At 46.9% G+C, this 102,667-nt stretch overlaps 2 protein-coding genes and 1 long non-coding RNA gene across 4 annotated transcripts; 2 read left to right on the top strand and 1 right to left on the bottom strand.

The window, feature by feature from the left end:
- The first annotated feature begins 17,996 nt into the window (after nt 1-17,996).
- ARL9 (ARF like GTPase 9) lies at nt 17,997-37,795 on the top strand. The gene is made up of 3 exons (XM_074950264.1): nt 17,997-18,164; nt 36,135-36,310; nt 37,402-37,795. Exons 1-3 carry the CDS (start codon nt 18,149-18,151, stop codon nt 37,579-37,581), a joined length of 372 nt encoding a protein of 123 aa, XP_074806365.1. The 5' UTR covers nt 17,997-18,148; the 3' UTR covers nt 37,582-37,795.
- LOC141986120 (uncharacterized) lies at nt 29,365-50,835 on the bottom strand. Of its 2 annotated transcripts, XR_012639208.1 has the most exons (5): nt 50,750-50,835; nt 44,706-44,986; nt 36,176-36,295; nt 34,229-34,406; nt 29,365-29,736 (listed from the first exon to the last, which is right to left on the bottom strand). It is a non-coding gene; the product is annotated as an uncharacterized LOC141986120 (long non-coding RNA). The 2 variants fall into 2 exon arrangements; XR_012639209.1 differs by lacking the exons at nt 44,706-44,986; nt 50,750-50,835 and adding an exon at nt 37,298-37,898.
- Nucleotides 50,784-93,194, top strand: SPMAP2L (sperm microtubule associated protein 2 like). Its single transcript, XM_074950259.1, has 10 exons — nt 50,784-50,896; nt 54,271-54,459; nt 63,419-63,449; nt 67,410-67,466; nt 72,418-72,546; nt 75,853-75,990; nt 79,644-79,764; nt 85,321-85,452; nt 90,946-91,121; nt 92,882-93,194. The coding sequence occupies exons 1-10, from the start codon at nt 50,878-50,880 to the stop codon at nt 92,994-92,996; spliced, it is 1,107 nt and encodes a 368-aa protein (XP_074806360.1). The 5' UTR covers nt 50,784-50,877; the 3' UTR covers nt 92,997-93,194.
- Nucleotides 93,195-102,667: the final 9,473 nt, after the last annotated feature.

The following is a 102,667-nucleotide window of genomic DNA, read 5'->3' as shown; positions in this document are numbered from 1 at the left end:
GTTTGGCCTTGTTTAGTTTCAGGCAGTCTAACTTTGCAACATATTGTTGCAGATCCTCAGCATAACTGCTGCGAGTGCTTCCAGGCGGGGGGGACCAAGGTCACTTGGGCCTAGTGTGAGGGGGCTTCATCGACATTCGTGGTCTTCCATCCCCTCGAGTTACCTAGTGGCTATGCCCAGTGTCCCCAACAGTATGTAGAGCAGTATAAACAAGTCATTGTCTGTTTGAAATTTTAGTTTGTACTGACTTCGCTAGTGCTGCCTTATACGTAGCCTATTCTAAAACTAGGCAAATATCTAGATGAGTTGATGTACCCCTGGAAGACCTCTGCGTACCCCCTGGGGTACATGTACCCCTGGTTGAGAACCACTGCTCTAGACCTTTAATCATTTTTGGTCTTCTCTTGACATCCTCCAATTTGTCCATATCTTTCCTGACATGTGGTGCCCAGTGGACAAAATACTCCAGTTGAGGCCTCATCAGCATGGAGTAGAGTGGAAGAATTACATCTCATGTCTTGCTGACAACACTCCTGCTAACACATCCCAGAATGATGTTTGCTTTATTTGCAACCGTGTTATACTGTTGACTCATATTCAGCTTGTGATCCACTATGATCCCCAGATCCCTTGCCACAGTACTCCTTCCTAGGCAGTCATTTCCCCTTTTTTATGTATGCAGAGGTGGTCAGATTTTTGTTGGTGATAATAGTTTGACTGAAAAATGCCATTTTTGTCAGTTGAAATGATTTGGAAAAATGGTGTCTATTTTGATGAAATTTCATTTAAGAGGAAAAAATAAAGTGTTTTAATGTTAAAACATCCCATTTGACATTTTAAAAATGGAACACTTTTGTTTTGAAATGACTTTTTGAAAGAAAATTGTTTATGCATAAAAATATTTGTAAAAAGTTTAAAAGGGTGAAATTGTAACAAAATGTTTTAATTGGCCCAAAATACATTTTTTGGCGGGGGGGGAAGAAATTTTGAATTTTGGTTTCATTCCTTCTCAAACGATTTTTTTTTTAATTGTGGAATTTGAAAATCCAGGCCCTGCCCCTCCCTCCACTACTCCCTTGTAGGCACCAGACAATTTGACCAATTCATTTAAGAGCCTACAGGAGAGCAGCTGCGTACTGACTGTTGCAAATCAGGCCCATAGTGTTCTTATTACAGCATCAGCCATGTTTGCTTCTGTCTGCCAAGCTACAGTGCTGTCCATGGTCATAAGCAGGGCCGGATTAACTCTCCTGTGGGCCCAGCACGATTAGATTTTGTGAGGCCCCCGTCTTTTTCCTGGGAGGGAGTTTGGTGCAGAAGGGGGCTGGGGCAGGGGATTGGGGTGCAAGAGGGGGTGCAGTGTCTGGGAGGGAGTTTGGGTGCAGAGGGGGATTCTGATCTGGGGCGGGGGGTTGGGGTGCAGGAGGGGGTGCGAGTTGCAGGCTCGAGCTGGGAGACGCTTACCACATCGACTCCCAGGAAGGCTGCCTGCCATAGCCCCATGCGGCTCCCAGAAGCAGCCGGCTGCTAGCACATCTCCACGGCCCCTGGAGGGAGGGGGATGGTGTATCTCCCTGCACTGCCCGTGCCTGCAAGTGCTGCCCCCGTAGCTCCCATTGACTGATTCCCAGCTGCGGGGATGGTGTTGGGGGCGAGGGGGAGCTCATGGAGCTGCCTCCCCCTGTCCACAGCATGCCACAGAGACATGCTAGCAGCCGGCTGCTTCTGGGGGCCGCGTGGGGCTATGGCAGGCAGGCAGCCTGAGCCCCCCCACTGCGCTTTTAGTGACCTGGAGTTGGAGGTCGCTGCCTGTGATTTATTTTTGCGGGGCCCCTCTTAAGCTGGGGCCCTGGGCTGCAGCCCTTAAAGCCCCTGCCTTAATCTGGCCCTGGTCATAGGCGCTGGAACTAGGGGTGCGGGGGGGAACGTGGATCTGACTGAAAGCTGCTTTGGGCATTGCTCTTGGGTGTGAGAGGGAGCGAGAATGAAGGAAACACCCCCGGGGCCCCCTTGTAAAATACACAACAACCCTTCACAGCGGGATTGCCGCGGCACCCCGCAGCCGTTCCGGCTCGCAGGGGGCCGCTCGGGGTCGGCGGCCGGGTGGCGAGAGGAGGAAGGCGAAGGGCGCGCTGCAGGCGGGGGAGGACGTGGGGACGCTGGCGGGGACCCGGGGCCGGACGGAGCGAGCAGCCGGCGGCGGAGGCGGAGGCGGGTGCGGGAGCGGGGCGGGCCCGGCGGAGGTACAGCCCCTTCCCGCCCGGCTCCGGCCGGGCAACGCGCAGCCCGGCCCTACGCCCAGGCGTCTAGCGGGGAGTCCCGCCCTGCCCGGGGCAGAGCCGCGATGGGCAGCAGCCTGCGGCGGGCCGGGCTGGCGGGCGCGGTCCTGGCGCTCGGCGCGGGCGGGGCCTACGCCGCCTGGCGCTACCTGGCCCGGGACCCCGGGGGCCGAGCGCTGCCGCCGGAGCCGCCGCTGGAGCCGCGGGCGGGCGGAGCCTGCGCGGCGGCCGGGGAGCAGGTACCGGGCGGGGAGCCGGGCGCGGGGTTCCGCCGGGCTGCGAGCTCTGCGGGGGCCCGGGCGCCCCCTCGGGCGGCTGCTCCGTGGCCGGGCAGGGCCGTACGGACGTGGGGGTCCCGCTGGGAGGTCACCGGCCGGAGCCGCGGGACCTGCCCCTCTTCCCGGCCCCCGGGTACTGGCAGGGGCGTGTGGGGCAAGAGCTCGTTCCTGGGCCGCGCGGAGCGCGGGAGTGTGGCCGGCCTCCCTGCGATCCCGGGCCCAGGCCAGCGGAGCCAGCCAGGGCGGGAGATCTGCCTGCCCCCGGGCTATCGAGGCCAAGGCAGGATAAGCCCGAACGGCCTTGGGGGAAATCTTGTTAGTGCCGAGTGGAAGGAGGGCTCAGAATAGGAGCTGCCTGGAGCGCCGCTCCCGCAGGGGCTGGCTGTCCCTGCCCCGGCCCAGGGGCGGCCTGGGGCCAGGCGCAGCAAAGGGCGTGCTGCCGCTGGTGACTTCAGCGGGCTCGCTCCGAGTCGGGACAGTCTTCGCTTGGCTCTCGCTGGGACAGCTCGTGTGTCCCCTTTGTACTGGATTGAGGAGCTGCCCTGCTGTAATGAACGGGCAACAGATTAAACGTTTATTTTAGTGACTAAGCCACAGGGGCTTTATCTATGTAAGACCCACCGTTCACAGCTTCAGAACTAATCAAATGCAAATCCTTCCATGCCAAGGTGGCTGCAAGTTCACTCTTATGCTCCTGTTAAACCATAAAAAGAAAAGGAGGACTTGTGGCACCTTAGAGACTAACAAATTTATTAGAGCATAAGCTTTTGTGAGCTACAGCTCACTTCATCAGATGCTGTAGCTCACGACAGCTTTATGCTCTAATAAATTTGTTAGTCTCTAAGGTGCCACAAGTCCTCCTTTTCTTTTTGCAGATACAGACTTAACACAGCTGGTATTCTGAAACCTGTTAAACTATAGACACTCCTGCTGCTCTCTTGATTTCTGGTACAAGACCAAACTCTTCACACAGAAATGCAGACTGGGAGTGTCAGAGAGGCCTATGCGATTTAGGCATATAGTTCGTATTGACCACTGAGGACTGGTGTGTGCCTGACTCCCCTGGCTGCTTTTGAAAATCTCACCCATAAGCAATATGCTGTCTCCATCCTGTATCTACTTATTTCTTCCAGGGTAACCCAGCTTTGCCTGTCTAGGAAGAGGCAGGGCTGACTTTCACAGAGAGCAGGAGAGCATTCTTCAGAGGTTAAGGATTAGCATGGTTTGAATCTGACAGGTTAATCTCAGGCTCTTGTTCCCACCTGCCCACAATGATGTTTGAAAAGCCTTTAAAAAATAAAGAAGGTTATTGGGCCCAATTTATTGCTGGCATAAAATCGCACAACCCCGCTGAAGTCAGTGGAGTTGAACTTTGCTTTCACCAGCAGTGGATGGGGGCTAGGAAATGGAATAGCCCATCATTGTAAAGTTCACATTTGTGGGATCTACTCTTTCTTTCTTTTCTGAATGTCCTCTCCCCCCTCCCCCCGATCAAATCCTGCACTTAGTAAACACTAGAGTAATTTCGGACAGCAGGACAGCATCTGTAAGTGCAGACCCATGTGGTCGTGTAAAGCCAGGGAAGGCCTGATCCAAGCCCACTGGGAAGACTCCATGTGCTTCTGTGTTGTTCATGTTAGTGGAGCACCTGGTGGTCTCGGGGCAGAGACAGCTCTTGAGTTAACTGGCCACTGTGATTTTTCAGTTAGACTTGTAAATGTGACTTACGTGTAGAAAAAGCACTGGGCTTTGCTCTTCATTGGTGCATTAGGATTTCATAATCCTACTGCTTCACTAGATCGCCAAAGAGACTTCCAGGGCAGACAGTTCTTGAACTTCTCATTTAAAGAAAAAAATCCTGCCTTCCTTATATATCATAATGCAGCCATAGAGAGCACAACCCACTGCACTCAATTTTCAGACCTAGCTCTACTCTACAGTGTTTGGTGGGCTAAAATCCATGTCACAGAAGCTTCATCCACAAATTAGTGGAACTGAGAGTTTCTGCTCAGCTGAGACCCAGGCTCACAGGAGAGGCTTTATAGATGTGTTCCAGCACTCATGCCTGGAGAGGGAAGTGGCTCTAGCTCAGGTGTGAAGTCAGGGGAAGGGAAGAGTGGAGGCACATGCCCAGCATCTGGATAGAAAGGGGACTTAAATTCTCATGGCTAGTCTCCTTACATTAGACACTAAAACAATCTAAATAAATACATACACGCATAAGAACGGCCACACTAAGTCAGACCAATGGTCCATCTAGCCCAGTATCCTGTCTTCCAACAGTGGCCAATGCCAGGTGCCCCAGAGAGAATGAACAGAACAGGACAATGGTCAAGTGATCCATCCCCTGTCGTTCAGTCCCAGCTTCTGGCAGTCAAAGGTTTAGGGACACCCACAGCATGGGGTTGCGTCCCTGACCATCTTGGCTAATAGATAAGCCTGTCTTCCATGAATGTATCTAATTCTTTTTAGAACCAACCCAGTTACGCTTTTGGCCTCCACAACACCCCCTGGTCCGCTTTGTTATGTGAAATACTTCCTTTTGTTTATTTTAAACCTGCCGCCTATTAACTTCGTTGGTGGACCCCTGGTTCTTGTGTTATGTGAAAGAGTAAATAACACGTCCTTATTCACTTTCTCCATACTATACATGCTTTTCTAGAACTCTGTCATATCCCCGCTAATTCTCTCTCTTTTAAACTGAAAAGTCCCAGTCTTTTCAATCTCTCCTTGTATGGAAGCTGTTCCATCCCTCTAAATATTTTTGTAGCCCTTCTCTGTACCTTTTCAGATGATGATATATCTTTTTTTGCGTTGGGGTGACCAGAACTGCACACAGTATCCAAAGTGTGGGCGTCCCGTGGATTTATATCGTGGCATTATGATATTTACTGTCTTATTTTCTATCTCTTTCCTAATGGTTCTCAACATTGTTAGCTTTTTGACTGCTGCTGCACACTGAGTGGATGTTTTCAGAAAACTATGCACAGTGACTCCAAGATCTCTTTCTTGAGTGGTAACAGCTAATTTACACCCCATCATTGTGTATAGTTGGAATTATGCTTTCCAATGTGCATGTACATTGCATTTATCAACACTGAATTTCATTTGCCATTTTGTTGCCCAGTCACCCAGTTTTGTGAGATTCCTTTATAACTCTTCGCAGTCTGCTTTGGACTTAACTATCTTGAGTAATTTTCTATCATCTGCAAACTTTGCCACCTCACTGTTCACTCACTTTGCCAGATGATCAATGCATATGTTGAACAGCACGTGTCCCATTACAGGTCCCTGGGGGACCCCTCTATTTACCTCTCTCCACTGTGAAAACTGACCATTTATTCCTGCCTTCGGTTTCCTATCTTTTAACAAGTTACTGATCCATGAGAATCTGCTCTTATCCCATGCTGCCCACTTTACTTAAGAGCCTTTGGTGAGGGACCTTGTCAAAGGCTTTCTGAAAGTCAAAGTACACTATATCCACTGGATCCCCTTTGTCATACGTCACCAAACAAGTACATGGATTTCCCTTTACAAAAGCTGTGTTGATTTGTCCCAACATACCTTGTTCATCTGTGCATCTGATGATTCTGTTCTTACTGTAGTTCAACCAGTTTGCCTGGTACTGAACTCAGGCTTACTGGCCTGTCATTGCCAAGATCACCTCTGGAGCCCTTTTTAAAAATCAGTGTTGCATTAGCTACCCTCCAGTCATCTGGTACAGAGGCTGATTTAAGTGATAGGTTGCATACCCCTGTTGGTAGTGCTGAAATTTCACATTTGAGTTCCTTCAGAATGCTTGTGTGATACCATCTGGTCCTGGTGACTTATTACTGTTTAATTTATCAGTTTGTTCCAAAACCTCCTCTATCGACCCCTCAGTCTGGGGCAGTTCCTCAGGTTTGCCACCTACAAAGAACGGCTCAGGTGTCGGGATCTCCCTCACATCCTCTGCAGTGAAGACTGATGCAAGGGATTCATTTACATTTCTGCGCAACGGCCTTTTCTTTCTTGAGTGCTCCTTTAGCATCTCGTTGGCTCACTGATTGTTTGACAGGCCTCCCAAAACACACCCCAAATAAAACTCCTTCTTCATTTATGAACTGCCTGTGCCTCTGCCTGTTGATTGCACTGACTACCGAAACTGACCATGGTCCAAGAGAGCACTTGTTACACTTTCAGGGGATTACCTGTAACCTAGAGCCACAGCTTTGGCTCACCCTGACATCCAAGGTGCAATTCTAACGTCTCTTAAACCAGAGGAATTCCAGAGGAGTCAATAGATTGTTGGTTTTGTGTTTTGTTTTTTAAGTCGTTGATGTTAGTCAAGTCTTACACTTGTGTAATAAGAAAAGGAGTACTTGTGGCACCTTAGAGACTAACCAATTTATTTGAGCATAAGCTTTCGTGAGCTACAGCTCACTTCATCGGATGCATACTATATAGAATCATAGACAATCAGGGTTGGAAGGGACCTCAGGAGGTCATCTAGTCCAACCCCCTGCTTAAAGCAGGACCAATCCCCAGTTAAACCATCCCAGCCAGAGCTTTGTCAAGCCTGACTTTAAAAACTTCTAAGGAAGGAGATTCTACCACCTCCCTAGGTAACGCACTCCAGTGTTTCACCACCCTCCTAGTGAAAAAGTTTTTCCTAATATCCAACCTAAACCTCCCCCACTGCAACTTAAGACCATTACTCCTTGTCCTGTTCTCTTCTACCACTGAGAATAGTCTAGAACCATCCTCTCTGGAACCACCTCTCAGGTAGTTGAAAGCAGCTATCAAATCCCCCCTCATTCTTCTCTTCTGCAGACTAAACAATCCCAGTTCCTTCAGCCTCTCCTCATAAGTCATGTGTTCCAAACCCCTAATCATTTTTGTTGCCCTTCGCTGGACTCTCTCCAATTTATCCACATCCTTCTTGTAGTGTGGGGCCCAAAACTGGACACAGTACTCCAGATGAGGCCTCACCAGTGTCGAATAGAGGGGAACGATCACGTCCCTCGATCTGCTCGCTATGCCCCTACTTATACATCCCAAAATGCCATTGGCCTTCTTGGCAACAAGGGCACACTGCTGACTCATATCCAGCTTCTCGTCCACTGTCACCCCTAGGTCCTTTTCCGCAGAACTGCTGCCTAGCCATTCGGTCCCTAGTCTGTAGCTGTGCATTGGGTTCTTCCGTCCTAAGTGCAGGACCCTGCACTTATCCTTATTGAACCTCATCAGATTTCTTTTGGCCCAATCCTCCAATTTGTCTAGGTCCCTCTGTATCCTATCCCTGCCCTCCAGCATATCTACCACTCCTCCCAGTTTAGTATCATCCGCAAATTTGCTGAGTGCAATCCACACCATCCTCCAGATCATTTGTGAAGATATTGAACAAAACCGGCCCCAGGACTGAGCCCTGGGGCACTCCACTTGACACCGGCTGCCAACTAGACATGGAGCCATTGATCACTACCCGTTGAGCCCGACAATCTAGCCAACTTTCTACTCACCTTATAGTGCATTCATCCAGCCCATACTTCTTTAACTTGCTGACAAGTTATGCATATGCGTATGCATCCGATGAAGTGAGCTGTAGCTCACGAAAGCTTATGCTCAAATAAATTGGTTAGTCTCTAAGGTGCCACAAGTACTCCTTTTCTTTTTGTGAATACAGACTAACACGGCTGTTACTCTGAAACTTGTGTAATAGAGATCAAAACTGGCCCACTAACAGTCATGGAGACACTGCTGGTTTCATGTTGTGCGTGAACTGAATATGTTCATATGGATTCCATCGCGGTGGATCTGTGTGTTGTGCAGAAGGTAAACGCAATAATTTAGATAGCCACTCTGGCAATTGCAGGGGAAAGAAAGGAAGAGCTGGTGATTAAAGGGAGCTCCACGGGGGTAAAGATGGGCTGGCTTGAATAGAGGGGCCTGACACTCAGCCTTGAAGGCTGACAGAGAGACTCCAGTGGAAATACTCCAAAAGGTGACCCCGAGCCCAGCACAATTCAGGGGGAGGCTGAGGATAACCAGAGCTTCCCTTTGCAAGATAGAAATTGTTTCTCCCCCAAATACAAGAGTCTGGTGGCATCACCACTAGCCCAGGACATCATGTGAACCCGCTCAAAGCGTCTCTGTCTGCTTAGGAAAGTGAATGAAAGGATGGCCTGATGATACAGTGACATCTGCTGCAGCCCATGTGGTGTCACTGCTGGGGAGCTGGTTTGCTGTCGTATGTAGTTAGCTGGCCGGGGGCTAGTGAACCGATCAGCCATTTGATGAAAACCATTCTGGGAACATAGATCATGAAGAAATTTCTCCACCTACAAGACTAACACATGCAGAGCTGAGATGCAATGAAATGAGCAAGGAGCTCCTGTCTTTGGATGATGATAGAGAGCAACCAGAAATACAAAGTGAGGAGTGGAGATGAGACTGTAGAAGCGGGGGAAGGATTCATTGCTGTGTCTTGTGGCCTGAGGCACACTTCCATCTACACTCTGCCATGTTATGAAACTGTATGCGCCAAAGCTGCAGAGCCTGTAAGTGACTGGCTGACTGGCCCCCGTCTTCTCTCTTGCATGCACCAGCACTTGTTCTGCACTGCTTTTCTGCAAGCTGTCATCCAGCTATCATGAGCCAGCAGTAAGAGAGGAGTGTGGGTCATTTTTCTATAAATAATTCTATTTCTGTAATTAATCATCCCAACAGCTTCTAGAGCAGGGATCTCAAACTCAAATCACCATGAGGGCCACATGAGGACTAGTACGTTGGCCCGAGGGCCGCATCACTGACACCTTTTCATATAAAGATACAAAAGTCCCCCACCCTGCCCCCGGCCCCACCCCCACTCCACCCCTTCCATGAGCCCCTGCCCTGCATCTTCCCACCCATTCCCGGCCCCTATTCCAACCCCTTCCCCAAATCCCCATCCCTTCTCTGCCTCCTCCCGTGAGCACACGGCTCCCTGCTCCTCCCTCCTGGAAAGCGCTAAGTGCTGCCAAACAGCTGTTTGGCGGCAGGAAGTGCCTGGAGGTAGGCAGAGGAGCGGAGACGCGGTGCACTGGGGAGGAGGGAGGGCAGCGGGTGAGGGGAGCTTGGTGGCCGCAGGAAATAACTCCGGGGGGGCGGGGAGCTTGGCGGGCTGCAGCAAATAACCCTGCCAGCTGCGTGTTTGAGACCCCTGTTCTAGAGGTAGCTGGCAGAGCTTTGAGGGCTGTAGATTTCAGCACCTGTGTCCATTCCAGATCTCACACGTGCTTTGGGGTGTCCCCTGAATACACTATAAGATTGAAACTACCATTCACACGAGGTTTGATTGGACAAAGAACCCCACAGCTCTGCGGCTTAACCTGTGTGTGCACAAGTGGCTTTTCTCAGCTCGGTGTCTAATCGATGCTGCCGTGCCTTCTTTCTGCTCCTGCAAGGCCGTGTTTGCATCGCCCTTGCCTGCCTGCCTGGCCATCGTAGTCCCTTCTAAGGGGCTGTGCTACCTCGGTGCCATTGCCAGGGTGCATCCTTCCCTCCTCATTCTAGCAGCCCCAGGCTCCATCCACATTAAGATCTCTGGACAGATGCATAGTGACTAATCAAGTGGCAATTGCTATTTCTTGTTTTCTGGATACAGCTGTGTAATAAAGCAGAACCCTCCTGTCCAGAGTTTCTTCAGTCCTTGCCTACTTGGATACATGGTGGAACACTGGTTCACACACCTTTGAAAGCTGCAGGCACTCTGGCCACAGAAACCCCACAAGGCCCATCCTTGTTTAGGTCTTGGGCAAAACTCGCACTGAAGCCAATGTGAGACTTGCCTGCATAGGGGCCTCGGCTGGGTGCACACAGAAGCACCTTGGCTAATGCCTCAAGAAGAAGGCCAGCAGCCGTTCCGGGAAGGGAAGGGTTAGTGAATGAAGGCAGAGGAGAGGCTGCAGCGCTGATGATTGTGTAGAGGCTGGCGTATAGGTGGCACTGTGGGTTAATGCATGCAGCTCGTACAGTAGTAATTGTTCTACTGTGCAGTTCTGGGCCATAATCTGGCCATGATTCCCAGCCAGATGGCTCCTGTGAGCTCAACCAGTGGTCTCTTGTGAATGTATGTGTGTCACCACACAGCTTGGCTTGGTTGGCAGCACATTTAGGAGGGGCTCAGGATTGTGATGGTGCCTCTGAGAGGCATGGCTACCCCCAGGGATCAACCTGGACCTGCTGGATGGGGGTGGAAGGTGTTAGTTAACTTGCATCTCTGTGAGGGGAAAGACAGGGGTGAGTTAACATATGCTGCCTAAAACCCACCACCTAGTTCAGACAGACCGGCTGTGGGAGAGCTGGGATAGGGCCGAGCTCTTGCGATTGCTGACTCATCACTTCCAAGAGCAGTAATGGTCACTGAAGTAAAGGCATGAAATGTTTTATACTGCTGTCTTCAGCAATATCACCCATTTACAAGCAGGCAGAGTTCTGTGATCTCCTCTTACTACCCCAAAGAGCAGAGCTTAACTAGTTGTTGAAGTGGTTTGGTTTGGCCAGTGTTAGGTAGAACTGGGTCAGAGGCTGGTTTACAGAAATAACCCACACCAAGCTAGTGCTTTAGTTCAGGTTTCTTCTGCCTCCTCTACATCACATCCTATCCCAGTCAGCCACCTGCAAATGCAATAGCTGAACATAAAAACGGCCAGACTGGGTCAGACTAATGGTCCATCTAGCCCAGTACTCCGTCGTCTTACAACGGCCAATGCCAGGTGCCCCATAGGAAATGAACAGAACAGGGCAATGATTGAGTGATCCATCCTCTGTTGCCTATTCCCAGCTTCCAGCAAAAACAGGCTAGGGACACTCAGAGCATGGGATTGCGTCCCTCACTATCCTGCTTAATAGCCATTGATGAACCTACCCTCCATGAACTTATCTAGCTGCTGTATCAACTTTTGTTCTCGCAGTATAACGGGGGTGTACAAGTCCAGAGGCTCATGTCTGACCTGAGCCGAACAAGCTGTGATTCCGCTTGTTCCCCCCACTGTCAGGCCTCCCCTGAATTGAGTCGGTAACCCGTTATGAATGCTAACGCTCTGGTGAAATGCTGGCTGCAGGCTGCTCCTTCCTTAGAAACGACAGCGATTATGAATGAGGTGCCCGTTAAAAGAGAGGAGAGCGAGAGATTGAGCTGATATTTAGCCTCACTAAGCCTACAACTTGGCATCGGCTTACTGTAGTTTAGTTCTGAGCTCTGTTCATCAGCAGTGAACTCTGCCACTTCTGTTACCTGGTGGCGATTGTGGAGCCTGCAATGGAGCTGGGAACCCCCAAATGGCACCTGCTTATGTCACAGACAGTGGAGACAAGGAATGAAAAAAGCCAGAGCTGGATTTTAAGAGCTCAGCCCCCAAAAGCTCCCACTTAGGCACTTAAATAAATAGTCACCTTTTCCAAAGAGCTCAGCAGCCCCTCTTGTTCTCAAAGGGGCTGGAGGGGCAGGGTCCGCCATTGCTCTCTGAGAGCTGCTGGGGTCCAGGCCCTTTTGAAAATCCGACCATTGTGTGTAGGTTCCTAAAGGGGAGCTGAGCCCTGTGGATAACGTGGCTTGAATGACTGTGCTTGAGGTTCTCTGGTTTTAACTAGAGAACGCCACATCAGCTCTGAAAAGTCATCTCCTAGTTACTGCAAACTCTGAGCGGCATTTCTGGTCTATTTAATCTGTCGTACATGCTGTTGTGAGCTGGTGCCTCCTGCTGTGTATCTAGATTGTCAATCCCTTGTCCTACCTGACAGTCAAACCCCTGAGCCTCTCTGCGCTATGACTTCAGCCACAACAGGGCACTTAGTTACACCACCAGGTCCAGTCTGTAGCGCAGATGGGACCTGATCTACCTTTTAACCATGGCCCAGAAACTTGCTGAAGACTTACACACCCAACCCCTTCATGCTGAGACCTCAAGTGAGTTCTCCTACAACACCATGCAAGACCAGGCTTGACAATCCTGCTCTCTCTCAGGCAAGGGAAAAACAATTTTTGTTTGACAACACCCTCAAAGCTTCCTTCCCCCATCATTAAGAAGCAAGAAAGAGGATGCAGCGCCAATTCCCACCCCCCATGTCCCATTCCTGGCAGGTCACCTTAAGTTTCTTCAGGGCTGAATTTTAGCATGCCCTTAGGGTCAGATTTTTAAAGGTATTTAGGTGCCCATTTGCATCTTCAGGCATCTAAATACCTTTAAAAATGTGGCCCTTAGGGACAGGGCCATGTAACTGAGTCACCATCAATTTTAGTACGAGTCTGGAGAGCAATTAAGTGGCTAATATACAGTTGTCAAGGTTCCTCCCCCACTCTGAACTCTAGGGTACAGATGTGGGGACCTGCATGAAAAACCTTCTAAGCTTATCTTTACCAGCTTAGGTCAAAACTTCCCCAAGGTACAAAATATTCCACCCTTTTGTCCTTGGATTGGCCGCTACCACCACCAAACAAATACTGGTTACTGGGGAAGAGCTGTTTGAACACGTCTTTCCCCCCAAATTACTTCCCAAAACCTTGCACCCCACTTCCTGGACAAGGTTTGGTAAAAAGCCTCACCAATTTGCCTAGGTGACTACAGACCCAGACCCTTGGATCTTAAGAACAATGAACAATCCTCCCAACACTTGCACCCCCCCTTTCCAGGGAAATGTTGGATAAAAAGCCTCACCAATTTGCATAGGTGACCACAGACCCAAACCCTTGGATCTGAGAACAATGAAAAAGCATTCAGTTTTCTTACAAAAAGACTTTTAATAGAAATAGAAGTAAATAGAAATAAAAAAAAATCCCCCCTATAAAGTCAGGATGGTAGATACCTTACAGGGTAATTAGATTCAAAACATAGAGAACCCCTCTAGGCAAAAACCTTAAGTTACAAAAAAGATACACAGACAGAGATAGTTATTCTATTCAGCACAATTCTTTTCTCAGCCATTTAAAGAAATCATAATCTAACACATACCTAGCTAGATTACTTACTAAAAGTTCTAAGGCTTCATTCCTGGTCTGTCTCCGGCAAAGACAGAATGTAGACCGACACACACCCCCCCTTTGTTTCTCTCCCTCCTCGCAGCTTTTGAAAATATCTTGTCTCCTCATTGGTCATTTTGGTCAGGTGCCAGCGAGGTTACCTTTAGCTTCTTAACCCTTTACAGGTGAGAGGAGATTTCCTCTGGCCAGGAGGGATTTTAAAGGGGTTTACCCTTCCCTTTATATTTATGACAACAGTATATCTCTATATCACAAACAATTAACTTTTCTAAATTAGTGAACCACAGCCTATACCTGCGTAGGCCCTAATCCTGCAAATATTGAGTGCTGGGTAGTAAACGTGCTGCTGTGTAGTAAGCAGCTGTGAGATCAAACTCTTACCACTTTCTTCTATGTTGTGGGTCATGGCAGCAAAATATACACACAAATCTGCAGGATAGCTGATGACTTCAGCTGCTGGCTGGGGGATGGTTCATATGCAAATAGTGTGCGGTTCTTTATTTCGGTGGCCTGAGTATGCTTTTTCTGCATGATATGGATGGCTAATGCCACTGGCTTGCAGAGGTTATCATCTGCTACACGCATTTGTAAAGCCCCTGTCACACTGGGAATCTAGACGGCAGTTTACATGGCTTGTTCTCCGTGTTCGCCGAGGGTAAGACAAGAAGTACTCAGCTTAGTTTGTCGCGAGGTTAGGTTAGACACTAGGAAAAACGTTCTCACTCTAAGGATGGTTGAGCGCTGGAACAGGAGGGAGGCTGTGGGATCCCTGCACTGGACGCTGTTGGACAAACGCCTACAGTGTGTATGGTAACACCCATTGTTTCATGTTCTCTGTGTATATAAATCTCCCCACTGTATTTTCCACTGCATGCATCTGATGAAGTGAGCTGTAGCTCACGAAAGCTTATGCTCAAATAAATTTGTTAGTCTCTAAGGTGCCACGAGTCCTCCTTTTCTTTTTGCGGATACAGACTAACACGGCTGCTACTCTGAAACCTGTCCAGGAATACTCACTCCTGCCTCAGAGTTGGGAGAGGAACTAGACACCCTTTTGAGGTCCCTTCCAATCCTTTGTTTCTATGACAGGAGCAAAATACCAGGCTGATCTTTCCAGTCCCAACTCCCTTGCATTTTTATGAGGTCAAGATCCTTTTAAGCGCAGATTTCCCAGAATGGCTTTCTGTGCCATGTAGCAGTTAAATAGATAAATCAGGTGTTGAGGACTTACTGCAGTAACCAGTCATCCAAGCAATCGGTGCCTCTGCTGGCAGCAGTGAACTCAAGGCTGATGTGCTCTTGGGAGCAAAGACCAGGGTAGTGTCAGGGTCAGTTATTTACTCCCATGCATATAACACTCGGAAGGCTATGAGCCTCATTGGGCTGGATAAGTGGGCTCAACTCCCATTGAAATAAATAGGAGCTGTGGCTGTCTCCATTAGAGCTGATACAGTCCTATATTTTCAATGTTTTCATCAATGTTATTAAGTATTCTACTATTTAAAAGGTAGGGAAGCAGCATGGTCTAGTGGGCATAGACTGACCAGGTAGCAAGTGTGAAAAATCGGGGTGGGGGTGGTAATAGGGTCCTATATAAAACAAAGCCCCAAATATCCAGAGGTCCCGATAGTATTGGGACATCTGGTCACCCTTAGTGGGCAGGGCAGTGAACTGGGAGTCAGGAGACCTGGCTTCTAGACTCAGCTTTGCCAGACCAACTGCGTTACCAAAAACGAATCATTCATTTCTCTTGTCTGTACAGAACAGGGATAAGGATATGTCCCTTCCTTTGTAAAACGCGTTGAGATCTGTGAATGAAAAGAGCTAAGGTCCAGATAAGTGCGAAAGCAATGGGAGTTAGGTGTCCAATACCTTTGAGAATCTGGGTCTAAGTGTCATTGTTATGCTCTTGTGCTTTGGGATAGCTGGTACGAATTTTCCATTCTCTCTGTGTTATTTGCTATGGGATATACACAGAGTTCTGTGGGTATCCAAAAGCCAACTGTGGGTGCAAAACACCTACATTAGCAACAAAACTGTGCTAGCAATCATTGGTTTAAATAGTGATGGAGAATCTAGTGACAGACATTCAGGTGGTAAAGAGAAGTCTTGCAATACAAGGGTGATTTTAGAGCTAAAAGCTGTGTGAGTGGCAGAGAGAGCTCAGAAAGCTGACGCCAAAACAGATTTCATAGGCTCAATGCTAGATTGTAGCCCAATCTGCAAAAAACAAATTACACCAGACAGAGTCCAAGGCCCTTAAGAAACTATATAAATAGGACCCACTTGTGCAGGGGAGGTCTGCAACACACTGTTGTGCAGGCAGCATGCTGCACAGCAGTGCAGGGAGGTGCTGTTGTGGCTAAGGACAGTGCCTCAAACCCCTGCTTTGAACAAAATCACCATGGGATCTTTAATGCCCGCATGCCATAGAGACCCCTCATTTCAGAACGAAGCTAGCCAGCTGCTGCAGCACCGGAGGATGAGTATGGCGGGGCGCACGGCACGCTGGGCTTTGCAGTGCTGGCCGTAATACACAACAGTGTGTCTACACCTCGGGGATGGTGTGATTCCCACATCCAGCGCCACCTGGTGTTGCTCATCCCAGGTGACACTCACGCACCCAGTGGCCCCTCGCCCCTGCTCGACAGGACCCGGGTGGTGGGGTGGCACGGAGCCTCCTGCAGCTGCTCCTCCGGGCCAGCAAAGGGCTGCGCTGCCGAGGAATGGCGGGTGACCAAACTGCCTCTCTGGTTTGGCCCTCTATCCCCTGGCCCCAGCTGGGAACAGGCCGCATGGCGCAGCTGGAGGGAGGTAGCTGGGTGCCTGGTGCCCTGCCAGAGCGGGAGGTGAGAGGGGTCATGGGGAGCAGCTGGGGCCTGGAACCAGGAGGCTGATGGAGATCAAACCATCCTGGGTAGCCTCCGTCATCCTGTCCTAACCTCCCAACCAGAGCCCCAGGCCTTCCCCCGTCCTCCTGGCTGCCCGCACATGCCTGGATGGGGGGGACGGGCTCTGCCTGCTCTCACCACGTGCTGGGCGGGTCCGATGTGTTTTCTCATCAGTGAGAAATGAGCCATGTGGGGCTGCATGACATGCGGCGCGACTGGCCCCCAGAATCCTGGGCACTGGTCTTGGCTCTTGCCGAGCCTCACGGGAGCTGCTGGGAGGAGAGGCATTGGTTTATTTGGGGGTCCTAGTCTGAGGACCAGCTGAGGAAACGTGCCAGCGGGAGTGCAGAAGGGGGAATGGGTATGGCCTCCCCTTCTAAAAATAACCCTGTAGCAATAGCCCTAAGCAGTGCATAGCGCTCTTGTCCACTCATGCCATCCTTGCCATCTAGAGTAAGGATCAGGATCATATGTCCCCCCGCCCCATCCCATCACTGGTGGTGACCCCCTTGGGAGTTATTCATAACACACACCAGAGTTTCACATCACGTAAACAGTTTGTGAGGCTGTCACTTGCATTACAGTGGAAGAAAAATGCTGATGTCCCTCTTTTAAAAAAAAAAAAAAAAAAAAAAGCGGGGGGGGGGGGTAGCTAGCAAAAGCCCTGTCCAATTCTGAATAGCTAGTAAAAACAAACTAACTGCCAAGTCAAATAAATCAGATTCTACAAGAACATAATGTACCTTTGTTCTTTCTGCTTCTTGCTGCAGTGATGAAATGACAGACGATATTCCAATAGCTGTGGTGGGCTAACTGATAATGCTAGGCCACAGACGACAAAGTCTTGGCTTGATGATATGAGGTGTGCATTGAAGGTCGTTAATCAGGTGCAAATATATTAATCCAGATACATTCAAAGCTCAGAAGAAACAGGCGTTTGCCAAGGAGAACGTGTTGGTATTTGTAGAGAAACACTTATTTTCAGGCTTCTAAAAGGGTGTCTATAAATAAAGGAGACTAAGATGTTTTTTTCCCGAAAGACATGGCAGTGTTCTGTTAATGGGGGCTGGGAAAACTGCAGGAGCTCCAGTGTGTCCCACTCACGTTGCAGGTGGGGAGGCTTCTCTTTTACAGAATGACTGTGATATTGGACAACGGAAGTCGTTCCAAACAAACTGACGATGGTCCCTGCAACGAGCTAACTTCACACACTTTGAGTAGTCCCATTGAAGACAGTGGGGTTATTCAGTGTATAAAGAAAGCGTATTCATAGCTATTTGCAGGACCAGGCTCTAATTTGATACATTTCTAAGCCTTTCTATTCCCAGTGCAGGCATAGGCCCCTACTGCATTCATCTTGCTAGAATTTGACTAATATTTGAGTTTTTTTTCTCTTATAGCCACACACAGACAGATCAGTTCTCTTGCTTCCTTGTAATGCTAGTCCTACAAAACTTCATAGTGTCATTCTCTGCAGACCTGTATGCTGACCAGCCTACTCACCCTCTTCCTGCTGCACTAGAGAACATGTTCATTCTTATTTCACAGGGTAAGCTCCAAAGCAAACAGATATTAGTATTGGGCCTGGACGGAGCGGGGAAGACCAGCGTTCTCCACTCACTGGCCACAAACCATGTGAAGCGAAGTACAGCTCCCACAGAGGGCATCAATGCGGTCTGCATCAACACCGAAGAGGCCAAGATGGAATTCTTAGAAAGTAAGTGCGTGCATTTTAATAAGTACCATAAGGAAAGTTCTCATTATACTTAATGGGAGCTTTGCTTTAGGTAGAACGCTTAGACCCTTCATTTTTTTAACTATTTATTTATTTAGGAAGTTTAAACAAGTTTACAGATCCTTGCCATGTAAGTATCAGAAACAAAATAATCATTACAACAGAGAGTTTTTGTCTAAAGAGACATTATACAGGAATATAGTCATCAGATCTTTCTGTTTAACAGGGTGGTACCATATAAAGTGTGAGCATCATTACAACACCAACAACATGTCATTTCTGGTGATTTTATTAAATTGAGTGAAATCTCTCTATACAGGTATTTAACAGACCAGGCATGTCTATCAAATGGTACTTTTCCAAAAAAAAATGGACAGAGGTGCTGGTTTTTTTACAATAGTTTTTCTGAGTATAACGTAAAAGGTAACCAAATATCTATCTGTCCTGTCTATTTTGCTGGGTACATAGTTGGTGTATTAATTTTTTCATAATCAGAAGCTCCCTTTTTTTAACCATCCCTCTATAGACCCACCATTTTTAATCCTTCCAATTTCAGGAATGTGCTGTCACACTGTCCTCTGGGACACTGTGAAGACTGTACGGCTATGGTGCTTATTAACGGATTACATCTTTCTGCATTGTTCCTTGCTTAGGAAAATACATTGGCGTCAAAGTGCATGCACGTGTGCCCATATGCTAAATGGAAACATGGAGCCAAAGTCTTTTCTGGCATAGCTCCAGTGAAGTTACATTAGGGATGACTTTGGCTGAATGTGAGAGAATGCTAACATAACCCAAAACAGTGACACTGTTGAAGAAAGTTGTGTTTTACAGCTATGAATTAGTGTTTTTCACTAGAGAACGTGTCTAGCTAAGTATAGCGTTGGCACGAGGGCTGGGTAATCGCTCTAAGGCTAGGAAAGAATAAGGATCCTCTGATGTTTGTAAAGTTGAAAAACCACAGGAACGCTAACTGTTTTAATTCTTAATTACTGTTAAGCTGGTGTCCCTTTGAACTCTGGCTAATCCCTTCCTTCCTCCAGACCGTTCCTAGGGTGGACTCTGGATGCTGACTGAGTCTACAAACAAGAAGCTGCTGTGACCACTTTGGAGGTCTTAAAAACTTAATTTTCACTGGGAAAAATATACACTAGTTCAATGCATGAAAACAGTCTAAAAGCAGTTTTGTTTCTGGCTATAGTACGTTTGGGTTATTTATAATATCCGACTGAAACAGTTCCTTAACAGGGCCCTGATCCTCAAAATATCCACTGAGAGGTATTTAGCACCTGCACCTTCCATTGACTTGGAAGGAAGTGGAGGATGCTCTGGCTGAGCCCAAAGTATGCATTATATTAATATCCAAAGCAGTTTTGTAGAGTAGAATTGCTTGATTCAGGTGACTGGCAATACTTGACAGAACCTTTCATTTCAGAGTTGTCCTTTCCTATCCAGGCCTGGCTGGTAGTAACTGAAGTTTGTTGTTAACTGGTGGCTCTTTAGTGACCTCTGTGAAATGAGATGTCTTAGTTCAGTTTCTGTCAGTCAAATCTGTACCTCCCTATCTAATCTATTTACTTATCTGGCCTGTGGTATTTTGTGTTATGCATGCATATTGGCAAACCGTTAAAACGGCATTACCAAATCCAGTACACGTGTTCCAAGCACATTTTAAAAATACTTTAACAGATCATACCACCAAAAGGCAGGCCCAGCTGTAACCACAGGATTATCTCTACCCCAAATGTCTAGTTCTTACTATGTACCGTGGATGTGCTAGAGCTGTTAGAGAAAAGTTACACTTTCTTTTCTTGATAATTGAAAAGGTGTATTTTTTCCCCATGTTCTTTGTTCTGGAAACTACTGATCTGTTTTGACTAAAATTTAAGGGGAACAACATCATTCCCAGATGAAGAACAACCCTCCCTATATTCAGCCAGAACAGAAAAGCTTGACAAATTGTAAGCAACAGAATGGAAACCCTTATGTAACTTTGCTCATGCTCCACCTATAATAATAACTGAATGTACATAGAGACAGAGTTCTGTTCTCTAGAGTAGGAGTGGGGCGTGTTGGCAGGGCAATATATAGGAACTTATAGTGTTGCCTGTTTACTTCATTGGTGGATAAATAGAAGTTTGCTGTTCTGTCAGGCCACCATCTTTTATGAGAACTAAAAGGAACCAAGCAAACAGAAATCCAGTATTTAGAAAATATAGGGCCAGATTTTTAAAAGTATTCGGGTGCCTAGTGGGATTTTCAAAAGTGTCTGTGAAGGGTAGGTTGGTTTTTTAAATCAGCGATTTAAATCGGCAAGCAGGAAGCTTTGATTTAAATAATCAATTTTAATTTTGTTTTGTATTTGTACTTTTTAGTTGTATTCCTAAAGAGAGGCTGAGGTATATTTTGGTACTTTTTTGCTAACCAGGGGAATATACCATAGCTATACATAGTTATTTAAGCAATTATATAGCTTTGCTTACATTTACTGAGATTCTTAATTTTTACTTCTTTTTATCATGTTAGAAAATATGGACACGTTTCTTCTTTACTAGATGATAATTATTCGTTTACTTGTGATCTATGTCAGGCTGCATTTGGATGGAAAGTGGAATTCAGTTAAATGCACAAAATCCGCATTTTAAAATTGTTTTCTATTAGCTAAATAAAACTACCTTAAATGTACTAGATTCATGAGGGAAAAAAATTAAGCTGATCAAAACATATTTTGTTTTTAAAACTGATTTAATAAACAAAGGAAGTATGATCTGAAGCTAGTGCGTTGAACTGATTGTTTCTGGTCACCATGTCCTTCAAGATTTTAGAACTAGCAGATCTCAGTCTCTCATGCTTCAGTTTTATTCATAGATTGGTCAACAAACTTTCCTGCTTTTTCTGCTCCTGTTTTTTTCACTTTGAATGAGCTAGTCATTTAACTGAACTAATTGAATAAACTGAAAGAAAATATTGTCTCTGCACCGGCAGAAGAGGCTGCTGCTGTCTAGCACGTCAGCAACCTCTGCTTGGCCAGAGACTTGCACCAGTTCCATAGTCTGACTTTCTTTAAAACTTGGCAGCAAACAGGTATTGCTTGACTATTATTTTTTTTTTTATGTAATGAAAATGATTTAAATAGATTATAGTAAAGTTTAGGCCTTAACAGAAATTTTCATGATTTCAGATTTGTTTGAACAGATCATTTTTTTTAAAAGAAAAAGTATAACTTTAATAAAAAAATCGAGATATATTGATATATATATTTAAATCTCATTATCCACCTGGCTTTTTAGGCATTTAGGTGCTTTCAAAAATACCACTAGGAGCTTAAATACCTTTAAAATCTGTGTGCCACTGTGACACTATCTCCATAGCAATGAATGATGTGTCTGTGGGAGAGGCCACTGTAATATTCCAGACTGGGAGCATCTGACTCCTGGTGGTAGAGTAGGATTAAGGATGCAGCAGTCCTTAGCATTCATGAGGAAGAAGGGATTTATAGGGAGAAAGGATGGCCCAGTGGCTAGGGCAAGCCTAGGACTTGAGCGATCTGGGTAAATTCCTTGCTCTGACACAGACTCTCTGTGTGACTTTGGGCAGACCACTTAGGCTCTGTGTGTGTAACACTTAGGCTCCCCATCTGTGAAATGGGAATTATTTAGGGAAAGTTCTCTGGCCTGTGTTATACAGGAGGTCAGACTAGATGATCACAGTGGTCCCTTCTGGCCTTGCGGCCTATAAAAAGTTGGACCAATAGCACTTCCTTACTTGATGGAGGGGAGAGGTGCTCAGGTACTGTGATAATTGGGACCAGGTAAGTACCATACATTGGGAAAAAAACCGGAACTTTCTATGTAATAACTTTGCTTTCCTATGCGTCTGCATCCTCTCAATCCTGAAATACATTATCGGACTCTCAGATAACAGCTTCATAACTGATTACGTATCCGGTATAAGACACATAATTTTTAGTGACACAATTAGAATAAATCTTTTAAGCTTTCCCTTTGGAGCTTTGAAAACGGCTAGGGTGACTCTCCTTCTGAGGTCTCTGTTCTCAGAAGAGGCTGATGGGAACTAAAAATAAGCTTCTAGCTGCAAAAACCTTGCAGCATGTGCAATGCTTCTCCCAGTGGAAATAAAACATATTAAGATCAAGGGCCTGGTTTGCCACTCTAGTCTGGTGAAACTCCAGTGGGGAATTCGGGGGCAGTGTGGTTCCGGGTGAAAAGCTCCTGGGCTGGGGAACAAGGGACCTCTGTCCCCTCCTTAAAACAGGGAAGTCTCCTCCCTGGGGCAAAAAGTCTCCACTGCTTCCTGGGTGCCCTAATCCCAGCTGTTTTTCTGCAGTTCCCAAACCTTCCAGCCTCCCTCCACAACTTCTGTGACCAGGTCTGTGTTTTCAGAACAAAATTCCAGGACTTGCTGGAAATCTAGAAGCTGCATCAAACAGACTGACTTTCAAATCAATATAAATCAGGGATATCCTCGTGGCTGGTGTTATCTGTGTTTGTGTTTAATTCAAGGAATCCTTTTTCGAATATACCTGAAGCTGCTCCAGTATTTCTGGCCTGCACTGGACCCTGGCCCTTACCGCAGATTTTAGATCCAGCTTGGTGCCTAATACACAGACAGGGCCCTGCATTTAAGCAGACATGATCCCCCTCTGCCCCCGCAACAAGCAGCCAGCTGGTGAAGAATTCCATAATCATAACTCTGACTTTTCTGTTTCCTGGCACTGATATATATCACTGCCATGAAGTGCACCACTTTGACCAATACGAAGCATTAGGCAAAGGATTTGAAGTCAATTGTATGCTGATATCACAGGCCTGGTCTGCACTGGTGGTTTTTCTACCTTGAGTTAATTAATTGCCAGTTAACTCAAGATTGTGAACATCTTGGCCTGGTCTTCAGTAGGAGAAATGGTGTGTTCTTAACTTGAATAAGCTAACTTTTGGTCTGTCTTCACTGCACAGTTAACCTGGGCTCTTACCTGGGTGTTAGCCCAAATCCCTACCAGCCACACACAAAAGCCTCCCAGGTTCTAGCCTGTACCCTTAGGGGGTCACCTAGCCCAGGGTCCAAACCCCCTAAGGGTACAGGCTAGAACCTGGGCTCCAGTTTAACTCAGGCTAGAATTCTTCCACTTTGCCGTGAGCATGCAGGTTAAATCCCCCAAGTGCTTATAGTCCTTCACTGCCTTCCCACAGTGTCCTCCGAAGGATAGACAAGTGCTCCCACGATTGACAGGGCAGGACAGAGAGCCATGGGCTGTGCCCCCAGTCACATGGGAATTCTAGTGTGTCACCGCACCGAGAGCCAGGGGCTGTGCCCCCAGTCACACACACGGGTGAATGCAGAAACAGCGAGGACTCAAGAACGTGGGAAAGGCTTTGCTGTGGGGATGCTCACACCCAGACTAGGCTAATCCAGCTGCTCAGGCTTGGGGGCCAGTCACCCAGGTTAACTATGCAGTGAAGAGAGAGCCCAAGATTTTACTTCACGTTAGGCCTAGTGTAGATTTAAAAGCTTTACCCGCACTGCTGTGTCAATGAGGAGTGTGGCTTTGTTGACATAGCGAGACCAGTAAACACCCGAGTGTAGAGGCAGTTATACTGGGATCAAAGTGTTTATGCTGAAGTAGCTTGTGTTCGTTCTCTGAACCAGAGGCATAGTTGTGGCGTCGGGGAAGAAGCTAAGCTAGCACCATCTGCCATTGCCCGTCCACCCAAAAGTCGGGGCCCACCCAAACGTCCACTCCTAGCCACGCCACTGCTCTGAACTGGCATAAGCTATACGAGTAGAAGCACTTTTATACCAATAGAGCTGTGCCCACAGCAAGAGGGCTTTGCCAGTTTAACTAAGTTGGTGAGTTAAACTGGCAGAACCTGTAAGTGTAGCCCACACCTGAGTTAAGAACACACCTTTTGTCCTAGTGAAGGCACCCCTTTTGAAAGGCTCATTTGTTCTAGGCTACAAACGATTGTCATTTGTCTCAGGAAAATGGCTCTGCCAAACTACAAATGCTCAGTGTGTTAAAGTACCTCGAGTTAATTGTACCTCAGGTTAACTGACTGTCTAAGGTCTGGCGAAGACAAGTAAAAACAAGCTGCCTTTTCCAGGCCTCAGTTACTACACAGTAGTACCCAAGATGGCTGGTCTCATGTGTAAGGGGAACTGATCCTTGTTCCACAATTGTGTGAATACCCTGTGAGTTCAGATATACAAATACAATGCAGCAAAACCACTGCCAAGGTGCCAGGCGCATCCCAGGGGTTGTGGTGATACCACAACCCATGTGAACCACACACATGCCGTTAGAAGCCAGTAAGGTGACTGTGTGTTTAGCCTTATAGTCCAGGCTTACCTCTGTAGTAATATGTATAATAGCCTAACCCTGTATCCCAGTTGTACACCCAGTTGAAGTCTGTGGAAATCTGGATGCACAGTGGGTGCAGGATTGTGCTTACTCAGGGCATATACTGCTGTGTCCTGCCATACGGGAGAACCCAGATCTTATTCCTAGCTCTGTCGTCACACTACCCTGCGGAGCAGATATGGGAGGGGCTTTGGAAGCCATATGCCCAGACCTAGGACTTGTCTACACTACCACTTAAGTGAAAAAGCCACCCCCTGAGCGATGCAAGTTACATCGACGTAAAGCGGTGTCCACACCATTGAGGTGGAGTAATTATGCCGACATGAGAGCGCTCTCCTGTCGGCATGGCACGTCTTCATCAGGCGTGCTACAGTGGCGCAGCTGTGCGGATATAGTGTGGTGTAGACTAGCCCTGCAGCAGTGCCTCTTGCCATTCGGCATCAGTTTGTCCAGCTGGGCTCCCCCGGGAGAGCAGCTTCTCTGAGCGAGGAGGGGTTGGTGCTGCGACAGGCACCTGGGGCTGGGAAGTGTCAAGCAGAGTAGAAAGGTGGGATATGAACATGGGACAGAACTATTGCTGGCTCTGACATTGACGCACACCAGCTTCTCATCTAGAATTGTCCTCCCAATTAATGAGGTGATTCTAGATCCTACCAAAGTCATCTGGCAGACACCAGCCTCCATCACACCATCCAGCAACAGAGTGTTTTAAAAAAACAAAAACCCTACATCTCCACCCAAAGAGGCAGACTTTGTTTTCAACATCTGCAACCCAACTCCATCATAGCGGATGTGGTTAATGCACGAAGCAAGCAATATGATGCCAAGTCAACTCCATACAATGAGGCTTAGCAAGATGGCCTATTCATCGACAATATTACTGTTTAGAGTCATAATTACCAAACTGACATGGCCAAATACAATTTTATTAATTATGGGAAACCCAATGTGTTTCTGGAACATTACTGGAAACACAAAAAGAACAGATTCAGACCATTCTTAGAGATGGTCAGTTAATAGCCAGACTGGTCCTAGAGACAGCACTGGATGTAGCTGTTACAGCTGCCTGCCCAGTCTCCATGACAGTGGTACTGAGGCAGGTTGTGTTGTTTTTGTTTTTTGGGCTACACCTCTCTAGATTGCCCAAAGAGCTACAGACTTCCAGTTTGAAGGGCCAAACTCTTTATGGAGAAGACCGATTTTCTCTCCGCATCCTGAAGGATTCTCAGACCACGTTACAGCCCTTAGGAATCTACATTGTGAGACAGAAGAGAAGATATACCTCTCAACCACAATACAGGTCACAATCTTCTCAACCCCCACCATTTCAGTGCTATGAGCCACAGTGTAAGAGGCCCAGGGCTCAAAAGTGGGAACAGGCAGCACCCCAGTCTGTGACCTCTCAAACTGCCTCTTATAAGCACTTTTGATGAGCTGGTTGAGGGCCTGAACAATGATACCTTACAGCATCAGCTGCCATCTGTATACCTGTCACGCCACTCAGAAGTCACCTTGCCCTACTTCACAGCAGTTAGGACCAGCTCTAAAGCAAGGAGATTGATTTCTAGCCCTGAACCTACAGGGTGCCTACTTCCATATCTCAATACAACCATTGTACAGCAGATTTCCTACTACTTACCTTTGGGGCAGGATCATTTTCAGCACAGACTGCTCCACGCAGGGTATTCTCCAAGGTTCTCTTCATTGTAGTGGCATGCTAACCCCGGTACAGTGACTAGACTTTATCAGCATCAACTTTGATGCAGTACAAGCGACAGTGTTCCTCTCGCTACCCATATTCACCACCCTGGGACACGTCTCCCTAATACACTGGGGAAATCACCTACACAACCACAAGGTTCAAGACAAATGGCCGTCCACAGAAATGAGCTTCCATATCACTCTTTTGGGGCTAAGGGCTGTCGGGAGTGCCTGGGCACACTTTCTGCCTTTCATCAAAAACAACACACAAAGGTCATGATGCGCTTAATGTGACCTGTATGTTTTGTATAAACCGCCAAGGAGCTGCCAGATCTCCCTCCCTCTACAAGACAGCACTCAAACTTTGGAATTGATGCACCCATCACAATATGCTCATCTCAGCTGTCTATCTACTAGGGATACAGAATGTCACAGCCAACAGTCTCAGTTGCAATTTTCTCACGACAAGGGGTGTGTACTGAATTCAGAGGTGCTCCAAGATATAGCCGCCCTTGTTACTGCTCCAGGGCCGGCCTGGGGAAACATTCACTGGCAGTTGCCCTCATCTTCCCACGGGACAGGGCCCACTTGTATGTCTCTTCCCAGTTTCCTACTCTATCCAAGATTCTGTTGAAAATTCAATGAGACAAAGCAAGAGTTATTCTGATTACCCCTCTTGACCATGACAAGTCTGGCTCCCTTACCTGACACAGATGGCAATATGCCCTCCTGTTTCTCTTCAGCCCATCCCTCACCCGCGCTCTCAAAACAATGGGCTAACTCTTCGCCCCAACCTGCGGGTCCTTCGCCTCCAGGCTTGGCTCCTTCTTAGTTCCAAGGCTTAGAGGCAGAATGCTCTGACAAGCTGAACGTGTTGCAACACAACCAAAAGTTGACCGCTGACATATCTACAAAATGGAAACGACTCCAAGTTTGCGTCATTTCAAACACACAGACTCAACCTCATCTTTCCTCCCTCTGATTTTGCACTACATTTTAAACTCTCACTCAGCTTCCTTAAGGTTCATCTTGCAGTGAAATCGGCTTCCCACTTGGTGTTTGCTCACCCACTAATGCATAGATTCTTTAAGGACATTGGGAATCTCTTCCCGCAGGTGACACCACCCGCTCCAGCCTGGGACTTTAATCTAGTTCTCAGGGCTTTGACTAGACCTCCCTCCGAGTCCAGGGCAACTTGTTCTCTCTTACACCTGTCCATGAAAACAGCATTACTAATTGCCATCACCTCAGCTAGGCACATAGGAGAAATCCATCATTCACGGCCTTTGTCTTTTAAAAAAAAAAAAAAAAAGTAACTCTAAGGCCATATCCCAAGTTTCTCCCTACTTTCTCTGCACTTTTCATATGAATCAACAGATCGGTCTCCCTCTTTTTTCCCAAAGCCACATTGTGACAACTGGGAGACAATTGTGCATATGTTAGATATTAGAAGGACATTAGCATTCTACTTGGACAGGACTAAGGACTTCAGGAAATCCCCTAAACTCTTCCTTTTGTCCACAGAAAGATCCAAAGTCTCTGTGATATCAGCTCAAAGACTATCCAAATGGGACTCTAGTTGCATTAATCACTTATCAAGGGTGCTACTTGCTTCCATCCAGAGTCCATATGCACTCCACGAGGTCATTTTTTACCTCAATCACATTCCATAGGGATACCCCAACCTCTGTCCATACTTTCGCAGAACGTTATGCGATCACTGAAGATTTGGCTGCTCACACCATCTTTGACTCCATAGTACTCTCTGTAGTAAAAGACTCCACTTCGAAGTCCCAGCCTCCAGTGGTGGGTGCTGCTCGGGAGTCACCTACCGTGGAGCACCCATAGGAACACGACACGAAGAAGAAGAGGAATTTACTCATCTTGTGCAGTAACGATGGTTCTTCGAAATGTGTGTCCCTATGGGTGCTCCACAACCCACCCTCCTCCCCTCTACTTCGGAGCCCTCTATAGGGCTCTGCAGTAGAGAAGGAAGTGAGGTGGGGGGTTCGCCCATGCAGGGCTAAATAGCCTCGAGGCAGACCATGAGGGAGGGAGGGCACATGCGCGGGCTCAATGGGACACTGCTATCAAAAATATCTGACTAGAGGCGCAGGGGCACTCAGACACCTATAGTGGAGTACCCATAGGGACACACATCTTGAAGAACCATCGTTACTGCACAAGGTGAGTAACTTCCTCATCTGTGTATTACCTCAGAGTGATTGTGAGATTCAGTCAGGCCTACGTTTGTAAATGTGCAAGCTCACTTTAGGTAGCCACCATGAAGCCTGATTTGCAGAGGTGCGAAGCACCCACAGCCTCCATTCTAATCAGCTGGAGTTTTGCACCTCAGAAAATCAAGCCCTAGATGTCTTATGTTGGAAGGGCAGGGGCCCAACTCAGTGACCATTTGTGAAGTATTTGGCCCCCATGTTTGCAAAGCATGCTATAAATGCAACATATGTATAGTTGTAATAATCCACAGAGGCGTTCTGTTGTTCAGCACTCTGTTAGTAACTGGTTGAAATTCTACGGCCTGTGTTAATCAGGAAATCAGATTAGATGTTCTAATTGTCCTTTAATATATTTACATCAACCTCCACTAGAGTATTGCACTGACTTTGAAGTTTGCCTAAGAGGAAGCTTGTACATTCTGATCCTCTGGTCGCTTAAAAGAGTGGATCAGGCGAGCTGCGCAGAGTGGCAGTGCCTGATCACACCTGTGCCTTGTACTGGCCAGCTGCTCCCACTGAAATCCAGAGGCAATGCAAAGTCCACTTTGCAGATAGGAGCAGGCTGAGCTCAGTTGTGTTACTGGTGGTGACTCAGCTGAGTAGTTGGGAAGTACAGTGTTGCAGCCCTTGTATTGCAGACAGCTTTACTCAGGATCCAGAAGATATTGGGGTCAGTAAAATGTATCCTAAGCAAGGATTTTCACCTAGTGTACAGGAATCTCCTTCCTTAGAAGTTTTTAAGGTCAGGCTTGACAAAGCCCTGGCTGGGATGATTTAATTGGGGATTGGTCCTGCTTTGAGGAGGGGGTTGGACTAGATGACCTCCTGAGGTCCCTTCCAACCCTGATATTCTATGATTCTATGAATAGTTCTGTGAGTTCACTGGGATTTTCTTCTTAAGCACCTATGGCTGTGCATCTTGACTGGAGTAGGGAGGGCTCAGCACTTCTGAAAAAACAGATCCTGGGTGTCTCAAGTCAGATCCCCAAACCAAGAGACCCCCAGAATTAGAGGTTCTTCTTCGAGTGCTGACCCTGTGGGTGCTCCACTCCAGGTGACAGTGCATCCTGGCGCTGTTGATCGGAGATCTTTGGTAGCAGTGCCTGGTCGGGATGCACGCGCTCAGCTGCTATCTCGCGGTGTCATTAGAGTCTGCCTGAGCACCCCCCTCAGTTCCTTCTCAACCATCCTCAGCTGAAAACGGGAGTCGGGGCAGTGCTAACCTCTTCCCTGGTCACTGAAGGAAATAAGTAGAAAGAAATAGACATAGTTAGCTAGATATATCCCAGTTCTCTCCCTTCCTTTAGAATAGTTTGTTAGTTTAAAAAAAACCCACCAACTTTTCTCTCACGTTCGTCTCCTGTTGAGACTTCCCCCTGGGCAATCATACTTCCATGATGCCGGAGTCCCCAGGCTTTAAGAAATGCAGCTCCTGCAAGGAGCCTATGCTGCAGTCTGACGGGCACTCACTCTGTGTGAAATGTCTCCGCGAGACACACGTCCCTGCCAAGTGTCTCCACTGTACCAACCTGAAAACTAGGAGAAAGCTCTGCAGCCGTCTATGGAGACGGGCGGTGAACCCTCTCCCTTGCGCTCCCAGGCTAAGTCAGAACCGATCGGGAGCGTGGCTTCACCCTCTCAGGCGAAGAGGCAGGAAGCCCCAATGTCTCCGCGCAGAGACCTTCAAAAGGGTAAAGGGTCTCCTCTGAGATCTTTACTCTCAGTGCTGACAGCACCAAGAGCAGACGCCTCCGGCCACCCCAGCACCCCAGCCGCGGCTCACACCGGGCGCAAAAGCAGGGACTCGACTTTCCACAGCGGGACGTTCTCCTCAGCACCGGTCCCGCCGGCACCGACGATGGACCCGGTGCTGGCAGCATGTTCCACCGCCGAGCCTGCCCGTCACCCCCGCAGCAGACGCGGAACCTCTGCAGGGCTCCTACAAACGGCCTGTGGCTCCCACTAAAGCTAAACAAAAGTCGCTGCGGGCTGCTGCTCGTGCTCCGCAGCTCCGCAGCCCAGGGAGCATCAGCAGGATATCTCCGTGGCCCCTGAGCCTGACTCTCCACTCCTCGACATGGAGCACTCACTGTTTGAACACCCACTCTCACCACCCCGACCTGGCTGCCTTCACTGACAGCGAGAACAACATGCAGCAGCAGGCAGAGTTCTCCCCGCCTGATTCTCCTCCTCCACCGGAGCCATATCTGTCTCAAGGCACAGCACCTCACAAGAACCAGCCTCAGTTTCCCTACTCTGTCCCCCTGTGGGTGGGGCCCCACTTTTCCTACCCTATGCCCTGGCCTCAGTGGCATGATATGCCCTTGGTCAGCTCCTGCCACCACTCCTCCTCATGCCCCTTCCACCAGACCGCAAGCCCGTTCTGCGCCTCCGTCTCCAGCAACATCTACATCTAGAGCTCCTAAACCCCTTCTTGAAGATGTTGGCTATGAACCCCTCCTGGATTTACTGGCTCCTGCCTCTCCATCAGCCGCAGATGAAGCCCTCATGCCTCCACCTCCACAAAATGTGGATGATTTTAAGCAATTCCAGGAACTCTTCAATAGGGTGGCACTCAGCCAGGACATTCCTTTGGAGGAAGTCCAGGAGACACAATACAGATGCCTCAAATTGTCCAATTCTCTGCGCCCTCAAAGATCGTGCTACCCATAAACAAATTCCTCCTAGAATCAGCTCCTAGACCCCTGCCTCCATCCCACCAACATGCAAGAAGGCTGAATGTAAATATTATGTTCCCACTAAGGAGGTAGATTTCTTATTTTCCCACCCACAACCCAACTCTCTTGTGGTGGATGCAGCGATACACAGAACGAAACAGCCACAATACCAGCCCACTCCGCAAGTCAAGGACCTCAAACGCCTTGACCTCCTGGGCTGCAAGCTTTATATCTCCTCTGCACTACAATTTAAATTACAAATTATTCCGCCCTCCTCGCAAGCTATGACTAGGACAACTACTACAAGCTCTTTGATTTTGCCTCCCATATCCCGAAGGACAGGAGAGCGGACTTTTAAGTCAGTCCCTGTCGAAGGTCAGTTGGTGTCCCTGGACATGGCGGACCCAGCAGCCCGCACTACTGCGACTGCGGTGGTGATGCGCAGGTCTTCCTGGCTGTCTGCGTCCGGTATCCCCAAAGATCTGCAGACCACCAAAAAACTAAAGCGACCAAGTCCTTCACACTATGAAAGACACCCTGCGCACACTAGGGATATACTCGTCCCTCCCCAGGAGACAACGGTATCAACCTTGTCAGAGGCCCTGCACACAACAATATCACCGGCCCCAGCCCAGACTTATGATATTGGGAGAAACCGCAACAGACCTCCTAGGCGCAGACAAAACCACACGCAACCAGCTACCTCCCACCCATCGGAAAACAAACAGCAATTTTGAAGTGCTGGTCGGGGGTCTGCACGACCACCCCTTGACTCCGCCACCTATTTGCCCATTTGGCCGCCCCCTCTAGGTTTTCCACCATGCCTGGCAACAGGTCACCCAGGACCGCTGGATCCTGGAAATAGTTCAGTCAGGTTACTCCATCCCTTTCATACCCTGCCCACCCGCCCACCGTTCCCCCTCCCTCTTCAGGGACCCCTCTCACGAGCATAGAAGTGGCTCATCTTCTACAGCTAGGTGCATTGGAGTCTGTACCAACGCAGCATCGGGGAAAAGGCTTCTACTCCCGCTACTTTCTGGCCCAAAAGAAAGGCGGGGGATGGAGACCTATACTAGACCTACGCCGACTCAACACATTTATACGTGTACAGAAATTCAAGATGGGCACATTGGGCACAATAATACTTATGCTGGAACAAAGGGACTGGTTCACAGCCCTTGACCTACAAGATGCCTATTTCCACATATCCATTCATCCAGCACACAGACGCTTCCTGCGATTCTCACACGGACACAACCACTTTCAATACAGAGTACTTCCATTCGGTTTTTCCACAGCACCAAGAGTATTCTCCAAGACCCTAGCTGTAGTCGTGGCCCACCTCTGCAAACACGGGATTATACTTTTCCCCTACTTAGACGACTGCCTTATCAAAGGTGGCACGTACAACGAGACGTTAAAAGCGACACGTTTTACCATCTTCCTCTTGTTATACCAATAAAATAAAAACCAGCCGGATCTTATTAAAGGGGAAAAGGCAAAATGCCACATTTATTGTGAATACAGAAAGAATCATAGTAAGCTGTTAGTTATAGCTATAACATTCCATTCAGTTTCATATTTATTCACACATTCATTCATACACACACAGGTTCTGCAAGGTTGTTATCATAGTTACCAGCCTTAGAGTTGCTCATGCCAAGCCACTGGCCAGGTGGCCTGGACATGAGGAGGGAGCAGGACCTTGTCAGATGCTCATCTGACGCTCCTGGAAGTTGGTTTGCAGAATCAGACCCCAAAGTTCTCACTTTCTAGAGTCCATTTTTATAGGAATTTCTTCCTATGCGAGTCTATGGGAATTGCTTCATCATGCTGTTGTTGAATCAATCAGCAGATGGCACATTCCGGACGGCTCCGTGCTGCCAGCTGTTATCTTGTTCTTTGGTTCTCCCATTCTTGAGGCTGTTGGGTGGATTCCAGTCTGCCCTCCGGGGGTCCTCTGGTTATTTCCACTTGACGCCTTCTTCAGCCGATGGACACTGGATTCTTAGGCTGGCACCTCCCTGATCATTCAGTTATTATCCACATCAAGCATCCATTCACGTACATCCTCTATCTCTCTTTTAATCACAATTGTTAACAAAGCGAGATGAATACAACAAAAGGGCGGGGAGTCTCTGGGTGCTGTTTCTGTTGTTACAGAGTATTGCTTTGAGTCTCTCTCTGTGTGAGTAGTTGTTGTTACAAAGAATTGCTTTGAGAACAGACTCTGTCTTAGAATGTACTAACACAATTAGCAGCTGGCAAGTTTCACACATAGAGGGAGAGAAACAGTACCAAAAACCAAGAGACCTCTTAATTAGTAATACCCTGGAATTTAAACTATGGGGAATCAAACTCATTTGTGATTTTAATACAGAACTTCTTTAATATGGTCCAACACTCTTCCACACCATCCACATTCCCCAGTACTCATGCTCACCACGGACGCTTCCCTGATAGGCTGGGGAGTGCACCTAGGGGAACACACGATGTTCTATAGCTCAGAGCAGTCAGGTATGCCTGCCTTCACTTTCTCCCCATCGTAAAGAACAAATCAGTTTGGATCCTGATGGACAATAGAGCATGTATGTTCTACAGCAACGGGCACGGGGGAGCACAATCGCACTCCCTCGGCACAGAAGCCATCCGGTTATGGAATTGGTGCATACAACATCACATCGAAATCACCGCTTCCCACCTGCCTGGGTGTCACAACACTACCACTGACACACTCAGCGAACACTTCTCCAAGGAACACAAATAGGAATTACATACCATGATACTCCGACAGCTCTTCTCCCACTGGGGCACGCCGTCGATAGACCTCTTTGCCACAACTCAAACTGCAAATGCCATCTCTTCTGCTCCTGAGCTGGACTCGGGACCACATCCCTAAGGGATGCGTTCCTCATTCTGGGGAACAAATCCCTCATGTATGCTTTTCCACCGATCCCACTGATACACAGGATTCTACGCAAGATCGGAGAGGACGAGGACAGGGTCATACTTATTGCCCCAGCTTGGTCCAGACAGACATGGTATCCTTACCTGCTGCGCAAGTCCATCCGTCCTCCAAGGACTCTCCCCAACAGACCAGATCTGCTCTCCCAGGATAACGGTCAGCTTTTCTCCATCCGCAGCTCCAGAAACTCCATCTGACAGCGTGGTTCCTTCATGGTTTCAAACCCACGAATTAGCCTGTTCGGAGCAGGTCCAGTATGTCCTCCTGCACAGTAGAAGAGACTCCACTCGTAAGACTTACCTGCAAAAGTGGAAACACTTCTCTGTATGGTGCTTCCACAGACGCTTGACACCCCAGACTGCAACCCTCCCTGACATCTTAGACTACCTTTTGAATCTAAAACAGGACAGGCTCTCACTCGGTTCTATCAGAGTACACCTCGTGTCCCTCACCACCTTCCATGACCCGCTGGATGGATTTTCACTTTTTGCGCCCCCCACATAAAACGCTTCTACACAGGCCTGCAAAATCTCTACCCTGAGATTCATCCACCAGCAGCCTTCTGGAATCTCAGCCTAGTTCTCCAAGGTCTCATGAAACCTCCCTTCGAGCCCCTGGCTACCTCATCCCTGCTCCACATGTCTATGAAAGTAGCTTTCCTGGTTGCCATAATGTAAGTGAGAAGGGTCAGTGAAATAAGCGCCCTGATGGCCTACCCTCCCTACACGATTTTCTCTAAAGACAAGGTTATGTTGCGACCCCACCCCAAATTCCTCCCCAAGGTGGTGTCTACCTTCCACCTTAACCAGCCAATACACTTACCTGCATTCTATCCCAAACCTCATAAGACTCCACAGGAAGCAGGCAATTGCATTCTATCTTGACAGAACTAAGCCATTTCGTAAATCCCCCAGGCTATTGGTCTCCACTACCGAGAGATCAAAGGGTGATGCTATCTCTAAGCAACAACTCTCCAAGTGGATCTCTGACTGCATCAGGTCATGCTACCAGACTCAGAATGCTCAACCACCCGAAGACATCAGAACTCATTCTACTTGGGTGATGTCAACATCTGTTGCCTTCCTCCACAACTTACCTATTACTGACGTGTGCAAGGTGGCCACATGGACATCTGACCACACATTTGCCAAACATTACGCTATCACACAGGATACCACGGCAGACACCATAGTAGGCCACACAGTACTGTCTACCATTATTACAGCCGCAACTCCAAAATCCCACCAACCATAGTGGGTACTGCTTCACATTCACCCGGAGTGGAGCATCCACAGGGACAGCACTCGAAAAAGAAGAGAAGGTTACTCACCTTGCAGTAATTGAGGTTCTTTGAGATGTGTCCCCTGTGGGTGCCCCACTACCCACCCTCCTCCCCTCTACTTTGGAGTACTAATCAGACAACTCTACATGTAGAGAAGGAACTGAGTGTGGGTGCGGGACGCGCACCCTCAGGCAGATCCTAACGACGATGCGAGACAGCAGCTGAGTGCGTTCGTCCCGACCAGGCACTACTACCAAAGATCTCCGATCAATGGCGCTGGGACACACCGTCACCTGGAGTGGAGCACTCACAGGGACACACACATCTCGAAGAACCTCAGTTACTGCAAGGTGAGTAACCTTCTCAAATGTTTGAAAATGTTAGGCCTTAATAAAAGAACAAGCACTTGGATGTAGTCTTTTGTAGGAATGTTTTCAGGGAGAGAATCTGCTATCCTGTAGCACGAAGCTAGCTTCCCCCACTCCCCTTCCCCCGCAAAACATAGAGAGACTAAGGACAGCTTAACATTTGAAAAATAAGGAGATGGTATTTTGATTAGGTGCCTTTATATTTAGGAATTGTTAACGGATAACAAAAGTACATAAAATCAAATATTCTCTCATCTGAATATCTTGTGTTCACATTGCATATCTTGTAGCTGCATTGCGAGGGGTACTAACAGAGTGCTCTGCCATACTGTTCTCTTCCAGTTGGGGGCAGTGAATCTTTGCGTTCCTATTGGAAGATGTACCTGCCCAGGGTTCTGGTGCTGATATTCGTTGTGGATTCAGCAGATCATGAGCGCTTCCCCTTGGCTAAACAGCTTCTTCATCAGCTGATCCAAAATGACTCCACTCTGCCCGTGGTGATCCTAGCCAATAAACAGGTAAAAGGGAAACTTCACCATTCAAAGTGGAGGGGAAAAATAAACCTCTCCAAACACATCTGAATCTTTAAAGGCCAGGTATTTCAGAAATTGGTCTTCAATTTTGTGCTTCCCAATTGCAGATGAAAACAATCCAAGGATTGGTTTTGTACTTAGGTCAGGTGCTTATATATCCATATGACCTAAGTCGGGGTGTAAATAATTGCACATGTGAAATTGTGTGTGCAATTTGCAGGTGCAAAAATGGAGAACTGGCTAACCCTGGTTGACAGTTTGGATCTGAAGGCTCAGCAATGTGTCTGTACAGTGTCATGGGAAAATATTATTTAATTTAGGGGCTGGATGGCATTTATCTATATGTTTCACCTTACCTACTAGCATCCACTTAGTGAATCCCAAATGATTTTTTATATTAGGTACTTTGTGTCATAGAATGAGTGCATAGCTGAAGGAACGTGGAAACTGCAATATGCTTTCTCTCAACTAGGCACATTTTCTTCTACCTAATGCACTAAAATACAGAAGATAACTTTGTATTCCTTGGCTACTCTTCACCCTGAATTGAATCACACCCATATTATATCAATATGACAAAGAAAATGCCTTTTCTTTTCTAAAACAAGATGCTTTTATCTTACTAAAACCCTGTTTGTTTCTTCTGCTTTGCCTCAGATTTTCTAATGACTTGACTTTTACTTGGGTCATTTATCTGTCTGATGAGTGTGCACTTCCAGAAATCCACTGGGTCACGTTACCAGCGGGGACTCTCAAGTTCAGGGATGGGCCTTGGTGTCAGAGACATTGGAACAGCATAAAACAGGATCATGCCCTTGGATTATATGCTAGAGAAAAATTAAAATGGAGATAGCCAGATTTTCAAAAGGCTGAAGGGTTTGGGAGCACAGATCTCACTGAGTCAATAGGAATTTATGCTCCGAAATCCATTAGGTGCTTTTGAAAATCTTCCCCTCAATTCACAGTACTCACTCTCAATTATCCAAATGTACTGGTCTTTGCCTCAGAGACTGAATGGTGTAATTGGTGCTTATAAGAGATGCAAGTAACAGAGTTGTTTTGTCTTTGTTGGTCAGGATCTCAAAGGTGCATATTGCATCACAGACATTCATGATGCTCTGGCATTGTCTCAAATGGGAGATGAGAGAAAGATGTTCCTGATTGGAACCCACGTGGCAGAGGATGGCTCCGAGATCTCTTCCAGCATGAAGGATGCCAAGGAACTGATTGCGCAGCTGGTTTCAGAAACTCAGTGACAACTGTTCTCCTGGGAGCAGTAATGGGATACTGTATTATTGTATTGCCAGCTTGCAGCCACTTTCAAATCAAAATATGTGGCTTTATTTTTCCTAATGCATGGAGTTTATATGAAAATGATATCAATTTGTTACGAACATCTATTTTATTTAGGGTTTGCAGTTTAAAATATCTTTGAAAAGCAGTGTATTTTTTTTTTTAGTATTTGTGGGGTAGGGGAAGTTTCAATAAGACAGAGTTAATAGGAGATGCAGTTTAGACACACTGAGCCAGATCCTCAGCTGGTATAAATCAACCTTACTCCATTAACTTCAGTTACATGACACTGATTTATACCAGCTGAGGAGCTAAGCCTGAAATTTAGATTTTGTTTTTATGTTTTACAAAATCCTAATAGCAATGATTTCTGCACTTAAAAATATGAAAACATTCCCCCACAGTGTTGGGAAGAATAAGATTGTTCAGGAGTGACTAGCAATTTTGGATGCCCCAATTTCTGAGTGTCAGCTTGATACCTTTGAGGAGGGCTGTTTTTCAGAGGGTGGCCATTCATCACTTTCTGGAAATCGAGCCCTTTTAAGGAGTCTTGAGCTGGGCATCCAAAATCACTAATTCCCTTTGAAAATCTTGGCTTGCAGCCTTTTGTTAGTGTGTGAAAACCAGGAAGTGAAACTGAGACAGCAGAAACCACTGTCTAAAGGTTTCTTTGCCTATAGAAGATAGTTTCAACAGTATAATTTACGGTGTGAATTTAAATCTGTTTAGTTAAAGTGATGCAGACGGCTGTAGGGACACTTACTTTAGTTTAAGAGTGGCTTATTTTGGTTTATTTTAATTCAGTTAGGAACTCATTTAAGCTAAACTGAAATTAGCCATTCTTATACCAGATAAAACTGTCCAGACACCCCCTTTACATTAGTTTAACTATATTGGTTTTAAAGACAATTAAAGTTATTTCAGGGCAAATTGACCAGCCCTGAACTAAGTCAAATGCCAAAAAGCAAACACAGTATCAAAGATGAAAAATAAATCACATTTTAAAAATTACTTTGGTTATTTACAGATGAGGAAAACAATTTGTTCATTATGTTCATCTTGCCATTGTCTCTTTAATGTAAAGAATGTACCTCCTTAATAAGAATATTTAGAAAATACTGTAAATACCAAGCAAAGGTTTTGTAACAGCAGATACTGTACAAAGGTTTTGTAGCAGCAGCCTTTCCATTTGGCCACGGAAACAGTTATATAAAGCAGAACATTTTATCGTAGTCACATGTCTGAGTTTCATTTATCTGACCAGACTGCTCAGCTGATATTCCAGAACCTCACGATGGTCTGGTAGAGTTAGTTTGAAGTTTCATTACACTCTGGTATTGCTAATGCCAAAATCAGACCCTGTCACAGCCATCTAGATTCTAGGCTTCTTCCTTTGTAATTCCTCATTGCAGTCCCAGGTACCATTCTCTCTCCCCCTCCCTTTCTGCACCCCATCCTGGTCCCAGGCTTCCCACTCTTTCTCCAAAGACCTCCTTTCCTCTGCTTCGAACACATCTCCTGTTCCAGGCTGCTGCTTCACCTCCCACTTCCTGGACTCTGCTCAGGCAGCTAGCACTCTCCCCCTGGTTAACAGTGACTGCCTGCAACCGTTGCTTGGGCCACTCCCGTTAGTTGATTGGCTGGGGAAAGGAAGAGGGTGTTCATTCAAACACCCTCCCAAACAAGCAGCATGAGAGAGAAAGTGTGTTCATTTCAAACCTCAGACTGTGTCCAGTTTCCAGCCTCACCATTCCGCCTGTATAGTGCTGAACCCTACTCCAGGAGCAGATCTGACCCAAAATATTGGACTTTACTGACTTAAAGAACAGACCAAAACTGATTTTTCTGCCAGATAGACTACTGGAGCAGAACTTTAACCAAATTCGGTGACACCACTACTGCTTTGTTTCCTTGCCCTTTGCCCTAAGCTGAGAAAGAGGTGATGATAGCTCAAAACAGAGGTTATGGACTTAATACAGAAATTACTGGGTAAAATTCTCTGGCAGGTGAGCTATGCAGGTCAGATTGGTTGATCATAATGGTATCTTCTGGCCTTAGAACATAAGAACGGCGATACTGGGTCAGACAAAAGGTCCATCTAGCCCAGTATCCTGCCTTCCAACAATGGCCAATGTGCCCCAGAGGGAATGAACAGAACAGGTAATCATCAAGTGATCCATCTCCTGTTGCCCATTTCCAGCTTCTGGCAAACAGAGGTTAGGGACACCATCCCTGTCCATCCTGGCTAATAGCCATTGATGGACCTATCCTCCGTGAACTTATCTAGTTCTTTTTTGAACCCTGTTATAGTCTTGGCCTTCACAACATCCTCTGGCAAGGAATTCCACAGGTTGACTGCGTTGTGTGAAAAAATACTTCCTTTTGTTTGTTTTAAATCTTCTGCCTATTAATTTCATTTGGTGACCCCTAGTTCTTGTGTTATGCGAAGGAGTTAATAACACTTCCTTATTTACTTTCTCCACACCAGTCGTCATTTTATAAACCTCTATGATATCCCCCCTTAGTCGTCTCCTTTCCAAGCTGAAAAGTCCCAGTCTTATTAATCTCTCCTCATATGGCAGCCGTTCCATACCCCTCATCATTTTTGTTGCCCTTTTCTGAACCTTTTCCAATTGCAATGTATCTTTTTTGGGATGGGGCATCTGCCTATAGTATTCAAGATGTGGACGTACTATGGATTTATATAGAGGCAATATGATATTTTCTATCTTATTATCTATCCCTGTCTTAATGATTCCCAACATTCGGTTTGCTTTTTTGACTGCTGCTGCATATTGAGTGGATGTTTTCAGAGAACTATCCACAATGACTCTAAGATCTTTCTTCAGTGGTAACAGCTAATTTAGACCCCATCATTTTATATGTATAGTTGAGATTATGTTTTCCAACGTGCATTGCTTTGCATTTATCAACATTACATTTCATCTGCCATTTTGTTGCCCAGTCACCCAGTTTTGAGAGATCCTTTTGTAGCTCTTCGCAGTCTGCCTGGGACTTAACTGTCTTGAGTAGTTTTGTATCATCAGCAAATTTTGCCACCTCACCGTTTACCCCCTTTTCCAGATCATTTATGAATATGTTGAATAGGACTGGGCCCAGTACAGACCCCGGGGGATACCACTACTTACCTCTCTCCAGTCTGAAAACTGACAGTTTATTCCTACCCTTTGTTTCCTACCTTTTAACCAGTTACCAATCCATAAGAGGACCTTCCCTGTTATCCTATGAGAGCTTACTTTGCTTAAGAGCCTTTGGTGAGGAACCTTGTCACAGGCTTTCTGAAAATCTAAGTACATTATATCCACTGGATCCCCTTTGTCCAAATGCTTGTTGACCCCCTTAAAGAATTCTAGTAGATTTCCTTTACAAATCCATGTTGACTCTTCCCCAACAAATTATGTTCATCTATGTGTCTGACAATTCTGTTCTTTACCATAATTTCAACCAGTTAGCCCGGTACTAAAATCAGGCTTACTGGCCTGTATTTGCCGGGATCACCTCTGGAGCCCTTTTTAAAAATGGGTGTCACATTAGCTATCATCCAGTCATTTGGTACAGAAGCTGATTTAAATGATAGGTTATAGACTATAGTTAGTAGTTCTGCTATAATCAGGGACAGTTCTTCAGATTTGTCACCTAAAAGAATGGCTCAGATTTGGGAATCTCCCTCGCATCCTAAGCCATGAAGTCCTATACAAAGAATTCCTTATAGTTTCTCCGTAATGGCCTTATCATCCTTGAGTGCTCCTTTAGCATCTCGATCGTCCAGTGGCCCCACTGGTTGTTTAGCAGGCTTCCTGCTTCTGATATACTTAAAAATTTTTCTTTGCTATTACTTTTTGAGTCTTTGGCAAGCTGTTCAAATCCTTTTTTGGCCTTCCTAATTATATTTTTACACTTAATTTGCCAGACTTTACGCTCCTTTCTATTTTCCTCACTACGATTTAACTTTCACTTTTTGTCTCTCACTGCTTCTTTTACTTTAGCCACAGTGGCACTTTTTTGGTTCTCTTACTATGTCTTTTAATTTGGGGCGTACGTTTAAATTGAGCCTCTATTATGGTGTCTTTAAAAAGTTTCCATGCAGCTTGCAGGGATTTCATTTTTTTGTGCTGTACCTTTTAATTTCTATTTAACTTCCTCATTTTTGTGTAGCCCCCCTTTCTGAAATTAAATGCTACCATATTTGGGCTGCTGTGGTATTTTCCCCATCCCAGGGATGTTAAATTTAATTATATTATGGTCACTATTACCAAGCGGTCCATCTATATTCACCTCTTGGACCTGATCCTGTGCTCCACTTAGGACTAAATCAAGAATTGCCTCTCCTCTTGTGGGTTCCAGGGCTAGCTTCTTCAAGAAGCAGTCATTTAAGGTGTCAAGAAACTTTATCTCTGCATCCCGTCCTGAGGTGACATGTACCCAGTCAATATGGGGATAGCTGAAATCCCCCATTATTATTGAGTTTTTTATTTTAATAGCCTCCCTAATTTCCCTGAGCATTTCACAGTCATTATCACTATCCTGGTCAGGTAGTCAGTAATATATCTCTACTCCTATATTATTATTAGAGCATGGAATTACTATCCATAGAGATTCTATGGTACAGTTTTGTTCATTTAAGATTTTTACTTCATTTGATTCTACGTTTTCACGTATAGTGCCACTCCCCCACCAGCACGATCTCTTCTTTCCTTCCAATATATTTTGTACCCTGGTATTACTGTGTTCCATTGATTATCCACATTCCGCCAAATTTCTGTGATGCCTGTTATATCAATATCCTCCTTTAACACGAGCCATTCTCGTTCACCCATCTTATTATTTAGACTTCTAGCATTGGTATATAAGCACTTTAAAAACTTGTCACTTTTTAGCTGTCTGTGATTACATGATGTAATTGAATGGGACTGTTTTTCATTTAACTGTTTCTTATCAGATCCTACCTGTATTTTATCATCTTCCATCCCCTCCTCCTTACTAGGACATAGAGAATTTCCATTAATAGAGCCTCCCCTAAGGGATGTCTCTGTCCGAACCACGTGCTCCTCCGCACCTGTCGACGCTTCCCAGCCCTTAGTTTAAACACTGCTTTACAACCTTTTTAATGTGAAGTGCCAGCCCTCTGGTTCCATTCTGGTTTAGGTGGAGCCCCTCCTTCCAGCATAGGCTCCCCCTTTCCCGAAAGTTTCCTCAGTTTCTAAGAAATCTCAACTGCTCCTCCCTGCACCATCATCTCATCCACGCATTGAGATCCTGCAGTTCTGGCTGTCTAACTGGCCCTGTGCATGGAACTGGGAGCATTTCAGAGAACGTTACCATAGAGGCCCTGGACTCCAATCTCTTACCTAGCAGCTTAATTTGGCCTCCAGGACCTCTCTCTATCCTTCCCTATGTCATTGGTACCTACATGTACCATGACCACAGGCTCCTCCCCAGCACTACACATAAGTCTATCTAGGTGTCTCGAGAGATATGCACTTGCTGTCGCACCAGGCCGTTCTCGCAGTCATTGCAAATCGAGCTATCTGTTTCTAATCATTGAATCACCCATTATTAATACCTGTCTCTTCCGAATAACTGGAGTTCCCTCTGGAGAGGTATCCTCAGTGCAAGAGGATAACACAAAATCGTCTGGGACTTCCACAACTATGGGATTGTTTCCCTTGGCTTCAGTTGGATGTTCTCCTTCCCTGAGACTTTCATCCTCCTCAACAGTACAGAGGCTGTCAGACCGGGGGTGGGACCATTCTACTGTGTCCCAGAAAGTCTCATCTATGTACCTCTCTGTCTCCCTTAGCTCCTACAGCTCAGCCACCCTGGTCTCCAAAGCCTGTACGCGGTCTCTGAGGGCCAGGAGCTTCTTGCACCGAATGCACACATACACCACCTGCCCATAGGGCAGGTAATCATTCATAGAATCCTAGACTTTAAGGTCAGAAGGGACCATTATGATCATCTAGTCTGACCTCCTGCACAAAGCAGGCCACAGAATCTCACCTACCCACTCCTGTAACAAACCCCTATCCTATGTCTGAGCTACTGAAGTCCTCAAATGGTGGTTTAAAGACTTCAAGGTGCAGCTAATCCTCCAGCAAGTGACCCGTGTCCCACGCTGCAGAAGACGACAAAAATGCTCCAGGGCCTCTGCCAATCTGCCCTGGAGGAATATTCCTTCCTGACCCCAAATATGGCGATCAGCTAAACCCTGAGCATATGGGCAAGACTCACCAGCCAGACACCCAGGAAAGAATTCTCTGTAGTAACTCAGATCCCACCCCATCTAACATCCCATCACGGGCCATTGGGCATATCTACTGCTAATAATTGAAGATCAATTAATTGCCAAAATTAGGTTATCCCATCATATCATCCCTTCCATAAACTTATCGAGCTTAGTCTTGAAGCCAGATATGTCTTTTTCCCCCACTGCTTCCCTTGGAAGGCTGTTCCAGAACTTCACTCCTCTGATGGTTAGAAACCTTCATCTAATTTCAAGTCTAAACTTCTTGATCGCCAGTTTATATCCATTTGTTCTTGTGTCCACATTGGTACTGAGCTTAAATAATTCTTCTCCCTCTGTGGTATTTATCCCTCTGATATATTTATAGAGAGCTGCATTAGATGCAATAAATTGGATAGCCCCCACTCTGTTGCTTGACTTCTGCCTGCATTCTCTTTTTACTCCTGCAGCTTGTTCCTTTGTTGTTGTTTTGCTTTTTGTCAGGGGGTGTTTTGGGCTTTAAATTTAAAGAATGTTAAGTGTATCTAGCCCCCCCTCACACTCCTCTAAAGTCCCTCACAAGACTCCCCTGTTCGCTAGCTCCTCTGGTTTTAGGAGTGGGCTTTTTAAAGCCCTGGTCTTCCTGAGAAGCCCCACCCCCTGGTTAAGGGTTGATGGGTGCTAAAGGACTTAGGGATCAAAGCCTCGTTAAGACGCTCTCAGCTTTGCCTAGCAGGCTGCTAGGCTCAGCACACGGTCCCCCAAACAAACAGAACACATGGTATATTTCAGTCCAGCAGCAAGCACACCACAACACACACGCACAACAGACGCCAAACTTACCCCAAGGGTCATGTAATTGCTCCTCCTTCACCTGGAGAACTTCCTTGCAACACTCCTGTTAGCTGCTCCTGTTCGCTAGCCTGAGGCCTGGGCTACGCTGGGGGGTAGGGGGGGTTTCGAACTAAGATACGCAACTTCTGCTATTCTATTCGCATAGCTGAAGTCGAAGTATCTTGAGTTACCTGGCCGTCCTCACAGCGGTGAGTTGACCGCGGCGGCTCCCCCCGTCGACACTGCTTACCCCTCCTGCCGAGGTGGAGTACAGGCGTCGATTCGGGGATCTAGACGAGACGCGATAAATCAATCCCCAATAGATCGATCACTACCCGCTGAGCCAGTGGGTAGTGAAGACGTACCCTTAGAATCTATGAATCGGAGACTCCGTCTTCTTCCAGCTGGGGCAGGCACAAGGGGCAAACATTACAGCAGCCATAGCCATGACAAATTCATAGACAACTACAAGAGAATTTTTAAAAATCTTTAAAAAAAATGCTCAAATTGGAAGCAGTTGAAAGAGAAGACCATGGGGATGCAGTATTATCAATCCCAAGGACTCAGAATTACAAGATTTTAAAAATAACTTTTGGGTTCCTTTTCTTTGCCTTCTGGTGTCATAGGCTTTAGGGGTCACATTTTAAAGCCTTTCTTCACATCCATGAGGGCTATAAACTTATTTTTAAAGTGAATGCTGAGATTCTCAAAGTAATCATGACTCCAGAAGCTGGGTTTTTAAAGAAAGCATTGAATATCATGAGACTCCTGTTGAAGCTGTGAGAGTTGGCAACACTGGGACTGCAATACTGTCAGAAGAAAAAAAATATGCCATTCCTAACAGACAGGGCAGAGCCTTGATGCCATCTGCTAATTTAAAATAATATTTGACATTATTTTAATATAAGATCAGAGTTGAGAGAGTAGGGAAAAAATGCCAGTGCAAAGAATTCCTTCTCTGTAAATACAGTTTATGATCTATAGACAGGGTGCATAACTGATCGCAAGCTGATGCTATGCTTGATCTTAACTCATTGTCAGTAACGTGGTTTTAAAATACTCTCCCTGTTTGTAGGTTAATAGACTAGACTTTAAGGCCAGAAGGGACCATGATGATCATCTAGTCTGACCTCCTGCACACTGCAGTCCACAAAATCTCACCTCCTCACTCCTGTAATAGACCCATGACCTCTGGCTGAGTTACTTTAAAGTTATCAAATCAAGATTTAAATACTTTCAGCATAACAGGCGCTTTACCTTTCCTTTACAAATGATGTTGTAAGGGTGGAGAATCGGCCCAAAATGTTTAACAGCACAGATCTGCACTTCCTGGATTCATTCACCCATAAGCCCAGTCTACATAGTCAGGGAAACTGGGGGTCTGATTCTGTGTGGTGCTGAGCACCTTTGTTTCCCATTAGCTGAGCAGCACTCTGCAGGAGATGCTCAGTCCTTGGTAAGATCAGGCCCCATGTTAAGGCTTCTCTAGCTATTCAGGTTTAAGTACAGGTTCCCTGGCCAGTGCAGACAGGACCTACCTGTGCTGCGGACTGGTTTAAACTTTTGGGGCAGTGCACACAGCAGGATCCAGCAACCTGCACTGGGCCTGGCTGCAGGGAGCTGGAGAAGAAGAAATAAGTGTTGGGCAAATAAGGTGTTGGAACCGCCGCCCCCCTCTGGTCATGGCCTTGGGCGATGGGCTTACATTGTATGCGGGTGGGCACCTCTGAACTTTACTGGATGTGCTACCCACACCTAGGGCAGCGTCACAGCTAGAGTGTAAGAGCTTGGTGAGCCTGCCTAGGAGCCCCTGTCCAGAGCCAGTGCCTCCATCCCAGCCCCGGCCACGGGGGCTCTGGACCCAGCCGCTGCCCCCGTCCCTGGCCCAGCCCAGGCTGCAGGGCTCTGAACCGGACCAGTGACCCCGTCCCTACCCCTGGGGCCTCTGGACCAGCCGGTGCCCCATCCCCAGCACTGGCTACAGGGCTCTGAACCTGGCCAGTGACACCCTGGCACCCCCTTATTCACCACTGTCATACAATTAAGATATGTTTTGCCCGAAGTATGCCTTGTGAGGTATCAATCGAACAGTCTTGATCCGCTAGACAGTAATAGCTCATTGGATGGTACGTGCTATCATCGTATGAGAAGTTATGAAGTTTGGCTCTGTATGTGTTACTGAAACCTGTTGTGAGGTGAAAAAAAACCCACAAGCAGCCTTTCAGGTACAACAGTAAAAAGGCCAAACAATGTGAATGGCTTATTGAAGAAATGCACACAAGCTCCAGGATTACCCCAGGAACTGTGTACAACACAAACCTCTCAGAGATAGCACTGCACAATGGGAACTGTTTGACCCAGGTCACAGCAAAAGAGCTTTCCAGCAAGTGGGGAGAAGATATAAAAGGGGGAAAATGACATCGTGATGGGACCTCACTCTCCCTACAACACCACATCGGGAAACATCTGAGGAACAAAGACTGAACTGGGGGAAGTGATGGTCCCAGACTAAGGGATTTCTAGTAGGGCTGTCGATTAATCGCAGCTAACTCACATGATTAACTCAAAAAAATTAATTATGATTAGTTGCAGTCTTAAATAATAGAATACCAATTGACATTTCTTAAATATTTTTGGATGGTTTTCTACATTTTCAAATATATTGATTTCAATTAAAACAGAATACAAAGTGTAAAATTTTCACTTTATATTATTATTTTTATTAGAAATATTTGCATTGTAAAAATGATAAACAAAAGAAATAGTATTTTTAAATTCACCTCATACAAGTACTGTAGTGTATTGTACTCTTTGTCCTGAAAGTGCAACCTCCAAACGTAGAATTTTTTTGTTACATAACTGCACTCAAAAACAAAACAATGTAAAACTTCAGAGGCTACAAGTCCACTCAGCCCTACTTCTTGTTCAGTCAATCGCTAAGACAAACAAGGTTATTTACATTTACAGGAGATAATGCTGCCCTCTTCTTATTTACAATGTCACCAGAAAGTGAGAACAGGCATTTGCATGGCACTTTTGTAGCTAGCATTGCAAGGTACTTATGTGCCAGGTACACGAAACATTCGTATGCCCCTTCGTGTTTCGGCCACCATTCCAGATGACATGCTTTGATGACACTCGTTAAAAAAAGAATGCGTTAATTCAATTTGTGACTGAACTCCTTGGGGGAGAATTGTATGTCTTTGGCTCTGTTTTACCCGCATTCTGCCATACATTTCATGTTACAGAAGTCTCGGATGATGACCTAGCACATGTTGTTGTTCGTTTTAAGAACACTTTCACTGCAGATTTGACAAAATGCAAAGAAGGTACCAATGTGAGATTTCTAAAAATAGTTACAGCACTTGACCCAAGATTTAAGAATCTGAAGTGCCATCCAAAATCTGAGAGGGACGAGGTGTGGAGCATGCTTTCAGAAGTCTTAAAAGAGCAACACTCAGATGCAGAAGCTGCAGAACCCAAACCACCAAAAAAGAAAATCAACCTTCTGCTGGTGGCATCTGACTCAGATAATGAAAATGAACATGCGTCGGTCCGCACTGCTTTGGATGGTTTTTGAGCAGAACCCATCATCAACATGGACGCATGTCCCCTGGAATGGTGGTTGAAGCATGAAGGGACATATGAATCTTTAGTGCATCTGGCACGTAAATATCTTGCGACGCCGGCTACAACAGTGCCATGAGAACGCCTGTTCTCACTTTCAGGTGACATTGTAAACAAGAATCAGGCAGCATTATCTCCTGCAAATTGTAACCAAACTTGTTTGTCTGAGAAATTGGCTGAAGTAGGACTGAGTGGTCTTGTAAGCTCTAAAGTTTTACATTGTTTTATTTTTGAATGCAGTTTTTTTGTACAGAATTCTATATTTGTGAGTTCAACTTTCATGTTAAAGAGATTGCATTAGACTACTTGTATTAGGTGAATTGAAAAATACTATTTCTTTTGTCTTTTTAAAGTGCAAACACTTGTAATAAAAATAAATATAAAGTGAGCACTGTGCACTTTGTATTCTGTATTGTAATTGAAATAGATATACTGGAAAATGTAGAAAACATTCACAAATATTTAAATAAATGATATTCTATTATTGTTTAATAGCGCAATTAATCATGATTTTTTTTTAATTGTGCGATTAATCACAATTATTTTTTTAATTGCTTGGAAGCCCTAATTTTTAGCCTGTGTATGAAAACCTGGGAAACCCAAGCTGCAAAGCAAAGGTAGCTTGTGCCTTAAGAATCTGCCAGCCTGTTTATCACTCAGGGTGAGAATTTGCTAATTCATATCCAATCTATTTAGTATATAAAGCTTAGTGTGTGTTTTTTGTTTATTTGCTAGGTAATCTGCTTTGATCTGTTTGCTATAATCACTTAAAATCTGTCTTTTGTAGTTAATAAATTTATTTTTGTTTTAATCTAAACCAGTGAGCTTTGACTGGAGTGCTTGGGGAAAAGCTCTGCTTGGTTACCACAAATGTGCATTGTTTTCTTCACATTGAGGGAGAGGCAAATGGGGTATTTAAACCCATATACTGGCCAGATTTGACCAGGGCAGGACGGTACTGCTCTGGGGTCATAGGCTGGGAAGCTGGTGGTTAGAGAGCCTGCATGTAACTGCAGCTGGGTGTGTCCCTACCTGTATGTATGCTGGTGAAAGTGCAGGCTGGAGAGCTTTGCAGCTTCTCACAGCAGTACAGTGTGAAAGGGAGCACAGGCTGGTGGGTCAGAGGGCTCAATGGTACCCCAGTTCCAGGTGGCATCCCAGGGGGAACCCGTCACAACTTAGTCCCTCACCCTGGCCGCAGGGCTCTGAACCCAGTCGTTGCCCCTGGCCCCAGCCGGTCCCCCGGCCCCAACTGTGGGACTCTGAACCCATCCCAGCCGGTGCCCCTGGCCCCAGCCCTGGCCGCGGGGCTCTGAGCCCAGCCGGTGCCCCTGGCCCCAGGGCTCTGAACCCAGCCGGTGCCCCTGGCCCCAGCCCTGGCCGCGGGGCTCTGAACCCAGCCGCTGCCCCTGGCCCCAGCGCTGACCGCGGGGCTCTGAGCCCAGCCGGTGCCCTTGGTCCCAGCCCTGGCCGCGGGGCTCTGAGCCCAGCCGGTGCCCTTGGCCCCAGCCCTGGCCGCGGGGCTCCGAGCTCAGCCGGTGCCCCTGGCCCCAGCCCTGACCGCGGGGCTCCGAGCTCAGCCGGTGCCCCTGGCCCCAGCCCTGACCGCGGGGCTCCGAGCTCAGCCGGTGCCCCTGGCCCCAGCCCTGACCGCGGGGCTCCGAGCTCAGCCGGTGCCCCTGGCCCCAGCCCTGACCGCGGGGCTCCGAGCTCAGCCGGTGCCCCTGGCCCCAGCCCTGACCGCGGGGCTCCGAGCTCAGCCGGTGCCCCTGGCCCCAGCCCTGACCGCGGGGCTCCGAGCTCAGCCGGTGCCCCCGGCCCCAGCCCTGACCGCGGGGCTCTGAACCCAGCCGGTGCCCCCGGCCCCAGCCCTGACCGCGGGGCTCTGAACCCAGACGGTGCCCCTGGCCCCAGCCCTGGCCGCGGGGCTCCGAGCTCAGCCGGTGCCCCCGGCCCCAGCCCTGGCCGCGGGGCTCCGAGCTCAGCCGGTGCCCCTGGCCCCAGCCCCGGGGCTCTGAACCCAGCCGGTGCCCCCGGCCCCAGCCCCGGGGCTCTGAACCCAGCCGGTGCCCCCGGCCCCAGCCCCGGCCGCGGGGCTCTGAACCCAGCCGGTGCCCCCGGCCCCAGCCCCGGCCGCGGGGCTCTGAACCCAGCCGGTGCCCCCGGCCCCAGCCCCGGCCGCGGGGCTCCGAACCCAGCCGGTGCCCCCGGCCCCAGCCCTGACCGCGGGGCTCTGAACCCAGACGGTGGCCCCAGCCCCGACCGCGGGGCTCTGAACCCAGACGGTGCCTCTGGCCCCAGCCCGCACCGCGGGGCTCTGAACCCAGCCGGTGCCCCCGGCCCCCGACCCGGCCGCGGGGGCGCTGCAAGCCGGCTGCTAGCGGCACGGGGCGCTGCAGCGCGCGAGCTGCCCTCGCGCCACCCACCTCCAGCGGCGCGCGCCGCCCCATCTCTGTGGCTGAGAACGCGGTTGCCCTGGCGACCGGGACAAACAGCGGCGCCAAGCGGAGCGCGCGCCAGGGCCGGCGGGCGCGGAGCGGGTCCGGCGCTGAGCATGGCGGGCTGGCAGCCAGGTGGGTGCACGGCCCTGCGCGGGGCGGGCCCGGGCCCGGGCCCGGGACGTGCAGCCGGCCTGCCGGGGAGCGGCACCTTCCCTCGGCCGCGCTCGTGCTCCGGGTGCAGCTGTACGGAGAGCGGCAGCGACTGGCCGTGCCCAGCCTGACCCCCCCCACCTGGGTCCGGGCTCGGCTGGCCCCCGATGCGTGCAGAGCTCTGGGGCAGGGCTTTGCAGAGCGCCATTCACACGCCACCAGAACCCGGCATTAGTAAGTAGGGCTGTCAAGCGATTAAAAAAATTAATCGTGATTAATTGCACAATTAATCGCAATGTTAAACAATAATAGAATACCATTTATTTAAATGTTTTAGGATGTTTTCAACTTTTTCCAATATATCTGTTTCAATTACAATACAGAATACAACGTGTACAGTGCTCACTTTTTATTTATTTTTGATTACAAGTATTTGCACTGTAAAAAGACAAAAGAAATAGTATTTTTCAGTTCGCCTCATACAAATACTGTAGTGTAATCTCTTTATCTTAAAAGGTGAATTTACAAATATAGAATTATGTACAAAAATACTGCATTCAGAAATAAAACAATGTCATATTTTAGAGCTTGCAAGTCCACTCAGTCCTACTTCTTGTTCAGCCAATCGCTCAAACAAGTTTGTTTACATTTGCAGGAGATAATGCTGCCCGCTTCTTGTTTACAGTGTCACCTGAAAGTGAGAACAGGTGTTCTCATGGCACTGTTGTAGCCGGCGTTGCAAGATATTTACGTGCCAGATGCGCATGCTTCAGCCACCATTCCAGGGGACATGCATCCATGTTGATGACAGGTTCTGCTCGAAAACCTTCCAAAGCAGTGCGGACCGACGCATGTTCATTTTCATTATCTGAGTCAGATGCCACCAGCAGAAGGTTGATTTTCTTTTTTGGTGGTTTGGGTTCTGCAGTTTCTGCGTCTGAGTGTTGCTCTTTTAAGACTTCTGAAAGCATGCTCCACGCCTCGTCCCTCTCAGATTTTGGATGGCACTTCAGATTCTTAAACCTTGGGTCAAGTGCTGTAACTATTTTTAGAAATCTCACATTGGTACCTTCTTTGCATTTTGTCAAATCTGCAGTGAAAGTATTCTTAAAACGCACCACAACATGTGCTAGGTCATCATCCAATACTGCTGTAAATGAAATATATGGCAGAATGCGGGTAGAACAGAGCCGAAGACATACAATTCTCCCCCAGGAGTTCAATCACAAATTTATTTAACAGATTATTTTTTTAACGAGCATCATCAGCATGGAAGCATGACCTCTGGAATGGTGGCTGAAACATGAAGGGGCATACGAATGTTTAGCATATCTGGCACGTAAATACCTTGCTATGCTAGCTACAAAAGTGCCATGCAAATGCCTGTTCTCACTTTCTGGTGACATTGTAAATAAGAAGAGGGCAGCATTATCTCCTGTAAATGTAAATAACCTTGTTTGTCTTAGCGATTGGCTGAACAAGAAGTAGGACTGAGTGGAGTTATAGCCTCTGAAGTTTTATATTGTTTTGTTGTTGAGTGCAGTTATGTAACAAACAAAAAAAATCTACATTTGGAGGTTGCACTTTCAGGACAAAGAGATTGCACTACAGTACTTGTATGAGGTGAATTGAAAAATACTATTTCTTCTATCATTTTTACAGTGCAAATATTTGTAATTAAAATATACACTTTGATTTCAATTAGAACACAGAATACAAGATATATATGACAATGTAGAAAAGCATCCAAAATATTTAATACATTTCAATTGGTAGTTTCTTGTTTAGCAGTGCAATTAAAACTGCGATTAATCACAGTAAATTATTTTAATTGCAATTAATTTTTTTGAGTTAATCACGTGAGTTAACTGTGATTAATCGACAGCCCTATTAATAAGATCATCCAGCTACTTGCAGGAAAGCATCCCACGTGGCGGAGAGTTGTTCTTGGCTATTGCTGTTAAGGTGTGTATGATTCTTTCCATGGGGGCCCAGTTTACCATGTCTGTGCTCCAGTCTTTGGTCCCCTTTTGGATTTCCATGTTTGTAGTGCTAGTCTTTCAGCAATTATTAACACTCTGCTTAGCCAAAGTTTTTAACTTTATTCAGCTTCCAATTAACATCCATTAGGTTTTAAATTACCTGTTTAGCTTGTAACAAATTTTATTTGATCGGAAAAAATTAACTCTGCCATTCACTTCTGCCTGGTGTAGGAGCCTTCCCAGAGTACATGTGTTAAGTTAGCACCTGCTGAATCATGGCACCAACCTTTGTCTGATTTAGCAGCAGCTGTTTCAATCAGTTGGAGAGGGGTCCAATGCATACTCCATATGATTTTCGGATGGATTAAGCTTAAATGGAGATCTAAAGAGCACTGGCTAAATTTTGTTTCAATTGGTTTCAATCCTAGTTTCTCCTCCCATTTCTTTTTGGGGTATTCATGTTTGTTTCAAATTTGCTGGCCCTGTGTGCATATAGTGTGGCCATAAATCTTGGCAATCTGGATAATATTTGGAGGAATGAAAGCAGTTCAGGTGAGTCAGGTTAGCTCAGGCATGGGGCCAAACAGATGGGAGAGGGCATGTCTAATTTGGGAATATTGCCACTCCTTCTTAGGCTCTAGATTGGACCTCAATTTTAATATTGTAAAAAGGAGGAAAGTGCCATGTTAAATTGGCTGATGGTCAAAATTCCTTTCCTAAGCCAATGTGGTGAAATGATGGGGTTGCCTACTTGTTACGGGGTGCACTCGCCACTGGTGGAGCGTCTTCCCCAACCTGGCATAGACTCCCTTGGTACGTTCAAGTGAGAATCTACCAGTAAAATTTGTTCCCACATGAAGGACGATCAGTGGATTCTTTCCCGCTCCCCGTAGGATCCTCTTCAACCTCAGGTCCACATCCCGTATCTTAGCACCTGGAAGGCAGCACACCCTTCTATTCTCTGAATCAGCTCTGGTTACAGGCCTGTCCATTCTTCTCAATAAGGAGTCCCTGATCACGTAGACCTACCTTTTCCTGGTGATGGTGCGATTCTCCGGTCTATCCCCTGTTCCCTCTGGCTGCAAGTTCTTTCCATTCCTATTCTCCCTTGTAATCTTCTTCAACCCATCCTGTATCCTCCTGGGGCTCATATTTGGTGTAGTCTCCATTGACTCTTTCCCTTTTCCAATAGGACTAGCCGCTCTTCTCTTCTTCCTTGCCCCTCCACCTTCAGTGACCACCTGTTGAGCCCCTTCTTCATTTTCCAACTCTGAAAACCTGTTCTTGAGCTCTATTTCTCCTTCACTAGCCCGTCTTTTCCTCTGCCTGGTTCTCTTAGTCACATGCTTCCACTGTCAATTTTCTTCACCTCAGAGTTCTTCGGTCCTGCTTCCATCTGCAAGTCTGAGCTTTTCCCTTCAGCCGCCTCATGTCTTTGCTCCATAATTCGCTCGAACCCCCTTCTAAACTCAACCAGACTTTCCACCTGCATCTCCAATCCTCGGATCTTTTCTTCCATCAGCTCAATCAGACGGCACTTCATGCAGACAAAACTCTTTCCAGGTATGTCTTTTGGGTCTCTTGATGTCAAAGAAACCATTGTAATTAAGTCACCTGATAGAGATGTTTTGGTCATTGCTGTTCACTGCTTTCAAAAAATGGAACACAGAGATAATGTGTGGATTGAAACAGGCACCATTACCAGCACAACTGACAAGCATCGCTTCATGCCTGTACATGCAATCTGTGACGCACTCACTCCTGATTTCTGCAGCATATGTCCTGCTATACACGCATTAACAGCTTGTGATTTTGTGTTATCCCTGTTTGGTATTGGGGGGGAAAAAATCTGTTTAATGTTGTCAAAAGAAAGGGAGCTTACTGCTTCAGAGATCTTCTCAAATTGTGAGAGTGATGGACAAGCTGCAATTTCTGCAGCAAGGAAGTTGGTAGCAGTGCTGTAAGACCAGAGCGAGGGAAAAAAGGAGACTCTGAGACCTACATTGCTTGCCCCTCAATCTAGCCATCAAAAAGGACAGGTCACTGGCCAGACTCCCACCATGTGAGGATAGTTCTGAAGAACAAGTCAAAAGAGCATGTTGGCAAACAAAGATTGGGACACCTTTGCACATAGGTAAGCCAGATACTGGCTCACCAGTGCAACATGGATGGGGAAAATAGAGATAGTGAACTACTTTCTGTATTCAAGGGCCCGATGGCATCTGAGCTTCTACAGCACCTTGTCTGTGCCTCTGCCAGTAGAGGTTGCTCCACAATCATCTGTTCTGACTACAGGCGCAATCTCCCCTGCACAGAACTGTGTGCTGCCCCAGCAAGGAAGACTCTCGAATCCCGTGCACTCTCCACGGAGACCATAGATGATGAACTAGATAATGACTAGAAATGTCACAAGCGTGATTACGTTTTAATGATACCTGTACACGTTTATTATTAGATTTTGTTTTACCCTTTTTGTTATGATGCTTTGAGGTCACAAAGAAATCTAATTTTATGTCTTGAAAATAATTCATAGAGTCATTAAACTAACAAAAACAAATGCTAATATTTCAACACGTTGATGATACCATTGTTTATCCCCATTTCTATGGTGATGGCACCACTTGACAGCTCATGTTAGAGTGGACATAACAAGCTTTCAAATGATGCATTGTGTGTAGAAAGGTACATTAAGTCTCCCAAATTGATGGTGCCTGCAGCAATGAATGTGTCTTGGTCTGGTTAGCAGGATGTTTGCTGTGCGAATATTCTGGTTTAGTTTACTAGGGGGTTGTCAGGAAGGAAAAAAAAAGGCTCACGGTAAGGCACTTTTCAGCAAGCATTTGAGGGTTGCCAAGAGACCATGCCAGAATGGGGAAAAGCCTAGGGACCCAGGAGAGCAAAAGGATCCTGACGTTTAAAAAGGAACACTCTCTCAAGAATCATAGAATATCAGGGTTGGAAGGGACCTCAGGAGGTCATCTAGTCCAACCCCCTGCTCAAAGCAGGACCAATCCCCAATTTTTTCCCCAGATCCCTAAATGGCCCCCTCAAGGATTGAACTCACAACCCTGGGTTTAGCAGGCCAATGCTCAAACCACAGAGCTATCCCTCCGCCCCGAAAGAGAGGTGGGAGTTGTTTGGGGGAGCCAGGCTAACGCCCAGGCACTTGCTGAGGTATCTGAAGAAACTAGGCCTGCCTAGGTTATCATCAGGGGATGGTAAACCTTTAGGTGAGATACACAGGAAGTGCTTGATGAGAGAACAGCATACATAGAGGAAGGAATAACGCCTGAATGTTGCACTGTCTTGACTCTCCCTCCTTTTCTGCTTGAACAGTAAATAGTGTTCATTTCTGTCCTATATCACATATCTGGTACAATGTTACACTGACCATGACTTTTGATAAAGCGTTCCAGCAGAGGGCAAGCTTTTCCATCAGATACTAGACACTGAGGTGTGGAGCTACATTACTCCACAGCTAAGGTTGTAAGCCCAGTTCTCCATGTGCACACAAACAACTGTGTAACTTCTTCAGAAGATGTTTCTTTCCTCCTCACGTTTTTCATGTTCGGTTTCTAACCCAAGGAGCTGGAGGCTCATCATTTTTGCAATAAGAGACTTTTTAAAAAAGCGTTCTTTCCTTTTTTGTAAAAGCTTCCAGCATGCATTTTTTTTACTTAATAGATACAAAATAGAATAACTGAGAGAAGAAGAACATTTAGGAATGTATTTAGTAGTACTTTTGAGACTTTGGGCATAGGACTATTTTTACTAAGGCTGCGTTGAAAATTTTAGAGCTAGGTCCGATTCTCTCCATTGTTTCACCTTGTGGATTTATTTATTCCTGTGCAGAACTGGTGTGAAGTGCTCCCAGCTCAGACTGGTGGTGCTTTGCACAAGGCTAAAGGACTCCTCAAGATGCAAGGCAATCCCACATTTTTTATTTCTGGAAGTTATACTAAGGTCTCTGAGGAGATTATGGGCCTAATTTTTCTCCTGCTCCATGGGTCTAAGTCAAGAGTAACCTCATTCCAGTCAGTGGAGTTACAACAGCATAACACCAGTGTAAGCATGAGGAGAATCCAGCCTTGTGGCCATTAGGAGTAATATGTATAGTGGCTATAGTGTTTGCAGGTTCCATGAGAGCCTTAGCCATGGTTTGTGTAACTTACAAACTCAGCTGATGGATGATGGGAGCTCTGTGAGGTTGTTGGCTGGAGCTACAGTCTCAGCTGAGTACCTGAAGGAAGTGGGGGGGGTGGGGGGTGCTCATCACATGGAAACAGGAACCGGAGAGGCTGGCTCCTGCTTAAGGGCAGGGGCCTTGGCTCGGTGCTTGTCAGAGCCAGAAAGCCGCTCCTAACCCTCTCCTCCAGGGAAGAGGAAGCCTGTCTTTACACCAGCACCTGCCTTAGCCTGGTCACAATTATGTGACCCTGTTCTCAGATATCACTCTGTGAAAGCCAGGTGCCCTTTCTTTCAGCCTCCATATTCACAGACTCTCAACCCACTCCAGTCATCAACCCTCATCTCTTCAGTCACAGGACACTCCCCAATCCAGCATGACCCTGCCACTCATTCCTCACCCATGTGGGACCATCCAGCCTCGCCCCCACCCTGGGGATGGCCCTGCTCACAGAATTGGGCACCTGGCTGATTTTACTTGCACACTGGTCATGCTCCCTGCAGCAGAGGCTGACTGAGGATGATGCAGGCATCAGAAAGAGCCCACTTTGGCTTTAGGATCTGAGTGGAATGTGCAGAGCTGGCAGTTAGAAAAATAATTGGCAGGATTCTCTCTCCCACCCCTGGCCCCTAACCTTTGCTTGAGTGCAGGGGGGAATGAGGCCCAAGTGGTGTCTTAGCCCAGTGCCAGCCAGCCCCAGCAGAAGCTATAGCTGCTTGGGGCTTGCTCAAGCATTACAGCCTTTACGTAAAGTTCTTAACAAGGTCAGCTGGTGCAGGAACGGTTCTGCCTCCCTCAGTCCTACCGTCAGAGAATCCCCTTACACCTGGGGAATTCTCTGCCAGTCCTGTTGAACAGGTTTTGTTCAATATCTTCATAAATGATCTGGAGGATGGTGTGGATTGCACTCTCAGCAAATTTGCAGATGATACTAAACTGGGAGGAGTGGTAGATACGCTGGAGGGGAGGGATAGGATACAGAAGGACCTAGACAAATTGGAGGATTGGGCCAAAAGAAATCTGATGAGGTTCAATAAGGATAAGTGCAGGGTCCTGCACTTAGGATGGAAGAATCCAATGCACCGCTACAGACTAGGGACCGAATGGCTAGGCAGCAGTTCTGCGGAAAAGGACCTAGGGGTGACAGTGGACGAGAAGCTGAATATGAGTCAACAGTGTGCCCTTGTTGCCAAGAAGGCCAATGGCATTTTGGGATGTATAAGTAGAGGCATAGCGAGCAGATCGAGGGACGTGATCGTTCCCCTCTATTCGACACTGGTGAGGCCTCATCTGGAGTACTGTGTCCAGTTTTGGGCCCCACACTACAAGAAGGATGTGGATAAATTGGAGAGAGTCCAGCGAAGGGCAACAAAAATGATTAGGGGTCTAGAGCACATGACTTATGAAGAGAGGCTGAGGGAGCTGGGATTGTTTAGTCTGCAGAAGAGAAGAATGAGGGGGGATTTGATAGCTGCTTTCAACTACCTGAAAGGGGGTTCCAAAGAGGATGGCTCTAGACTGTTCTCAATGGTAGCAGATGACAGAACGAGGAGTAATGGTCTCAAGTTGCAATGGGGGAGGTTTAGATTGGATATTGGGAAAAACTTTTTCACTAAGAGGGTGGTGAAACACTGGAATGCGTTACCTAGGGAGGTGGTAGAATCTCCTTCCTTAGAGGTTTTTAAGGTCAGGCTTGACAAAGCCCTGGCTGGGATGACTTAACTGGGAATTGGTCCTGCTTCGAGCAGGGGGTTGGACTAGATGACCTTCTGGGGTCCCTTCCAACCCTGATATTCTATGATTCTATGATTCCTTCCCAGCCAGAATCCGTCTTCTCTGCTGAGCAGCTGGGAGTAGCCAGAGCCATATGTTTTACCTAGAAACTGAGGACAATTGATATGGAAATCAGAGAGAGATTCTCTCATTTCTGCATGGTCGTGTTCCAGAGCAGAACCTCACTTCAACAACCAAGAGGCAGGGAAGCTTGGCCGCTTATATAAATTAATTAAAAAGGGACATTAAAGGATGTTACTGAATGCCACAAAAGCAAGTCTAGGGACCTCATCTCCCTAGGATAATGCATACGTCACGGCCTCTGTAGTGTACTTATGCACAATAAGGTGCAATAAGGACGAGTCTCCTCTCTCAACTTTAGATTTCCTTGATGGTGTGAAATGCCACCACCCACAACAATGGGTGGGGGAACTTGATGGGCCAAGGGACAATAGGTAGCCCCTCCCCCTGGAGTCTCTGCCATCTGTTGGCCAGCTGGAGGAGAGGGGTGCTGATTGGCCAGCATTCCCCACTTCCCAGGGTGCAGGAGCCACGTGGAGCCTCTTTGAGCTCCATTCCAGCAGCCCACCCTACCCCCTGAACTAGGAGTGGGAGCCTGGCCTGATCGATGCTGTGGGTGTAGCCAATTGCCTGTTTAGGGGGTCTGGAATGAATTTTTCTCCCATAGGCCAATTGGCAGAGGATCAGAGAGGTTTTTTTGGCCTTCTTTGCAGCACCTGCAAGCCACAATGGGTTGAATAGGAACGCGCTTAGCACCTAACTGCAGTACTGAGGTGCTGGTGTTTACTCATTGCAACTTGCGACTGGTTTCCAGTGCGATTAATAGAACAAAGTGAACGGTTTCTAGAGGTAAAATATCTGGGATTTGGGTGACGGGCCTTAGGCTTATGTGATAAGATGAGACCTTGTGGCCTTTGTGGGCTGAGATAAGGACTTGTGGCCGACATGGGTCGAGATCCTTATCCTTCTGCACCATCTGTCCCCCTCATGCGGGGAAGGGTGCTAGGACTCAGAGAACTGAGTCCTGGGGAGTGGGCTGAGGAGAGCCTTGTTATGGGCTATATGGTAAGGAGCCCTGTAACCCCCAATTTAATGCCTGGTATAGGAGAGTGTGGGTGATGGGCGGGTAGCGCCCCTTTCTTGTTTAATAAAAGTTGCAGCCTGCCGTTTAATTCCATGCATGTGTCTGTCCTCACTTTGCCTCTACGTCCATATCAGTTGTCTTTGGTTCACATGGAACATCTATGCAGTCATTCACCTGTACAGCGCCTAGCACAACGGGGCCCTGATCCTTGACTGGGGTCCTTTGGTGCCACCTCGATGGAAATAATCATCATTGTTCATGTAAGTGGGAGGAAATCCTGACACAGTTCTGCTCTCCAAGCCTGTGAGACTGGATATCACAACGCTCTGTCTGCAACTAGTCTGCTAATACTGTGGTCATAACCTAGGCATCACTTTTCCAAGTCTCTGGGCTACAGGGAATAATACGACTTCACAAGTGTAGATGGAAGAAGCAGGGAGAGTGATATGGCACTCATGCCTCCCAAGCAGTGATTCATGGTTGTTGGTCTCCAAAGGGAAAGGTAAGTGTTTTTTTAAAAACACCTGATTCCAGCACTGTATCGATCTCAGGAAAATAATTAAGTAAACCTCTCATTTGAGTGAAGTGGGGGAACAGTTTACATGTTTTGTTGTTGCAATTGTCTAGCTGGCACAGATTCTGCAAGGCTGGCTTAATTGTGCAAAAGTGCATTTGGAAAGTTGTCTTTGTAGAAGAAAGGGTTAGCAACTTCCTTTTAACGTACAGCTTAAATGATGTAGAAATCAACTAGGAATTGCAAAGAAATCCCACCATTGCAATACCAGTGCTCTTTTCTCCTGCTTTGCTCTTCTTATATGCCAGGCTACTGCCTGGAATGAATATTTAAAGCTGATTTCTATTAGTTTGTAAAAAATAGTGTTTAGTAACAGATTAAAAGGATGTGGAACAAATGAGAGCCTCAGCTATAAAGACTCCAGTAGTGGTGTTGAAATAATAGTGTCTGAAAAAATTAATTATAACAACTCACACCATCTGCAGATTTGCTTTTGTTGAGGTCCTCATAATGCATTGTTTCCCAATAATTACACAAGTATGGTATCATTTGCTTCACTTCTGCTTTTACAACATACATCATTGGCCCTGGATTTTTCCTGTTTCTCAAGCATCCCAGTTCTGAAAATGGCACTATTTCTTTTGTACTTTGTCTTGTACAGTTTATATAATACTGCTTACCTAAGGTTCTGAAAAATTCCCTTGAAGTTTTAGTTAAAGCACATAATAGATTATTAGACTTAGCCAAAGAAGGACTTGTACGTTACCGTTACATCCAATGATAATTTCCCCTTGTTGCTCATGTAACCAGTGTTGAAAGTGAGCCGGTACGGGCTGGTACGGCTTATCATTAAGAACCCACACTGCCCGTACCTAGGCCCCATTAAATCGCTGCCATGGCAGCACTTTTATGTCCCTGCCCCTTTTGCCTCTCCCTGCTGGTAGGGTCCGTACTGGCAGGGCTGCTGCCAGGGGAGGCAAAGGGGCAGGGACATTAAAGCGCTGCAGCGGCAAAGGAACCTGCTGCGCTTTGAGGTCGCCACCCTTTTGCCTTCCCTCCCCCCCCCGCCCTGGCCTCATTCCGGTAAGTGTCCTGAGTTACTTTCACCCCTGCATGTAACCCTTTTGCCAGGTGGAGCCAGCAGCAACCGGGGCTGGGTTCAATATCTCAGGGCTCCTTTCCATTGATGCAACACAGAACCGGCTCGCGCCCCCACCCTTAACCTGGGAAATTTACACACCATCCTTGGGTGCCTCGGAGAGGCAGTACTTTCCCTCTCACAAGCACAGAGTCTGAGTGTAGAAAAGAAACTTAATAAAAGGAGGGAAGTAACTCAGGAGTTAATTTGGGAAAACACCGCAAACAGGGTTCATAAACATAAACCATGAATAAAAGACCCACCCCCAAGTAAGTTGGGCAGTGTCCTTTTCTCCTCAGGTTCTTAAGTCCAGCAACCCAAAAGTCCCTTTCAAATTCCTGACCCTTCTCTGCACCCCTCTCACAGTTGCTGTTCTTGGTCAGTGCAGACCAGAGTTCAGAGGTGCATCTGCAGAGTTCATCTACCCCCCTGGGTGGGGGGTAAAGAGGCATCTTACTCACTCCACTCACTGGCAACCTGCTCTTGCCGCACCCCTCCACCAGCCACCCTGCCAACCGCTTTTCAAGCCCCTCCACCGCCCCCTGTGGGCTGCTTGTCACGCCTCTCTGCCGCCACCCTGCTGGTCACTCATTCGCCAGCTGACTGTAAGTCACCTTCTGCCTCTCTGCTGTGACCTCTGCACATCAGTCTCAGTGATTTTTGGTTCTTTTGCAGGCTGGGCAGAAACACAGCCCCATCTCAAGTGATTTCAGCTCTCAGTGATTTTAGCTGTTAGCAGGCAGGGCAGAAACATAGTCCTACCACAACTGGTTTCAGCTCTGATTGAGCATTTAAAATAAAAAAAGAGGCTCCTAATGAAGCCTATTTAGCTCTATTCTTTGAACAGTGAGGAAGAACAGGTTAAGCCAGTTTAGAGAGGACCCCTGGGATGTGGGGGGAGTTGTGCAGCCTCCTGACCAGGACACCAGGCGTCCTGTCCCCACCCCTCTTACTTTCATAGGGCTCTGACATTCGAGCCCCTGCTTAATGAGGTTCTTTCAACTGAGGGTGCCCTCTCTCATTTGGGACAGGTTAAGCCAGGGGTTCTCAAACTGGGGATTGTGACCCCTCAGGGGGTCACGAGGTTATTACCTGGGGGGTTGCGAGCTGTAAGCCTCCATCCCAAACCCCACTTCACCTCCAGCATTTATAATAGTGTTAAATATTTTTTTAAAATTTTAGTGTATAAGGCGGGGTCGCATTCAGAGGCTTGCTGTGTGAAAGGGGTCACCAGTACAAAAGTCTTAGAACCACTGGGTTAAGCACAGTCCTGCTTTCCTGTATTCCTATAATAATTACCACATTGGTAACCATACTTCACTATCCCTGCATTCAGTGCTAAGGTCATTTGTACCCAACACCAGCCAAAGTTGATCCTTTGACACAGCTGTAAATGATGAATATGTAAACAGAACAGGAGCAAACTGTATTTACATAAACATATCCATAGTCTCTTCCCCTCCCAGCTAGCTGTCAGGGAAGCATTCATTCAGACCCTGCTTACAGTCGCATGGTTCAAAGAGATACGTGAATGTTTTTTGTTACAACAATTAACCACAGGGAAGTGTGAGAGATGATGTGTACATTGCACTGTAGTTACATTCAGGATAACTACTAGGAAAACATACCCAAAGCTGTCTGATAACTAAGGCTTAAGTAGTTGGACATGCTTCTTTTCCCTTGCCAGTTATTTTATAGAGAATAAAGTATAGTCATCTACTTACAATGAATGCAAATAAATGATAGCACAGAATGCAGGCATTATCCAGCCTTTTAATACCCACTTTGTTTTTGTTTTCTTTGCAGTTTCTTACTTCTGTTCATATTCAAGTGACAGGTAAGAAAAAATAACGCGGCAGGCATCTGGAAACGCAAGTACATAACTCAGAGTCCTCTTCCTCACTCAGACAGAGCTCCCAGCATACCTAATGGGAGCTTTGCCTGAGTGTGGACTGCAGGCCTGGCTCCAAGGGGATTCATGGGGCTGGGGCTAAAGTCATAAATATCAGGAGGAAATGTCTCCTGCAGATGAGGGAACTTGAATGAGTAAATCAGTTATGATGGCACAACAACATTTCTTACAACGCTGATGTGCTTTTGGAGGTCTGTGTCAACTGGTTATTACAAGAAATAATGTAGGGGAAATTATTCACATTATTTCAGTGTATCACCTGCAAAAAATAAATCCATTCCATGATATAGATGCTTGTAATAGTGTGCAGGTATGTGGCGCTGACCCTGAGCGCCTTGTGAAAGAGCAACCTGTGAATCCAGGTGGTTTAATGTAAAAGACCATTCTGTCTCAACTAGAAGAATTTCTTACCAGAAATTCCCATGCATACAAAACTGGAGATGTGCTAGTTTTGATTATAATGCCCACATAAAGAATAGAAATGCATTCATTGTATGCAGAGGATTTGGGCTTATTTATTTTAATTTGTAAAAATCCCCAAATACTAGACCGGTATAGTCAATTTCATTATTTCTCCTGTCAATATGACTGCTCATGTGCTTAAAGTTACAGACTTATTTAAATCATTTGCTGGGCTGGGACTTCAGAGAGTCATTTTCTCCTGTTTGTGGGAGTCTTTCACGTGACAGCAGAGGAGAGAATGACATTTTTTTAAAAACAGGAAAATGTGATTCATAAAAAAACACAAAAATTGTGAGTGGAATTCAGGGGCAGGAGTGGGACATGAAAATACTTTTAACTTATTTCTTTAAAGTGACTACATTTCAAACTGAAGGTGAGATGTAAATTACAGCCATTCTGTCATTTTTAACAAACAGCATACAAGCAGAAGGTCGTCTTGGTGTTTTTCATGCTTCTTGAGAGGAATCTTTGCACAGAACATATTTTGTGAGGTGATTTGATTCTTAGGAAAACATAAAGTATTACAGTCAGACTTTCCTTATAATCCACTGGATATAGTTAGAAAATGGATCTAGGCCAACGTACTATATTGTGGATGAGTAAAGATTAGAGAGATACTAAGGAGCCTCTTCTGCTGAGAGGATGCCCAGTAATAATCTCATTTTCAGTAAACGAGTTTATCTACTGTTAAATTTATGCTGTGACAAGGCTGGAACTAAAAATAGTTCTATATGAAATTTTAATTGGCCCCTTGCTGCTTCTCAGGGAAAGACCATTGTAGAACAACTGGACTGGGAGTTAAAAAATGAAACTGATGCTTGGATCCTTAAAAGACAAGACCATATCTGGACATGTTCTGCCATGAGCTGAAGGCACAGGACCAGAGTTTCATGAGCAAATCCCTCTGAAGCTCATGGGAGTTGTGCTGATCTTTCTGAAAGCAGTTTGTACATGATGTGAGGATGGTAGAGCTTAAGTATAATTAGCACGGTCCATTATCTTGCCTCTTGCATCAAGTAAACAACAATAGACTGCCTAAAAGATAATCTGCTATTGCAGGCATCTTTCCAGCTTCCTGCAAGAGGCTGAGCTCCCCCATTCCCACTGACTTCAGGGAGAATTTACTGTGCTCAGCATCTTGCAAGAAGTTCTCAGCAGTTTCAAATCAGGCTGTGTCATAACCATAGGGGTAGCCTAAAATTCCTCCTTACCTGTAAGGGGTTAAGAAGCTCAAATAACCTAGTTGGCACCTGACCAAAGGAACCAATGGGGACAAAAGATACTTTTAAATCGGGGGGGGGGGGTGAGGCTTTTCTTTGGGTTCTTTGTTTCTGTGTTCGTTCGCTCTTGGGACTAAGAGGGACTGGACATCAATCCATGTCCTCCAAACCCTTCTGAACCTCTGAGTCTCTCGTATTACAGAAATTGTAAGTACAGCCAGGCAAGGCGTATTAGTTTATCTTTGTTTTCTCAACTTGTGAATTTTCCCTTTGCTGGAGGGAGTTTTATCCCTGTTTTGTTGTAACTTTGAAACTAAGGCTAGAGGGGGTTCCTCTATGTTTTGTGCATCTTTTGTTACCCTGCAAAGTTATCTTCCAACCTGATTTTACAGAGGGGATTTTTACCTTTTCTTTTTTTTTTTTAAAAAATAAAATTCTTCTTTTAAGAACTGATTGATTTTTTTTCAGTATCCAAAGATCCGGGGATTTGGGTCTGTGTTCACTTTGTAACCAATTGGTTAGGATATCATTCTCAAGCCTCCCCAGGAAAGGGGGCGTAAGGGCTTGGGGGGATATTTTGGGGGAACAGGAACTCCAAGTGGTCCTTTCCCTGATTCTTTGTCTAAATCACTTGGTGGTGGCAGCATACTGTTCAAGGACAAGGTGGAGTTTGTGCCTTGGGGAAGTTTTTAACCTAAGCTGGTAAAAATAAGCTTAGGAGGTCTTGCATGCGGGTCCCCACATCTGTACCCCAAAGTTCAGAGTGGGGAAGGAACCCTGACAGGCCACGTGCCCTTAAGAGAACCCAATAGCATAATCACATAGTACATGCATTCTTAACCAACATCTCTCAGACACTGCTCCAGCCCCACCCCCTCACCAGGCTGTGTTCCCATTGCCAGGCTAATAGAGGGCCTGATCCAACACCCACTAAAGTCAATGGTGTCACTGGGCGTTGGATCAGGCCCATAGTGCATAATTTATACACCTATTTCTGTTCAATTGCTAAGGGAAGTGTCACAAAGTAAAGGGAAGCCACCAGCCCCCTTTCTGCCTGGAGAAAGTGTTGAATAGACACCAAGGATGTCAACATATGAAATATGGGACTCATGGAGAAGGAGGAAGAATTTGATGGCACTTCATCTATTTAATTAGACTCTTTTGCCACTGACTTCCAACAAGCAAAGAGGTTGTTGACAGAGGACTTAGTCTGATTCTAATTCAAAGACCTTGCAAATACTATTGAACTGCTAAATCAATTGCTTGTATCCCTTCCCCTGATTGGATATGCAGTCTGAATATTTAATCTTGCAACCGCAAACATCAGTCAAGTGTGCCTGCCCATGCTTCAGACACTGTATAACAGAGACAGACAATACTTTGTTGGGAATTCTTGATAATTCAATGGTTGGTTTCAGAGTAACAGCCGTGTTAGTCTGTATTCGCAAAAATGTAACCATCTTACCTTCTTTACAGTGAAGCTTTTTGGGATAAGGACCATGCATTTTGTGTGTTTCTGCAGTGCCTTGCACATTGTGAGTACTAGCGGAAACAGGCAAACAACACTAATATTAACAGTAATATAATAAATTGATCTTAAAGTGTAAGCAGTTTAGTGCAGGGAATGTGACTTAATCTATACTTGTAAAGCACTGTGTGAATGGTGTTATTTAATAATCATGATGATAAGAATGCATGCACATTTGTGTGGTGCTTGTTCTGTTTATTTTTGTGTTGGCTGGGAGAATCTCTGAGCTCCTAGTCCTTGTGTATTAATGTCACAGTATTAAAACAATAGAAAGTGCTTCCACATCGGCCCATCTCACACTGATTCTGCATTGAAGTCTTAATCCTGAATTTTTCTGCGCAATTCTGGCCCAGACAGCAGACTATTGTAACAGAAAAAAACTGGATTATGAGTTCACCAGAGAACTGAGCAAAGGAGAAACTGGACTGAGAGGGAAAGAATTCTTACGTCAATATATGTACTGAAAAGATAGGTAATGTTATAGAGACAATGACTAGCCAGGCCCATTACTTAAAAAAATGAATGAATGTTCTTTTGTCACGTTGGCTTCATGATGAAAATCTTTGAGTGACTCAAGAATTATTTAAGGTTCAGAATACTGTAACACCTGCTCTATGCTTGTTTTAACAGCCTCTGAGTTTAATTGCTTATGTAACCTTGATTTGCATTTACTAGGATCAGAGAACTAGCAAGACCAAAGAAGCCTAAAGCAGCTTGGGAGAACTATAGTAGGTTAGTGGAAAAAGTACAAAGCTTACGCTGTATGGGCTTTGGGTTTCTTCTGCACTGGTGAGCTGTCTCCATCTAACATCTGGGAAAGACAAAAGAATATGACTTTTTGTTTACAGTGCTAGAGAGGTTATGTCTACAGTACAAAATTATTTCAAAATTATTCTATTTGAATTTTCTGAAGTGATTTTATACATTCGGTCTTGTGTGTCCCCACTAAAGCGCATGAATTCAGCGGAGTATGTCCACAGTACTGAGGCTAGCATTGAATGTTGGACCGGTGCACCGTGGGTAGCTATCCCACAGTTCCCGCAGTCCCTGCTGCCCATTGGAATTCTGGGTTAAACTCCCAGTGCATGATGGGGCAAAAATATTCTCGCAGGTGTTTCTGGGTGTGTGTCATCAGTTGCTCCTCCCTCCATGAAAGCTACGGCAGACAATCGTTTCGTGCCTTTTTGGCGTGCAGACGCCATACTGCTTTCGGCAGATGGTGCAGTACGGTGCACCGCTTCTCTCCTGGTACTATGATCCACCTCGCATTTCCTCTCGTCTTTCCATGTAATCTCTAAGTGTCTACATTCTTTCTCTTCCTCATCGACCGCTTCCGCTGCCAACTCTGCTCAGCCATCGTGAACCGAGCAGCACAGCTTCCACCGCCAACTCTGCTCTCCCGCTCTTGCCGCGCTACCAAGCTTCTCCATGTTGTCTGTCTTGGGCTCCCGTCTCCATGAAAGCTACAGAAGACAACCATTTCCCGCATTTTTTTTGGCTATCGTGAACTGAACAGCACCTCTTCCGCTGCCACTCTGCTCTCCTACGTTTCGCGCCCTTTTTCCAGGATTACCCATGCAGGCACCATAGCACGGCAAGCATGGAGCCCGCTCAGATCGCCGCTGCAGTTTTGGCCATTGTAAATACCTTGCGCATTATCTAGCAGTGCGTGCAGTACCTGCAAAACCGGGCGAGGAAGCGACGACAGCGCGATTACGATAGTGATGAGGACCGGGACACAGACGTTCCTAGAAGCACGGCATGTGGCGATTGGGAGATCATGGTGGTGTTGGGTCAGGTTCATGCCGTGGAACACCGATTCTGGGCCCAGGAAACAAGCACAGACTGGTGGGACCGCATAGTGTTGCGGGTATGGGATGATTCCCAGTGGCTGCGAAAGTTTCGTATGCGTAGGGCCACTTTCATGGAACTTTGTGACTTGCTGTCCCCTGCCCTGAAGCGCAAAGACACCAAAATGAGAGCAGCCCTCACAGTTGAGAAGCGAGTGGCCATCTCCCTGTGGAAGCTTGCAACACCCGACAGCTACCCGTCAGTTGGGAATCAGTTTGGAGTGGGCAAATGGAGCGGGGGACAGATAGCTCAGTGGTTTGAGCATTGCCCTGCTAAACCCAGGGTTGCGAGCTCAATCCTTGAGGGGGTCATTTAGGGATCTGGGGCAAAAATTGGGGATTGGTCCTGCTTTGAGCAGAGGGTTGGACTAGATGACCTCCTAAGGTCCCTTCCAACCTTGGTATTCTATGATTCTATGAAATCTACTGTGGGGGCTGCTGTGATGCAAGTAGCTAACACAATCATTGACCAGCTGCTATCAAGGGTAGTGACTTTGGGAAATGTGCACGTCATAGTGGACGGCTTTAATGCACTGGGGGTGGGGTGATAGACGGAACGCATATCCCTGTCTTGACCCCGCAACACCGGGGCGGCCAGTATGTAAACCGCAAGGGGTACTTTTCAATGGTGCTGCAGGCACTGGTGGATCACAAGGGACGTTTCACCAACATCAACGTGGGATGGCCGGGAAAGGTGCATGATGCTCGCATCTTCAGGAACTCTGGTCTTTTTGAACAGCTGCAGGAAGGGACTTACTGCCCAGACCAGAAAATTACTGTTGGGGATGTTGAAATGCCAATAGTTATCCTTGGGACCCAGCCTATCCCTTAATGCCATGGCTCATGAAGCCGTACACAGGCACCCTGGACAGTAGTCAGGAGCAGTTCAACTATAGGCTGAGCAAGTGCAGAATGGTGGTAGAATGTGCTTTTGGACATTTGAAAGAGCGCTGGCGCAGTTTACTGACTCGGTTAGATCTCAGCACAACCAATATTCCCATTGTTATTACTGCTTGTTGTATGCTCCACAATCTCTGTGAGAGTAAGGGAGAGACATTTATGGTGGGTTCGGAGGTTGAGGCAACTCGCCTGGTGGCCAGTTTCGCACAGCCAGACAACAGGGCGATTAGAAGAGCCCAGCAGGGCACGCTGCACATCAGAGAAGCTTTGAAAGCCAGTTTCATGACTGGCCAGGGTATGGCATGACAGTTGTGTTTGTTTCTCTTCAAGTTACCTGCCCCCTGTATATATGAAAGGAAATAAAGTCACAATTGTTTAAAAACTGTTCTTTATTATTTGTTGCACAACACATTTGAGAGAAATCAGAAGATAGACTGGGGGAGGGGGGTACTGAAGGAAGGGGGTGGAGGAGGAGGGAAGGACAAGTCCAGAAAGCAAATCAAAATTTTGGATATGCCAGCTTTCGCTGCTTGTGCAATCCTCTGGGGTTGAGTGTGTGGGTCCCCGCAGCCTCCCCCCCCGGCCCCGTGTTCTTGGGCATCTGGGTGAGGAGGCTATGGAACTTGGGGAGGAGGGAGGGCGGTTATACAGGGGCTGCAGTGGCAGTCTGTGGTCTACTGTCTTTCCCGCATTAGATCCACCATACAGCGGAGCATGTCAGTTTGCTCCCCCATGAGCTTGACCATAGCATCCTGCCTGCTCTCAATACGCGCGTCCCTCCTCTCTTCGTGTTCATTTAACGCTTTATGGGACTCTGCAATTGTTTGCCTCCACACATTCATCTGGGCCCTGTCAGTGCGGGAGGACTGCATGAGTTCGGCGAACATGTCGTCCCGAGTTCGTTTTTTCTACCTTCTAATCTAGACCAGCCTCTGGGACGGAGTAGATAGGGGCTGCGTGGAAACATTTTCACCTGCGGGAGGAGAAAAAGGGAGGGTAGTATTTTAAAAGATACATTTTAGAGAACAAAGGGGACACTCTTTCTCAGTGAAACAAGCAATTCATAGTACACAGCACATGTTCTTTCTGTACAAGGTCACATTTTGCCTCTTAAACTGAAGTGCCTGACACTTTGGTGTGAGTAAGCCATCACACGTGGCTGGGCAACAGAATTCAGCTTGAAGGCAGACATGGTAAGCCCTAGGGGCACACGGGGTTCTGCTTCTTCCGCATTCATTTCAATGCTTTCAAACTGCCAGGCCCCCTTTCCCATAGCAAGCAATGCCTGGTGGGTTTGCCATATCAAAGGAGGGCCTGCGGGCTCTCTGGGATGATTGCTTCACACAACACCCCCCAGCCGCCCACACACCCCCACCGCGTGGCTCCGATGAGGCTCTGAGCAGCGATGAGCCCTTTAAACTAAATGCGAACAGCCCAGCGCGGCTGGGTTTCCACCCACCACGTGGCTCCAATCAGGCTCTCACTCACCAGAAGTGCCTTCTCCAGGGTCATATTCCAGGAGCCCGCCTTGGGAGTGGGGGGAGGCTATTGGGTCCAGCGTTAAGACTGGTTCCTGGCTAGGGGGGAAAACAGATTCCCCACTTGCCCCCTGTGCACTGTCCTCCTCCTCTTCATCCTCCAATAACTCATCCTCGTCGCTCCATGCAACTCCCCCCTTGCAGACGTCCACGGACAGTGGTGGGGTAGTGCTGGCGTCACCCCCCATAATTGCATGCAGCTCACGGTAGAAGAAGCATGTATGGGACTGTGACCCAGAGTGCCCGTTCGCCTCCCTGGCTTTTTGGTATGTTTGCCTGAGCTCCTTGATTTTTGTACGACACTGCTCTGTGTCCCTGGAGTAGCCTCTTTCTGTCATGGCCCTGGAGACTTCAGCGTAAGTATTTGCATTTTTTTTTTTTTTTTTTGGAATACAGTTCTGCCATAACAGATTTGTCTCCCCAACATGTGATGAGATCCAGTACCTCCCATTCGGACCATGCTGGAGCTAGTCTGCGAATCTGGGACTGCACGGTCTCTTGTGATGGTGGACTCTGCATGGTCGCCTGTGATGGTGGACTGTGCTGATGGTGACCAAACAGGAAATGAAATTCAAAAGTTCCTGGGGCTTTTACTGCCTACCTGGTTAGTGCGTCGGAGTTGAGAGTGTTGTCCAGACTGGTCACAAGGGAGCATTCTGGGATAGCTCCCGGAGGCCAATAATGTTGAATTGTGTCCACGGTACCTGTAACCCGGAACTGTGATCTCGATTTTAGCGCTACTCCACTTGCTGAGGTGGAGTACAGAAATCGGATTAAAGAGCCCTTTAAATCGAAAAAACTGGTTTGGTCGTGTGGACGGAATCAGTTTTATTTCGAATTAACTCGGCTAATTCCGAAATAACCACGTACTGTAGACCAGGCCAAAGTTCACCCACAGCAGCTGTGGTCAGGCTAAGACAATCCAGGGCCCTGAATATGTAGTGCCTACACCTTAATTTAGCTCCGGGTGTGGTCAGGATTACTGTAGTCCTCAAGTTTCACCTGCCACTTGGGTGGCTGTGCATTTTGCCAGTTCTTGTCGTGCCTGGCCAGTTCTTGTTCCCCTGCACATTTTGGACAGTTGGGAGGAGAGCAAGGGGAGACTTATCAACCACCCTTACCAGTGTGTTTAAGGTCTGGGAGATGGAAGATGGCCTCTCCTGAAAGTGGACGTGGCTGGGGATGGTGGGATGGAGCAGGTCATGCTGTTCCTCAGGAATGTCATTGAGAGGGCTGCTCACATTGTGCAGCGACAATGGTTGAAACCAATAAACATGCACGTTGCTCCTCAGTTGTTTTGCAAATTTGGAAGAGCATCAGAGGCTCAGTGCAAAGCTTAGTTTAGTGATCATCTAACCGTGAATTTTGTTTCCCTTTTGTTCCCTGTTTTAACAGTAGGTTAGAATGGGGAAACCAGCAGACAATTTGGCCCCTCTCCCTGAGTGCTTTGACGGCTCAGCCAACGCCAAGAATTATGTCTCTGGCCAAACCCAAGAAAATTTTCGATGGTAACCTTCAGCGCAGGTTGGTTGTATTCAGGAGCGCTCTTCCTTCTGTTGGAAAACATTCACTAATGAATGCAACAGCTCAGGGTTTACTGATAATAATCAATACAAATAAAGACATGACAACTGTACAGAGGTGAATCCAGAACAGGAGAAGAAATCAGAAGTTTCTGCACTTTCACATTATGACTGTAGCCCAATCCACCATGAACAGCTTCCCTCTGAGATCAGCTCAGCAGAGCTGCTACTGAGTAAAGCAGTTGTTCAGTTTTGCCATCTTAAGGTCTCTCTACGTTTGGCTGAGTTCTGCAATTTTCTGGATGAAAAGGGGCTGCAGAAGTGTAAAGCATTTATTATAAATGTCTCTACATAGACTGTTTTTTCAATGGCTCCCTCTATTTCATCTTTGTGGTTGTTCTGGTCACTAAATGTTGCTGAGATTTTCAACATAGGACTAATGATTCTGGGTGCCTTCATTTTCAGGTGGCCAATTTGAGACACTTTAAGGAGTCTCATTTTTTCAGAGGGCAGGCGCTCAGCACTTTCTGAAAATCAAGCCCCCCTTTTAAGGTTATCTCAGGTTGAGCACCCAAACACAAGTCAGCAAATCACTGGTCACTTTTGAAAAATCCCGATTTTTCATAATAGAAAATCTTGGTTCTTCATAATATAGTCTCCTCCTAAATATATGTTTGTTCCAAAAACTGGGAGCAGGTTGATTTCCAAAGGGAAATTGGGAAGGTTAAGTTGTATTTCAGTTTTAATTCAGGCTCCCTCCAAAACCTGGCAGGCAATACAGGGATTAGGTAGAAGGGTGGAGCCGCTGATGGGCTGTGAGAAGGGTATGACTCACGTAATGGGAAGCTGTTGTTGCTGGAGCAACAATTTGTCGTCATAGAATTCCAGTGACACCAGGTTCAGTCTAGTGCCAATTTGATCTTGGTTTCCACATGGCGTGTGGCTTTGGAACGGAACGCTGGGTGTTGTATGACATTTGACTGATGGTGGTTGTGTCTGTGTAATGTGTGTGGGTGTGGATTGTTACACCCTGGCCCCAATGCAAGGCCCTGTATCCTATGCAGCATTAGACCTGGATTTATGTGGCACTGTCCCCTGCCCAACCTATCACCCCTTCACTGTTCACCCATTTACTCCACTACCTGTCCCACATGCACTGCTACTTCAGAGGCATAACAATCCAGCGGCTTGAGGGTAGAAGGAGCAGAGTCCTGCTGCATCATTCGTTAGCTGGTGTGCGGGGCCAGGTGGGAGGACTGCCTGGGCAGAAGCTCTGGACCTGCTGTCCACTCCCCCTTCCTTCTCCCCACCACTGTAAGAGCCCAGGGTTCTCTATAGTGACTTGCTAAGTTGCACAGGGTTGGCGCTGTCTTTGATCTCTCCATTTCCCCTGGTGTGCCGGCCCCTGTACCCAATAGCCTTCAGCAAGCCACAACTGTCCTGTCTTGCACATGCTGTTTGATGCCCCATGGCTGAGACCCTTGGAAGCAATGCCCTGTGTGCTTTCCTAGACCATAGCCTTCTCTCCTTCATGGCCCTGTTGTTCCATGAGAAGAAGGAGAGAAGCTAGATAATGGCATATGCATCCTTCAGCAAATCGTCTACATTGTGTAAATTCCCCCTGTGTTCAACAAACATCCCTGTGTCACATGCTGATGAAGAGAATGGAAAGATATATGAATTAATAGGGTTGAATTTATAGCATGGAGTTTTGTTAACATACCAGACCGCATGTGATGATATCAAAGAGGAGCCAGTACACCAAATGAGGGCATATAGACGAGAGCACACTATTGTCCAAGGAATGTGGCTGTAAGGCAACAAATTAACCAACCTACTGCCAACAGCTTGCAAGAAGAAAACAGGCCCTAACAAGTGTTATTACTGAGCAGTGTTATTTAGTTCCTCTTTCAAAAGAGGGTTGATCACAAAGCCATGTACATACTTAAAATGCCCATCTTGAGGTGTAGGTGAATGATTATTACCACTATTGGTTATATTGAGGTAACGAATCTTCAGTTTCATTAACATCTGCCAATTGTATTTGTCATAAAAAACCAATGGAGACTCCCTTCTCCAGATGATCATTGTTTTTCATAACTTATGGATTTGATGGAATAAGGCAAAGCCAGGGGACAAACTGGCCGTACGGATATGTAGTTCAAAGTTGTTCCAGGGGGACAATGCCCAAATTTGCAGTTCTCTGGTAGCAGTTTCAATAAAGTCACAGAAGAATAAACAATATTTTTTGCTTATCAGTTGCTAATCATTGAATTCATTCACCAGTCCCTTCCTAAAGATTCACTGTCCCCGATGCTTTGTAGATCCCAGGGGGATAACTGGAGATTTTTTAGCGGAAGGTTTCTCTAAGTGCTTATAAGTCTCAATTCATTTTTGAAATAATTACTGGAGGGGGTGGTTTTGGTGAGGAGACTAGGCCAAAGCTCTGTCAGGGTATAGAGTAGATTTCTAGCCCCTGAGGAGCCATAAAACCCATGAGAAAGTGTCTCTGCGTTTCTTGTGCTGTTGAATATAATGCTCAGTAGCCAGAATAAGGATTGGGGATGTCATGACAATACAACTGTATTTGTTTCTCTCTTGCCATTGCCACTAGTTTCTTGTCTCTTTCCTGCTCAGAGTTAATATAAAACACTGATTTACAAATACAAAACAAAATGCCAGTGTTAAGTAAAGTGGGTATAGTAGGTGGGGTGAGAATTACAGAGAAACAATTGGGAATCTGGATTACCGCATTGTAGTCCCATCTCCACCACTGGCCTTGAACAAACCTCGCTGTGTTTCATTTTCCCCATCCATACAGTGAGGATAATCATCCTGACTCCACCTGCCAAGGGGATTGTTATGAGGCTAAATTAATTCCGTGCTTCTGAGACCCTGACATGAAAGGAGCTATAACAGTTCAATATGTTATTAAATGTTATTTATACTTAGACTGATTCTAATTTACATGCTTCAGAGATATTGTGGGATTTGTATTATGAAGTAGTTTCTTAAAACTGCCCATAGAAAGGACTACATTTTCAGCCCCCCCCCACACACACACTCCTTTGTGCATGCAAGCAAGCAGGTATTTGCTTGGCCAAATCAGGTAATCCCATGTGCAAATACCCATTTGTTTATGCATTGTACCTAGTTTGAGTACAGAAATGTGGATTTTTGCATGTGGGATGTCTGCGTATGGATTTAAGTTATCCTGGTTTGGCCATGCATGCTTGTTGTCACTGTTTTAATGAGGTTATGGTCCTGGCTGACTCTCTTCATTACTTCTTCCATGACATTCCCAAAGGCACCTCTTCCTGTACAGCTGTGGCCGGATGTCAGAGATCTGGCAGCGCCCACCGTTGATGGATTTAGCTTTACCGTCGCCTCGAATATTGAAGTTGGCAGAACCTAAAAAATACCAAACAGTGTACTTAAAACAAAGGTAAAAGATGACACAGCTCTTATTGTGCTACACATGTTTCAAGTGGGTTTTCAGCATCATTAGCATTCAAAAGCAGTTTGTCTGGTTGGAGTAGGAGCAAAACGAACAGGACCAAAAAAGGGGGAGAGCAGAGGTGCTGTGCTCTGTGTGGCACTTGCTGACGATCTGCAGCTAGCTGGCTGCTGTCATCGTGTGGACATGCCTCCTTCCAGCTGCCAAACTGGGTTGAAAGAAGCTAAGCGTATAAGCTTACATGCAGTGCGTTCCTCACATTGCCTGCATAGATGTGAATAGGAGGGCTGAAAGTTTCTGTATTTGTGTGGCCAACAAACTCCACACTTTGAAAATGATTGCGAACCATCCTAGAGAGCACATCATTATGTTAGGGACTCCAAAGGCAAAATAGGTGGTGTACTTGGAATAGGCAAGGGTTATAAATGTGAGACAAGGATACATTTACCATAAACACGTATTCATCTGATGAAAAGAATAGAACACTGGGTCATATTCAAAGCACAGTCCTGATGGAACAGACCCTCCATAGTACTGACCATAGCGTCTAAGAGAGTGCCTTTCTCTCTGGGCTTGGCTAGATTAGGGAAAGAGGTGAGGATAGGTCAGGCTTAGCTAACAAATATTAGCTGCCCCTGACTAGGGCAGGCTGAAAATAGTGAATCCAAACTGTTGGGTTTTTTTACATAAAAATGGGTTTTTGACAAAATGAAGTTTTTTGCAAAAAGCTTTCCATGGAAAAAATGTATTGTTCTGCCAAAAACCAGAATGGCGGAAATGGAAGTGTTTCAGTTTGGAAATGTTGCAGTGGTGCCTCATGGGCATTGTAGTTCTGTTCCCTCATGTCTCCATTCTTCTTTATCTACCAGGCACCCTGGTAGGACTGCATTTCCCAAGGTGTACCATGGCCAAGGACTCCATGGTACACTGCCTCCTGCCTCCAGAAAGGGAGGTTTGGTGCAACCAAGGAGCCCAACTTGTGGAGGAGAAAGAGAGCAGGAGGCATCTGAACTACAACTCCCATGGGGTGCCGTGGCCACATTTCCATATAGAATTTTTTCAGTTTTGGACAAAAAAAATCTAATTATTCTGTGGAAAATTAGATGAAAATGAATGTTCTTTCCATGGGGAGACAACCTCCTTTTTTCCGAACAGCTCTTCCCCTGGCCTAATGTACACTGCTTTCCAGGTCTAGACGAACCCTGTGTGACCATAACCTCCCTTAGCAGCTGCATTCCTCAGCATCTGTGCAGCTGTCAGGCTTGAGGGTGATGTTGGTGAGAGTGGGAGACAGGGTGTGAGCAGGGCTGAGGAGATGAGTGACCACTAATCTGGCTGCCTTCAGAAGGACATGTGAAACTCACCTGTTTGGTATAACTTCCTCAAAGAGGAAGAGGTATAACTCACCTGTTTGGTATAACTTCAAGCAAAGAGGAAGAGGAGGAAAATGAGGTGAAGAGAGGAAGGGGAGAAGAGCTAGTGGAGGGGGGGCAGGGGTGGGTAGGGGGAGGAAAAAAGACGAAAAGGAAAGAAGAAAGGAAACTGCCTGACTTCCTCTGGGGAAGTAGGGAAACAAATTAAGCCCTGGGCTTGGTTATAACTCTTGGGGAGAGACAGATTCTGCTGTGATGGCCCCACTATCAAGCTCTGGGTAGACAGAAACCATCAGAAATGGTGAACCTGATCATAAGAATTCTCTGCTCTGGGTCCAGTTAGGGTAGCAGCTGGGGGACAGGTATAGAATTCTTAAGAGCTTTCCCCTGCAAAGTGCAGTCCTGAATGGCTTATCTGTTTTTAGCACAGAGAGATGGGCTAACCAGGCTGCAAGTTGTTTGCAGTGTAGAAAAAGGAAGGCCCTATTTATGGGGTCTCCCAAGAGAAGCAGAGGCAGAGTGTGCTAGGGAAACAGACAATCAAAAGTAGGAGGCAGTTTACTCGCAACTGTCCATCACCAACTTTGCAGCACCAGGTCGTACACTGCATGCACCTTTAAGCTGGGAGCTGGAGTCGTTAGGTGAAAGTCAATGGGATTTGGGCACCAGTTCAGGCCTACTTCGAATGCCCATATTCCTTATTTTCAGCTGCCGCCTTTTGCTTCTTCACCGAGTGAAAATGCACCCCTTCCCCCATTTTGTTAAAAAATGTTCCCAGCCTTTGACCTGAAACATGGAGTGTGTCCCCTTTGCTTTGTGACGGGGAGAGGAATGAGATGGCAGGGTTTCCCCTCGTCCACACAGCCGCTCATTGTAATTCCCTGGCTCTTTCTTTTGATCTCATTCACACAGTCACCCTAGTTCCTTTCGTTTATTTGACCACTGGAGTTCTGCACCAGAGCAGCTAAATATTCATGTACAAGGTGGCTTAGACCACATTTTGGTGTAGAGCTGATGGTTTTGCATCATGGCGAGGCACGCGGTGGTGGAGGATTTAGCAACGTAGGTAACAAAGAGAGCAACAAATCACTTTGCTTCCCAGCTCTGTAATGTGAGGCAATTCAGTCTCAGGGTGGAGCACCCCCGGTTCATCATGTGGACCCCAGATCCCAAACCTCATGCCTGAGAGAACCCTGCTAATCTCCCAACCCCTGGGTCCCTCAACAGCCCTCAGGGAGGCAGCCGGAAATAAAGGCTGCACTCAGCTATCACGTCAGTGGCTTTATGTGGGCAGGACAAACCCTGAAATAGCACAAGAGACCATTTGTGGGCCCGTGGTGAGTCTCTCATCCTCCTTCCAGCCAGAGCACAGTGTACTGAGTCCCCAGAGCCCAGACATACAGATCAGCATTCACTAGCCCAAATAAGAGTCCATCCGACCTCCAGCTCCAGTCCCAGGACAGGCACCTCCTGCCCCTGGCAGCACAGGCCAGGGTCTTGGTTGGGTGTGAGCTGGGAGGGTGAATCCTGGTCTCTGCTGCATTGCCTGGTGTCCATCTCCATGTCACTGGGCTCCTCACTGGATCCAGGTTGTGCCTTCAGCCTTGCTGTGCCCATGCCCCCAGCCTGCTCCCTGGGCTGACCCCCAGCCTGCAGGGCCAGGCTGTACATGGTCCTGCTCCCTCCCGCAGCAACATGTGCTCCCCACCTAACCCCACAGTCTTCTCCAGCCCCACCCCTGTGCCCACCGATCGGCCCAGAGCCTGCCAGGGCTGCAGGCAGAGCTCCTGCTCTGGAGTGGCATTCCCCTCCTCCAGTGGGGAGTAGGTTGGCCTCAGGCAGTCAAGCCAGCCATCCCTTAGCCAGCAGAGCTCTGGGGCCAGCTCCCCTCTCCGCCTCCCCAATTCAATCAGGGCTGGTGGGGTAGGACTAGACCTTTCACACTGGACCCATGTCCATGTGGAGTGGGGGCTCCACACCCAGCTCACTGCTTAGGAGGGTGACGGGTCCCTCAAGCACACACCTACTCCAGATATTTTCATGCACTCCTTAAGTTACATTGTCTCTATGGCTTTGGTTTTATTTACACCAGGCATTAAATGAAAACCAGTTTTAGGGCTGGTTGTTACAGCATTACCACCACAATCCTTGTAGACAAACAGCTACAATAATTCTGCAACAATGTGTCTAGTTTAATTCAAATAAACAAACCTATTCTGGGAACGCCCTGAAGCTGTGTCCATATTGCGTGTTTGTGTTTTTCTCTAGGCCTCGTAGCTCTCCGGTGTGGCCCGTGCCAACAGCTGCGCTCACCTGTGAGGCTTCCCAGCGGGTTCAAGAACTTGCTTGTCCGAAATCAGTGCATCCAGGCTTCGAGCTAGACAGAAAGGTGATCGTGATGTTCAGCCAAACTGGGAAAAGGGAACCATTGCTCCTCCCTGTATCGGCTTTCAGCAACAGATTAACTTTGGTTGCTGCAGCCCGAGGTTAGCCCCGGAATAGACGCGATGGCCTGTTTGCACTACAGAAACAGCTGGATGGTTCCACCAGTTCAGGAGATGGGGCAGAAGTTGCTTGATATGCTTTTTAATTACTAGGTTAAGAAAGTTTGCCAGACCTGCCGTGGCTGCTTAGCCATACTAACTGATGTCATTTTTAAAGCGTCTTTTTTCTTGTAGTTTAGTGGTGACTTAAATGGTAGCCCATTTGCATGATGTCTTTTTTTTATTGCTTTGGTTGGTTGATAAAGATAATAGGGGTGACAGAATACACGTAAACTTCTGTAAGGGTTTTGACTTGGTACTGCATGACATTTTGGTTAAAAAAATATGATACAAAATTAACATGGCACACATTAAATTGATTAAAACTGGCTAACTGATAGGTCTCACACTGTAACTGTAAAAGGGGAATCATCACTCTTTCCTGTATACAGCTTGGGCCTTTGATCTTGGCCTCATGTAACAGGTGAAAGAAAAGCCCGCTCCTCAGCGTGGAGCTTCAAAGAGCTTGGTTTTTGCGTAACTGGAGACAGGGAATTTACATTCACTTCCCCCGAGGCATTTCCCAGGAAATCCCCTTCACAATTGCCCATTCTCGTCTGGCACATTGTTCAGTATAGTCCTTTGATCATTCACGCCTCACATCACAGCTGCCCCGCCCCCAGAGAGGTTACATACTATCCTGCCCCACGATAATAACCTTTCCATTTAATATAATGGACCGCAAAGATACTTAAACTTAATTCAGTAAGGTCTTCCAAGGATATTGCAGGCCATTGCCACATCTCGCACTATTCCAACACAGGGAGAAACCTACTTCTGCATTTTGCTCACATAGCTTCTGTGAATTCTATTTGGGTGTAGTTCAGTGATTTCATTTCATTTCATTTCCTTTCAATCAGCTGGCTAAAATAAAAAAACAATAACAACCATGAATCCCACTGGCCACAAAAATCTGGATGCTTTGTGCAATAGGTGGATTGTTGATGGTCAGTATATTTCTTTGTCACAGTATTTCCTGTCGTAGCTGAAAAATAGGTGTATTCTAGGAAAGCAATGCCTCCCTCTCTTTAGTGACCTCTGTTGTGTAGCAGTAGGCTGTCTGGGAGGGAACATGATGTATATCCAGTTTATATTTTTGGATGCAGGTGTTTGCCTACTTCATGCCAGCTGTGAATGCCAAGAACAACATTTGGCTGAAATGACAGATCCCATTCTCTCTATTTCCCAGATACAATGTGGCCAGCAAAAGAAGACAAGTACAATACTCATGTCCCCGAAAGTCCCCTAGCTGATCTTGCAAAACTCCACTTGCTAAATTGTCAAACAAGCTTCTTTGTGCTTCCTCCCATGCTGTGCCTCCCTCTTGGGAGGAGCTCCCCTAAATACCCACCAAGCCACCTCACTGGCATCCTGCACCGCCCTCCTTTTCCATGAAGCATACAAAAAAACCTGACAAAGGTCAGGTCGCTGGTGTGCTAAGCCCACTGTCCATGATGCTGACCTGTATTGTCTCTTTGTTTCCTTGCACTCCCCCGTCTGTCTGTGTCCATCTGTTGTCTCTTGTCTTACACTTAGATTAAGTCTTTTTGTTCTATGTTTGTACAGGACCTAGCACAATGGGATCCTGGTCCATGACTGAGCCTCCTCAGTGCTACCACAACGTATAGTTATAAATGTAGTTAGATGTTTGCCTGTGTTTGTTTCCTCTGTATGCTGTCACAGCTCTGCACAGGTAGCTGGCATAGCAGACCTTGAGCAAACCGCCCAATGACCACAAGATCCATCAAGGTGCAAAGGCACTTGGTCGGGTTTATTGTCAACCAAGCATGGTCCTAGCTCCCCGGATCAGTGTCTAGTTACACTAGCACATGTATGCCCCGTGGTTATGGACCAGGTCAATGAATGGCGGGACTTTCCACTATCCCCTTGGCTGACCAAAGACACTTCCTCCAAGACTCCATTTTATACCTCAATGCAAACAAGTTACGTATTGCCCCGCTGACGTAGTTAGGTGCCACCCATCACCTTGTACACGTTGGTTCGATCAAAACATCTCTATCCATCATGCTGTCATCCTGACCTTATCTTTAAGATGGGTCAGCGTGTTCCTGTTCTCGTTAGGGGGTGTGCTGGTATTGAGGTGCTGTTCCGGTACCACCCTTCTGGAATGTGTTTGTGTGAGTGTCCTGTGCCTAGCACCTCTTCAGAATGTGTGTTTCTGCAATATCAGTCCTGTTCTTGCCAGATTCAGTGAAGCCTAGCTCACAGCCTGACTTTGATCACTACTTTAGCCCAGGCCTCAGGCCTTATTCCAGGCTTCTGATACAAGGGCTTATGTCTCAGACTCTCTTTCTACTACATGCCCCCACTTTTTCTCTTTTTATGGGGAGGATGTTCACCCATTGATTGTCCTGGAAAAGCATAATTCATGGATGGAAGATGACCCATTGGACTAAACAGTGTTATGTAGTCACCTTACTTTACCATCCACACATTCATGCCTCATCTGTCCCATAATCTGCACATTCCCTCGTACGACTGATAGACAGATTTTATTTTTTAATTGTTTTTAGTTCCTTATGGTGGACCTGGGAGTGTTAGGCATGGGACCATGACTGATGTGTGGGGTTTAGAGTTGTTTTTTGATAACTTTTGGGTGACATGAGAAGGCCTTTCTACTTAGTTGGTGATTGATGAGAAGGGCTTTGGTCACAGTTATAAGTGTATTGTGCTTATACTTTATAGAGTAGTACAGGTTTATAGATGGATATATATGAGGGATTACATGATTATTTTCTTGAATAGATGAATACCAGATATATTCCCTATAAGCCCTGCTAGAAGGAAAAGGCGGGGAGAACTAATGCACCAGGCTTTAAAGAGTCCCTTGCAGGCTGTAGCGCTTGCAGGTGGATTTTGTGGGGCCATTGCTCACCACACTGAGAAAGAACAGATTTTTATTTGTAGAGGCATTTCCCACCAGGAAGGAAGATAGCCCTGCAGCTGCTAAAATGCTGATGACGGAAGTATTCCCCAAATGGGGACTACCACACAGTATTGATTCTGATAATGGACCTGCATTCATTGGGGAAGTATTCCAGAGCATGGGTACATGGCCTGGTATTCCCCTACCTTTGCACATTCCCTACCGTCCTCTGAGGGCAGGTGGAAAGAATGAACAAGTCTCTTAAAATTGAATTATCCAAAGTGTGCAGTGAGTTGGGAACAAATTGGGATATGGTGCTACCATGGGTTCATGTGAGAATCCGGAGCCGTCCAAATTGCATGACCGGATTTAGCCCTTCTGAGGTGCTCTTTGGCAGACCGATGCATGGCTGGAGAAACTTGCTATACCCCCCAGATTGGGAAACTGTAAAAGCAATGGCAACAACAGTCAGGATAAACAATCTTAAACACTGGTTGGGTATGGTCCAAGGGGCTGCTGCAACATAACAAGCCGCAGAACAGCAAAAAATGAATCAAGCATTTGATGAAAAGAGTGACATTAAGCAATGGCAAATTGGAAGCCAAGTAATGGTTAAAAGTGACCCAGCACCTATTGTCATGTTTCCCCATTTTCGTTTTTAAAATTCATATGGGGCCCCCTTTGCTGGCAATTCATCGGGTCCAAATTTCATCAAACTTTGTGGGAATTTGCAGGGTAGGTATTAGAGGGTTCCCTAACTCATAGCTTTCTGCCATGTTAGATTGTGATTCCTACAGAGGGCAGCTCATTTACTCAACAGATCAGTGGTTGGGGTCCCCAGTGTAGTTAGACGTTTGGTTGCGTGTGTTTCCTCCATATGCCGTCCCAGCTCTGCACAGGTAGCTGGCACAGCAGACCTCGAGCAAAGTGCTCAATGACCACAAGATCCGTCAAGGTGGGAAGGCACTCGGTCAGATTTATTGTCAATGAAGCACAGTCCTAGCCCCCCAGATCAATGTCTACAGTTATACTAGCACATGTATGCCCATGACAATGGATGCAGCTCAGTGAATGCCAGGTGGCTTTACCTTCCCAGGAGTCCTGTCAGTCCCCTCTCTTCAAGTCCAATAGGCCTCGGTTCAAACCAGGTGTACGAAGTAGGTGCCTGACATCAGACCTTCCATCCTCTCCTCCACCACACTGCCAGGTCCTCTACTGTGGGGGCCAGAGCTGGCTGGGATGTGATCAAGCCGCACACACAGCGAGAGGGGTGAGAGCAGTGCTCACAGCTGGAGAGGAGCAGGAAGCCTGCTGCAGCCTGCCTGGAGACATGGCCAGAAAGGTTAGATGCTGAGGGTAAAGTGCAGGACAAGAGAGTAGGACCCAGGGGAAGAGTAGCAGGATCGAAGTCTGTGAGGCTCTGGGAAAGTAATACAGTACAGCGGTTGGTGGACCAGAAAGAGCTTGGCATTGTGGTGGAGAGGCGAGTGGAAGGGCTGATCTCAGGACAAGTACCTTGTACATCTAATGAGAAATGGCTTTACCGTACTTGGATCCCCTGGGGCCCATTGGGCCTGCTGCTTCACTTTTCCCAGGCTCAGTAACTCCTGGCTGCAGGCCTGCAGACTAAGCAGTTCCATGCCATCTATACTGTGTGAAGTGTTTTATTCCCCCCTTGCTTCTCTTGCCTTACAGATTAGTGTGTGCCCAAAATAGCTTATGCCCAAATAAATCTGTTAGTCTTTAATGTGCCACCGGACTCCTTGTTGCTTTTGTGGTTACAGACTAACACGGCTCTAATAGGTTAGCCTTTGTGTGCCTGGGGCACCCCGGGGAGTTTCCATTGAGCAGGTTGGCTGGCTACCAGGTACACTCGCACACACAAACTTTGGAAGGACTTCCCCTTTTCTCTCTTCACTTATAATCCCTGTATTCTCCTCCTGTGGCTGCTGTTTGTCCACCCTGGAGCACAGAATTGTGAGCGCACCCCTGTAACCATTATCTAAGCGCCTTCCTCTCCACTGCTGGTGGCCCCACCAGAGGCGTAGCAGCAGTTCCGTGAGGTCCTCGGCCCATCTGTTGTTCCCTCTCATAAAGAAGGCCAACACCCTGACTTCCAAACAACAGTCAGTGGGGCTCGGTTTGTGGAGTCAGAGTTGCATTTCCAGGGCCCATTGATTTCAATGGGATTTGTGCTCCTCAACCACTTAGGCACTTTTGAAACTCCCGCCCTAAAAGGTTTCAGAGTAGCAGCCGTGTGAGTCTGTATTCGCGAAAAGAAAAGGAGGACTTGTGGCACCTTAGAGACTAACCAATTTATTTGAGCATAAGCATAAGTTTTTCCACTGAATGCATCCGATGAAGTGAGCTGTAGCTCACAAAAGCTTATGCTCAAATAAATTGGTTAGTCTCTAAGGTGCCACAAGTCCTCCTTTTCTTTTTGCGAATACAGACTAACACGGCTGCTACTCTGAAACCTAACAGACCTGTGTACTGGTTTATTTGTCCTCTGTAGGTTGAAACACAAATTGCAGACACTGCAAGGATGACTCTCACCCCTCCAAGAACACAACGTCTTGCCCAGCCGAAGATTCAGAAGAATACTTTGTGCTACGACAGGGGAAGTCCCGAGTCCGCGATCCGCCCAGTAAGGCAATGTGGCTGCAGCTCCTTGGCGTGGAGGGCCTTCCTCTCTATTGGCGGGCTGTCACTGGTCTCCCTTAGATGACAAAGCAGACAATGCTTATGCATTCAGTGTTTAAAAAACAGCTTAGGGCTTCACAACCCAGTACCCTCCTCCCTGTCCGCAGAGAACCTCTGGGCAATGGTTCTGGTGCAATCCGCTGGATCCCGGGTGCCTGGCTTATGGTGCTCAGATACCCTGAAGATGTGCAAGGCATGAACATGAGGCAGACGGATAGATGGCGGGTGGGTGAGTAGGTAAGAGATGGACAGACTGGAGGACAGTGGGGACTGGAAGGGGAGGAGGGATAGCTCAGTGGTTTGAGCATTGGCCTGCTAAACCCAGGGTTGTGAGTTCAATCCTTGAGGGGGCCATTTAGGGATCTGGGGCAAAAATTGGGGATTGGTCCTGCTTTGAGCAGGGGGGTTGGACTAGATGACCTCCTAAGGTCCCTTCCAACCCTGATATTCTATGATTCTATCACTGCACAGATCCTCTCATTCTCCTCCATACATAAGGGCCCAGAGAAGCTGCTTTACCCATTAGGCTGAAGTAACTGCTGCAGAACAGGCCTGCAGCCAGTCTGTAGCCTGGGACAAGGATTCTTTCTCCCACCCATGCATTTGCCTGGCACCTGACATGGTTCGCAGGCTGGCACTGCGCTTTGGACTTGCCCCAGTAGAAAAAGGAGCAATTGTTGCAGCAGTACAGATCCATTTGAAGCTTGTCCAGCTTATGGGAAGAGGGAGACTCAGTGGTTAAGATGGAGAGTGCACCATGGAGGGCAGCAAAGGTGAGGCATGGAATGAAAGTGCTTTGGCATAGGATAGCCTGACAGGCCGGGGTGATCTAGTCTCATCGGAGAGGGGGCCTGACTGCAGGATCTCAGCTAGCCAAGGTTGCTCGAGACTGAAGTCTGAGTCTGTGGAATGCACCAGAACAAAGGGGCAGGGTCTGGAGTTGAGGGAATTCCTCTCCTTCATTTCCCTCTCCTCAGCTGGTTCTTTCCCATCAATAGCTCTGAAATCCGCTCTTTCCTCTCCATCCCAACCACTAACACCCTGGCCCTGGACTTGATTCTCTTTTGCCCAAGCTCCTAGCCCCTTGGGCCTTATCTTTGGTATTACAGTGGTTCCCTCAGCCATCAGGCCTTGCTGTGCTGGGCACTGCACACACACAGTGAGAGAACTTTTACAGTCTAAGTGGACAGGGGAGGGAGGAGTAACTGAGGCACAGAGAAGGGAGGTGACTTGCCCAAGATCACATTGTACGTCAAAAGAACAGGAGTACTTGTGGCACCTTCGAGACTAACAAATTTATTTGAGCATAAGCTTTCATGGGCTACAGCCCACTTCATTGGATGCATAGAATGGAACATATAGTAAGAAGATATTGTGACGGGGCAAGGCCAGATAGCTATAGAAAAGTAGTGGGAGATAAATATATTAGCTCCAGGCTAAACAAATCCTTGGTACCAGGATAAGTGAAATGGCGGAAGCTCCAGGTCAATTAAGACACCTGGAGCCAATTAAGAACTTTCCAGAAGACAGGGAGAATGCTAGGTTGATTGGAACACCTGAAGCCAATCAGGGGCTGGCTGAAACTAGTTAAAAGCGTCCCAGTTAGTCAGGTGGGTGTGCATGTCAGGAGCTGTGGGAGGAAGTTGTGCTGTAGGAGAGACTGAGCAGTATACACCATATCAGGCACAAAGAAGGAGGCCCTGAGGTAAGGGTGAAGTGGAGCTTGAGGAAGTGAGGGCTGCTGTGGGGGAAGTAGCCCAGGGAATTGTACATGTCATGTTTCTGAAAGGTCAGCTCCCATAGCTGATACTATTAGGGTCCCTGGGCTGGAGCCAGGAGTAGAGGGTGGGCCCGGGCTCTCCTCCTCCTCCTCCCCCACCTTTGCCCCCTGATTAATCACTGAGACTGGGAGACAACAGAGACTGTGCAAGGGAGGATAACTTCTCCTCACCTCCCTTGCTGGCTTATGATGAAAATGGCTCAGTAGACTGTGACCCTTGTCTCTAGAAAGAGAAGGGTTACGTGGAGGGTCACAGTGAGCCTCTGAGGCTAGCGAAATCTGCCAGGAAACACGGGACCCACGGAGGCAAGGACAGAGATTTGTCACAATATATATATACATATAGAAAACATGAAAAGGTGGAGTAAGAGGCTAATTAATTAAGATGAGCTATTATCAGCAGGAGAAAAAAACTTTTGTAGTGATAATTGAGATGGCCCATTTAGACAGTTGACAGGAAGCTGTGAGGATACTTAACATGGGGAAATAGATTCAATACGTGTAATGACCCAGCAACTCCCAGTCTCGATTCAAACCCAAGTTAATGGTATCTAGTTTGCACATTAATTCAAGCTCAGCAGTTTCTTGCTGGAGTCTATTTTTGAAGCTTTTCTGGCCACCTTTAAATCTGTTCTGAGTGGCCAGAGAGGTTGAAGTGTTCTCCTACCGGTTTTCGAATGTTATGATTCCTGATGTCAGATTTGTGTCCATTTATTCTTTTGCACAGAGACTGTCCGGTTTGGCCAATGTACATGGGGGGAGGGATAGCTCAGTGGTTTGAGCATTGGCCTGCTAAACCCAGGGTTGTGAGTTCAATCCTTGAGGGGGTCATTTAGGGATCTGGGGCAAAAATTGGGGATTGGTCCTGCTTTGAGCAGGGGGTTGGACTAGATGACCTCCTGAGGTCCCTTCCAACCCTGATATTCTATGATTGCTGGCACATGATGGCATATATCACATTGGTAGATGTGCAGGTGAACAAGCCCCTGATGGTGTGGCTAATGTGATTAGGTCCTATGATGGTGTCACTTGAATAAATATGCTGACAGAGTTGGCATCGGGCTTTGTTGCAAGGATAGGTTCCTGGGTTAGTGTTTTTGCTGTCTGGTTGCTGGAGAGTATTAACTTCAGGTAGACTAACATGGCTGCTACTCTGAAACCTGTCATAGTATGTCAGTAGCAGCTCCGGGAATAGATCCTGTGTCTCCTGGTTCCTAGTCCTATTCATTGGACAATGCTGCTTTCCTTATTTTCTCTTGTTTCCTTCCCACCCTCTACTCCTCTTGTGGGAGTTATCTAACGTAGCTCTTTGGACCAAGGGCCTCTCTTCTCACTTCACTGTGCACACCTATGGCTCTCTCTCCAGATATGACCACTCTAGTGAGCTCTTGTGCTAGGGTTGCCAACCCTCCCCATTTCGCCAGGAGTCTCCCAGAATCAGTCTCTAACACCCGGAGGCTGCTGAAGCCAAACCAGGAGATTTTAGGCCGCTAAAAGTCTGGTGGTACAGTGGGGTAAAGGCAGGCTCCCTGCCTGCCCTGGCCCTGTGCCGCTCCCGGAAGCAGTCGGCACGTTCTTGCGGCCCTTGGGGGGTGGGAAAGGCCAGGGGATCTCTGCGTGCTGCCCCCGCCCTGAACACCAACTCCACAGCTCCCATTGGCTGGGAACTGTGGGCGGAGGCAGAGTGCAGAGCCGTCTTCCCCCTCCCCACCAGGGGCCACAGGGACGTGCTGCTTCTGAGCCTGCCTTAGCCCTACTGCACCGCCTCCCAGAAGCCACCTGAGGTAAACGCTGCCTGGCTGGAGATGGCACCTCTCGCCCCCTCCCGAACCCCAAGCCCCTGCCCCAGCCATGAGCCCCTTCCTGTACCCAAACTCCCTCCCAGAGTCCACACCCCCTCCTGCATGCCAACCCCCTACCCCAACCCAGAGCCCCCTTTTTTGCACCCAAGCTCCCTCCCAGAACTTGCACCCCTCACCCCTCCTGCACCCCGACCCCCTGCCCCAGGCTCAGCCCGGAGCCCCCTCCCACACTCTGAACCCCTCAGCCCCAGCCCAGAGCTCGCACCCCCTCCCACACCCCAACTCCCTGCTCCAGCCCGGTGAAAGTGAGTGAGGGTGGGGGAGAGCGAGTGACACAGGGAGGGGGGATGGAGTGAGCAGGGCGTGGCATCAGAAAAGGGGCGGGGGGTGGGGCCTTGAGGCAGGGATGGGGTAGGGGCGGAGCAAGGGTGTTTGGGTTTGTGTAATTAGACAGTTGGCAACCCTATCTCGTGCTGTGAGAACGGAATTGGTAGCGGGAGAGGCAGCCAGGAGAGATGGATTCCCAGCTGGGCTGGGGAAGCGGGCTAGCTTTGATAAGGATACTGTAGCACTGTTTAGGGGGGGCTCTCTGGCGGGTGTCAGGCATCTCCACTCTGCCCACCCTTATTCAGTGCGTGCGTGTGAGGAGCCAGTGGGAGGGTCAGTGCGGAGCCGTATCTGCAGCGCCTTCAGTATGCCGAAGGGTCAAGTGACCCTCGCCAGCATCTAGTGCCCCCAGCAGCCGGCCCGGGCGGGGAGAGGAAGGGACAGGGCCAGAGCCTCTCCTCTTCCAGCCTCGCTGCCTGCCTGGGACGCTGCCCGGCGCAGCGCAGCAGCTGCCTGGGAGAGCGCGTGGCTGTGGCAGCAGCTGGCTGCCCCCTGCGCAGCCTCAGCTCCTGGGGGCGCTCCGGCTCTCTCAGCCGCTGTCCCAGGAGCTGAGGCTGCACCGGGGGCAGCCAGCTGCTGCCACAGCCACGCGCTCTCCCAGGCAGCTGCTGCGCTGCGCCGGGCAGCGTCTGGAGTGGCTCCGGGGCCTGGCTGCCAGGAAGAGCAGTCAAACATGCCGGGGAAGCTGGCGCAGTGGGAGGACAGAGCCGCCCCCCCCCCCCCCACAGGTAACGGTTGACGGGGAGAGCGCAGGGGCCCTAGGCTGGGGGTGGGTTGGGGCAGAGTCATGTAGGGGGGGTCACATAGGGAGGTCATGTGCCCCCCCCTTTAGCTGGTGCCCCCTTTTGGGTCCCTACCCCGAGTCGCCTTGATGCATCCAGCATTATAATGGGGCCACCTAGCCCAGGCCACAGGGTACGGTGGTGTGTTTCTCTCCAGGTCTGGGCAGGACTGGACATGAGGTTCATTGTCGCTGAGACTGAGCCTATGACGGCAAGTTGGGGGAAGCAGCTGCAGGGTTTAGCAAAGTCACTGTCAGCCCGTCTGATTGAGGGGATGGGTGCAGCATTTGTCACTTGGGTGTATAACTTAGTAGGCTTGGTAGACTCCCAGGTGCTTCCCTCGGATCAAATAACAGCAGTGGCCAGGCAGTGTCTGGGCACTAGGCTCCAGCCTTTTCTCTTGGCTGTGGACTTTGCTACTGTGATCCATGCCTTTGTCACCTCTAGGCTGCTATGCTGGGCTGCATTGGGTAGACCTTAAATTCCTTTGGGAACAGAAGGGTTTGTGAAGTGGTGTCTCCTGACAGGAGAGTGTGGCACTGGGCTGTAGGATTGGCACTGGCTGCCCAGGGGCTACCTAACATTCAGCCTAGCGCTTCACGGCCAAATGCTTGTCGGCTCCAATCTAACAGCTGTGCTTTCAGGACAGAACTCTAGGGGAGCTCTTCCCATGGTTCCTCTCACAGGTATCCAGGGCTGCCCAGCAAGCAGTAGCAAGTGTTCGGACACTAGAGTTGGCTAAAGCAAAAGAGGTGTCACACGAGTATCTGCCTGCCCGTGATACCGAATGGCCAGTGACAAAGGCAGCAAAGCATGCAGTGCCTACGCCTAGGATTGAGGAACTGTCCCAGCCGTGCAAAAGGTACGTGCTCACCAGAGGGGGCTTGCTAAAGGGAGAGGGGAAAGGTTGCTCAGCTGTGCAGAGAGCACGTTTCTTTGTCATCGTTCCTGTGTCTCACCAGCTGGTTCTATGGCCATTTCGCTCAGAATGCGGAAATGGATTAAGCAGAACTGGTTCTTGTAGGAACCCAAAAGCTAGTTGTGCTGTTAAACAGCTGCCATTCCACCCCAGAGATGTTTGCATGTTACTATTGGAAGAAGCGACTCGTGAATGTATATTAGACTGGCTATACAGTTTGAAAAGCGCTTTGAAATTTTTTGAGATGGCAGCGCTGGGAAAACCACTCTGAGTTACTGATTTTTGCACATTACTTAGTAAATACGGTAGGAAAAGTAAGGCTAATGTATCATACAATGCTCTTTGTTCATTTATGTTGTCAATCGTAGTGTAGCCTTTGTCAGGCTGTCTGGAGCGGCTCACAACTGTGAGTGCCTATCTCAGGGCAGACTGCCAGAAAACAAGGGCAGATGCCCCAAACTTGTGGTGTGTTCTAGTATTAGATTTTTACCAAGCCAGTAACAAATGTGAATGCCTGGATCACTATGCCTGGAGTCACAGACAGTCCCCTTAGACTCTCCAGCCCATCTTGCCACCCAGACAAACAGCACTTTGTGATTAAAAAGTTATAGAAACCAAAAGTCACATCACATTAGGTTACTCCCAATCCCGAAGTCACTTACCCCAAATCAGTTGGTAGTCTGGATCTTATGCCAAGAACAACACTTATAGCCAGTTCTCTAGTAAACTAACTAAAGGTTTATTAGCTAAGAAAAAGAAATGAGAGTTATTGAGAGGTTAAAGCAGGTAAAACATATTAACAGGTGAGTCAAAGTTTGTAAGTCCAAATGTTAGCAGAGATGGAGTAATCTGCCAGTCTCCAAAAGACTTTCAGGGTTACCCAGGAGAACTCTAGGGATCTCTGTCCATTCACTCAGTATTTCCACCCTGTTGAAATCCAGACAGTCCAGAGATACAGGATCAGTCCATGAACCCATATTTATAGCTTTCCCCCACAGGAGGCAATCTGATAAGTGTCTTTAATTCTTCCATGATCCCTGGCTTTGAAATTAGCATTTTCTGTTACAGACATTAAGTCTTTCATTAGCATTTCCAAGATTCCATTTTTGTTTGAGTTTAGTCACAGGGATATACATAATTTAAAAGGTAAGGTAATAGCAAACAACAATCCTTCATTAGTTTTCATGAAGTTTTAACACCTGATTACAATCTTACACGAACACACCTTTGATTACAGGGTATACATAATGTAGAAGTAACGTAATAGCAAACTATGGGATATAGACAGATGAAAACAATATAATCAACATCTTTGATATTCACATACAAGTGAATTGCCTTGAGAATCTGGCATGCACTGGCACCTTGCCTGTCAGCATCACAGCCTTAATTATCTGTGGCAATATATCAGCATGTACTACGGAACGTTCTGTGATATATTTTGCAAAAATAATGAAATTTTAGTACTATGGGACCTCTCAATGATGCCTGCTATTAAATCTTGGCTGAGAGATATGGAGAGGTCATCAGTGATTTGTGCAGAGTGTAAGGGGTGCAGTTTGAAGTTCTCCTGAAAACATAAGCTCTTATTGTTAGTAGCTATAGATTCAGAACTTAAGCTCCAGTTGTTAAAACTGAGGGAGTCTTCAGAAATCACGTTGCCACTCCTAACCCATTCTTCTTCTGTGTTTTCACGGTTTCAGGCCCACTGCAAACCTTGCTCAGTTTGATCCAGATGCCTTTTTTGTAAAGGAGTCTGCTAAGAAGGCAGTTTGCTCCAGCAGGCTTCAAAAACTAGCACACCCTATTGAGCGCTGAACCCCTTGGCTCTTAGGTTCATTAAATCCTTCGAAGATTCATGGCTGTCTTGTCTGCTGTTCTCCTCCCCAGTGCATGTGATTACATGTTGTAGGTAGACTGTATGTTTGGGAGAGTTTGAATAAAGAAGAGATGGATGATCTGGGGAAAAGCCCGCCAGTGATTCAACTGCTGCTGCTTTTAAATACGTTGCGTCTCTACCCAAGTTCTCAAATAAAAATTTGTCCAAAAATTAAAAAAACTCAGAGTATTTCTTTGCACGATTAGGGCTGGATCATGCTCCCCATGCCCTGAGTTCCTTTGCTTCTCAGAGGCGCCCTATGAGAGGATTTCTTCCATGAGTTAGCCCATCCAACTCCACATTCTTTATACTCGCCTTGTGCTTAATTTGGCCTCTTCCCCACACATATTGCCCATATATAACATGTTTTAGTTTCATCTTCATGGGAGGGCCCAGAACCACCATGGTCTGCAAAGACATGCCTTTCACTTTGCTGGGAGGTACCTACAACCCAATGCAGAAATCCTGTCTCATGTTTTTCGTAAGCGATTTCCATTCACTGTTAGAGCAGGGGTGAATTTTTTTTGGCAAATAGTTTATTCACCAAAAATGTAGTTTCAGGTTGACTGAAACTATTTGCAAATTTGGGTCGAATTCAGTGAATAGTTTTGGCTGGAAAAAAAAGGAAAAATATTCTGAAAATGCTGAAGTGAAACATTTTGATTTTTTGTTTCAAAATGATGATTTGTTTAAAAATTTAGCTAGATTTAGCTAATTTCCCCCCAAAGTGTAAAAAACTCCCAAAATGAAATGAAACATTCTATTTTGAGTTGAACTAAATGTTTTGTTTGACCCGAAACAAAAAAAATTTTTTTTTTCTTTTAGGGTGAGAAATTGTCATTTTGGGTTGACCCGAAACAAAACATTTTTCTGTTTTTTTTTCAGTTTGGCCACTGACCTGAAAAATCAGTTATTCAACCAGCTCTATACTTACACTTGGATTACTTTGTAAATGAAGACTATTATTCATATATTGCTACTCTAACAGGTGAAAGGGATGCGTATATGCTCAAGTGTAATCTGTTCTTTGCTTCATGGACTCAAAATCCCATATGGAATGCTGATAGGTGTGGAGGAGCACACGTGTAGGGAACATAATAACGGCCATACTGGGTCAGACCAAAGGTCCGTAGATTCATAGATACTAAGGTCAGAAGGGACCATTATGATCATCTAGTCTGACCTCCTGCACAACGCAGGCCACAGAATCTCACCCACTCACTCCTGCAATAAACCTCTCACCTATGTCTGAGCTATTGAAGTCCTCAAATCGTGGTTTAAAGACTTCAAGGACCAGAGAATCCTCCAGCAAGTGACCTGTGCCCCATGCTACAGAGGAATGCGAAAAACCTCCAGGGCCTCTTCCAATCTGCCCTGGAGGAAAATTCCTTCCCAACCCCAAATATGGCGATCAGCTAAACCCTGAGCATAGGGGCAAGATTCACCAGCCAGATACCCAGGAAAGAATTTTCTGTAGTAACTCAGATCCCACCCCATCTAACATCCCATCACAGGCCATTGGGCCTATTTACCATGAATATTTAAAGATCAATTAATTACCAAAATCATGTTATCACCTAGCCCAGTATCCTGCCTTCCGACAGTGGCCAATGCCAGGTGCCCCACAGGGAATGAACAGAACAGGTAATCATCAAGTGATCCATCCCCTGTCACCCATTCCCAGCTTCTGGCAAACAGAGGCTAGGAACACCATCCCTGCCCATCCTGGCTAATAGCCATTGATAATAGGACCCCTTAGTGATGCAGTTATTAAAGGGGGTACTAGTAAATAGGATAGGAAAGAAGCTAATAAAGTACAGGTAGAAGCTAGTGAGGAACAGTCAAATGTAAAAGAGTCCCATTTAAATATAAGATGTGAAGGAAAGCAACTGAATATTGACAAAATGTACAAGTGCTTATATACAAATGTTAGAAGTCTAAATACAAGAGTGAATTAGCGTCCTGGCAATAAATGAGGATGTTGATATAACAGAAACTTGGTGGAATGATTATAATCAATAGGACATGGTAACACCAGGGTACAAAATATATCAGAATGACAGAGTAGTTTGTGCTTGTGCGGGAGGGGCACACTGGCACACTTAGTAACAGAAAGCATAGAGTCAAATAGTCAAAGTAAAAATGTTAAATAAATCAAACTGTCCCATAGAAGCTCTATGGATAGAAAGAACAGAATTATCAGACTCATAGATGGACATGATATATTGAGGAAGAGTCTTTGACAAGGTCGCACACAAAAGGCTCTTAAAAAAAGTAAGCAGTCATGGGATAAGAGAGAAGGTCCTCTCTTGGATCAGTAACTGATTAAAAGATAGGAAACAAAAGGTAGGAATAAATTATCAGTTTTCACAATGAAGAGAGAAAGAAATAATGGGGTTCTCCAAGGATCTATCTTGGGACCTATACTATTCAACATATTCATAAATGATCCAAAAAGGGGATGAAAAGTGAAGTGGCAAAGTTTGCAAATGATAGAGAATTACTCATGATAGTTAAGTCCAAAACAGACTGTGAAGAGTTACAAAGGAGTCTCACAAAACTGAGGGACTGGGTGACAGAATGGTAGATGAAATTCAGTGTTGATAAGTTCAAAGTAATGCACATTGGAAAACATAATCCCAACTGTACATACAAAATGATGGGGTCTAAGTTAGCTGTCACTACTCAAGAAAGAGATCTTGGAGTCAGTGGATAGTTCTCTGCAAACCATTGCTCAATTTGTAGCGGCAGTCAAAAAAGCTAACAGACTGTTAGGAACCATTGGGAAAGGGATAAATAATAAAATAGAAAATATCATAAAGCCACAAAATAAACCCATGGTACACCCACACCTTGAATATTATGTGCAGTTCTGGTTCTGTTTCTGTGGGGAGGGATAGCTCAGTGGTTTGAGCATTGGCCTGCTAAACCCAGAGTTGTGAGTTCATTCCTTGAGGGGGCCATTTAGGGATGTGGGACAAAAATTGGGGATGGGTCCTGCTTTGAGCAGGGGGTTGGACTAGATGACCTCCTGAGGTCCCTTCCAGCCCTGATATTCTATGATTCCCCCATCTCAAAAATCTGAAAAGGTGTAGAGAAATGCAACAAAAATTATTAGGAGTATGGAACAGCTTCCACATGTGGAGAGATTAAAAAGACTGGGACTGTTCATCTTAGAAAAGAAACAGCCAAGGGGGGATATGATAGGGGGTCTATGAAATCAGGAATGGCTTGGAGAAAGTGAATAAGGACTTATTGTTTATTACTTCACCTAACACAAGAACTAGGGGACACCCATTTTTTCACACAGCGCACAGTCAATCTGTGGAACTCATTGCCAGGGGATGCTGTGAAGGCCAAAATTATAACTGGGTTCAAAAAAGAATTAGATAAGTTCATGGAAGATAGGTCCATCAATGGCTATTAGCCAAAATGGTTAGGGATAAAACCCGATGCTCCAGATATCCCTAAACCTCCAACTACCAGAAGCTGGACTAGACAACAGGGAATGGGTCACTTCCAATTTCCATGTTCTGTTCATTCTCTTGGAAGCACCTGGCAGTGTCAGAAGACAGGATACTAGGCTAGATGGACCATTGGTCTGATCCAGTCTGGCTATTGTTATGTTCTTAGGCACCCTCAGCAAATTTGCGGATGACACTACGCTGGGGGAAGAGGTAGATACGCTGGAGGGTAGGAACAGGGTCCAGAGTGACATAGACAAATTGGAGGACTGGGCCAAAAGCAATCTGATGAGGTTCAGCAAGGGCAAGTGCAGAGTCCTGCACTTAGGATGGAAGAATCCCGTGCACCACTACAGACTGGGGACTGAGTGGCTAACCGGCAGTTCTGCGGAAAAGGACCTGGGGATTACAGTGGACAAGAAGCTAGACAGGAGTCAGCAGTGTGCCCTTGTTGCCAAGAAGGCAATGGCATATTGGGCTGCATTAGTAGTATTATTGCCAGCAGATCGAGGGACGTGATCGTTCCCCTCTATTAAGCACTAGTGTGGTCTCATCTGTAGTACTGTGTCCAGTTTTGGGGCCCCCACTACAGAAAGGATGTGGACAAATTGGTGAGAGTCCAGCGGAGGGCAACAAAAATGATTAGGGGCCTGGGTCACATGACTTATGAGGAGAGGCTGAGGGAACTGGGATTGTTTAGTCTACAGAAGAAAAGAGTGAGGGGGTATTTGATAGCAGCCTTCAACTACCTGAAGGGAGATTCCAAAGTGGATGGCTCTAGACTGTTCTCAGTGGTAGCAGATGACCGAACAACAAGTAATGGTCTCAAGTTTCAATGGGGGAGGTTTAGGATGCTAGGAAAAACTTTTTCACTAGGAGGGTGGTGAAGCACTGGAATGGGTTACCTAGGGAGGTGGTGGAATCTCCTTCCTTAGAGGTTTTTAAGGTCAGGCTTGACAAATCACTGGCTGGGATGATTTAGTTGGTGTTGGTCCTGCTGTGAGCAGGGGGTTGGACTAGATGACCTCCTGAGGTCTCTTCCAACCCTGATTGTCTATGATTCTATAGCCCCTTGTGCAAGCAATCCAAGCTACATGAGGCCTGAGCCATCAACTCTCAGAGCCAAGACTTTGCTCAGACCTGTCAGTGTGGTGCTGTCTGCTGATGCTGTATGTTTTCATATTGCATTCATATGCACCTGTCAACAAAAATATGCACCTGTCAACCTAATAACATTCATATGCACCTGTCAACAAAAGTTATTTAGCAGACTATGAAGAGAAACTAATGTTTGTATTTATATGAAGGAGGGTGCCTTCAGCCCTGGGAACCCATGACCCTAATATCCTGCCAGGCCTGGCCTAGGGAAAGACTCAGTGTTCTGAAAGGTGTTTTCTATCCCTCACCACTATGATCTAGTCCATTTTGCCAGGTCTCATTCCAGGGAGCAGAGAAGTGTGTATGTTTCACATTTCTCTGCTGGCCTCAGGCTAGTTACAGGAAGCTTTGGGGAATACGGCCTGCAAGTCCAAGGTGAATGGGAAGATTTTTGGGTACTAACTAGAGACCAAGCAAAGAAGCCATAAGAACTACTGGCTGGTGGTGACATATGCAAGTCATTTGTCCCTGATACACCCATTGGAGATGCCAGAATGGTTATAGATGGGGGCGTATAGCTTAGAATTCTGACTCTTTAATTACAACTCATTTGGGTGCTCTTGCAGTACAGCTATGAAACATGTGCATAAGTATCCTAAACGCTGCCTCTAGGACTTAGCCTGTTCAGGGCAAGTCTGCTAGTCATGGGCCAAACACACAGTTGTTCTGTGATGGGAATCAGAGCTGCTGTAGTGGATTGTAGATACCGGCATTTACCCACTTTGCATTTTTGGAGGCAGAAGTTGGCCAGCCCTTTGCCAACAGTGAATTCTGATGGGACACCCTGTGGTTTCTACAGATAGTTGCTAGGTTAGGGGAATTTCCGGTGTGAGTGCTGGGCCCACAAAGAAACCTCATACAGAACACACACTTCATAAATTACCACTACAGCCATGCTTGGGGAACTCATGCTTTGATAAATGTGTTTGTGAATGCATGTGAGATTTCATGTCAGAGGTTATATGGCACTTCTGGCATCGTAAGCTGGGCCATTTTTGTGAGACTCACAAGAAACTTGACTCTTACTCATACCAGAAAAGCTTGATTCAAGCTGTGTATTCTGCAAAGGTTTGAAGAACGTGGAGATATCTGTATTTTTTAATGAATATGATGTGTATCTCTAGTTGAGCATCATAGTGTGGCCAGCTCTATGGAACACCAAGGGGTAGTTCCAGCTGGAGCTCTCCACACATACCCAGAATGAGGCAATGACTCTAATTTAGTTGCTGCTGCTTAACAACAATACAATGAATCTACTGCTGGAGGTCTGCCCCCAACTTTCCTGAGGAAAAGCATAAACCTGACAGTGATGGATTGTGCACCCCACACCAGCCTTGATAGGGTTAAGAAGGCCCTGAGAGGCCAATTAGGTCACCTGGCATCACCTGAGAGAAGGAGGTTAATTGAGAATAAAGCCCAGCTGGGGAAGGACTGGGACAGCACTATGAAACTAGGAAGCTGAGAGTAGAAAGGGGCTTCAGGAGAAGGAATCTTCAGTCACTCCCTGGGACTGGACTGGACTGGATTGGATTGGATTGGATTGAATCGAATCGAATCGAATCGAATCTTCAGTCACTCCCTGGGTGGAGGTCTCATCAGGGACAAGGAAGAGGTACAGGGGGAGAGTAAGCTCTCAGACCCTGTCCTGGAATAAGGAGTCTGGAAAGAGGCTAGGAGGGGTAAAGTAGCCAGAGGGAGTAGAGTAAACTCCAGTGGTAAACCCAGACCCAGGAAGAGATGTGTTAGGCTATAGATATTGAGGCCTGTCTGAAAAGGCCTATACTTTAAGAATTTAGGTGTATTCATAGAATCATAGAGTATCATGGTTGGAAGGAACCTCAGGAGGTCATCTAGTCCGACCCCCTCCTCAAAGCAGGACCAATCCCCAACTAAATCATCCCAGCCAGGGCTTTGTCAAGCCTGACCTTAAAAACCTCTAAGGAGGGAGATTCTACCACCTCCCCAGGTAACGCATTCCAGTGTTTCACCACCCTCCTAGTGAAAAAGTTTTTCCTAACATGCAACCTAAACCTCTCCCACTGCAACTTGAGACCATTACTCCTTGTTCTGTCATCTGCTACCACTGAGAACAGTCTAGAGCCATCCTCTTTGGAACCCCCCTTCAGGTAGTTGAAAGGAGCTATCAAATCCCCCCTCATTCTTCCCTTCTGCAGACTAAACAATCCCAGTTCCCTCAGCTTCTCCTCATAAGTCATGTGCTCCAGCCCCCTAATCATTTTTGTTGCCCTCCGCTGGACTCTTTCCAATTTTTCCACATCCTTCTTGTAGTGTGGGGCCAAAACTGGACACAGAACTCCAGATGAGGCCTCACCAATGTCAAATAGAGGGGAACGATCACGTCCCTCGGTCTGCTGGCAATGCCCCTACTTTTAGACCCACAAATGCCGTTAGCCTTCTTGGCAACAAGGGCACGCTGTTGACTCAAATCCAGCTTCTTGTCCACTGTAATCCCTAGGTCCTTTTCTGCAGAACTGCTGCCTAGCCATTCGGTCCCTAGTCTGTAGCGGTGCATGGGATTCTTCTGTCCTAAGTGCAGGACTCTGCACTTGTCCTTGTTGAACCTCATCAGATTTCTTTTGGCCCAATCCTCTAATTTGTCTAGGGCCCTCTGTATCCTATCCCTACCCTCCAGCGTATCTACCTCTCCTCCCAGTTTAGTGTCATCTGCAAACTTGCTGAGGGTGCAGTCCACGCCATCCTCCAGATCATTAATGAAGATATTGAACAAAACCGGCCCCAGAACCAACCCTTGGGGCACTCCACTTGATACTGGCTGCCTACTAGACATGGAGCCATTGATCACTACCTGTTGAGCCCGATGATATAGCCAGCTTTCTATCCACCTTATAGTCCATTCATCCAGCCCATACTTCTTTAACTTGCTGGCAAGAATACTGTGGGAGACCATGTCAAAAGCTTTGCTAAAGTCAAGGAATAACACATCCACTGCTTTCCCCTCATCCACAGAGCCAGTTATCTCATCATAGAAGGCAATTAGGTTAGTCAGGCATGATTTGCCCTTGGTGAATCCATGCTGACTGTTCCTGATCACTTTCCTCTCCTCTAAGTGCTTCAGAATTGATTCCTTGATGACCTGCTCCATGATTTTTCCAGGGACTGAGGTGAGGCTGACTGGCCTGAAGTTCCCCGGATCCTCCTCCTTCCCTTTTTTAAAGATGAGCACTACATTAGCCTTTTTCCAGTCTTCTGGGACCTCCCCCGATCACCATGAGTTTTCAAAGATAATGGCCAATGGTTCTGCAATCACATCCACCAACTCCTTTAGCACCCTTGGATACAGTGCATCTGGCCCCATGGACTTGTGCTTGTCCAGCTTTTCTAAATAGTCCGGAACCACTTTTCTCCACAGAGGGCTGGTCACCTTCTCCCCAAGCTGTGCCGCCCAGTGCAGTAGTCTGGGAGCTGACCTTGTTCGTGAAGACAGAGGCAAAAAAAGGATTGAGTACATTAGCTTTTTCCACATCCTCTGTCACTAGGGTTGCCTCCCTCGTTCAGTAAGGGGCCCACACTTTCCTTGGCTTTCTTCTTGCTGCTAACATACCTGAAGAAACCCTTCTCTTAACATCTCTTGCTAGCTGCAACTCCAAGTGTGATTTGGCCTTCCTGATTTCACTCCTGCATACCTGAGCAATATTTTTATACTCCTCCCTGGTCATTTGTCCAATTTTCCACTTCTTGTCAGCTTCTTTTTTATGTTTAAGATCAGCAAGGATTTCACTGTTAAGCCAAGCTGGTCGCCTGCCATATTTATTATTCTTTCTACACATCGGGATGGTTTGTTCTTATCACTTGGCTAGTTATAGAGGTATAAAAGAAAGAATCAAAATCACTGTCTGCCGGTGTAAGGGCCTCCTCTCACTGTGACAGTCTGAGGCCCTCTTCACAGGCTAAGGCCTTTGGATAAGCAGTGGGAGCAGCCATAAGCTGGGAAGCGAACGGTCACATCCCAAACTAGTCATATTGAAATAAGGCAATCTGGGGCTGTTAGAAAGGTGATCCTATCTATCTCCTCCAGAGAAAGGGAAGAGCCTAGAGGCTGTAAAAGCAAATTTAGTTTGATAGTTTTCTGTTTGATAAGAACTCACTTATCAATAGACATAGCTGGGAAACCCTTATGTCTTTATAGATGTCGTTGTAAAATCCTCACTTCTGTATTGTTTTGTCATTATAGTTCCCACTTTGTTATTGTTTATTTGCATGGTTTCTGTCTGGTTCTGTGATAGTTTCTGTCTGCTGTATAATTAATTTTGCTGGGTGTAAACTAATTAAGGTGGTGGGATATAATTGGTTACCTAATCATGTTCCAATATGTTCGGATTGGTTAGTTAAATTTCAGTAAAATGATTGGTTAAGGTATAGCTGAGAATATTACTATATAAATTAGGGGCAAACAGGAAGTAAGTTGGGATTCAAAAATAAGGAAAAGAATTTGGATTTAAGCTTGCTGGAAGTTCACCCCAATAAGCATCGAATTGTTTGCGCCTTTGGACTTCGGGTATTGTTGCTCTCTGTTCTTGCGAGAAGGACCAGGGAAGTGGGAGAGTGAAGGAATAAACTCTCTAACATCTTGGTGCCGTGACTCGGATGCATCGCATCAGATAGGTGAGTGGCAGCCTGTAAGTCCCCCACCCCAACAGTCCGCGCAGCTGCTTGGAGGGGTATAGTGAACTCTCGAAATGGTAGTTGCGGGTTCTGGCAAGCCGGGGTAATGGATTTTTTTGATAAATGGATAAGGAAGAACTAGGCCCCATACCAGGTGCAGGGATCAACCTGGGATGAGATTAAAAAGGAAATGGAGGTTGTGTTAGGGAATCCAGTGGGATGGAGAGTGGCTGAGAAGCCCACCCTCCTTGGTATATGGGTAGTGGAAGAAGGGCCCTGCCCATGGGGACTAGATGCTGTCCAGGGAAAGGAGGCACTTCAGTCTGCTTGTGAGAGGTTTGAAG

This window comes from Natator depressus, chromosome 4 (genome assembly GCF_965152275.1).
Source record: "Natator depressus isolate rNatDep1 chromosome 4, rNatDep2.hap1, whole genome shotgun sequence".
Taxonomy (NCBI): domain Eukaryota; kingdom Metazoa; phylum Chordata; order Testudines; family Cheloniidae; genus Natator; species Natator depressus.
This window is presented reverse-complemented; position numbering and strand designations above follow the sequence as displayed.

Excerpts from the sequence above, each read along its gene's own strand:
- ARL9 (XM_074950264.1), top strand. Across the intron at positions 36,311-37,401 it reads TGATCCTAGCCAATAAACAG|GATCTCAAAGGTGCATATTG; the intron begins GTAAAAGGGAAA and ends TTTGTTGGTCAG.
- SPMAP2L (XM_074950259.1), top strand. Across the intron at positions 54,460-63,418 it reads GCAGACAAAACTCTTTCCAG|TTTCTTACTTCTGTTCATAT; the intron begins GTATGTCTTTTG and ends TTTTCTTTGCAG. Across the intron at positions 85,453-90,945 it reads CCGAGTCCGCGATCCGCCCA|GTATCCAGGGCTGCCCAGCA; the intron begins GTAAGGCAATGT and ends TTCCTCTCACAG.